At 44.5% G+C, this 136,797-nt stretch overlaps 3 protein-coding genes across 8 annotated transcripts; 2 read left to right on the top strand and 1 right to left on the bottom strand.

Moving 5' to 3' along the window:
• Positions 1-4,716: 4,716 nt before the first annotated feature.
• COL9A2 (collagen type IX alpha 2 chain) lies at positions 4,717-19,623 on the bottom strand. The gene is made up of 32 exons (XM_047868890.1): positions 19,332-19,623; positions 18,685-18,785; positions 17,410-17,445; positions 17,261-17,323; positions 16,183-16,236; positions 16,035-16,070; positions 15,908-15,931; positions 15,532-15,585; positions 15,129-15,182; positions 14,975-15,022; positions 14,733-14,789; positions 14,597-14,650; positions 14,240-14,293; positions 13,854-13,907; positions 13,703-13,756; positions 13,528-13,581; positions 11,883-11,936; positions 11,417-11,470; positions 11,130-11,183; positions 10,136-10,180; positions 9,723-9,776; positions 9,075-9,128; positions 8,708-8,761; positions 8,547-8,618; positions 8,253-8,288; positions 8,109-8,153; positions 7,969-8,001; positions 7,608-7,754; positions 7,323-7,377; positions 6,811-6,999; positions 5,930-6,007; positions 4,717-5,477 (listed from the first exon to the last, which is right to left on the bottom strand). Exons 1-32 carry the CDS (start codon positions 19,621-19,623, stop codon positions 5,278-5,280), a joined length of 2,313 nt encoding a protein of 770 aa, XP_047724846.1. The 3' UTR covers positions 4,717-5,277.
• Positions 19,624-45,339: 25,716 nt separating this feature from the next.
• SMAP2 (small ArfGAP2) lies at positions 45,340-100,146 on the top strand. 4 transcript variants are annotated; one of them, XM_047871469.1, is made up of 10 exons: positions 45,340-45,415; positions 83,818-83,951; positions 85,245-85,330; positions 86,303-86,381; positions 89,801-89,887; positions 90,920-91,001; positions 92,250-92,359; positions 93,159-93,324; positions 93,783-94,099; positions 98,766-100,146. In XM_047871469.1, the coding sequence occupies exons 3-10, from the start codon at positions 85,248-85,250 to the stop codon at positions 98,889-98,891; spliced, it is 1,050 nt and encodes a 349-aa protein (XP_047727425.1). In that variant the 5' UTR covers positions 45,340-45,415; positions 83,818-83,951; positions 85,245-85,247; the 3' UTR covers positions 98,892-100,146. The 4 variants fall into 4 exon arrangements, with proteins under 4 accessions (XP_047727425.1, XP_047727423.1, XP_047727424.1 ...); XM_047871467.1 differs by lacking the exon at positions 45,340-45,415 and adding an exon at positions 45,482-45,623; XM_047871466.1 differs by lacking the exon at positions 45,340-45,415 and adding an exon at positions 51,575-52,099.
• Positions 100,147-121,333: 21,187 nt separating this feature from the next.
• ZFP69B (ZFP69 zinc finger protein B) lies at positions 121,334-133,834 on the top strand. 3 transcript variants are annotated; one of them, XM_047871969.1, is made up of 6 exons: positions 121,334-121,424; positions 121,950-122,375; positions 125,321-125,406; positions 127,129-127,255; positions 127,510-127,605; positions 131,664-133,834. In XM_047871969.1, the coding sequence occupies exons 2-6, from the start codon at positions 122,249-122,251 to the stop codon at positions 132,827-132,829; spliced, it is 1,602 nt and encodes a 533-aa protein (XP_047727925.1). In that variant the 5' UTR covers positions 121,334-121,424; positions 121,950-122,248; the 3' UTR covers positions 132,830-133,834. The 3 variants fall into 3 exon arrangements, with proteins under 3 accessions (XP_047727925.1, XP_047727927.1, XP_047727926.1); XM_047871971.1 differs by having other exon boundaries at positions 121,336-121,392; XM_047871970.1 differs by lacking the exon at positions 121,334-121,424 and adding an exon at positions 121,439-121,569.
• Positions 133,835-136,797: the final 2,963 nt, after the last annotated feature.

Here is a 136,797-nt window from a genome sequence, read left to right as displayed (position 1 = left end):
CTGACCTGTCAGGGGCAAGAGTAGAGAGGCCAGCTAAGGAAGGAGGTGGCACTCTGTACCCTAATTCTCCCCCTAATATACAGGGGACAGGATAAAGCAGATTAAGGCCTCAGGTAAAATGGCAGGGCCTCGGCAGTGTTGATCTCTGAATAAGGTAGAGTCTGCTGAGGTAGAGTATATACTATCTTTTTAATTTTTTTATTTTTTAATGTTTATTTCTGAGAGAAAGAGTGTGTGAGCAGAAGAGGGGCAGAGAGAGTGAGGGATATACAGAATCTGAAGCAAGCTCCAGCCTCGAACTTCAGCGCAGAGCCCGATGTGGGGCTCAAACCCACGAACCGCGACACGAGATCATGACCTGAGCTGAAGTCAGATGCTTAACCAACTGAGCCACTCAGGCTCCCCAAGTATATATTGTCTTTGTATCAAACTTGGCCCTTTGCAGAAGTCTGAGAGCTACTAGTAAATTTTCCCTCTGTTGAGGATGGGAGCAGAATTCCTAGGATTAATTCAGTAATGTTAGTTCCAGTGACGGTGCCAGCTTGCCTGTGGCCTTTATGTTCTCCCCATCATCCTTAATCCTGTAGGTAGCATTCCCCTCCCTGAGGAAGCCTTCTTCCATTTGGTCTTCATCAACCCTTTGGATTCTTCTGCACATATGTTTTATGTAGCTTTGACTGTTTTGAGTGTTTTATCATTATTAGCAGAAAGCTTAATGAGTACTACTTGAGGGTTTTTAAGTTCTGTCCTAGGTGCTATACAAAGAAAATTACAAGGAACTTCTATCTCCAAATGTACATTTCAGGACCACAATGATGTAAGCAAGTAACTTGTGTAGCAGGCTATATATAGTTTGGTGGGAAGGCAGGTACGGCCCGTAGTGGAACGGTACCATCCTGTTCAGACAACACAGATAGGAAAGCCTCTGGGTCTTCTTATCCAGGATAGGTTCCAGGGAGGAGGATTTCCCGGTTTGACCAGAGACAGATAGGAAGATACATATTTTCTAAAAATCTGTGAAACCAGGACTGCCCACACCCAGTAAGCAGGATGAAGTTTGCAGTTGGCAGGTGGAGAGGAGAGGATTGCTAGAGGACCTGAGCAAGTTTTGAAACAGGAGTAGGAATCAGCTGAAGAAGGGTGGGGGTGGTATTCCAGGGAACAGCAGGTATAAAAACAAGAGAACTGGGGCATTTTAGGAACTGCAAGAAGTTAGGAGTGAGAAATGAGCCTGAAGAGGAAGATGGGCCAGGCCCAAGGGGCTTGTGTGCCATAATGAAGCTTACGGATATTATCCCAAATAATACTCATTTAGCTAATATAAAGTTCCTGTTAAATACTGTATATTGTTGGAGGCTGAGAATACAGCAGTGAAGAGAACAGCAACAACAAAAAAAAGCTGCCTTCATAGAGCTTACATTCTAACTGGGGAGACAACGGTATTTATGGAATGAATGAATATTTGCTGAATGAGTGAAAAGGAGAGATCGACAGGGTTGGAAATGAATTAGCGTTGGAGGTGAAGGCAGGAGTTAAAGATGATGTGGGTTTCAGGCCTGGGCACCTGGTAGATGGTAGAACTAGTCACTGAGGTAGGGTACGCTGAAGAAGCAGTTTGGGGGAGGGGAACGACTTCAGTTTTGAACAGGTTGAGTTTGAGGTGCTTATCACATAGGGTAGGCGAAGGGGCAGAGGACACATTTCTCCTCATCCACCTGGAGCTAGATCCACTAGCTTTGGTTCAAGGTGACCTCGTGAGCAGCATGACACAGGCTCAGTAACTAAGGCAACTGGCTGTGGGTCCTATCACCAACAGAAGCCTTGTTCTGTGGCTAAGAAACAAGCCCACCATTTATCCTGGGAATATTTCTGCTCCTACCCGATCTTTTAGAGCAGCCTCTGGGCTGCTGCTACACCGTTCCTGTGCATGCTTACCTGGCAGAGGGCCTCATCAGCTTCTAAGCCCGCCCAGTGCCCCGGTCTCAACACCCCCTTTGGAAAGTGCCAGAGTACCCAGCAGACAACTGGAGACCCTGTTTGTCGGTAGAACACCAGAGCTCTGGCTGAAAGCCCTTGTCACTGTTGATTTTAGCAGCGTGGGTTGGACACTGGCCATCTGGGTTGAAAGATTAGTGACTTACTAAATTACTTGAAACAAAAATCCCATCATCCGGACTCCTGGAGTTCTGCCAGGGGCAGGTTTGGGACCTGAGTCTTCGCAGGCCACATGGAGGAGAGACTGCTCGGCCTCTGAGAAGGAGCTGGGCTCTCTTGATGCAATACTGGCTTGATGCAGTTCGGGCTTCCTGAATCCCCCTTTTCCTGACTGCAAACGGGGAGGGGTGGGGGTTGAGTTCCTACTGCGTTTTTGTTGCACTAGACTTTTGTCTCTCAAGGTCCAGTAGTGGCTATTCATTCTTCTTTTTGTTTTTTAAAGTTTATTTGTTTTGAGAGAGACAGCATGAGTGGAGGAGGGGCAGAGAGAGAGGAGACAGGGAATCCCAAGCAGGCTCCCTGCCATCAGTGCGGAGCCCGATATGAGGCTCAAACTCAGAAAATGGTGAGATCAAGATCGTGACCCTGAGCTGAAAACAAGAGTCAGATGTTCAACGGACTGAGCCACCCAGGCGGACCTGGAGGTTCATTCTTGACGGGAAGGGAGGAACCTGGATGCTCTGGGCCATCTGGGGATGTGCCTCAATCACACACAAGCTGAGACCAAGTCCTTCCTGGCTTGATGATCGGTGGCGCCTTCCTTTCAGCATCCTGAACATACTAGTCATTTATTTAATAACTATTTATCAAGTACTTACCATGTGCCAGGAATGTTTCTTGTTTGGTTTTTGGTTTTGTTTTTCAAACTTTTTTCTTTTCAAATGGTGTGTGTGTGTGTGTGTGTGTGTGTGTGTGTGTGTGTGTGAGAGAGAGAGAGAGAGAGAGAGAGAGAGAGAGAGAGAGAACATTTAAGTTCTATTCTTAGTTTTAATTATATAGGGCAGTGTTATCAGCTGTAGTCACCATGTTACTAGATGCTCACACCCGGCACTGTTTTATGCGCTGGGGAATGGAGCAGCAAATGAGAGACCAGAGTTGCTGCCCTATGGAGCTTATATGATGTTGTTGAATAGCAATAAATGCAAAGGAGAGATAATAAAGGGGTATCTGGAATATTGGTGGGGGCAGTGAGAAGGTCATTTTGAGTAAAGACTAGAAACAAGGGCACTGGTTGTGATGATATTTTGGGAAAAAGCAATCTTTTGGGGAAGAGCAGGGGGCACAACACTTGTGTGACACAGCATGTTCAAGGAGCAGCGTGGGGGCTGGCATGACTGGAGTGGAATATACTGGGGTCCCAGCGACAACATGAGGTCAGAGAGGCTTAGGAGAGTCATATGGATCATAAGAACATGGGTTTTTCCTTAGTGAAATTCACCCTCCAGGCTGGTGCCTAGGAATCAGCCCCCCTTTCAGCCCCTTCAGATGCCTGAGTCCTAAGGAAGGAGGTGTAACACTTGCATAAGATTTGAAATCCTCCAGTGGACCCGGTCTCTGGAAAGTTGCAGAGAGGGACATGGAAGGAGCCCCAGCCGGCGCATGAGGAAACCTCCAGGAGGCACACACTGGCTAAGCCCAAGGCTTCAGGCACTAGGACAAGTACAGTGACTTGGCTTAGGGAAGGGGGCACCCCCCTCCTACTCCCACTCTCTTCCCCTCACCCCCTGAGCCTGTTCCAGCAGCCACAGCAGCAGTGGGGGCTCCTGGGGGAGGGACAGGGGAGCTGGGAGGCTGGGATACAGGATTTGCTAAAGTATTGAGGGCGAGGTCACCCCTGTGGTCCTTGGGGCTACCTCACCTTGTCTGTCCTGTTTGTCATTTGGGATAAGGGGGCGGAGATGTCACTGGTGTGTGTGTGTGTGTGTTGAGGCAGGGGAGGGAGGACCGGGGGTGGACTAGTGAGAGGAGTTCTCTGCCCTGCTCTTCGGAGGAAAAGGGTGCCCCAGCTTGTGTGGGGACCTAGTGCCAAGTTTAGGGTGAGGTGTAGGAGGGTCCAGGCTTCAGCAAATGCTTAGACCTCAGGCTGGAGTCCTGTACCTTCAGGAGGGGCTGAGGCCAGTAGAATGCTTCATTTGGGGGAACAAATACCCAAATCAATAATGGAGCACTGGGATCGGTCACTCCCTGAAAATCAAAGGCTCCCATCCTTGCACGGGTCCGAGGTACCCGCCATGCCCTTTCCTGCTTCTTGGGTGGCCTTGCTGGCCTACAAAGCTGTGAGGCTGGGAGTGCCCAGGGGTACTCAGATCAGATCAGATCTGAGCCAGTCTCCCCTAGACGTCCCGAGTGAAAGTGGCATGAGTGAATGTCACTTCTGCTCTAGTGATCCAGGTCCCACAGACCTGGGAACCCCTGAAGGCAAGAACCAAGTCTTTCAATCTTTCATTACCAGTTCCTGTCCCAGGCCAGCCCACCGTGGGTAGCAGGTCTCACAGAGGACCTTCTGTGCTCTGGGCCTTGGCAAGACGCTGGGTGTCCCCAGCTGGGACATGGCTGAAGGGATCTGCCCAAAGTTACACAGCAGGCCACCATCCGGTTCTTCCCACAGATGTTCCTCAAATGTGCCTCCCCTTCAGGAGCCCCTGCCCACCCTGCCCCGACAGTGGCAGCAGGGAAACTCCCATCCTAGTTTGTATCCAAGTCGGGGGCTTTTATTTACAGAAAGGCCTGGATGGATCTTGGGGAAGGGGTGAGGATGGGAGGGGATAATGCCAGGAAGAGAGGGGAGATGGGTGTTTAAATACTCAGATGGGAGGGAGGCAGGGAGGAAATAGTGGGGCTGGCTTAAGGATGGCCACCTCTGGGGAGTCACCCACCAGCCATCACCCAGCAAGTCTAGGGGAGGAAGATGGGATCAGGGACGGGCAGAGACCTCAGTCCACCTGCCCCAAAGAAGATGGCCCCTGGAAGATGGCACAGATTAAGGAGACATTTGTTTTGGTAACTTCCGAGTCATGCTCCAGGAAGGAAAGCCACCCATCTGCTTTGGAGCTGGGACTTTCGGGTGACACTCGCCCTGTTGGTCTCACCTTTTCATTCCAATGCCCTCCCTTTCCTTCCCCCATATTTTAGAATTTCCTTTTTCTCAGGACTCCTGGGTCCCAGATGGAAGATCCTGGGAAAACTGGCTTCCTGGGCTGAGGGATGGGGTATGTGTCCATCCAGAGGGAACCCAGTCCTTTCCCCCCAGGGTGCCCACCGGGCTCTGTCCCAGCCTCATGCTCATGGCCCTTTGATGGATCCAGGTTCTGTGAGGCGTGCAGAGGCATAGGCCGAGGCTCCAAGGCAGGCCGCAGGCTCACAGAAGCCTGGCAGCCCCATGGGGCCTGGCAGGCCTGGTCGGCCTGCTTCTCCCGGGGCCCCTGGGGATCCCCGAGCTCCATCTTTGCCGTTGATTGCTTGGCCGGGCCGGCCAGGAAGTCCTGTGAAAGGGAGAAGACCGGGACATCAGGGCCGCCTCCTGTCTCGGCTGGCTGTAGGATTCTCAGTCCCGTTTTTCAGGGAAGTGGTGCAGGTGGGATGAGGTCAAGGATGAGGCCAGGAAAAAGGGACTGCCCCAGACGGGTTCTGAGAGAGTCGCATTATCCATTACTCCCACCTCCCAATTAGTGAATCTTCGGAGCAAATGCCTTTTCATTTTCCTACATGAAGCAGATTTTGGTACAAGCCAGGATGTCCTCAGAATCTCAGCTGTCTGGTTCCCAGCCAGACCCCACCCAGCAGCTCCCGGGTGCTCCAAAGGGATGCAAAAGCTGGATGTACGAGAATGAGCTGGCTGAGCAAGAGGCCGCCAGGGCAGACACCCAAGTGTCTGCAGGTCCTGAATCCCAGAGCTGAGGGACAGAACTGCCGCTCGGCAGGGCCAAGGTCTTACCTGGGATCCCCGGGGGCCCAGGCATCCCGGGATGCCCACGTCCCATCTCTCCCCGGTCACCCTTCTCGCCGCGTTTTCCTGCGGAGAAAGAAAGAAGCCTTCACTTTTCACAATTGGAGGATGTTTTTTCTACTTTGGTTGCTATTTCATTTCTATTTCACACACAGCAATTATTCCTGTTTTATGCTAGTTTATAATAGGGGAAAGTTGGAAATGTCTGCAGAACTGGTTAAGTAAGGGAAGGTCCAGACAGGATGGAAGGCTACAGCCAATCAAGTTCATTACAGGAAAGCATCTAATAATAATAATAATAGCTAATATTTACTATGTGCCAACTCTACGTAAATTACCTCCACATGTAATCCTCAGGACAATGCTATGAGGTGGTTGTTATTAACATCCCCCATTTTACAGATGATAAATCTAAGGCCCAGGGAGATTATCAGGTAACTTGTCCAAGGTCTATAAGGAGAAAGTGGCAGAGTCTGGACAGACACCTGTCTTGTGACTCTCAACTTTGCATGCTTTACTACTTTGCTAACTTACCTCCCCGCTTCTAGAGACATGGAAGGATGTCTATGGAGTACCACTAAGCAAATTTATAACAACACCGCCTCCCCCCAAATACCCAAGTTATAAAATAGTACATTCATCTCCATCAATTTTCTACTGAGAAAGCAAGCCCAGGAGTCACATATGACTTCTGGAAAACTTTGCTGAGGGAGTGGGGGAAAGTGTGCCTCATCCGGAGAGGGGGAATGATGAAAGAGAAAACAGGAGGCTGAGCCATCAGACCACACAACCCATAACCCAAATGGGGTCTGGCCTTGGCCAAGTCCATACCTGCCCAGTCCCCACCCCCACCATAGAACAGCACTCACCCTTGGGCCCTGTATTGCCAATCTGACCCACGGCTCCCACGATGCCAGGAACACCCCGAGGGCCAGGGTGCCCGTGGGGTCCCTGCTTGCCTGGGTACCCGGGAGGCCCAGGGGGTCCTGGGGGACCCATCATCCCGACCGCACCCAGGGCCTCCCTCTTGGCACTCACAGCGACCTCTGCCAGTTGCTCTGGAAGGGAGGGAGGGAGAGGAGAGGTCTGTGAGATGGGGGTGGGCTCGGTGAAATGGGAAGGCAGAGCGTCCCCCACGAGCCGGGCCCCTAGGTGTGCAGAGGAGAAAGCCTGGTGTTTAATGTCCCATTCCCCCCGGTTTGCGGAAGTCAGAGATCCAGCGTGGACAGATGTACATAGGTCCCCGGCCTCTTGGAAGCAGAGCTGGAATGAGCACCCAGGCCTGCAGGCCCTCGGGCAGGGCCAAGTGGAGCAGCTCCTGAGGGGTGGCGCCGCGCCGGCTTGGACTGGGAGGAGGAGGGGGTGCCGCCCCCGCCCTCACCTTGCATCATCTTCATCATCACCGCCACGATGTGCTGGTCACTGGCATCTCGGCCCTGCGAGCAGAGAAGGCCTTCCAGGAAGAAGCCCCTGGCCGGCTCCCATTCTCCCACAGAAGTCCGTGCGGCATCGGACAGAAATCCCCCCCGCCGCACCCACCCCCAAGCCGTCCGAGGTGGGGCCTCAGGGAAGCCAGCTGGCTCCGGGGACTCCCAGCCTTTGAGGGGTCAGCCGCGCCCGCAAAGGGATTTCCTACCGGGAGACTCCCGGCTCCTGGGGGACTCACCGCCACGCCCTGTCTCCCCGGCAGTCCCGGCACGCCTCGGTCTCCAGCTAGTCCTCGAGGGCCGGGGGGCCCGGGGTAGCCCTGCACCCCCGGGGCGCCCGCATCCCCGCTGGGGCCCGGGTAGCCGGGTTCTCCGCGGACTCCTTGCTGCCGGGGCGGGGGTGGGGGTGGTGCGGAGCGGAGGTGAGAGTTCGCACGCGCCGGGGAGGGAGAGGGGGAGGGGAGGGGAGAGTGGGGGTGGGAGGAGGAGAGGGTGGACAGGGAGGAGAAGGGGAGGGGAAGGTGCGGGAGGAGAGGGAGGAGGCCGGGACAGCAGCCGTCGCCGGGCAGCGGGGCGCGGCATCGCGGGGGCTGGACTCACCTGTCCCTTGGGCCCCGGCTCGCCAGACTCGCCCTGCAGGCACAGGGAAGCCGGGTCACGGGCGCTGAAGCCCCAGAGCCCGTCCCCCTCCCCCCCCCCCCCCCCCCCCCGCCCCGGCCGCCCCCGCGCGGCCAGCTCACCTTCTCGCCTTTCTCTCCCGGGAGACCGGCCACCCCCCGGTCGCCCTGCAAATTGAGCACAGCGAGTCAGAGCGGCGACGGACCCCCACCCGCCGCCGCCGCCGCCGCCCGGAACGCGGGGGGAGGGGAGACGCTGGTACTCACCACGCCGCCGCGGGGTCCGGTCTTCCCTGGGGAGCCCTGCAGCAAGCGGGCAGTCAGGACTTGGTGAGTTCCCCTCTCCCGGGACGTCTGGGTCCCCCCCCATCCCCGCCCCCCGCAACCCCCGGTCCTGGCCACACCCCTCTGCGGCTCCTCCCTGTCCCCCAGGGCCGCCTGGGACCCGCCGGACATATTTTTCCGCGAAGATCTGGAGGGCTGAGGAAGGACCTAACTGAGCTCCAGCCCCCCCAGGTCCTGAAGCCTCTTGCCCAGGTATTTTCCAGCCCCATTTGGTACCTTGTCTCCCTTGATGCCTGGCAAGCCTTGGGGCCCTGGAATTCCGGGAGGCCCCTGCTCCCCCTTGGGTCCCTGAGGAGAAAAGAACCCAGAGTAGTGTATCAAATGAGGTGTCCAGACATGCTCCCCACTGCCCATCACAGCTGGCCGCCTCCACTAACCTGCCGTCCTTGAGGGCCTGGCTGCCCCACCGGCCCCCTCTCACCCTGGTCACCCTGAAATGGAAAGAGAGGATGACACACAGGCCAATGACACACGGGCCAGAGGATGACACACACCCCCTCCTCGGGCGCCCCCTCCAGACCCCAGACCCTGCTGGTCAGGATGCCCTCCATTCCTCCACACCAGCACTGAGGTCCTTTGCTCCACTTTACAGACCAGCAAACTGGGGCCCTTGCCGGGAAGGCCTCACAAGGCTGGGCAGGACTAGGCAGGTGCTGGAGCCGTGGATAGGACCCAGATCCTGGGTCCAGTGGTGCCAGCTGCTGCAAAGGCCCCCAGGGAGGGACCACTGTGCCAGGCACTTACCTTCTGCCCCATGATGCCTCGGGGTCCGATTTCTCCTTGAGGTCCTGGCTCTCCCTGGGGGACAGAAACTGGGAGTGAGGCAATGGGCCTGGTGCATCCCTCCCTTCCACGGCTGGCTAACCCCTACCCTCCCTGGGTCTCAGCTAATTCACTTCATCATTTATCCCCTGTTCTTTGGGTCCCTGTCCTTTTCCTTCAATAGGACCCCACATAGTTGTAGTCAGTCATCATGTGATCATTTATTTAATATCTGCCTTTTCCACTAAACTGTAAACTCCGAGTATGAGACTATCTCAGCATCTAACACAGTTGCAGGTATTTGGTGAATGTTTATGGAATGAATGAATGAATGACTCTGCTGGATTCTTAGCCCCAGTCAACTTGGCCATCTGAGGATGTCATACCCATATAGAACAGAACCAATCCCGCCATCACCACACTGTACATAGAGGAACAAGGACCCAGAGTGGAAAAGGGGTGTCTCCCTGGGTCAGTGGGTCAGTGGTATAGCCCAGACTGGCATTCAGGCTCCCCTAAACTAGGGCTTCACCCCACACTCTCACCCAGGCTGCATATGCTGAGTGCAGGGTCTTCAGGCCTGGGAGGGGGACTAATGCAAGAGCCCTGTGTCAGGGAAGGGACTCTTACCTCCTTCCCAGGAGGACCAGAGAATCCAGGGAGGCCCTGCTGGCCTGGCTCCCCCTGCAGGAAAACAGTTTTCAGGTCAGTCTGGGGGGTCTAGTCAAGCTCTTGATCTTGCAGAAGCCTGATGAACCCTAAACAGAATCTAGAACCAAATGAGTTGGGAAAAAGGTGTTCTTGGTCAGGTCTTTTGGAGTCCATTTATTTTCCTGTTTGTTTCTCCTCTGGTTGGGAGCCATGCCATCCTGTTTCCACAGAGGGCTAGGGGGGAGCGGCAGGAAGGAGGTGCTTGGGCACTGTTGTTGAGCCTGGGGTGAGGCCTGGGCCTTAGGGTCTTTTAGCCATGCCCCTGGACCCTGCCCCCCAGGCTCCCTTGCTCAGATGAAGCCAATCCTGTCCCCAGCTTGAGGTCACCTTACCTTGTCTCCAGGGCCTCCTTTTGTCCCAGGCTGGCCCGGCACACCCTGGAGAAAGATGACATCAGTTTCTATCCTGGCACTGGGGAGCCCCAGGCACCTCCCATCCCCATTCCAGATCCCCTCCCTTCCTCAGCCCTGGCTTGTGGGAGCTGAACAACAGAAGGCCCAGCCATGGCATCACAAAGTTGACTGTACCCTGAGCCCTGGTGGGAGAGGATGGGGGTACAGAGGGGCCTATAGTCTATGGGGAGAAGAGAAGCACCCTGTGTTCTCAGGCACATGTAAATGCCTACAGGAACACAATCGGCACACAGGCATGTTATCAGGCTTTGGCCTCAGCACCTCCAGCAGGGAGGCAGGGGGCGTCCCATGGACTGGGCTTCCAGAAGGTGTGCGATGGAGGTGGCCCTGAATGGTGAGAAGGCACAGAGAGGTAGGGAAGGGCATTCCAAGCAGAAGCACCTGCAAAGGCCTGAAGGTGTAGGGGTAGAAGAGGCAAGGCAGGGTTCCCTGAGAAAGGAGAGGACACGGAGGGGCCGTGGCTGGTGAGGATGGAAGGGTATGGTGGGGTCAGATTATGGTGGCCTTGAATGCTAAAGTGAGCTGTGAGGACAAGCCTTGCAGCTGTCCTGTTCACAATTTTCTCTGCCTCTCAGTGCACCCTGGGGACTCAGTAACCATGTCGTGAATGACTGGATGGAATGACTTTCCTGGAGGCAGTGAGGGCCATGAAAAGTGCCTTAGTGGGAAATAACCAACATGGAGAATTGGAATGATCAAAGAGAAGGCTAGAGCAACTGTCCAAATGATGAGGCCTAAGCCAGGCCAGGGGCCACAGAGGTGGTGATGAGGTCTGGGCTGGGTGGGAACAAGGACTGGGTGTGTGGATTTCCACATCATCAACCACTCATGCCACCATGGGGAAGTGGGCAACACTGAGCAGGAGAAGCAATTTGCCCCTGGGGCCGCCCCTGGGACTCCACCCCGTACTCACCGCTAGGCCCTGGTGGCCTTGGTTTCCTGGCCGCCCTGCCTGTCCTGCACTGCCCTGGGAGAGACAGAGAACCAGAGGCACAAGTGAAAGCTCCAGCTAGAGGGTCCATGGCTTCTGCCCCCGTGCAAGTAAGGAAACTGAGGCCCAGAGGCAAGCAGGGATGCATCAGTCGCACACTTGAGGATCCCAGGCTCCTACGCCTCCAGGATCAGTGTGATGAGACTCAGGGCCTGAGCTGGGAGGAACCCTGACCACTCCCCATCTCTACCGGCAATCCCCACTCATACCTTCATGCCAGGTGTGCCTGGGGTCCCATCCTTGCCGTCGATGCCTGGGGGGCCCTGCTCAGAAGGAAAGTGGGGAGATGCCTGGGGTCAGGCCACCCACCCATGTCCCTCTGTGACAGCTGCAGTCAGTGTGTAGGTAGGAAATGGGTCTGGTTATCTCAGGAACCCCCACCAGTCAACTGAGTTGGGGGGGGCAGAAATGGGAAGAGGATTTGGGGGGATGGGCCACCGTCCTTCCTCAGTGGATGACAAGTGTCCCAGATTGCTGCAAGCTTCCCCAAACCTCTGCTACATCACCACCCCATTTACAGGTGAAAGAACTAAGGCACAGAAAGAGGGCCTCTCCCAAGGTCACAGAGCCAACCCGCCAGCAACAGAGCTCAATACAGAATCTCAGGCTCCTCGTCCTCTGAAGCTTGGACAGAGTTGACCCCGCTCTCTGTCTGGGTAAGCCTGGGCCACTTACGGTTGCTCCCTTCGGGCCTGTTATTCCCTGGGGTCCTCGAACACCTTGGCTGCCCTGCAAAGTAGATAGAAATGAGGTCACCTTCGAGATGCTGAACCCCTGTCGGGCTGATCAGAGAGGGGAGCACTGAGAACAGGGACCTCCAGCTCTCAGGGTCCCTCTTGGCACAGGCCACATTGTGCAGGGGCTGGAGAAGAGGGGCCTGAGGCCCAGAGGGGAGGGAGTAGAGGTCAGCGCCAAGCTGATGGGACTGGGCTGGGCTGGGTTGGGCAAGTGCAGGGATAGGAACCAGCACTCACTGAGACCTCACCTGGGCTCTGAGCTCCACTTATATGAAGGAACACAACCAAATACAATGTGTGGACTTTGGGTCTTGATTTGAACAAGAACCCTGAAGAGACATTTTTGAGACAATTGGGAAACACTGAACATAGACTGATATTAAGGAATAACTGATATTTGCTGATATTAAGGAATAATTGATAATCTTGTTGGTATGAAAGTGAATGATATGTGAGAAAAAGCCCTTATTTTCAAGATATACAGACAGAAGTATTTAGGAGTGAAATGACATGATGTTGAGGCAAAGATTTGCTTGAAAATATCAACAACAGGGGCACCTGGGTGGCTCAGTCAGTTGGGTGCCCGGTTCTTGGTTTTGGCTCAGGTCATGATCTCACAGTTCGTGGGATCGAGCCCCATGTCAGGCTCTGCTCTGAGCATGAAGCCTGCTTGGGATTCTCTCTCTCTCCGCCTCTCTCTGCCCCTCCCCCACTAGAGCTATCTCTCTCTCCCTCTCTCTCTCTCTCAAAGTAAATAATATTTTTTTTTAAAAAAGGAAGAATATAAAATATCAGCAACAAAGTGGTGGATTGAATAGGGCAAAGTGTCAATTTGGGGAGACAGGTATATAGAAATTCAGCATATAATTCTCTCTACTTTTATATGTGTTTAAAAACTTAACATAAAAACCTTTTAAGAAAGTTTAGTTACTGCTCAGTTTTTCTATAAACTCAGAACTGCTCAAAAGCAATAGTCTATTAATTTTTTTAAAAAGTTAAGAGAACTGGGATGTAGACCAAATCCCATTAGCCCCATGGCTGATTTGCTGGAATTTCATTGTCTGGCCACAGCGAGCGTGGGACTGGATCCTATGCCTTCTCCCAAATTGAATGTGATCAGCACAGGCTGGGCTTGCAGGAGTGGGGGCTGGTGGGGTGCCTGGGCTCCCAGCACAGAGGCTCCCGCCCCGCACGGATCACTCACCTGCACAGACACACAGGGTAATGCACACACACATGCACACACTTGCAGACACACAAAGTACAGAAGCAGAGTAACTCACGCACACACCCCCATGCATTTGCACAGACACTCAGAGTAACACACACACGCGCACCTGCAAAGACACACACAAAGCAACACATTCGTGCACACCCATACAAACACAGAGTGATGCACGCACACACAACCATGCATCCGCATGGAAAGAGTAACACACACACACACACTCGTATAGACGCACAGAGTAATGCACACACACACACACACACACACACACACACACAGTTGCACACGAGCCGTGGGTGGCCCCCCCAGTACTCTCCAGGGACCCTGGCTGGACAAAGGGTGGCTGAGGACTCACCACATCGCCCTTCTCCCCGGCTCGGCCTGGCGGCCCCCGTGGACCTTCCTCACCCTGGCAAGAAGGACAAACAGGCATCCAGATCACATGGGCTCAGCGGGGGCCCCACTCCCTTTGCAGCCCCAGGAGCTCCAGCCTGGAGGAGGTATGTGTGCAGGAGCAAGAGGACACTTACTGGTGACCCAGCAGCACCAATGGAGCCCACCATGCCTTTGTACCCACGAGGACCCTGGGGAGAGAAAAGAGTTACAGTCAGTTCTGGCTGGACCCCAGAGGCCAGGGGGCTGTTCATGACAGCTCTTGCAGGACACCCCCGACTTACTTACCGTCTCTCCTTTGGGTCCCTCCATGCCTGGGTAGCCCCTGATGCCCTGGGGACCCTGTCAAGACACAAGAATGACAGCAATGGCTCCTCTGAGGCGGGCAGCATAGTCCCTTTCTCAGAGAGGGGACACTGAAGCTCAGAGATGGGGAGGGACTCACCAGGGTCACTCAAGGGGACAGAGGCAAAACCTGGGCCTCAGCTGAGTCTTCTGGCTGACAGCATTGGTGCCTGTCCCCCAATTTCTGACAGTCAGCCTCCCTCTCTCCACCCAGAGATGTGCCAACTGGACACAGGTGTTTCTTTTACAGGTTAAAGGCCAGAGCAAGGGAATGGCGCCACTAAGATCCCTTAGGATGAGAGGGGGGTCCCAGGAGGAGCATTTCTTACCGGTGGTCCAGGGATGCCTTGCTCTCCAGAGGCACCCACGTCTCCCTTGGGACCCTGTGGGGCAGGAATGAGTGATCAGACAGGCAGGCAGATCGAGAGAAAAACATACAGACATCCAAAGATACCGTCCCTTTCCCAGAAAAAGCAGACAGGAAGGACCCTAGAACCCGTGGGAAAAGGGAGACCCAGCAAAGAGAAGGTACTTGTCCAGAGACACGCTGACCTGGAATATAGGCCTCTTGCTTCTCAGCTCAGTGCCCAGAGACCCACAGGGGAAGGAGAAGGGATGAAGAAGGGGCGGTCCCTGTAAGACCCTCTTCACACACACCTCTGTAGCCCTCTGTTCCTCATACTCACGGGCCTCCCCTGGCGGCCAGAATCTCCCAGAACCCCGCGTTTGCCAGGATGCCCCTGAAGGGAAGGAGGGAACTCAGTGTGAGGTCGCCTCCCAACCACCTGCTCTGCCCTCCAAGGACTTGGGCCAGTAGCTCACCTTCACTCCCTGCAGCCCTGGGGGGCCTTTCACACCCGCCGGACAGTTGGTTGGACACTGGAAAGAAAATCCCGCCAGGTTCTGTGGTCACCGGCCTGCCCTGTCTTGCCAACTCCCAGACCCTCCTCTCACCCCACTTGGATGAACCTCCGTGGGGCAGCCCCTCGCCATCCCACTGACTCTACCTCCAAAGCCGACCCACCCCTTCCCCACATTAGACCTGCCCCAGGGCCTCCTCTCACCAAGAAATCCGCACTGCCTTCCAGACCCTGGATGGTTCCTGGGCGGCCCTGAGAGCAGATATATGGAGATGAAGCCTGACCTGAGCCTTTCCCACCTCAGGCTTGTGCCAAAGACCCTCATCCTTCCCCATGTGGGAAGTCTGGGGACACTTACCGGTTTGCCAGGTGGCCCCGGGGGCCCTGGTGGCCCCTCTGGTCCAGGATCCCCCTGGAAACAAGATGGGCCAAGATCATACTCCTGTCCGGCTCTTCCAGGGTCACTCTGCCCCCTCCTCCAGTCCCCGATACTGTCCTGTCCACCCTGTCCTCCAGGTCACCTTCTGAGATCTGAGATCTTGGGGAGATAAGAGGCCTAATTGCAGGGAGTGGCCCCAGCCCTTGGCTTTCCTGAACCACCTACAGCAAGGTGGGCTCAGCGGGAGAGGCTTCTGCCCCAGACCTGAAGGAGTTCCTGTTGGCCAGAAGCAGGCCCAGGAGCTGCTGGAGAGACTCCAGCTTGCCAGCTTGGAGGTTAGAGGGCAGGAGGCAGAGTGAGCAGTGGGGTGGCTGGGGCTCACCTTGGGGCCTGTGATTCCAATCTCACCAGGGAGGCCAACAGGTCCAGGTGGTCCCTAGGAGGAAAGCTGTCACTGGCTAGGATGCCTTGGAGGTTTAGCCCACCCTGATACCAAGGTAGGGATAGGCACCTAGAAGCCCCTTCTCCACTTTTACTTTGGAACCAAGCCCAGAGAGACTGACAACTTAGGGCTTTAAGGGCCATAGAATCCCAGAGGCAGCAGGTAGGCCCAGAGTGAGCTGGCCCAGAGTTCTCTGGGAAGTCTGCCTGTTCTGGACACCATCACAGGATGCTGGCCCCTCCCCTTGATGGCCTGTCTTTCTGTATCCTCCTTCCCCAAGAGTCCCAGGGACCCTATCCCATCCAGAAGGACTTACAGGAGGTCCAGCAAAGCCAGGGCCCTGGAACAGAAGGAAAGGAAATTGGGTTCATGGCTCCTTCTGCAAGTCCCCCCCCTCTACCCACAAAGGGTCCCTTGAAGCCCTTGCAGGTTATTATACTCACTGGCAGGCCAGGGGGACCTGGGAGGCCGGGCTGGCCCTGCAAGAGCAAGGGGAGAGGTTCAGAGGCTGGGGTCTCCTAGGTCTCTGCTCCTCTCTACCACAGCCCCGTCCTTGAATGGCCCAAGCTGAGTCCCCAGAAGGCCACTTACCTTGACTCCAGGGATCCCCATGGGGCCAGGCTCCCCCTTGGCTCCAGTTAGACCCTGGGGAAGAAACAGAAGGTCGATCAGTGAAGGGCAAACTTGTTCCCTGAACCACAGGAGAGGGCAGGGCCTGAAGTCTTTCCTGGGCAGGCCCCAGCTGCTTCCCACCCCACTCCATGAAGGTCAAGTGACTGCAACACTGCTTTCCCCTCCCCCAGTGCTCACAGCAACCCTGGGAGACAGGAAGGCAGAAGGATTACTCTTTTATGAAAGATGAGAAACCAAGGCCCCAAGATTTGTCTGCACAGGCCTCACACCTCCCAGCTGAGGAGCCTAGAAGACCTACATGTAGGTCTGGATTGGCCATTTTCTTGACGGCTGTCTGCCCTTGGCAACTTTTTCCAAGCCTTAGTGTTCACATCTCCAAAATGGGTTAATCATGTTTACCTCTCTGGATGGATGTGAGAACCAATATGCCAGTGGAAGGCAGTGTGCTTCTTAATCTTTGCAGGTTGTGGAAAATTTGGAGGGGTCCTGGTGGCTGTTCATAGCCATGATGACCCTCTTGAGCCAACAGGGCAAAGGCAACTCATGGGACCTCTTTCTCCTCCCATCTTTTAGTGACTGACCCAGGTGTATTCCTTAATCAGATGACTGTCTCAGTGGTTCTGGCTGTGTCCAGGAGCCTGTGACCTTGGGGCTCCTGGGAATTCTGTGGTATCAACGAATAATATTCCTCTCCTGCATTGCTCCTGGGGCCGCGAGGGGTAGTAGGGAAGGGAATAGGGAAGGAAAGGACAGCTCCATGCACGGTGTTCAATCTGCTACTTGGAGGCTGGAAATGTGAGACTAAATCCTGGCTGCTACAGATGAACAGAACCCCTGTTTGGACCCCCATGTGCCTGTGATTCATGCTCCTGGGGTGGCTGTGAGGTGACGAGTCATATGGAAGTGAAGGGAACTCAGCTATAGTCTCCACCTTGCTGCCCTGCTCTGAACAGAAGAGAGAGAAGATGCCAGAATTGGACTCTGGAAGTCAGTGAGTGGAGCCCTAACTGGCTTTACCAGACACTCAGGTACTCACATCAATCCCAGGTTTCCCGTCTGGCCCATCTGGCCCCGCTTTGCCAGGTTCTCCCTTAGGTCCCTTAACAACAGAGGTGGGGCAAATATTAGCCAGAGGAGGGCAAGAACTAGAAAGGTCAAAGGTCAAAGAGGAAAAAAAGCACTCACCGGAGGCCCAGCTTTCCCAGGGGGCCCCTTGTCACCCTGTAAGATAGGAGATGGTTAGACAGCACCCTGTGGCTCATGCTACCCCAAATGGGCAGCCCTGGCTGGCTGGCCCCACATCCCCTCTCCTCACTTTCTTCTCTTCTGTCCTGCATCCCCTCAGCCTTGCTTTTTTTTTTTTTTTTTTTTTGAAAATAGCTCCCTTTCCCTCAAAAAAAAAATCATAGATGGATTGAGACCAACCCCAGCCAGGTTGGAGAGGTGCTGTTAACGTGCAAGCGGGTTATAGACACACAGAGGTTGGTAAGGTGCCAGTTAGAAGACCCGCAGATAAGGTTGTGGGCTCCAAGTTACCTCAGAGAGTGGGTGTCTCTTGGATTTGGGCAAGTGTGGGAGAAACTGGGACTTTCAGAAAAACATGAAAGGGAGGTGAACTGGGTGGGGAGCAGCTCTTTTCTGGATTGGGGTCAGGGAAAGAAGAGACTGGGGCAAGAGCAAGGACCAAGACGGCCTATGAAGAGGGTCGATTCAATCTGTTCCTAAGGCAGAAAGGATCTCCTTCCCCGGTGACAAAGGACCCATGGTGGAGGACAGCCAGGGCCTGTGGAGTTATATGCAGGCCGAGAGGACTTCAGGCAGTTCAGGGCCTGCAGCCGCCAGAGAGTCTGGCAGGGACCCAGCGCCCAGTGTTTGGAGGGTGGGGGCGCCAGGTTGAATAGAAGTCTGTCCAGATGGGTAAACATGGAGCTGACCTCCTGGGGGAGCCTCCTGAATGAGGCATTTAACCCTCACCATGCTAGGGAGAGCAGGAAACAAACCCTGCTGATTCTAAATCGGGAGGAAAATGCAAAGGAAGAGACAGGAGTCTGGTTCAGCTGGTCAGCGGTCTGACCAAGGCTCCCAAGCCACCCTGAAGAAGAATGCAGACGTGCCAGGGGGCAGGGCAAGGCGTCTCCCACCCCCACCCACCCCCCCAAAAAAAGGGAGAGTAGGGGTGGGGGATAAGGAATCGCTTTGAGCTGCGGCCGGCAGACGGAACAGCAGCTCCTTGTCCGCCGGCGGCTATAACGGGCTTTGCATCTCAGCGCTAGTTTTGAGGTTTCCCAGAACAAACGAGCTCCTTGTGGCGCAGGCCGGCGCCGCTTACTGACAACAGGGGGCGCTGCATCTCCAGGCACCCACCCCACCGCCGCCGCCGCTCACAAAGTTCGCCTTTGTCCGCGGCCTCCCCCCCACTCCGCCCCCCCCCCCAACCCGCCGCCCAGGTTGGAGACTTACGTCGATGCCGTCAGATCCAGGCACTCCCGGCGGCCCTGGGGGGCCCGGGGGCCCAGGTTCTCCGGGCGGACCTCTCTGAAAACACACAGAGGCGTGCAGCCCTCAGATTGTGCAGGGAGCCGGGCGTCCCAGCGGCGAGCCTCCCCGGGAAACGCAAGCGCCCTTGCGTTTATTGAGAACCTAGTGTGCACCGCACTGTGTACCACCACATGTACCGTCTTTTGGAACGCTTAGAACTGTCAGGCGGATACTATTACGAGCCCCAGTTTGCAGTTGAGGAAGCAGGCTCAGAAGGATTATGAATGATCACAGAGAGTAAGCGGTGGAGCTGGGGCCGCCGGTCTCCTTCCACCGGACCGCGCTGCCCTTGGGCTGTCGCGGTGGGGAAGAGATGGAGATGCCGACGGCGCAAGTGAATCACAGATGGTAGGCGAGGCGGTGCCCAGCAGACTGCTGGCTCCAGTGAACGGTTGCTCGTATTATTCTTTTTAGATGAACAACAGGTATACATGGTGAGTAGGTACCCCTCCCTCTCGCTCGAAAGGAAAGTGGGGGAGGCGCAAGGAGAGGGGGCGTAGGGAAGGGAGGCCCGTTCTCCCTTCCTCTCAGAGCAACCCTCTCCCAGAGCCGTTCCTCCCTCGGGTTGCCCTCGTTTGGGGGCCAGCCCCGACCCAGGCAGGGGTCGCGCGCCTGCCTGGTGCCCGCGCCCTCCCCTGGCCGAGAAGTGCCAGGCTGGTGCCCGGGCCCGGCCCCATCGAGCCCCTGTCCCGTTAGGCCCCCAGCACCCCCACCCCCGGCGGCCCTCCGCAGCGCGACGGGGGCGCGGGAGTGGGAGCCGGGCCGAGGGGCAGCGGCCGGCCCGAGCGGCGTCTGGCTGGAGCCGGGGCCCCCGGGGAGGAGGCGGGGCGGAGGCTCCGGAGCCCTGTGAATGGGCACCATTGTCTCCCCCGCCACCTGGGCTCTCGGGGCTGCCAGGACCGGGCGCCAGCTCCTGGCCACGCTGCCGGTCCCAGGCTGGGCCGAGCGTCCCCCGACAGGGTCCCTCTGGCTCCCCGGCTCGTCCGCCTCCCTTCGCGGCGCCTGGACGCGCCCCCGTGCGCACCCACCGAGGGGACGCGGGCCACGGGGCCGTACGAACCCAAGGGGGGCGTCAGGGGGCGCCAGGGGGCGCCAGGGTAGCGGGCAGACAGGCCGAGCCCTTCACCAGCCTCCTGGGTCCCGCACCCCGGACCCCCCCACCCCGCACCCTGGCCCCGGCGTGGCGGCGGCCGCGGGACTTACGATCTGCGCCAGGGCGAGCACGAGCACCTGGAGGAGCACCAGGAGGCTGCGGGGGGCGGCCGCGGCGGCCATGGCGAGCGGCGGGGTCGCGGAGGACGGGTGCCCGGGTCCACGCTCGCACCGGCCCGCAGAGGCTCCGGGCGCGGCGGCGTTGGCTGCTCTCGGACGGGCCGGGCCGGGCCGCCTGGATATGCGGCGGGGCGGGGCGGGGACCCGCGGGGTCTGTCACCTGAGAGGGCCGGGGGAGGGAGGCCGGCGCCCTGCGCCCAGCTCCGCCCCGCTCCGTCCGGCAGCCAGTGCCCACCCTCTGCCCTCCGAGGAGCGGCCGGGGTGCAGGACTGAGACCGTCGTCCCATTTCTCCGGGAGGCCGTCCGAGGTCCCCCTCCAGCCTGACCTTCAAGGCCCAGCACCTTTCCCCGGACCCGCAGCCCGCGCCCCATCGCTGGCCGGGTGGTCAGCCACTTCTGCCTGCGAGCCCTGGCCTGGGTCCTTCGTCTCTCCTCCAGGGCCCGGGCCCAGAGTGAGTTTTAGGTTCTGCAGATCCTGTCTGTAACATAGGCACCACTTTGTTCAACTTCACACACAGTCAGGCCTCTTCTCTATGAGAACCTACCAAAGCCCTTCCTGGATCAGCCATCCCGTGAATACCCCCGTCCACCTTTTCCTTCTTGCTTCCCTCCCCCCTCCCCCAACTCTGTAATGGAGTTGACTGTGCGTCACCTCCAAACTCCTTCATTTCCCTCTCATCTCCCTGCTTCCGCCCCAGCAGGGAGATACGTCTCTTGGAGGTCACCAGTGGGGCCCAGCCCCTCTTTAGTAACCCTCTCTCCGCCCAGGAGGCTGTTGGCTCCTGGAGCTGCCTTTGGCCATTCTCTCCTTGAAGCTTCCACCGTCCAGCCCTCCTTCTTCTATTGCCTTTTCTTCACTGCAGCTTTATCTTTAAGCACCACAGTCTCTAGCTCTGGGCCTTCTTTCTCATTCGGGGTGATCTCCTCCACCTTCATGGAAACAGCCACCACCTTATTTACCAGTTTCCAAAGCCTACTTACCCAGCATCACCTCTCTCCCAGTCTTAGCTTCCTTTCCATTCACTTAAGTAATATTGGTAGGGTGATTTGGAATCAGACTGTCACTAGCCATGACCACAGGCACCTGACACTATATGATGTCTCAGTTGCCTCATCTGTAAAAGGGGATGATGATAGTCCCTGTCTTACAGGGTGTTTGTGAAGATTGGATGAGATGATGTATATGAGGTACTTAACCTAGCAGACATGCATACTAGGTGCTTGATACGTTTTGGCTTTTATTGTGATTTATGGAGGGCACTTTCTTTACCATCCTGTACCCACTATGAGGGAGAGGACCACAAGATCAGCTAAAATAGTCAACTCTCTGGAACTTAGGAAAGTCCAACCCCATGGGGCACGTGGGCAAAGGGCCCTGAGCTTTGAGACGTGTTCCTGGAGCTTAGTTTGGGAGAGAAGGCTTGAGAGAATTTAATTGATCTGCCTAACAGAGTGGGAAGGAATTTGGAGTTTAGAGGAGGTAAGAAGAGAGGAGGAGGAAGTGAGGGAAGGATGATGGCATTGCCCAGGGTAGGAGGGTAATATTTGTAACAGACATCTCAGAAATGGGATGGCCAAAGTTGTTGTTGTTTAATTAAAAAAAACATTTTTTTTTTTTGAAGAGAAGACGAGTGAGGGAGGAGTGGGGTGGGGACGGGGGGGGGGGGACACAGGATGCAAGCCCCATGCAAGGCTCTTTGGAACTCACAAACCTCAAGATCATGACCTGAGCTGAAGTAGGACCCTCAAGTGACTGAGCCACCCAGTTGCCCCTGTTGTGGATATATATTTTTTAAAATTTTTTTAATGTTTATTTATTTTTGAGACAGAGACAGAGTGTGAACAGGGGAGGGGCAGAGAGAGAGGGAGACACAGAATCTGAAACAGGCTCCAGGCTCTGAGCCGTCAGTACAGAGCCGGACGCGGGGCTCGAACCCACAGACTGCGAGATCATGACCTGAGCCGAAGTCGGACGCTTAACCGACTAAGCCACCCAGGTGCCCCTGTTGTTGATATTCTTAATATTTGTTTATTTATTTTTGAAAGAAAGCAAGAAGGGGAGGGGCAGAGAGAGAGAGAGAGGGAGAGAGAGAATCCCAGGAAGGCTCCACACTGTCATCGTAGATCGCACGAACTGTGAGATCATAACTTGAGATGAAATCAAGAGTCAGATGCTCAACCGATGAGCCACCATGGTTTTTTGCTATTTAAGTAATCTCTACACCCAACGTGAGGCTCGAACTCATGACTCTGAGATCGAGAGTCACATGTTCTTCTGACTGAGCCAGCCAGGCGCCCCCAAAGCTGTTGGTTTTTACATTGCTCATTTCTTCATCTCTTTGTGAGCTAACACATGGGCCTCGTGTAAGTTTTCTTTTGTGGGTGGAAATTACAGAAAGGGGATGCGCTTCACATCTGGATAGCACATACTAGTGTATTAGCTGTCTTTTGCTGTATAGCAAGTCACCTAAAAATGTGATGGTTTAAAGCAACAATTTCTTGGATCAGGAATTCAGGAGTGGCTCTGTTGGTTGGCTCTGACTTTGGGTCTGTCATGAGGTTACAGTCAGATGTGCCTGGGCTCGGCTCGTCTAGAACGCTTCTTTACTCAATGCATCTGGTGTCTGTACTAGGAAGCCTCCGAGAGCTGGGGCGGGAACAGCTGGAATTTCTCGGGAAGCTCTCTCCTTTATCTATTTGTGGGCTTTCCACAGGGTCTCTCCAGCACAGCAGCTTCAAGGTAGCTGAACTTCAAACATAGCAGCTCAAAGAGAGAGGGAAAACACCAGACCGAAGCAGAATTGCCTCTCAGGATCTAGCCTCAGAAGTCATACAGCATCAATGTCACTGCAGTTTCTTGGTCCAGGCAATATCAAAGGTTTTCCCAGTTTCAGGGGAGGGAACAGAGACTCCACCTCCTGATGAACGAATGTCAATGTAACATTTTAAGAAGAGCATGGAGCGTATGTGTGTGGGGGGTGTGGAACCTATATGGGTAAGCCATCTTTGGAAAATGCAACCTACCATACTTGGGCTTACAACCTGAACCAATTCAGTGGAAACTGAAGCTCAAAGCAGGCACTGAGCAAGAGAAATTGTCCCACAAGACATGGACTAGAGGTTCAGGCCAGTCACATACAAATCTTAAGGAGCAGGGAAACTCTGAATAAGTGGAGAGTTGTATATCCACATTCCTGGATAGGAAGACTCATTGTTGCAAAGATGTCAAATTAATTTAGGGGTACCTGGCTGGCTCAGTCAGTGGAGCACATGACTCTTGATCTTGGGGTTGTGAGTTCAAGCCCCATGTTGGGTGTAGAGATTTTTAAATTTTTATTTTAAAAATAAAATCTTAGGGGCACCTGGGTGGCTCAGTCAGTTAAGTGTCCGACTTTGGCTCAGGTCATGATCTCACAGTTTGTGAGTTTGAGCCCCACATTGGGCTTTCTGCTGTCAGCACAGAGCCTGCTTCAGATCCTCTGACTACCTCTCTCTCTGCCTCGCCCCTACTGGTTCTCTCTCTCTCTCTTTCTCAAGATAAATAAATAAATAAACGTTAAAAAAAATTTTTTTTAACGTTTATTTATTTTTGAGACAGAGAGAGACAGAGCATGAACAGGGGAGGGTCAGAGAGAGAGGGAGACACAGAATCTGAAACAGGCTCCAGGCTCTGAACTGTCAGCACAGAGCCCGACATGGGGCTCGAGCTCACGGACCGCGAGATCGTGACCTGAGCCAAAGTCGGCCGCTTAACCAACTGAGCCACCCAGGCGCCCCAATAAATAAATTTTTAAAAAAAGTACTAACTTCTAAAAATAAAATAAAATAAATCTTAAAAATTGATTTATGAATTCCATGCAATCTCAGGCAAAATTGGAATGTAGGTTTCATGAAAGTTGACAAACTGATTCTAAAGATATTCTACTAGAGAAATTACATGAAAATAGCCAAGAAAATTTGAAAAAGCAAATGAGAAAGGTCTTTCCCCACCACAGATGAAAACATACTGTAAGGGAGTTGTTCAAATAGTGTTCTATTAGCCCAAGAATAGATTTTTTTGAAAAGAGAAAGACAAAAGACACACACACACACACACATTTATCACATCTGTTTAATTTATGGGAAAGGTCTTTATATTTAGTTTATGGTAAAGGTTAAATTTAAAGTCATTGAGGAAAGAGTAGCCTAGTCAATACATATTGAGGCAACTGGATACATATTTAGAGAAAAATTCAAGTTAGATTTCTATATTAGTATACAAAAATATATTCCTGGACTAATTAATTGAGGACCTAAATATAACAATAACAACAAACTATTAAAACCTAAAGGAAAATGGAAAATGTTTCTTTAAAAAAATTAAAAAAAACCTTTTTAAACATTTATTTATTTTTGAGAGAGAGGGAAAGAGAGAGCGTGAGTGGGGTAGGGGCAGAAAGAGAGAGACAGAGGATCAGAAGCAGGGTCCATGCTGTGAGTGCAAAGCCTGATTCGGGGCTCGAACTCACGACCGTGAGACCATGTCTTGAGCCAAAATCAAGAGTCAGGTGCTTAACGGACTGAGCCACCCAGGCGTCCCTACAAAAATTTTTTTTAGTTTATTTATTTTGAGAGAGAGAGAGCAAGCAAGCAAGGAAGGGGCAGAGAGAGAGGGAAGGAGAGAGAGAGAGCGAGAGAGAGAGAATCCCAAGCAGGCTCCTCACTGTCAGCACGGAGCCCGATGCAGGGCTTGAACCCACAAACTATGAGATCATGACCTGAGCTGAAACCAAGAGCCAGATGCTTAACAGACTGAGCCACCAGGTGCCCCTGGAAAGTGTTTCTTTTAAAAATAATTTTGTGGTAAAAAAATTTTTTTAAATAAAAATAATTTTGTGGTGGGGAAAACTTTTCCTGAGCAATACACAAAACCATGGAAAGATGCCTAATTTGACTTCATAACACTTTAACGTGTCTTTACAATAAAAATGTATGGAGAAAGTTGAAAGACAGAAAAATATTTATAATATATATTAACAAAGAACAATATGGATAACACACAAAGACGTCTTACAGATCAATAAGGCAATCTCTATCAAACATTTAATGGAATATCTCATTTGAATCTCCTACAAGCTTTTAGAGGATAGAAAAACAAAGAACACTGAAACTCATTTTATGGGGTTAATAATAACTTTGAGTTTCAAACCAGTGATGGGCAGTACAAGAAAGGAATATTAGCAGCCGATCTGTCTTATGAACACAGACGGAAAAATCCTGTTTAAAGTATTAGTAGATTGAATATAGTGAACTGTTGAATGATACATCATGACCAAGTTGGTTTCATAGCAGGAAAATAAGGATTATTTAAAGTTAGAAAATCTTGAGGTGCCTGGGTGGCTCAGTCAGCTAAGCATCCAACTCTTGATTTCAGCTCGGGTCATGATCTCACAGTTTGTGAGTTTGAGTCCTGCATTGGGATGTGTGCTGACAGCTCGGAGCCTGGAGCCTTCTTTGGATTCTGTGTCTCCCTCTCTCTCTCTGCCTCTCCCCTGCTTGTGCTCTGTCTCTCTCTAAAAATAAATATATATTAAAAAAAGAAAATTAAAAAAAAAAAGTGGAAACAGGGTGACTAATGTAGTAGATGCTGTCCACGAAGTCAGCATGGAGCCCACTCGGGGTCTCTCTCTCCCTCTCTCTCTGCCCCTCCCCCCCTTGCTCACTCACACACACTCTCTCTCTCAAAATATATAAACTTTTTTTAAAAAAATAGAAAATTTATGGGGTGTCTGCGTGGCTCAGTCAGTTAAGTGTCCAACTTCGGCTCAGGTCATGATCTCACAGTTCGTGGGTTCGAGCCCTGTGTCGGGCTCTGTGCTGACAGCTCAGAACCTGGAGCCTGCTTCAGATTCTGTGTCTCCCTCTCTCTCTCTCTGCCCCTCCCGGTCGTGCTCTGTCTCACTCTGTCTCTCAAAAATAAGTAAGTGTAATTAAAAGAAAAGAAAAGAAAAGAAAATCTCAGGGCACCTGGGTGGCTCAGTCGTTTGGGTATCCGACTTCGGCTCAGGTCGTGATCTCCTGGTCTGTGGGTTCGAGCCTGGCATTGGGCTGTGTGCTGACAACTTGGAGCCACGAACCTGTTTCCGATTCTGTGTCTCCCTCTGTTTCTGCCCCTCCCCCCTCATGCTCTTTCTTGCTCAAAAATTTTTTTTAAATAGAAACTCTACTAATTTACCACATTATTAGATTAAAGAAGAAAAGTTTAAGATCATCTCAAAGATGAGGGGAAAAAAAAAAGAAACTCTGTTTTTGTCTTCCCACCTACCATAGTAATTTACTCTGCACGAACAAACCTGAAAATAGGAGCCCAAGAATCCCAGGTCCTGGACCAGAGGGAGCAATGACATCCCAGACCCCACATCAACCTCATCTCTCCCAAAGAGTGCCTTTTCATCTGAAGGAGCTCAAGATTTCTTTTCCTTTTTTCAATAAAATGTTGTTTTAATCATAGAGATAGTTTATATTTGATCAGAGACTGAGTCTGATTCATCCTCTGTTATCAAGCTGCAGGTGTCCACAGATTTTTGGAGAAAGTGACTGATCAGTGAATCACCCCCAAGTTGGATCCATGGACTGAAGTTTTCCTCAGGACCTTCCCTAACCATGCCCTTCTCTCTCAGGGGCAGGTTCTCAGGACTCAATTTGGAGTAAATGACTACATTCTCTTACACCTGACCAAACCCACTTTGTTTCTTCAGTCATTTTCCGAAATACTTACCTCCTTGGTTCTCCGTTTCCCCTCCCCCAACCCCACATCAAGTTCTCAGCCAATCTCCCATCCCAACCTTTCCACTGCGTCTTCTGGAACATTGGTTCAATGATTAGCAAATTATCTGACTGTTCTCAGTTTCTCAGGGCACATTGTCCACCTCCAAGCCTGGACCTCCACATGATGCTCCCTGACAACCTGCTGTCCTGCAGCTCTCACAGATGGAGGCGTCACATCCCTCAGGGTCAGAATGTGGGATCAGCATCCACATTATTTCTTTGAGTGCTTCTCCAGAAATGTGCTTGTAGAAGACTCTACTCCCTCAGGTGCCAACTGGTTCTATCACCCCTCCTCTTTTCTCTGGGTCCTTTCCCTCACTCACTAATGATTTGGGCACCTGGGTCACATCTTCCCCTCCTCTGGGGGTCCTGCCATCTGGGGTGCCTCACCATCTTCTTGGATGACCCTTTCAACATCCCAGATCCCATTGCCTTAACCACCTCATTTCTAGTGATCATCTCCTCAACTCCACTTCAGCCATACTCTCAAGGCCATACCTGGGGCGTTGGCTTCATTCAGAGTGCCTCAGCTCTGAAATATTAAAACCAATCAACCCTGGGATCCCTGAGCCACCGTGCAGGAAGTCTGACCATCCTGCTGGGGAGACCGCACGGAGAGAGATGCCCAGCTGAGCCCAGCCTTCCAGCTGTCCACACCAAAGCACCAGGCATTTTGAACCTTCCAGACCTGCCTGATCATCTGCTAAATGCCACTGAGGGCCTGAGGAAACTCCACACGGAACAGAAGAATTGCCCAGCTAAGCCTCAATTACAGTTGTGAGTTTTTTAAAAAAGATTTTAAAATCTTTTTTTAATTTTGAAATAATCATAAATTTACAAGGAGCTTCAAAAATAGTATAGAAAAGTCCCATGTTCCCTGTATCCAATTTATCTCAATCATAGTGTCTTACATAGCTATAGAACAATAACAAAACCAGGAAATTTGCAGTGTAATTCAAGCACATTATAATTTTCAGCAAGCATGTACTGGATGGGTTTTGGTAGTAGTTTTGTTAGTTATATGTTATAAATACATAATTTCTAAGTGATTGTGAATGGTATTTTATTTTATTTTTAAAGTTTATTATTTATTTTGAGTGAGAGAGAGAGAGAGAGAGAGAGAGCGCGCACACATGCAAGTGGGGGTGGAGCAGAGAGAGAGAGAGAGAGAATCCCAAGGAGGCTCCCCACCATCAGTGGGGAGCCTGATGCAGAGCTTGAACCCACAAACTGCGGGACCATGACCTGAGATGAAGTCTGATGCCTAACCAACTGAGCCACCCAGGCACCCTCTTATTGTATTTTAAATTTCTCCTCCACGTGTTCACTGCTAGCATATGTAAATACAATTGATCTTTGTATATTTATATCCCAATACCTTGTTGAACTCAATTCTAGCAGGTTTTGTTTGGGGGTAGATTTAGACATTTTTCCATGTGAACAGCCATCTGCAAATAGAGACAGTTTTATATTTTCTTTCCTATCCATATGTCTTTCATTCTCATTTCTCACCTTATTGCACTGGTCAGAACTTGCAATACTATGTTGAACAAGAGTGGTGGAGGTGATTGGGGCTCCTGGGTGGCTCAGTCGGTTAGGCATCCAACTTCGGCTCAGGTCATGATCTCACAGTCTGTGAGTTCGAGCCCCGCATAGCGCTCTGTGCTAACAGCTCAGAGCCTGGAGCCTGCTTTGGATTCTGTGTCTTCCTTTCTCTCTGTCCCTCCCCTGCTTGTGCTCTGTCTCTCATAAATAAATAAAAATTAAAAAAAAAAAAGAAAAAAGAGTGGTGGAGGTAGACATATTTGCCTTGTTCCTGGTCTTGAGAGGTGTGATAGACAGTTTTGTGTCAACTTGGCCAGGCTATAGTCCTCTGTTATTGAAACACTAATCTAGCTGTTGCTGTGAAAAAAAAATTTTTTTTTTAGATTTTATTTCTAAGTAATCTCTACATCTAATGTGGGGCTCGAACTTCCAGCCCTAAGATCAAGAGTCGCATGCTCTACCGACTGAGCCAGCCAGGTGCCCCTGTGAGAATAATTTGTAGATATGATTCAAGTCCATTATTAGTTGGTTTTAAGTAAAGGAGATTATCCTAGGTAATCTGGATGGGCCTGCTTCAATCATTTGAAAGGCAGAACTGAGGGCTCCCTGAAGAGGAAGAAATTTGGCCTCTGCTGCAGAGAGAGAGAGAGAGAGAGAGAGAGAGCAGGGGAGGGGCAGAGAGAAAGAAGGACAAAGGATCCGAAGCAGGCTCTGCTCTGACAGCAGAGAGGCCAATGTGGGGCTCAAATCCACAAACCATAAGATCATGGCCTGAGCTGAAGTTGGATGGCTAACCAACTGAGCCCCCCAAGCACCCCTACATTGACTGATTTTTGAATATTGAACCACCCTTGCATCCTTGGAATAAATCCCACTTGGTCATGACATAGAATTTGTAAATATATTGGTGTATTTTATTTGCGAACATTTTGTTAAAGATTTTGCATCTGTAGTCATGAGGGAATTGGTCTATAGTTTTTAAATTTTTGTGTCGTCTTTAGTTTTGATATCAGAATAATTCTAGCCTCATAAAATGAATTGAAACGTATTCTCTCCTCTTCTATTTTCTGGAACAGATCATATAAAATTGGTGTTAACTCCTATTTAAAGATTTGATAGAATTCTCCAATGAAACCATCTGAGCCTGGAGGGGTGCCTGGCTGGCTCAGTTGGTGAGAGCATGCAACTCTTCATCTCAAGGTTATAAGCGGGAGCCCCACATTGGGTGTAGAGATTACTTAGAAATAAAATCTTTAAAAAAAATTTTTTTTTAATGTTTGTTTATTTTAGAGAGAGAGAGAGACAGAGTGTGAACAGGCAAGGGGAAGAGAGAGAGAGGGAGACACAGAATCCGAAGCAGGCTCCAGGCTCCGAGCTGTCAGCACAGAGTCCGTCGCAGGCCTTGAACTCACAAACCTCGTTTGTCAATATTATTGGTCTTTTCGAAGAACGAGTTCTTTATTTTATTGATTTTCTCTATTGTTTTCTGTTTCAATTTTATTTCTCTTGTTATCTTTGTTAATTACTTCATTCTTCTTGCTTTGGATTTTACTCTCTTTCTACATTCTATGGTGGGAGCTCTCTGAGAGATTCTGAAACATATTTTTCACAGTTATTTTTAAGTCCCTGGCTGCGAATTCCAATATCTGGGTTGTCTATGGCTCTGTTTCTATTGACTTACTTTTCTATTTGAATATGGATCACATTTTCCTGTTTTTTTTGTTTGTTGTTTGTTATTGTTGTTGTTGTTGTTTTGCATGTCTATTCGTTTTTATTGTATACGGGGCATGAATGATGTGTTATAAAGACTCTGAATTGTGTTATATTCCTTTGGAGAGTGTCAACTGTTTTTTCAGCCATTTGGATCTTCTGGTGGATGATCTTGAACTTGTGTATGCTTAGTTTTATTCATTGTTAGGGTAATTCTACTTCTGGCTTTGCTCCTAATCCTAGGGTATACCTCTTAGTTACATGATATAAGAATTTCTCCTAAGGTGAGACCCTTCTGGGACTTTAATAGAATGTCCCGGGTGTTAACCAAGCACTTCTAACTTGGCATAATTTAAGCTGCAAACTGTCTTCTTGCAGTGGGCAGCAGCTGAAATCTTTGCTCAATTTCATCCTTCCAGCCACTAATTTTCACATGGGTTATTTGGAGTCTTGTTTGTGCACGTGTAGTTAGGAGGTTAGCCACGAATTTGAAGGGAGTTGACATATAGATTTTTGGCCATCCCTCCTTGTGGCTCTTTTGTTTTTGTGGTTTTCCCTCAAATTTTTAGCCAGCGGCAGCCCCGAACTCCGTCTTCTGATTCACCAAACCCAGAGGATTCTGGATTTTTAGTTGAATTTTAGCTTACCTTTGCTATGGAGACTAAGGGGTCCCCTTGGCAGAAAATCCATATAAATGTGGACCATATCTCGTGTGGTTCTCTTCATTTAAATGCTGAATCCTCCTCCAGTTTGTGCCTGCTTTTGGTTACTTTACCGTGCCATAATTCAATTTTGTGACTTATTTTGGCAATTTGCTGCACCATTCCCAGAACTGAAACTCAGCCCAATGTAGCAATGAAACAACTGTTTAGTGAACATCTGCTGTGTACCTTTGAATAATACAGACACAGTTCCTGTCTTTACAGAGCTCACACTGGGGGGATAGGGGCTCAAATAGGAAAGACATGTGCTGAGGGCTGTATTAGGGGAAATTTGGGGGACTGTGGGGACCCAGCATATATTGCTATCAACTCTCTACTGAGCGTTTTCCTGGGGATCCTGTTTGCAGTCCCTTCTCAGAGATCCTTAGCTCAGCTAAAACACCTCCTTCAACTTTTCTTTCCTTCCTTTCTCTCTTCCTCCCCCATTTCCTCCTTTCCTTCCTTCCTTCCTTCCTTCCTTCCTCATTCCCTCTCTTCTTTCTGAAGTATTTAGTGAGCATTTTCTGTCCCCAGGCACTGTAACCCAAGAGGGTGTGGTTATCCTTATTTGGTCCTTAAAGACTCCACCTCCAGAAGGTCTTTCCAGACTCTATAAGCTGGATCAACCCACAGAACATGGCTGAAATTCATTTTTTCAATGTTTTATCCCACTAATATTTCCCCAGGACCGGCTATGTATCAGGCCTGTAGTGTGAGGAAAGAATTAAATAATTGACATCATCAGAGAAAGGGTAGCTAGGAATTACTAATTATTGTAAAGATTTTATTTTATTTAGAAAAATATTTATTTCCTCATTTTGAGAGTGAGAGGGAGCGTGTAGGGGAGGGGCAGAGAGAGAGAATGAGAGAGAGAGAATCCCAAGCGGCCTCCGTGCTATTAGCGCACAGCCCGCGGGGCTCAATCCCATGGAACTGTGAGATCATGACCTGAGCGTGAGTTCGTGGCCTGAACGGAGATTAAGAGTCACACACTCCACTAACTGAGCCAGCCAGGTGCCCCTAGGGACTACGAAATGTTAATATTAAAATTTATCATTTACATATTTATATTATTATAATTATCATTTACTTATAATCATACTTCTTGAGCACCGGCTATATGACAGACACTGAACTGGTCTGTTCTGTGCATTTTGTGGTTAAGTCCTCACAACCTCTCAGTGAAGTAGGTCCTGTGATTATCCCCATTTTATGTAAGCCTCGGTAAAGACTGAGGCTTAGAGGAGTAAGTGGTTTTCCCAAGGGCACGCAGCTGTATTCCCACCGTTTCCGGCTCATGGTAAGTACCAATAACGTGCATTTCCTCCCTTTTCCACAAAGATCACAGCATATGGTTGTGCAGCTGGGATTCTGCACAAACAAGGATGATAGCGAGGAGATTGGGGCTGAAATCCAGCCTCTCAGCCACCAGCTTGCCACAAGCTTTTATTTTGCTGGTCTTTGCCCTTCTTAGAGACTTAGAATCTTCTGTTTGACTGGAGGTCTGGGGCACTGCAGTTTACAATCCTCAAACCTCTAATCTCTAACCTTCTAATCTCCTGCTCTTTTCTCCTCAGCTCTGATGGGGAGGAGGGGTGGGCGTGGAAGGTAGGAAGAAAAGTCCAGCCTCCCTTGTCCCCCCTACCCCCCTCCCCCGCCCTCACCCTTCTGTTCTGCTCTTCAGGGGGTCCAACTCCTGGTCAGCAGGAAATCAGGCTGTCTGGGGCTTTGGCGCCACCTAGTGGTTTTCTGCCGCAGCGCAGAATGCCTACAACTTGACAAGTTGAATAAAAGCCCTTTTCTCGGGGAGGAAAATCCTTCTGGAGATGAAATGCGGAGAGAAGAAGATAAAAGATGGTGGGAACCCAATGAGAGAGAGATCATGGCTTTGGGGGGAGTTTGAGCTTAGAGCCTGTATTCAGCTAGACTTGGGTCCAGATTCTACTGCATATTAGTTGTGTGATGACGGGCAAGTCACTTCACCTCTTAGAGCTTTGGTTCCTTCATTTGTAACATGGGGAAAACACCAGTGCCTCTTGGTGTCCAGGAAGTGCTTATCACAGTGCTAAGCAAGCTTTGGATATTTATTTTAGGCAGAAGGAACTTTGTCAGCAAAGGCAGGGCACAGGGCTAGTTTCTCGGAACACAGAAGAGGTGACATGATCCCCTTCTCTGCTAGAACCCCTTCCTGGAAGAGAACCAGCTGCCTGTTCCAGGCTGAGCTCCAGCCCCAAGCAGGTTTGCTTACCTGGACTCTGGCTGCCCTCAAATGCCTGGGCAGAAAATGCCACCCACTGCACTTCCTTCTCCTCTGAGCTGCCCAGTCCTGCTCCTGCCTTCGTCTGACCCCCTATTTGTTCCAGCTGATTCTTTCCCAGTGCTGGTGCAACACTGATAACATTGCAACTATGGTGCTGGCTTTCATTGAGCTGTTTTCTCCTGGTTTCCCTCCTACCTCTCTAGCAGTTCCTTCTGAGGCTTCTTGTGGGTTTCTTTTCTCTGCACGCCTTTACCTACCACTCCACAGGGTTCTGTCCTGTCCTTCTCTTCTTACTCCCCGTGTTCTTCCTGGACCATCTTACCCCCTCCTCTGACTTTAACTATCACCTGAATGTTTTCCACGGAGCCTCAGCCCTGCTTATCCAACTGCCTCTTGGATGTTCCACAGGCAGTTGGTAAGTCCAAAATGAAAGTATCTGCAGACCACCCCCCCCAAACCTGCTCTCTTCCTGTGTGGCTTATGCAGTCAGCCAAGAGTTTCACCCTCTGCCCTATTGCTTAAGCCAAAGATATGAGTGTCAGCCTTGACTCTCCCCTCACCCCTCCCCCAGTTTTATCACCACGTTCCAGCTGCTATACCTCATATATGTTTATCTAGTCCTTCCACCTCTCTCTATTCCTAGTGCAACTGCCTCACCCTGGACACCATCCTCTTTTGCTTGGATTATTACAACCGCCTCTGAATTGGACTCTTTGCCTCAGTTTTACCCATCTTTGCTCCTAGTGTTCCCTTCTGGAGGCTGTAGGGGAAAGTCCGTTTCCTAACATTTTCTACCTTCTAGAGGCTTCCCACATTCCTTGATTTTGGACACCCTCCCTCCGTCTTCAAAGGCAGAAACATCACACCTCTTGGACGTCTGGACTGTTCTTCCATAGTCAGATGGAAGGGTTCTTTCTTCTTTCTTCCGTTTTCCTCTTCCATTTTTAAGGACCCTTGTGGTTGCATCGAACCCACTCAGATAATCTAGGATAATCTCTATCGCAAGATCCTTTATTATATCTGCAAAGACCCTCTTGCCATATAGTATAACAGATTCACGGGTTCTGGGGATTAAGACACGGACATCTTTGGAGGGCTCTTATTCTGCCCGCCACAGTCCTCTCTCTGATCCCAAAATATTCATGTCTGTCCTACATGCAAAATACATTTACCTCGTTCCAAACGATTCCCCAAAGTGCCCCAAAGTCTCAGCCCATTGAAGTATCAATTCAAAGTCCAAAATCTAAATCTCATCGTCAATATCATCTCTATTAGGTATCAGATGAGACTCCGTGTCATCTCTCCTGGGGTGGAGCTCCTCCCCATCTGTGGTCCCGGAAATCTAGAAAACAAGTTCTCTGCTCCCAGAATAGAATGCCAGGACTGGCATATGCTAACAGTTAAAGGCATTCCTGTGCAAACAGAGAGAAGATGGAAAAAATAAAGGAGTCACAGGTCCCAGGTAATTTCAAAATTAAGTTGGACAAGCTTTATTAGGCTTCAAGGCCTAAGGATAATCTTCCGTAGCTCAAGGCTTAGCCCTCTGAGTTGTTTGTTCTTTTTCATGAGAGACAGCACCTGTTCCCAGCTGGGCCATTGTATCAGCCTGCTTCCTGCTTGTAGCCTTCTTTCATTTCTGACCCTCTCTGTCCCTTCCAGTCCAGGTTCCACTGTTTCTCCGGAGATATAAGACTCAAGAACCTTGTGGGCCTCTCATGTATGTCTCAGAGATTCACTCCATTACACCAGAGGCTCCTTCACAGATGTTCCCTGGATAATTCCATTTCTGGTTTTGGCTTCGTTGAGACAGCTGATGTGATCTATGAATCACACACTCTCTTCAAAAATCCCTTCACGTGACCAAATACTTGGACCTTTGGATCTTTCAGGGATGTTAACAAAAGGTTGTCCAGGCGCACCATCGGCTTTTTCTCAAGTGCACTTTTCCTGACAGTGAATCTCTCCATTTTAATATCATTTGCAATCTAGATAAGCTGAGAATTCCCCCAGGTCATCAAGCCCCGGTTTGTTTTTGTTTGATAGTTCTTTCCTCTGTGTGTCTGTGTCCCCTCCCGGTCGGTTACGGCAAGTGGCAAGAAGCCGCGAGGCCACACCTTTCAACGCTTTGCTTGGAAATCTCGGCGAAACATCCAAGTTCATCGTTTGTAAGTTCTGCTTTCCACACGACTGCAGGGCGTGTGATTCGAGGCCTCTTGCCACCGAGGAACGAGTTTCCAGTAAGGCGTTCCTCATTTCCTTCTTAGCTCTTATGGGCAGCACCTGTAACAGCCATATTTCTACCAAGTCTGTGCACGATGACGTGGGCCTGCTCAAAGTTGGTTTCTGTTTTCTCCTCCGCGCCCCTCCCTTCTGAGTCCTCAGCGGCAGAGTCGTCGTTAGCTCCCTTGTTGCCACCGAGTCTGTTCAAGGTCATCTAAGCTTTTTCTATGATGCTCCCTACTGTCCCTCCTCCCTACTGTCCTCTCCCTTCTGTCCAGTTCCACTGCCTCTTCCACGTGTTGAGATGCTTGGTCCAGCACCACCAAAATCTGTATTTGTTTTCTACGGCTGCTGTAACAAATAACCACGGACTGAGAGGCTTAACGCAATACAGATGTGGTGTCTAAGAGTTCCGCAGGTCAGTAGTTGGACACTGGGATGAAATCAAAATGTGGGCAGCTCTGCCTTCCTTTCTGGAGACTACGGGAGTCTATTTGCTTTCTTTTTCTACCTTTTTTTCTTTTTTTAAACTTTATTTATTTTTGAGAGACAGAGCACAAGTGGGGGAGGAACAGAGAGAGAGAGAGAGAGAGGGAGACACAGAATCCAAAGCAGGCTCCAGGCTCTTGGCTGTCAACACAGAGCCCAATGTGGGGCTCGAACCCACGAATGGTGTCATGACCTGAGCTGAAATCAGAAGCTTAACTGACAGAGCTACCCAGGAGCCCCTCTTCTTCTCCCTTCTAAAGGCTTCCCACATCCCTTGGCTTGTGGCCCCCTTCTTCCGTCTCCAAAGCCAGCAATGGTATATCTTTCTGGAGAATCTTCCATCACAAAATCTCCTCTGCTTCTCTCTTCTTCCTCCCTCTTCCACTTGCACAGATGCTCGTGGTTATAGGAGAGTCTCCTCTTCTAAAGAGCCTTAATTTAATCACACCTTCAGAACCCCTTTTGTCATGTAAGGTAACATAATCACAGGTTCCAGGGATCAGGATGTGGACATCTGGAGGGGGGATTGATTCTTCCGTCTCCACACCCTCCAGAAGTTAGCCAGGGTGGTCTCTCTGAACAAACTCAGTCATGTTCCTCTCCTGCTTAAAACTCTTAAATGGCTCCTGGCAGACTTCAGGATACAGACCAAATTCCTACCTCGGCTGGTGGAGAACAGCTTTGTGATGTGGTTGTTCTTGCTGTTAAACACCACCTCTCACCTTCCCCTCCCTCCTGCCTCAAGCACCCTGCATTACAGCCACACTGCCTGCTGGCAGCCTCACAGCTTCCACGATCACATCAAGGTCACTGTTCAGCTAGCTCACTCTTACCGTACCTTGGGTCTAGGTTAGGCATCATCCCCTTCCAGAAGCCTTCCCTGGGTTATGTGTCTCCCCCTCCTCCCCACAACATGCTCCAGTGCTTCCCCCATCAGGGTGTATCGTATGGCCCTGGCATGACCGTGGACTTCTCAGCCTCCTCTGGTAGACTCTAAATGCCCGAGGGCAGGGACTGTGTCTGCCTCTTTGTTGTGTCCTCATTGCCCAGCCAGGGTCCACTATGCAATAGGCCCGTCATGACTGTTTGCTCTGAGAAGTAATGGTCACAGTTCCTTCCAGCTCACGCCTTCTGTTCTGTGAGCTGTCATTGCAAGACTTGCTTGAGGATTTTGGCAGAGGTGTCCAAGGCCATCATCATGCTAGTGGGAGCCATCTGAGCTGTGAATGGGAGCAGCAGAAGCGAGAGGGCTGAGCGCGGGGCCAGACCACTAACGACTGCTGGTTTCAGCTGTTTCCCAGCTCAGAAGGCAACACAACCAGCTACTACTGTCACGCTCCGGACTAGTCAAGGAGCTTCCTTTCCGTTGATGGAAAAGAGACTCCGCAGCTTGAAAGGTTGACATTTATTCGCTTTAATTTTTATTGTCTCTGTGAAAAACAAAATAGTAAATAACATTCAGACTCCCACCTCTTAAAAATGCCCTCCCTCCTCTCAATGCTTTCTATAAACACACAAGCACACACACACACACACACACACACACGCATGCACACACACATAATTTACTTTTCTTCAACGTATCAACGTATCATGGATTTCTTTCCTAATCAGCACATAAAAATTTCCCTCCTTTAAAAATACCTGCATCTATTGTGTATAACAACATCATAGTAAAGCCACCTCCCACTAATGAAGGACACTGATACTGCTTCCTTTTTTTTTTTTTTTTTGCAGTTACTAACGCGCTGTCTCTGATCTAAACCTTAGCAACACTCCCTCCGCAACCAAATTCAAGTTCATTTTTGCTTAGCTTCTCCCCTCACCCTGCCACTATCTTGCCTCCTACTCAAAGTTCTGTCTTTTCTGGGCTTTGTGCTTCAGGATCAGGAACAGGTAGAGAGATGGGGCAGGAGAGGCAGGAAGAAAGGAGGAGGGGAACAGAAAGTTAGAGCTTTGTGTTTGGTGGTGTGGCCAGGGAGAGGACTGGTCTCCCTGGAAGTTAGGGAGAAGTGTGGCCGCAGCTTATGAAAAAGCTTATCGCTCTGAGAGACACAAGACTGCAATTTCTCTCTCTACTGGCGCTTACTTTTGATGACTGAACATCTTCAAATGTGACTCCATGTAGAGAGTGGGCTACCTGGAGTCCCAGGAAGTGTTAGGATTACACAAGCAATGCTACAGCAAATGCTGCTGGAGATGCATATTCTGGCGCCCCTGTTATTGTTTCTGGAGGATCAATCACCACAAGAGGAGTCACTTGTCCCGCAGTGTGTGCATTGAAATACCACTCCAAAAGTGTTTCAAACTACTTGCCAAAAAGCTTGGAACCAATTTCTACTCCTGCTACAGTTTATGAACCTGGCCATTTCTCTACACCCTCACTAACACTAGTCTTTATTTATCGTTGATGAGTTTGCTACTATGATAGGAAAAACATGCAAGAGCCAAGGAATTTCTTTTCCTTTCGTTATCAGGGAGGTTGTGCAAGGCATTTTGATGGCACCGTTTTGATCTAGCTGATATTTTCACCCTGTGTTTATGAATATAAATGTTTTCATCAGAATCACACTAAGGGCTTTATAGACCTCATGACTTCAACACATATAGTGTCCAGTGAGTTGCCTAGAGCTGCACCACAAGCAGCAGAGGGAGGTTTAGAAATCAGCTTTCTGGATAAATTTAATCAAAGAGGTGAAAGGCCTGGGCTCTGAAAATGATAAAACACGGATGAAAGAAATTGAACATGACACAAACAAATGGAGAGGTATCCCATGCTCATGGATCGGGAGAACGAGTATTGTTAAAATGTCCACACTATCCAAAGCAAACTACACATGTAGCACAATCCCTATCAGAATACCAACAACATTTTTCACACAGCTAGAACAAATAATTGTAACATTTGTATGGAATGACGGAAGAATCCAAGCAGCCAAAGCGATCTTGAAAAATAACAAAACTGGAGATATCACTGTCCTGGATTTCAAGACATACTACAAAGCTGTAGTAATCAAAACAGAATGGTGCTGGCACAAAAAATAGATGAATAGATCAATAGAACAGAATAAAAGGCCCAGAAATAAACCCACGATTATATGGTCGATTAATCTTTGACAAAGGAGGAAAGATTATAAAATGGGAAAAAGATGGTCTGATTACTGGTTTTCTGTCTCCCAGCCCAAATGAGGGTATTATAATTTTAAAACCTTTGCCAACATGACAGATGAAACCAATTTTATTATTCCATTAATTTGTAGTTTCTAGGGAGAGTGAAATCTTTTCATGTTTATTGATCATTTTGTTTGTCTTTAATCAAAGTTCCTGCTCCTATCACCTACTGTATTTTCCTACTGGGACTTTTAATTTATTAAGTTCTCTCACAATTGCATTACTGTGAATTTTTCTGAGATTGCTATTTTTGATTTTTGCTGTTGATGCTGTTGCTATGTTATTTAATGCACATACTTTAGTGATAAAGTAGAGGTCAAAAATAGATCTACTGTTCATAGTTAATAATAAGGATAAGCCCCACTTGTTAAACACCTACAATATCCCAGAATCTTCTCATACATTGTTTCTAACTTTCATAGCCCTTCTTTTTTTAATAAAATTTTAAAAATTTTTACATGAGAGAGAGAGTGAGCAGAAGAGAGGGGCAGAGGGGGAGAGAGAATCCTAAGGAGGCTTCATGCTTAGCACAGAACCCAATGTGATGCTTGATCCCACAACCCTGGGATCATACTCTAGGCTGAAATCAAGAGTTGGACGCTCAACCAACTGAGCCACTCGGGTGCCCCATAGCCATTCTTTTAATCCCATGTTAAAGATGAGGACACTGAGGCACATAGAGGTTAAGTATCTTGCCTGGGGTCACACAGAAAATAAATGGACGGTTCTTTTATTATTTCTAATCCTCATGTTATTTTCTCTGCAGTCCAAGTACCCTTTCCCCCTCCTTTCTAAGGTTACTTACAGGAGTACCTTTCCCAACATGGTAGCTTGTAGGCAGTTGTTGGAATGGCAGAGGGCTGTTGCGTCAGAAGAGAAGCATTGTCTCAAACCTTTCCACCGAGACAAGGTTGGTGGGGTGGACTCTCCAGCCCTATAAGAAGCTAAGGGGTGAATTTCCCTCTAGTGAGGATCAGTGGGTATATGGCCAGGGGATCCCTGTCTCAAAAAGTCATGGAATGGTAGCCTGGTTAGGTGCTCTGAATTCACTGAATGAGCCACATGATGAAGCCAATAGTATACATCATCAGTACCAGAGGCCAGAACAGGCAAGCCAGCAGAGAAATCACTGGTTTCCCCAGTCATGACCTTCAGCAGGGATCAGCAGTGTACCTGAGCAGAACCAGCTGTATCTTGGGGTGCATTAGCACCAAATACATAAGACTCAGATCAGACTCATCACACTGTGTTGGAGATCAGCAAAGGATACGAAGGGCAGTGTATAAACTTGAGGTCCCTACCCCATGACACTGTAAGAACTTGGCCAGAAGAGGTCCAGGAATCAATGAGGCCTTCAGGAATAGAGGAAAGTGGGCAAGGAAGAATGGGTGACATGTTTGTTTCCTGGTAAGAGACAAAACCAAAAGGAAGACTGTATTATTGGTGCAAAGCTGAATTTGTGTGGTGGTTTGCAAATCTGGGCCACTTCCTGTTCAGGCACTAGTTGTATCATCATATGTTTGCATAAGCAGGGCCCCAACTAGCTGGGTCAAGGGACATCCCCCCCTAATCAAGGGCACTAAGGAAGTTACTTGGAGGCCTGTTGAGTCTGCTTGGATGAATATTTCTGGCGTGTGGTACATAAAGGGCTAAGAACCTAAAAGGAAACTTCTACTCAGGAATTAATCAAAAAGAACCAAAATAACACCATTGGTGAGCAGGTTTAGTCATGTGAAGGACATTTCTGTGTCTTCTTCTAAAACAAATGTTTTTAAGGGGGCCTGGGTGGCTCAGTTGATTAAGCATCCAACTCCTGATTTGGGCTCAGGTCATGATCTCATGGTTCATGAGTTCGAGCCCTACGTTGGTCTCTGTGCTGACAGCTCGCAGCCTGGAACCTGCTTCGGATTCTGTCTCCCCCTCTCTCTCTGCCCCTCCCCTGCTTGCGCTCTGTCTGTCTGTCTCTGTCTCTCTCTCTCAAAAATAAACGTTACAAAATTTTTAAACAAATGTTTTTAAAGTTCTGTTGTTCTTGTGATATTTGTAAAGCAATTTCTTTTTGAGTTAAGAAAAATAGGTGATAATCTTCTGCCCACCGTGCTTGCCCACTTGTTACAATTAATGATTGCAAGCTTCCAGAGTTGAGGCTTCTGAAGACTCAAGGTTGGGAGCAGAGCCAAATGACCCTATTCTTTACCAGGAGTCACAGGGGCAAATCACAGACAAATGCCCATACACTCATCCCACTCCCTTGGAAAAATCCCCTCCTGTTCCACTTTCCGGTGTCTTCCTGGGGTGCCATTCTGGAGTGCCCCAGCTTTGATGGAAAGCTGGTGGATCTCTCTTTGCAGATGTCTCATCCCTTCCTTTCTCATTGTTTGAGAATAGTGTCAGAGACAAGACTGAGAGGTTTTGGAGCGAGGAGGAACTTTGTGACCTGACAAATACTGGAGGAGAACCTGTCCCTCTCTTGGCACTTGTTGGAGATTGTCTGCTGTGGAAATTGCCCAGGAAAGGGCGCTGGATGGAAAAATGGAATCCCGGTTCTAGTCTGGGCTCTGTCCCTTTCTAGTTAACCTGGATCTAGAATCTAGAGTCTGAATTAATTCTAGTGATAAAAAGATTTAATGGCTAATTCCTTGAATCCTCAAAGAAGTAATTCCTAAATTAATCTAGGTTATACACGTCTTTGCAAATCTAACACCCACTCCTCAGAAAAGTACACATACCCACACAGCCATGAAATTCGTCATATAATTGCAGGGCATTGACAAAGAACCAAAGTCCATTTGTATACCATGCTTTCCATGCTTTAGTGATATTAGGAAAGATGCTTTCCATGCTTTAATGATATTAGTAAAAGTGTGAAGTCCAACCTCGTCAGCACAACCCACAATACCCTTTGTGATCTGACCTCTGCTCCTTCTCTGGCTTCTCCCGATGCTGGTCACATGCATCCTGTCCAACAACTTGCAGTTGTCCTTTGTCACTAATGCATGCTTATCTTTCTGCCTGGAATGTTCTCCTTGATTACCTGGAAACTGTGTTTAATTCTATTAAGGCAGAGTTAAGCACTTCTTTTTTGTGTGTGATGTGAACCTAAATAGGGCGTTTTGATGGGCTGTTTGGTTGATGGTGTCAAAGTAGCCACAATGTCAAATCTCTATGTTAAAATGTAAAAAGTTTCCTTTAGGCCAGTGTGGCAGGACAGGGTTTCTAGTCTCTCTTCCCCCTTCTTCTTTCCCCTAGCCATTTCTGATGGAAAAAGATTATTTTAACATAATGAATTATGATCAGAACGACTGTTCCGTGAGAGGCAGATAACATCAATAAGAATAAGATTTCTATGTCCCAGGTTCGGAATTTGGAAGTAAGAAGCCTACTTTCGCAGATGAGTTTTTTTTTTTTTAATTTTTTTTTTTTAACGTTTATTTATTTTTGGGACAGAGAGAGACAGAGCATGAACGGGGGAGGGGCAGAGAGAGAGAGAGACACAGAACCGGAAACAGGCTCCAGGCTCTGAGCCATCAGCCCAGAGCCGGACGCGGGGCTCGAACTCACGGACCGCGAGATCGTGACCTGGCTGAAGTCGGACGCTTAACCGACTGCGCCACCCAGGCGCCCCCGCAGATGAGTTTTAAGATCTTCTGCTTCTTTTCCAGATCGGAATCAGGAATGACGTTATCTGTGGCCCTGACCACCATAGACCCTGTGGGAGACATTGTCTTCTAGCTGACCACAGCCATTCCCAGCCCTTTCTCTCTTGCTGCCTCCCCCTATAGGGCCTGGAGAGCCAGATACACGCTTTTTTGACTGCCTTTGTAGTTAGATGTTGAGCTATGAAGTCTAGTTCTGGCCCAGGAGTCGTGAGGGAAAGTCTATTGGGAGTTTCCAAGAAAATGTTTTCTTTCCTGATAAAAAAAAAAAAAAAAAAAGGAACAGTCAGATTGGAGACACTCCTTTTCTCCTCTTCCTGCCTTCAACGATGCTGTGATGTTTGGAGCTTTGACAACTATTCTGTGACCACGAGATGATTCGCAGGCACCATGGTTCTCAAATCTGAATGTGCATCAGAATCGCCCAGAAGGCTTCTTAATATATAGACTGCTGTTATTTACCCCCAGAGTTTCTGATTCCCAGGTCTGGAGTAGGCCTGGGAATTTGCATTTCTAACAAATTTCCAAGTGATGCTGATCCTGTTGGGCTGGGAACACACTCTGAGACCCACTGAACATGAGGATAAAAATTCCATAGGCTGCTGATAGCAAAACAGAATGGTAGAGTCTGGATGCTGATGGTCTTGTCAGGTAGCTGAATACATGTAAATAACTCCTGTGTCTGGAATTCTCGTTCTGTCGGAAAACCACTATTTGTTGAAGCTTTGGTTAGTTGGGTTTCTCATGATCTACATTCAAAAGCATTCTGAACTTACAGAGAGCTGGACACTGTGGAGCGGGCCAGAGAGAAAAATCCAGAGGGATGCTCATCCAAGGCTAACTTAGCATGAAGTAAAAAGGGCCACAACAGCAAATTTTTTTTTTTTTAAGTTTATTTCTTTATTTTGAGAGAGAGAGAGAGCACGAGCAGGGGAGAGGCAGGGAGAACCTCAAGCAGGCTCCACACTATGGGTGCCGAGCCTGCGATGCAGGGCTGAATCTCATGAACTGTGAGATCAGGACCTGAGCCGAAATCAAAAGTTGGCCACTTAACTGACTGAGCCACCCAGGCACCCAAACAGGAAATATTTTGAAACATCTCTTAGTGTCAATGACTGTTGATAATAGTAAGATTGTGGGAGTTTTAAAATATTAAGTTAATTAAAAATTTTAAAATCAAAGTAAAACTTAATGACACATGATAGTGCCCTGCCCCGCCCTTACCCACCCTGATGCCCACTCCTCCCAAGTAAGCATTCTCAACCCATTTATTTATTTATTTATTTAGAGACAGAGAGAGCACGAGCAGGAGAGAGACACACACACAGAGAGAGGGAGAGTGCCAAGCAGGCTTCGTGAATGGTCAGCGTAGAGTCTGACATGGGGCTTGAACCTAGGAAACTGTGAGACCATGACCTGAGCCAAAAACAAGAGTCAGACGCTCAACCGATTGAGTCACCCAGGTGCTCCACATTCTCAACTCTTGTAATGTTTCTTCCGGAATTTACAAATTTACCTAAATGACATGCTTATGCTAGTATTATATACCTTTTTGTCTTTGTTTATTCACTTCCTGCTATGGAAGATAAGAATTTAGATTTCTTTTCGTATTTCTGCCCCCCCTTTCCATGCCATAAACTTCCTCTCCCACCTTTTCCCCATATAGTTAAATAACAAAATTTTGTTAAATTAATGCTCGATGTGTGTGATAGCATGGCTAAATAGTACTGATAGATGAACCTTGCTTACACTTCTTTTCTGGTTAAACTTTTTTTCCCTTGGAGTCCGTAACTGCCCCATTTAAATTTTTTAAAAATTTCCTGTGAATCTATGATTAATTCGTCCGCTCATCCTCTGACAGAAGAGAACTTCCTCTTAGTTCCAACACATCAGCTCATCTGTAAATTTCATTTTTCTTGGCACTTCCTGTTCTAAAGTTTGTCTTACGCCTCTAATCAGGAGTAGGCATTCTGCATAACCATCACCCTGGAATTTCCCTTCATCAGCACACTGGGAATGACCTTTATCTTTTTCCTGTGCTAAATGCTTTGCTTTCAGGATTTGGTGTTTTCCATTTTCCCGGGTTTACTCTGTCGTTTTTGACAAAGTGTGCACAGGAGGAGAACTGGTTTGGGTTCCAAGAGGAAGCATATGGCTGATGCAAAAGAGGCAATTGAAGACAGTTGAAAGAAGCATGGGCAGGGTTAAAAACACCAATGAGGAGCGTGATGTACCTTGGGGCGAGCAACAGCAGAAAGCCTAAAAGGGCAAGAGGAGAGGGTATTCTCAGAAAGGCCACAGCTGTGGGAGAGGGTCACGCTCACAAGACTCTCGCTGTCATTTACGGTGTGTTGGCTCAGCCAGCAGGGAGGGAGTAGAGAAAATTATTCAACCTCCCTCCACCGCTGCCCTCTGATTTCCCTCAGAATGCCTCCCATTGGCTGAAGCCAGCCTGCCCTGGAGTTGCACTGATGCCTTACGCTGCACCTGGGGGGCACACAGCAGGGCTAAGAGTAAAGTGGACGTGGAAAGGCCAACAGAGCCAGCACTGGAGGTAAAAGTTTGAAATCTAGTGTATCTGAGAGTCTCTCTGTTCAAAACTGCCTCTAGAGTAACACTCTGGCTGGTATGGAATTGTGGGTTGGCAACTCTTCTGTCTCAGAATTTTGGAGGCAATGTTCCGTTGTCTCCTGGCTTCCAGAATTGCTGTCGAGAACTCTGTGCCATTTTGATTCCTGATGCTTTTTATGTGACTTGTTTTTTTCCTTCCTGGAAGCTTAAGATCCTGTCTTTCCCCCCAGTGTTCTGCTATGTGGTGAGGGGTGAGTTCCTATCATTATACAACAGGGCCCCAAAGTAGGCCCAGGCCAGGTATACTTGCTCTGTCCTTCCTCAGCCCTGAAAATGTAAGAAATATGGGTACAGGTGCCCACTCTCCTACATCATTACAGAGGTGCAGCGCAACGGCTCATGTGTGATGTTTGGCCATTATTATGCATCTGTGGACAATGAAGCAAGATTGCAATGGTGGTGAGTTAGGCTGGGATTCAGACACTGCTAATACAGACAGCTCTGTCTCCTCTCCTGGAATCTGTGCTGGTTGATAGTAATGGGCAGTTATATTGTGAAACTAGGGGCGAGGAGGGAAGAGGGAGACGTTCAGTAGAAGTAAGGGGCACAAATTGTTCTGAAGAAAGTGGTAGGTTAGTATGGCATGAACAATGGGCCCACCAGGGTCCTCGGGTCTCTGGTGATGGGCCTGAGCCCCCAGGTTAGAGGGAGAGGTTCAAATGCCAGCCAAGCTGTCTTTAACAAAGACTATGAGACTACACAAGAGATCTGGGGCCTAAATGACAATGTGTGACCCAGAGGTAGGGAGAAGCCACTCTCTCTGTCTTTGCAAGGGATTGCCTAGAATCCGGAGAAGTCTTGGTGCTGTGAGCATCAAGAAGTTGACAGGGACACCAGTATTCTCACAGTGGGCTCCATTAGCTGTGGAAAACTGATGCTCTTCCAAGAGTGTCAGGCTGTGGAAATTGACACATAGGAACTGGAAGAGGAGAGGAGGGTCATGTAGCTCAACCCCAGGGCTCAAAGAGTTGGCTTGTGCAGCAGACATATGTATTCAAGGCTGAACACTCAATCCACTGTAAGGCAGGGGAGGCTTTCAAATGTCACAAATTCTCTACACTAAGAAAAAAGTTTGAGGGTTCGTTGAAAAGAGTTGATTGGAAGGACTATGAGTTTATTTGAGACCCTTAGTTCATTTATTTACATGTGACAAATAGAACAGAGCTAGCAGTAAAGTGGGGGAACATAATTATCCAACTTTCTTAATGAAAGTCATTTTATGAGTAGTACCCTATTTAGGTAAAGTGACTGACCAGTGGATTAGAAGCTGGTTTAGTTCTGAGGCACCTGGGTGGCTCAGTCGGTTAAGCGGCCGACTTCGGCTCGGGTCATGATCCCACGGTCCGTGAGTTCGAGCCCCGCGTCGGGCTCTGTGCTGACAGCTCAGAGCCTGGAGCCTGTTTCGGATTCTGTGTCTCCCTCTCTCTCTGACCCTCCCCCGTTCATGCTCTGTCTCTCTCTGTCTCAAAAATAAATAAGCGTTAAAAAATAAATAAATAAAGAAGCTGGTTTAGTTCAACATATGACTCAAGATTTGACCTCTTAACAAGATGATGATACACTAATGAAAATTTCCAATAGCAGTAGTCCCAAAATATTCACCATACCACCTTTTTGGTAGTATTCTGGGCATTTTGTCACAGTGGTTACTATAATATAACAGTTTTAAAAAGTTTCTGTTTAGTCCTCTTATTTCTAAGAGTTGGGTTTTCAAAATACTCAGATATAAAGACGAAGGAGAGAAACCATCTGGAAGTCAAGCATGATATGTGGTGTTAGGTTTCTCCAATTCATCCCAGTTTTTTGAAATCCACAGATACAAGGTGACCAAACTTGGTTCAGCAGCCACTGAGACAGTTAGGAAGCTCTTCTCTCTGGTGGTAACTAATGTGAATCACTTTTATGATAAAATAACACAATCATATTATGGAATAAAGGGAACTGTTTTGTAAGAATTGTCAAGGTAAAATTCAAGACTTCAAAAACAAAATCTGTACTTGGGAAGAGAAGAAATTTGCTTTAGCCATATCCTCAGACCCTGGGATATGCATTCACTTTCCTCTAATAATAATAATAATAATAATAATAACAAATACTTGATGTATCTGTTAAGATAGATAGATTATGGGGTGCCTGGGTGGCTCAGTCGGTTAAGCGTCCGACTTCAGCTCAGGTCACGATCTCACAGTTTGTGGGTTTGAGCCCCACGTTGGGCTCTGTGCTGACAGCTCACAGCCTGGAGCCTGCCTCAGATTCTGTCTCCTTCTCTCTCTGTTCCTCCCCTGCTCATGCTCTGTCTCTCAAAAATAAATAAGGATTAAAAAAAAATAGGTAGGTTATGCCATGGTAAACAAACAAAATTCAGTGGTTTGACAGAAAGAAGACTCATTTCTTGTTCATGCTACCTAGCTTCCTTTGTGTGTTGACAGAGGGCTCTTGCTTATTAGCCCCTCTGGAATTCAGGACTGAATGTTTACCTCCTCAGATTCATACGTTGAGATCCCAATGTGATGGTATTAGGAAGTGAGGCTTTTGGGAGGTGATTAGGTCATGAGGATGGAGCCCTCATAAATGGGATCAGTGCCCTTACAAAAGAGATCCCAGAGGGGTGCCTGGGTGGCTCAGTTGATTAAGTGACCGACTCTGGCAGGTCATGATCTCGCAGTCCACGAGTTTGAGCCCTGTGTCAGGCTCTGTGCTGACAGCTCAGAGCCTGGAGCCTGCTTCGGATTCTGTGTCTCCCTCTCTCTCTGTCCATCCCCCACACTCGCTCTGGCTCTCTCTGTCTCTTGAAAATAAATAAAAATGTTTAAAAATTTTTGTTAAATAAATAAATAAAAGAGATCCCAGAGAGCACTCGCAGCTTTTGCCACATGAGGATACAACAAGAAGTCACTGTCTATGAACCAGGAAGTGGGCTTTCAGCAGACATGAAATCTGTTGGTATGTTGATCTTGGACTTCCCAGTCTCCAGAACTGTGAGAAATATATTTATGTTGTTTATAAGCCACCCGATCTATGATATTCCATTATGGCATTCTGAACTGAGACAACCACCATCATGAAGGCTGATGGTTGCCATGCCAGGGGGAAAGAGAATCAGAGGAGTCTCAAAGCAGCAAATAAATGATTTGGACATGAAGTGACACATATCCTCTTTGCTCAAACTCGTTGGCCACAACCAACCATAAGAGAGCCAAGAAAGAAAATCCTACCATGAGCCCGGAAGGCAGAAAGCCAGAAATATTTAGTGAAGAGAATTAATTGTCTATCACTCACTTTGTGGCAAGAGCCGTTCCAAATATATTGCAGGCACGGGGTGCCTGGGTGGCTCAGTCAGTTAGGCATTGGACTTTGGCTCAGGTCATGATCTCAGGATTTGATCCCCGCATCGGGCTCTGAGCTGACAGCTCAGGGCCTGGAGCCTGCTTCAGATTCTGTGTCCCTCTCTCTCTCTCTCTCTCTGTCCCTCCCCCGCTTGTGCTCTCTCTCTCAAAAATAAATAAATAAATAAAACATTAAAAAATATATATTGCAGGCATTAGTTAAGCCTCATAACAATTCTGCGAAATAGGTCCTATTAATATTATTATCATTCCCATTTAATAGATGAAATAACTGAGGTACAGACAGGCTAAGTAACCTGATCAAAGTCACACAGACAGTAAACGGTGAAGCTGAAGATTTAAACCTACCCATTCTGGTCCTGTGGCCTGTGAGCTTAACCACCAGACTATGTAGTCTCTCACTAGATGGCAAATTTTGAGAAGTGCTGTCATAGATGATGGAGAGCCACTAAAGGATTTTTAAGCAAGAGGGTATGACTCAATCAGATTTGCTATTGAGAAAGCTCTCATTGAAATTGAAACTTAGGGTTAGACTAAGGCAGGACGGCTATTTGCATAGTGAAGGGATGGAGATGAGGAGGGATTGAGCTAAGATACATTTACAACAATTAACGGGATAATCTTGAGCTTCTGTTTCATCAACTTGAGCCTCTGTTTCATCATTTCTTGAACATGATTACGGTAATACCTACCTTAATGGGTTTTTCTGAGGATTATAAAAAAATAACATAAGCAAAACCTGGCACTACTATCTGGAATTACAGAGATCTACATTAAAAATCCCAGCTCTGCTACTCACTGGATGAGAGAGTTCATTATTCTAAGCCTCAGTTTGCTCGTTTATAAAACACATGTTAGGGGCGCCTGGGTGGCTCAGTCGGTTAAGCATCTCACTCTTGATTTCGGTTGGAGTCCTGATCTCGTGGTTTGTGAGTCTGAGCCCTGTGTTGGGCTCTGTGCTGACACTGTGGAGCCTGCTTGGGATCCTCTCTCCACCCCTCCCCTGCTCATGCTCTCTCTCTCTGTCCTACTCATGATAAATAAATACGACTTAAAATTTTTTTTCTTTAAATGTTTGTTTACTTTGGAGAGACAGAGTGCGAGCGGGGTGGGAGATAGAGCAAGGGAGACACAGAATCCAAAGTAGGCTTCAGGCTCTGAGACGTCAGCACAGAGCCTGATGCAGGGCTCTAACCCATGAACCAGGAGATCATGATCTGAGCTGAAATCCAATGCTGAACCGACTGAGCCACCTAAGGGCCCCAATAAACACAGATAAAAAAAACAAACACGTGTTGGGGTGCCTGGGTGGCTCAGTCAGTTAAGCATCTGACTTTGCTCAGATGTGACCTCACCTCTGGTAAGTTCAAGCCCCGCATCAGGCTCTGTGCTGACGGCTCAGAGCCTGGAGCCCATTTTGGATTCTGTGTCTCCGCCTCTCTTTTGCCCCTCTCCTACTCGCCCTCTGTCTCCCTCTCCCTCTCAAAAATACATAACATTAAAAAACCACATGTTAATGTCAGAAAAGTTAAATAAGTTGAAAAATTATTACAAGCTCATTCAGGTTGAGAAAATTAGCTTAATTAGCTTAGGAGAAAGGCAGAATTCCTTCCAGAGAAAGAACTGAGATTTTGTTTAGGAAAAAGTTATGTGTTTATGAAAGTCAAGTCTCCTAAGCACAAATAGAAGAGAAGAGAAGAGAAGAGGATTAGACAGCGAAGTAAATGTTTTTGTGGGTTTTTTTAAAATGTTCATTTATTTTTGAGAAAAAGAGCACAAACAGGGGAGGGGCAGAGAGAGAGGGAGACCCAGAATCTGAAGCAGGCTCCAGGCCCTGAGCAGTCAGTGCAGAGTCCCATGTGGGGCTTGAACTCATGAACTGTGAGATCATGACCTGAGCTCAAGTTGGATGCTTAACCAACTGAGCCATCCAGGCACCTGACAAGTAAATAGTTTTGATCAATAAATATAAAGTGTTGGTTTTCTACTGATGAGATGAAAGTTTTGAGGGAAGCCTGGGCTTGGGAGAAAGTAAAGAGATGGAGGAGAGGGTTTCACTAGAGAGAACTATGAGAATCTGGTCTTACCAGCTTCCCCAGTCCATTCTTCCCACCGCAGCCAGAGTGATCTTTTAAAACTACTAATTGGATCATGTTGTTCCCTTTCCCTTAGTCCAGTGCCTGATACTTAGAAGTTTCTCAGTAACAATTTGCTGAGTGAATGAATGAATGAAAACACTTGGCAGGTAGCAGGTGGATCCCTAAAGAAAGAGACTTTTGTGGAGAAGTTCTGTGTAGTGAGGGCGGTTAATAGTCATTTTAAGTAGTTCCCCATTTGTTTTGCTGTAATCACCCTTCCTCTCCACCACATCCCCCCAAATAACCTTCAGTGAAAGTCTGCTGCACAAAACAGCACTGTTTGGGGAGGATTTAAGAAATGAAAAAAAGTATCTAGGCAAACAATGTCCAAAGATGGCAGGAAATCTAATGAACAGGGGAACCCAGAATTCAGTGGGACCAGTGAGAGGTGACCAGAATCCTCTGAAAACGTGGGGGAAGATGTGCTGTCCCCCTTATGGTGGATTAGGGGCTTGGGCCCTCCATTTGGCTGTTGAAGAAAAGAATAAGCTGGACGACTTTGGAGTAGCCACAACCCTCAGGTTACATAAGAATGATAAATATTTAACTCATAGAGACGTTTGTTTTGAGGATTATATTGGGATAATTCATATAAAGCACTTAGCACAGAGCCTGGCACATAGTAAGAACTCAGCAAATGTTAATTGTTTCCCTTCTCTTTCTTCCACTCCCTCCACTAGCTTTCTGCCAGGCTCCATTCATTCTTTTCCAAGGACACTTAGGGGGCGTGCCCTGTCCTCTCTCCGCCCACCACAAGCTCCGCCCCTCACTTCTGCCTGGCTTGGTTCTTGAGAGGCGGAGCCAAGGAAAGAGCCCAGGGCGACGCGGTAAGGGCGGGGCGCATGCGCGGGCTGGGCTGGGTGGAGGTGGAGAGGAAGAGCTGCCGGAAGTAGGCGGCGGAGGTGGTGGCAGAGCAGGCGGCAGCTGCCAGGGAAACCGAGGCGCGGGACGCACGGCCCGCAGACAGGCAGGCCAGGCGGCGTCTCTGCGCGCCCAGGAGTGCCCCGTTTGCCTGGGCTGAGGGTCTCTAGTCCGGCAGCCTCCTCTGGACTCGGGCCTTTCCCTGAGCCCGCCAGGGGGCGCCGCACTGAGGGGGCTGCAGAGTGGGGGGCGGGCGCGGCTGACAAGAGAAGGGGGCGCCCGGCCCGGCCCGAGGGGGAGGGCTTTTCCCCCCGCTCAGGAGGTGCCCCTGGGCGGGGGACCCGGAGTCCTCACCTCCGAACTGAGGCAGGGGTTCCTGGGGGCGAGGAGGGCGCTTCGCCCTCTGCCCCCGCCGGCACCCTGGCCATGACGGGCAAGTCGGTGAAGGACGTGGATCGGTACCAGGCGGTCCTGGCCAACCTGCTGCTGGAGGAGGATAACAAGTTCTGTGCCGACTGCCAGTCCAAAGGTAGCGCATCCCTCCTGGCGGGCACGGGGTGTAGCTAGCCTCCGGCCGCGCCTGGGAGGTCGGCCTGTGTGGGGAGGGGGTTTCTGGAGCTTAGGCCGCCGAATCACGTTAAATGGTAAGGCGTGCTACTCTTACTGATGAGGCTGCCGCGTGTTCTGCGGCGCCGGGATGATGTGGGGAGAGGCTGCGAGGGCGAGTGTGAGTGCCTGGGAGGGCCGGTGATGATGGGGGTGGAAGTGGCGTGGTGTGTGCAGGTGAGAATGTCTGTATGTCAGGGCTCCGAAGGAGTTCTGGGCCGACTGTCATTTAGAGGCAGCCCAGAGCTCACCGCCTTCCACTTGCAAAGCTGGGGGCGGGGGGGGGGGGGGGTTGGGGAGGAGGAACTGCAGTGTGTGTGTGTGTGTGTGTGTGTGTGGAGACGGTGGGGGGGGGCGGAGAGGCAGAGAGCGGGGGAGGAAGAGAGGGAGGGAGGGGGAGGAGGGAAGTGACATGACGGTAGAAAAACTGTTTAAATAATTTTTTAAGGTGGTGATTGTTGCTGCCCGCTACTTGCGTAGCAGCTCCTTCTGTCATTTTACAGCCTTGCTGAACTCTGTCAGAGTGCATGGGTAGCTTTCTTTCTGGATATGTGAAGTGGGTACCTGCCTTATGCAGTGACACAGTGCGGATTTCTAGACAGCCTGGCCCTGGCCGTGGAGTGCGTTGGAGGCCTAATGTGTGTGTGTGTGTGTGTGTGTGTGTGTGTGTGTGTGGTGGCAGAAACTGGCACATTGTGGCTGAAGTGCAGGATCCTGTTTAGTCAGTGGAGAGAAGGAAGCAGTGGATGCATCAAATATGTTGTTCCATGATGCTTACCCTTCCAAAGGTGAAATGCGATCATTGTAAATGGGCAAAGCCATTTAGTCTTTGTTTTCTGTGTCCTCAAAGATTCATGATTTGATCCCATTAAAAATCAGTATGATAGGAAAGCTTGGTTATAAGTGAAAGCTTGGTTGTATGCACCCAAAATGTACAGATACGAGATTCTGTAAATATTTTGTTTCCTTATTTTCCTTCTGAATTCTTTGGAATACATGGAGAAGTTGGGAAAATACTTTTCCCTTTGGGGAGAAGGGGATAGTTCTATTTGGGGAGCTATTGTTAATTTGCTTCTGTTCATAATGCAGTGGATTTACCACAGTCCTTTGCCATATAGCATATTGGGCACACAGTATACAACAAAGATTCAAATGTATTTGTATTTATCAATATTGAGAAAGGAAGGACATGCCTAATTAATACCTTTAGGTAATTAACTTTTATTTTAGAAACATGAGGTTATGAAAGGAGAACAGGGACACATAGATTTAAATACCTAGTAGTATATTTTAATGCCCTCTGCTAATAGATAAATGGCATGTGCTCTTAGGAAAAAGGTCCCCAGACCTCTTTCCTGAATTTTTGCTGTAGCAAGAATTTGCTTTAAAAAGTATTTTAGAATCGGGGAGCCTGGGTGGCTCAGTTGATTGAGTGGTGGACTTCGGCTCAGGTCATGATCTCCCAGTTCATGGGTTTAAGACCCACATTAGGCTCTCTGCTATCAATGCAGAGCCAGCTTTGCATCCTCTCTTCCCCCTCTCTCACTGCCTTCCTCTGCTGGTGCTTTCTCTCTCGAAACATAAATAAACTTTAAAAAAAAAAGTATTTTAGAGTCAATTTATATTGAGTAGGTTAATTTCTTATAGTTGACTCTTGTTAAATCTTGTCCTAGATCTACTGGAAGATTCAGTTTAAAATTTAGGAGTGTATCTCCTGGCTTTACTCACATTCCCTTATGTCCTTAGTTGACAGATCTGGAGTCACAGTGAAGCAACCCACGAGAGTGAGCATTGCTACATTTGGGGAGTCAGATGCCATTTTGATGATTAGTACTGCTTTCAACCCCCCATTTCTCCTACTACTCATACTTACTCATATTCCAATGAAATATAGCATATGGAAGAGAGAGCTTGATTCATCACTTCTTTCCCCCAAACTTTCCACTACTCTTTCTTAATAGCATTACTGGGGATCAGGTAATGAAATACTAGTTAATTCTTAATGAGAACTAGTAACTACTGGCTTGTGAACTTTCTTAACTGCTATTAATGGTAGAATTCTGCCTCCTGAACTGATTTCTTATCACAAATTAGGTTCACATTTTGGCTTAGTGGCTTCAGTGACTTGGCCATTGTAGTAGACATGTAATGACAAGGTGTCAGTCATCTTTCTAATTTTTTAAAATGTTTATTTATTTTTGAAAGTGAGAGACAGAGTGCAAGCAGGTGAGGGGCAGAGAGAGAGGGAGACACAGAATCTGAAGCAGGCTCCAGGCTCTGAGCTGTCAGCACAGAGCCTGATGCGGGGCTCGAACTCAGACTGTGAGATCGTGACCTGAGCCAAAGTCGGATATTTAACTGACTGAGCCACCCAGGCGCCCCAAGTCATCTCTCAATTCAGTTAAATTACACATTGATGAAGCCTCAGTTTATCCATTTTGTGAATAATCTAGCTCCTTCCACTCTTTCAATCTTTGTCACTCATTTTCCTCCTCTTTCCTCATTTTGGTTTCCATAATGATCATGTAGACAACTACCGGGTCATGGAAGTTGACACTTCCATGGAAGTGTCCATGGAAGAGACACTTATATCAGGAGATTAAGTTACCTGTTAGCTCTGGTAAAAAAATACATGTAGTGGGAGGAGGTATTTAAAAACTATTGGGTTTGGAAAATGAGATTCAGATCTGAGTTTATTTGTCCCTATGTCTCATGTTGTTTCTTACTTAGAAATTGAGAGCTAACTATACAGAACTTGGTGAGTGATTACTAATCCATTAATATTAAATCACATAATATAGCCCTGGGCTGCAGACCTATGAGCAGGTATTTTTGTGATGTTCTAAAACAACCCTTTGGTAATGGCTCTTCTGTTTAAAATCTTATACTTGCTTAAGGGTGTTACTATCTTTAGATATGTAATGTGAACACCAGAGTAGAAAACAAGCATGTGTGTTCTTTACATAGTATGAGCTTTGTTGGTCCTGAGATTTTTAACTCTCTTGAACACAAGACTCACCAGTTTCTGGGACTTCTAAGGCACTGAAGTGATTCCTGTGTGGCAAAGGAAGCTGCTTTGTTACTACCTTTTAAAAAGTGCTTTGACTTACTTTTAGGTCCAAAGATATGGTTTCCTCCTCACCCAAGGATATTGTGACCTTTTGGGTAAATTTTTGGACTGATTTAAGTAGTGATAGAACAAAGGACAAGCTTACTAAAAATTCCAGATATGCCAATGGTAGCTCTACTCAGTTGAGGCTGGGTCCCATTTTTGGATAGAACCTTGTGGGGTTGTACTAGTCCAAGGCTTAATCTTAACTCTGTAGTTCCATAGTCAGTGGCCCTGGAATGACTCCTACTAATCAACCTCTTCAGAGACTGGTTTAAACTAGACACTATCTTACTTACCATGTAAGGATCTTTGTCATGACCTGAATACCTGTTTCCACTAATGGGACGTTATTCTCTCAGTATCAAATTTTTTAAAAAAATTAAGAGCTTTTTAATGAGCAGAGAATTAAAATGGAAGAGATTTGATGGTCTTGTGGAATATTTACTACAGACTGTGAAATACCACATGGAATTCTGGAGTTTGACAGAAACTTTGTAATATTTGGTACTTTCCCCTTCTGCTGCATCCTGTCTCTGAAATGTTTTACCTTGAATTACCTAACCATTGCTTCTGTTCCAGTTTCCATTATATGTTCTTAAATTTATTTTATTTTTAAAATTTTGTGTTTTTGTGAGAGAAAGAGAGTGTAAGCGGGGAAGAGGGGCAGAGGGAGAAAGAGAATCTTAAGCAGGCTCCACGCTCAACGTGGAGCCCAACTCAGGGCTCCATCCCACAACCCTGGGATCATGACCTGAGCTGAAATTGAGAGTTGGAAGCTCAACCGACCGAGCCACCCAGAAGCCCCTATACTTTTAAATTTAAGAGATATCACTGTCCTGTGGTTCAAAATGTAAAAGCTTCAAAGGCAAATATGTACAAGAAAAAGTTGTATTCTTCGATCCAACTACTAACTAGGCCCAACCCTGGTTAGCTTCTGAGATCAGACTAGATCCAGGTGCATTCAGGGTGGTGTGGCCGTAGACAGAAAAAGTTGTATTCGAATTCCTGATCCCTTGGGGCACCTGGGGTGGGGGGGAGGTTCAGCCAGTTAAGCACTGACTTTGGCTCAGATCATGATCTGGTGGTTCATGAGTTCTAGCCCCACGTTGGGCTCTGTGCTGACAGCTCAGAACCTGGAGCCTGCTTCAGATTCTGTGTCTCCCTCTATCTGTGCCCCTCCCCTGCTCATGTTCTGTCTGTCTCCATCTCTCAAAAATAAATAAATGTTTAAAAAATGAAAAATAAATAATCCCTGATCCTTTAGCCACCATTTTCCCTTCCTCGAAGTAACCACTTTTGATAATACCTTATGTGATTTTTGAGAGATGATATATACACAAACAACTACTTTTTTGAAAGTTTACTTCTTTTAGTAATCTCTGTACCCAGTGTGGGGCTTGAACCTACGACCCCAAGATCAAGAGTCACAAGCTCCTCTGACGGAGCCAGCCAAGCACCCTACAAGCAACTACATTTAATTATATGCTTTTTCAGAGCTTTCACGCAGGGAGTAATATTACAGTTCATTTTCAATCAGTAGTATAATATGGACAGCATGCAGGTGCTCTGTCCGTGCACATTCAGGAGCTTCTTCATTCTCTCCAGGTGTTTTCTAAGGTGATACCTAGGATATTTTGATTAAGTTCAAAGATATGCCTAAGTGATTTGGAAACATCTGCTCTTGTTGAAGTCATTTTAGAAAATGTCCTAGGTCTGTCCATAGCACATATTTACCACATTTCAGGTGGTAAAGAAGTATAGGAATGGAAGGGGCCGCAGACTTGATGTTGAAACATCCAATTAAACTCCTTCACTCTTATTTTAGCTTTGTGGCCTTCAGCACTGCCCTGAATTTTCCTCATTTGAAAAATGAAAGTGCCTGGTAAAATAAATGTTCCACAAATGTAAGCATCACTTGCTATCACCATTGCTGGTCTGATTGATGCGGCCTTGGTTTTAGTTGTTTCACTTTCTGATTTTATGCCCTTAAATACTCTGGTGACTGGAAGCCATGGTTAGAATGACTCACTCAATAATTCCCTAGTCTTTAAGCCAAAACCATTTCCTATATATGGGGGTTCTGGCATTTTTGCAAATGTACTTTATGGTACCCTTGAGGATGGTCTCGGAATTTTTCCTCACTCTTCAAAATTGTATGAAAGATTAGACCAGGGAACTTTACGTAGAGATTTTCTAAAGTAGTCCTAAATTTTAACTCCAGTAAATTAATTTCTGGCTTTGCTTTATATTTGTTTTGTGTTGATAGTTAAGTCATTGCTTGTTAAGTAGCATTTTTTAGAACATGAACTTTCCTATCAGTTTTTAACTATTTTACCTATATTTGTGACACCTTTTGAGAGGTTAAAAAAATTCCATCAAATCTAGACAACAGAAGAAGTTTTGTGTCCATCTCTAGTTGTTAAACACTCTTCTCCGGCCAAGATCAAATAAGTTTCTGGGTTTTTACAGCAAATGCACCTTAACTCTAACAGTCATGGCTGGGTTGACACAGTTACACTGAAAGTAATTTATCAAAATCCTCATTAGACTGTCTTTTAATATCAACTTGTTAAGCCTGTTCCCTGGGAGATGCTTTCCTATTTGTTCTCCTTGTCCTTTAAATAACATTCGGAGGCAGTGGGATAGGGTACAAAATACCTTATCATTTAGGCGGAACTCTGCAAACCTCAAATCCACACCATATATATTCTTTCTGAAAATATTTCTAAGCACTTACTTTGCGTCAGACACTGTACCAGGATATGTGGTAGATTCAGAGCTAGGGCCTTTGGTCTGAAGGATTACACAGTTGAATGGGGAAGCAGATGTGTAAACTGATAATGATGCAATGTAGTATTATCATGATGGCACTGTGTGCAGGGAGAAAGGAAAGACTGGAGAAAGCAAACAAGTCCGCCTCAGGAAGTCATGACTTCAAAGGCTGTGTAGGCTGTGTCTTGAATGATAAGCATGACTTTGCTAGGTGAATTTAGGGGACTTTGCATTCTAAGCAGAGGAAAATGGAATGTGCAAAGCTTCCAAAGTAGGGTGTGTGTGTGTGTGTGTGTGTGTGTGTGTGTGTGTGTGTGAGAGAGAGAGAGAGAGAGAGAGAGAGAGAGAGAGAGAGAGTGATTCTCTAGTATATTTTGACTACATGTTGGGGAGTGGCAAGGGATAAAGGTTTTGACAGGTAGTCAGGGGCCAATAAGGTTAAAATCCTAGCCCTGTAGTTGATTTGGTGTATAGTATTGAGATTATGGATATGCTTTAGACCCTCTGCTGTGTAAGAAGCCCATACTATTGGAAGTCTACCTGCTACTCAAATGGAATAATAAGTATTGCAGACATGAAATGTTTTCTAATTGATGAGTAGTAAGAAAGGTCTCAATATTGTGCCCACAAGATCAATATGGAAGTGTGCCTTCACGAGTACATTAAATGATCTTAGAAAAGTCTAGTGAAATGCCAGCAGTAGATATGATGTCATTTCTGGAGTTGACGACGTTGATTTTGAGGCTGAGCATGCTTAGATACTCAAGCGGTTTAAGAGTGCTGAATATTTGATGTGTGCTCTTGGTTGCTGAGTGCTTAGGAGGTGTAAGCAGGTAGCTTGCAGCCTGATCTCTCAGTGCACTTTTCAGCAAACATATTGCTTTCCAATAAACCAGCAAATTACTTTCTTTCTGCATTTTTCATCTGATGTCATTATGATATGTAGGTGGCAGCTTTCTTGGGCACAGTTGTCTATATAACTGTTCACCACATGAGTCATTGTCTGTTCCTATTCTTCTGCCTGAAAATTCCCTCTTGGAAATGATGTCATGCAGTTGGTGACTGCAACACTTTACTCATTATGCACATTGCAGTTGGCTCTGTATGTTATGTTGATGGAACCTACCTATGCCATAGACACGGGATAAAGTGACTTGTTCAATGGACTCAGACTTGATTCCTTCAAATGATATTCCCCCGTAATAAAGACGCCAAGAAAGAATCTGCATAACGCACACACATGTGTTACATTCTGAGCATACAGTGCCTAACTTCTGTTATTGTGTCTGCTTAAATCCTTATCACAGTTGTACTTCTGTTTGAGCAAGTGGCCAGTTTATGTAGATACTAATTTTGAAGAAGTTCTGTATTGGCCCTGGAATGTGACAGTTCAGCTTACCACACTGAAAAGGTAGGAACCAATCTATGTAGAGTAGAACACTTTAAAGTTAATTCACTTTTACCAAATTCCTCTATTGTTAAAGAAATATTCCTATATTGATACATTTTAAAAAATTATAATGTGCCACAATTAACATGTCCACTAGAATGTAATTTCTACAGGGGCAGGCATAGATGTAGCTCTTAGTAAATATTTGTTTGAATGAATGAATTGATCTTGTCATTATAAATCCTTTGTTTCTTATTAGAAGAAATCTTTTACAGATTATCTGAATAGTTGTTTAATTCTTAAGAAAGTTAAGTTTTAAAATATATTTTAAAGTCCGGGACCTGTCAGGGAAACAGAAACCACTGTAGGTAGTACAAGCAGAGGGGATCTAACATACGTAATAGTAACATACATAATGGATGATATAAAAGGTTAGCAAGTAAATGGGCTGGTGAGGCAACCCAGATATTAGCAACACCTGGGAGCTACTGTGCCCCTAAGGAAATGAGAAGGTGCTCGTGTCACCAAAGGCCGGAAGTCTGAGCTATCTGGCGTAAGCTAGACGCACAGAAAGCAAAGCTGTGTGGTGCAGCTGGAACTGTGACCCCGTAAGAGAGCATTACCCTGGCTTCCCTCTTCCTCCTCCCTCTTACCCTCATCGGTGCCTCCCATTGATGGAACTTACCCAGAAATCGGTTGGCAAGGGAGCCTGGGAGATGTAGGTCCCACTGACAGAGTGGAGCAGGGGTAGGATCCAAGTGGAAACAGGCAAGGCACAGGGGCACTTAAAAAAAATCTCCAAGATGTTATTCTTTCTCTTTATAGGTAAATAGTTGAGTTACTTTGGACAAGAGATAAGTGTTTTCAGGCAGATACGACCTTGTGTGCTTCTAAAGAATCTTAACGGTTGCTGAAAAAATAATTAGTCCCAGGAAGTAACGTAACAACTCAGTTATTGAGCTGGCATCCTATATAATTAGGATGTGTGACCAGGAAAATTGGCTTCTGTTGAATCTGTATTTCGCTATTTTTCGCTCTAGGAGCAGTTTATCAGTTTGGGTACTCAGAAAATAAGTTCCCACCCTGTCGATCCTGGGAAGTGTTGGGCATGATTGTGTGTGTGTGTATGTGTGTGTGTGTGTGTGTGTGTGTGTGTGTGTGTGTGTATATACATACACTAAGCTTGTCTCATCTACAACTGAAAGACTTGAGTCAATAACACGTAAGATGTACAAAGAAAGTTTTAAGGATTTCAGCCTTCTAACATGGTGCAGATGAGACTTTCCTTGACAGTTAAAGTAATTGCAGTGGAGCTAATTTTCCTTGTGCTACACATCATTTTAACTAGTGTTATTGGTTCGTCTGGGGTTTTCCCCCCACAGCTTCAGATAGGTTAGCACTGGGGGAGGGAGGTGAGATCACCTGATCCACTTTCTTCTATGCTGGACCTGAAAAGTATTTTTTGTCTTCTAAGGAAGGTTGCCGCTGTTCCATTTAAAGGCAGAGCTTTCCAAGGTACTGCTAGTAGTTTTCTTCTTGATTATAAAATGTTTAATGAGTTACAAGATAGAAGTTTGGCACTTTCTAGAAGGGCTTTTTTTGTCAATCAGGTCACCTGCCTTTGGGCCCCTGCTACATTAATGGAATTGGTGGAACTAGGCCAGCAAAGGTTTTCAGTAGAGTGTGAGTATATTTCTCTTCAGGCTGTTATTTTCCGCAGAGGCGACGGGGTAAGGGACTCTGAGTAAAGTTACCATCTATAAAAATTGCAGATTTCATTGTTCTTCTCTTTCCTCCCAAAATTAATTTCCTCTTGGCAGGTACAATTCACAGATGTAATTAAAGTGTAATTTGGTATTCTAAAAAGCGTATCAGACTGCTTCCCAAAGTACCAGTTCTTTTCAGCCAGTCCATTTCGAGGTACATCTATGCATTTTTTGAAGCCTCATGTTTAATAGTTACAACATTTTGCTACTGTATTTGACTCTTCCATTTTCCAAACTTTCTCCTTCCCTACCCCACTCTTCTGGCTCCCGTATTTCCCCACAGGCTTTGTGGATGCTGGTCCATTGATGGCTGAACTGCAGGTCCCTTCCCAGTGGAAAACCCCAGAGATGAGCCAAATCTACCTTCAGCTGTGGCCATCCATCAGTGTAAGGTTGCCTGGCGGTTGTCTTCAGTTTGTCCAGCACTCCTCTCCCTTGCTCCCCCTCCCCCCATCCTCCCTCGTGTGTGGCTGAAACTTGCCCTGGAATCCCGCCTTTGTAACATGTCACTGGGTAGTAATAAGACTTTAATATCGCTGCTGCTTTTCGTTTTCCAGTAATGTTAAATAGTTCTCTGACTGTTTTTGTTGACCATAGCCCTCTTTTCCCCACCCAGTTTGTATATTTCTTATGGGTATTCTGGTTTGCTTTTGAATGCATATAGGATATGGTTTATTTAGAAAGTATTGGATTTCATAAGCCCAACTGGAGAATACTTTGTTGATTTTTTTTTCTTAATTTCAAGTCAGAACTTTCAAAAAGAAATTTCTTAATCTGAAAGACTTAGAACTGGATCCCTCAGGCACCATTTCATTTCTCCTCACCCAAAAAACAAATGTGTAATGTTCTCATTTTATGATGCGTTGAAAATAATAAAGCAAATACAGGAGTAAGGGAGGCCTACTCTCAGCTCCAGCTCATAAGCCTGGCCTACCGTAATGATTTGAGAAAATAGAGCACCTTCTCTTTTCCTTTTTTTTTTTTTTTTTTTTAAATTAGCATGCTGTCTTTCACAGCTAGTGATGGGAAGACCATAAAATCCCCAAGCCTTTACTGGGGCCGCCTAGCTTACTTCTTTAAGGCCTGCACATTAATCCTGCAACGTAACTTACTGAAGTACACTCAAAGTTAATTTTATTAAGCTTCTTCCTCTTTCCTTGCCTTACTGGAAGTCCCCCAATGTGTAGATTTAGAAATGAATTCTCTAGAACTTCAAGCCTTGAGTTAAACATTTTGTCTTAATATTGTTCAGATGGTTGCTTTTCTTCTTCTGCCTTCAAAAAATAATTTGTTACAGAATTTTCTGTGTGAACTGGTAACGTCTTATGCTGCAATCTAAAGATCCTGAAGGAGAGGGTGTCAGTGTCTTCTTGCTGATACTTTCCCACTTGCCTTATAATTGACACAAGCTCTTCGATGAATAATAGGAAGGACATTCCGTGCTCTTACCATGACGCTTTTGTTCAAAGTAGCGATAAGCAGCGGTTAGTGGAAACCAGTTTAAGTGTGGCAGCTGATTTGAGAAAGAAAGAGTGAAAAAGATTCAGGCTCTTCTGCTATGTTGAAAGCATTTGTATTGAAAGAACAGCTGTTTGAAACTGGGGGCCCTGTCTCTCTGAAGGTAGGCCTGAGGAGTTTGGTTAGAGGAACTGTCTTAGACTAGAGGAGAATTGTGAGAAAAACTTTCCTGTAGTGTGAGTGCTGTGTGAACGTCCCAGCTTGTATGTGAGAGAAGGAAAAATCATTCAATGCAGCATTGGAAGGAAGATTCCAGAGCAGTTCCTCTGAGCTTTCTGACTAGGTTCTGAAGCTGGTTTGTCTGATACGAGTGACTCAAATCAAAGGCCCATATTGTGGGCAGAGTAAAAATAGGGCTCAGTTTCATTAGACTTCTTTTTTTCTTTTTTAATTTTTTTAATGTTTATTCACTTTTTTGAGAGACAGAGAGCGTGAGTAGGGGAGGGGCAGAGAGAGAAGGAGACACAGAATCTGAATCAGGTTCCAGGCTCTGAGCCATCAGCACAGAGCCCAATGCACGGCTCAAACCCACAAACTGTGAGATCATGACCTGAGCTGAAGTCGGATGCTTAACCAACCGAACCATCCAGACGCCCCTCATTAGACTTCTTAATGCATGTAAGGAAAAGAAAAAATTCATCACCATACACCAATTATTTTTTGTATTGTGGGATACTGGGGAGTGGGGAAGCAGGAAGGTCCTTATGCCTATTAAACATCTTTAAATGTTATTTTCTTTAAAAAACAAACTTTATTTTTTTTCTGCTTTTGAAAATTACTCATATTTGTGAAAAAAATGATTGGGAAGTATGAAAAAGGGTAATGATGCAGAAGATATTTCACATAATCCCTATCACCCGTTGTTTTATTTGAAATTATTCCATAATAATTTTATATCATTGTTTTGCTCAACACTTATCATAAGCGTATTTCATGACATTAAAAACATTTAGGTACCTTTACTGTATTCCATCATTTGAATATGTCATTGTTTATTTAATTCTTGCCCAATTGTTGAACATTTGGGTTTTTAGTTATTCAGTATTATAAATAATGGTATAATGTAAATTTTTGTGTTGTTGTTAGACTCATGGGTTATTTGTGTGTTCAGAGTTGAGTGGTCACGTGGGCCCTCTAATTTTAAAATGTTGTCAGGGAGTCCTCTGGGCTGAGCCCATGCAGAGATGGCCTTGCTGTGGGGTTGTCATTGTGAACTGCTTCACTGCAGTAGACATCTGTTGAAGTGAGGAGTGGAGAGCTGCAGAGAATCCTGGCTTAACCATAAAGAACAAATTTATGGGACATGATCACAGCAAGATGGGCCAAGATACATTCTTTTTTTTTTTTTTAAGTTTTATTTATTTATTTTGAGAGAGAGAGCACACACGCAAGCAGGAGAGGGGCAGAGAGAGAGAGAGAGAGAGGAAAAGAGAGAATCCCAAGCAGGCTCCTCACTGTCAATGTGGAGCTTGACTCAGAGGTCGAACTCACAAACCATGAGATTATGACCTGAGCCAAAACCAAGAGTTGGATACTTAACTGAGCCACCCAGGTGCCCCCCAAGATACATTCTTATTTTATGCATAGTCTTCCACATTATATGCTTGATATATGGACATGTTGTTGTTCATTGATGAGCATCTTTTGTTGTTCATACAGTCCTCCTTCACTTAACCAGTCTACTGGGAAGGTAGATTAGAAGTCCTCCATTGGTAGAAAGGGGGTAATACTGCTGCATTTTTTGTTTGTTTTGCGGTAGATTTTTTTGGTTCTGTTTTAAGAGCTTTCCTTGGACTGTAAATTCCACAAGGACAGGGACTGTGTGTTCCATGTATGTCTGTATACCTAATGCACAGCATCTGGTGCACATTGTCCACGTCTCCATCATGAATGCTATTATTCTATTAATGTGTGTTCAGATCATATTCTTTTTTTGTTTTGTTTTCTGAAAGTCATCCTCATGCTGTTAACTCTGATGTTTGAAGACCTGTGACAGCCCAGGAAGCCGAGCAGGTGAATTTCGTGGTTGCTTTATTGTGGTTACTTCTTTGCGCCATCTCCTTTTTGTGCTCTGGCATCTGTGCCGCCCTGAAAGAGGGAGCCAGTCACGAAGCCAGTACTCTGCCCTCTCAGTGGGAGGTTTTCGTGTGACACATCATCTTGGGAGAAATGTAGCATGGGGTGTGAAACAGGAGGGTGAAAAAGCACTCCTTTAGCCTTTTTGTGGGAAGGGAGTAAATGTTTAGACACTGCTCTCAGGTGCTACAGAAATTAATAATAACCTTGCAGCAGTTTTAGAAGCTCTTCTTGTACCCACTGGAACAGGTTTACTTAATTTGGAGAACCCTGCTTTAGCTGTTTTGAAGCTGCGATTTTTACTCCTAGAGGCCTGCCCTGGGTTCCTCTACACACTGTTCCTTTTGCAGGATCTTTCTGTCCACACCGTTGACATTTGCCTCACCCCATTGCCCCACACTTTCTGACCCGTATCTCATTATGCCCAATTCTGAAACAGCGAGTTTTGAAACATGGTAGTGAGTGTTTTCTTTTTGAAAGGGCAAATCTCTACCTTTTGCTCTCCTCCCTTAAGCCAGGACTGTTTAGATGACTAACATTCACCTTGCCACTGGGCTGTCTGTACTTTGATCCCAGAATTCATTTCTAGTATGCTGTTTGTTTGAAAATGAAAGTTCTCTAGCTTGTTTGGATACAACTGTGATTCAGTTAAACTGGACCTGATTTTCTGTCTGTTTGCCATTGGTTGGGGATCCACTGATGTGTTAGGAAAGCTGCTGCACACCATTGCAGAGAGAAGGCCATATGTCATGGTCTTACACAAGGGTTTGTTTGTTGACTCAGATTTTGTGTAAAGCCTCCTTCTGGGTGAAAGGCACGAGCTTCCCTTCAAATAATGGAAAGGCATATTCTGCCTGGCCACTTGTTCTGGAGCCCTGGTATGTTCCACTCTTCTCCACTTTTGGGCTTCTTTTGAGGAAGAGGAATGTGGGTAGGAAGAGGTGTGAATAAGCCTTCACACACAATCTCAGTTGTTGGGCATCCCAGTAGCAGAGAGTGAATTGTATGTTGTAATAGAAAAGAACATCTAAAGAACAGGGTATCAGTTTAGCAACCATTATTGAGCATCTATGTGTAACACACTTTTGGGGGTATAGAAAGATGATTCTGGCTCCAGCCCAGCTGGTGATTTCTTCTATGAAGTTGGGTAAATGACTTGACCTCTCTGGGTCTTGGTTTCTCCATCTGTGCTTGGACTAGACAATCCTTATGGTTCTTTCTGTACTTAATGTTTATCTGTTTGTTACAGAACAAGAGAAAAGACTTTTTCACAGAATTGATATATTCTTAAATCTCACGTGCTTCAGACTAAATGGCCTAGAAATAATTCCTGTAGAGAAGAACTTCTCAATATCAGCCCTATTGATATTTTGGCTACTTCTTTGTTGAGAGATTGTCCTGTGCCTTGTAGGATGTTTACCAGCTTCCCTGGCCTTGCCCACTAGATGCCAGTCATGACAGTCCCCAACCCCTGCCAATCGTGACAACTAAAAATGTCTCCAGACATTGACATTGCCTCTTGGGGAAGTTGCTACAGTTGAGAAGCACTGCTCTAGAGGGCAAAGAGTGGTACTGTTTGAATGTGGGCTATTCTTTCTTTTTTTTTAATTTTATTTTTTATTTTTTAAAATTTACATCTAAATTAGTTAGCATACAGTGCAACAATGATTTCAGGAGTAGATTCCTTAGTGCCCCTTACCCATTTAGCCCATCCTCCCTCCCCCAACCCCTCCAGTCACCCTCAGTTCTCCATATTTATGAGTCTCTTCTGTTTTGTCCCCCTCCCTGTTTTTATATTATTTTTGTTTCCCTTCCCTTATGTTCATCTGTTTTGTCTTTTAAAGTCCTCATATGAGTGAAGGCATATGAGTTTTGTCTTTCTCTGACTGACTAATTTCACTTAGCATAATACCCTCCAGTTCCATCCACGTAGTTGCAAATGGCAAGATTTCATTCTTTTTGATTGCCGAGTAATACTCCATTGTATATATGTATAACACGTTTTCTTTATCCATTTATCCATCCATGGACATTTGGGCTCTTTCCATACTTTGGCTATTGTTGATAGTGCTGCTATAAACATGGGGGCGCATGTGTCCCTTTGAAACAGCACACCTATATCCCGTGGATAAATGCCTAGTAGTGCAATTGCTGGGTCATAGGGTAGTTCTATTTTTAGTTTTTTTTTTTTAATTTTTTTTTCAACGTTTTTATTTATTTTTGGGACAGAGAGAGACAGAGCATGAATGGGGGAGGGGCAGAGAGAGAGGGAGACACAGAAGTGGAAACAGGCTCCAGGCTCCGAGCCATCAGCCCAGAGCCTGACGCGGGGCTTGAACTCACGGACCGCGAGATCGTGACCTGGCTGAAGTTGGACGCTTAACCGACTGCGCCACCCAGGCGCCCCCTATTTTTAGTTTTTTGAGGAACCTCCATATTGTTTTCCAGAGTGGCTGCACCAGCTTGCATTCCCACCAACAATGCAAAAGAGATCCTCTTTCTTTGCATCCTCGCCAACATCTGTAGTTGCCTGAGTTGTTTATGTTAGCCATTCTGACAGGTGTGAGGTGGTGTCTCATTGTGGTTTTGATTTTATTTCCCTGTTGATGAGTGATGTGGAGTATTTTTTCATGTGTCGCTTGGCCATCTGGATGTCTTCTTTGGAGAAGTGTCTATTCATGTCTTTTGCCCATTTTTTCACTGGATTATTTGTTTTTTGGGTGTTGAGTTTAGGAAGTTCTTTATAGATTTTGGATACTAACCCTTTATCTGATATGTCATTTGCAAATATCTTCTCCCATTCTGTCGGTTGCCTTTTAGTTTTGCTGATTGTTTCCTTCACTGTGCAGAAGCTTTTTATTTTGAGGAGGTCCCAGTAGTTCATTGAATGTGGGCTATTCTTAATATCTATTTTCATTTTGTTCCTCTTCTGCTTATTACCTATCCTGGGGATGGTGAATGAAGAGCAACCTCATTGGTCAAGAGCTATATCACTCTTCTTTAGCTACTAAAGAAATTCTTCCAAAGAAGAAGAAATATGCATTTCCCAGCCAGTGGGCTCGGTTTGGATCTTCAGAATTATTTTTAGAATATGAGTAGATACTGTTTGTTGCAAAGAGGAAGTTAAGGCTTTAACCTGAAACAACCTAAAAAATGTAAAGAAGTAAGTGTCCCCAGGGAGTGAAGACTGTGACTTCTAGTGGATCAAGTTAGCTGTTGCTGCCTAAAGTGAGGTCATGAGTGATAGTTTAATCATAATATCAAGTGTTGAAATATCAGGTCCACCTGGGAGACTTTGGGGTTTGTTTGTTTGTTTGTTTGTTTAAGATTTTATTTTTTATTATTATTTTTTTTAATGTTTATTTATTTTTGAGAGAGAGAGAGAGAGACAGAGCACGGGTGGGGGAGGAGCAGAGAGAGGGGGAGACACAGAATCCGAAGCAGACTCCAGGCTCCGAACTGTGAGCACAGAGCCCGATGCGGGGCTCAAACCCACAAACCATGAGACCATGACCTGAGCTGAAGTTGGATGCTTAACCAACAGAGCCACCCAGGCGCCCCATTAAGATTTTATTTTTAAGTCATCTCTATACCCACCATGGGGCTTGAACTTACAACCCTGAGATTGAAAGTCCAGTGCTCTGCTGACTGAGCCAGCCAGGCACCCCCACCTTGCAGACTTTGAAATGATTGCCTAGCTGTTAGCTCAGCCATCCCTCCCCTACATACCTCCTCCCCACCTCCTCCCTCACACCAATGAGGTAGTGATTGAAATGTACTAGTTCCCTTATGAGACCTAATTTTAATACTTGTTATTTTTGCTATAATATGTTGGGTTTTGGTTGAATGATTTTGCATTTGCCCCCAGTGCCATCTTTTCCTCATTTCTTATAAATCTACAGTCTTGACTAGGTTGGGTACAGAATGATGCTGTTGGCTGACTGGGGTAGAGTGTGTTTTGTGACCATCCTCACTGGGATGCTGTGGGATCCCAAAGCCATGATTTAAATGCGTAAGCCTGTGTTGGTCCCTATCCCTCGGTCCTGGCAGGCTCTATGTTCCATCCCAGCTGAGCTTTTGCTGGAGTAATTGCCCACATAGAGCCTTCAAGCCAAACAATTGTTCGTACTGAGATAGTCTCACTGTTTAGCTCCTAATGAAACAATCTCCTTCCTGCCCCCAATGAAAGCAGCTATTTTTTATTTCCTCCCTCCCTTTTTGGAGACGCTGTATCTCAGCCCCCACTCTTCTATCGTATTCATAAATGCTTTAAGCAGGGTCTTTGTGCAGAGGAAATTGGCTAGAGCCAAAATATCATGGGCTAACTAGGAGACAAAGAGCAGTAAGGACACCCTTTCCCCAACTTTCTGTGTAGGATATTTAAATTACCTTTGTGTGATTTTTCTGAGTAATAAGTGATTTAAACCTCAAGTCCACATAAGAAAAATACTAGGTTTTTTAACAGTATACTAAATTGGGCCATTGTTACCTAAAGGAGCTCACAGAAATAACCAAAACTAAAAATAAAACTGAACCACAAAACAACCATAGATGAGTGCCACAGGACAACAATAAGATGCTGTGGGAATCAGGGCAGGAAGGAGAAGAGGCTCGATTGGGAAAATGGATGGAGCAAGATTTTCATAAAATGATGTTTTGTAAGTACAAGTAATAGCCCAGATACAGCTATTTGTGAGAGATCTTAAGTTGATCAGAAAGTATGAGTAATCCAGTTTTCCTTATGACCAAACTTTAGAATCTCCAGAATATGAATTCAGGGAGAGAATCCCAGGGAACTCCAGTGTGTCCTGCTTCTCTTTCCCACTTTGGGTAGCTTCTTCTGGATTATCGGTGCTTTCACGTGTTGCCACGTCTACTCTAAAGCTCTGGCTCACATAGAGACACAGTCACTTCCTCTCATTCTTTCCCCTTAGCCCTCTTAAGACTGTTTGGAACTTTGGGGTGCCTGGGTGGCTCAGTCAGTGAAGCATCTGACTCTTGATTTGGCTCAGCTCATTATCTCATTCATAGTGGTGAGATTGAGCCCTGCTCCAGCCTGCTTAAGATTTATTTTCTCCCTCTCTCTCTCTCTCTCTCTCTCTCCCTCTCTCCCTCCCTCCCTCTCCCTCCCTCTCTCCCTCCCTCTCTCCCTCCCTCCCTCTCCCTCCCTCTCCCTCCTTCTCCCTCCCTCTCCCTCTCCCTCTCCCTCTCCCTCTCCCTCTCCCTCTCCGTCTCCCTCTCCCTCTCCCTCTCCGTCTCCCTCTCCCTCTCCCTCTCCGTCTCCCTCTCCCTCTTCCTCTCCCTCTCCCTTTCAAAAAAGAAAAGAAAAAAAAGACTGTTTAGAACTTTGAGTACAAAGGGAGAATAAAAAAGGGACTTTCTTAGAAAATATATACGAAACTAAAAAATAGTCGCCCTTTCAAAGTTTAATTGCTGATCCTACCTTGGCTTGTTTCTAGTCCCTGTTCTGCTTCCCAATTCTGAGGTCTCTGTGCCTTAGCTTTATGGGACCAGCTTCTTGATTACCTTGCTTGATTTCTTTTTGCTCAGCACCAGGCTCTCCTCCATGTGAAAGGTGCTGTCTAAGGACCCACCACGCAGGAGTTTATGCTCTAGAGAACTTGACCTAGAGGTAAAAGCCAAAGTAGCCTTGTGCTGTTGCTCACTTAGGGCTCTTTTACTCATTTCTTAGTAGATAGGCATCCAGGCCTCTTCCTGAGGTTGTTGACATAGGAGACCTCATCCTCCGGGTTAAATTCAACATTCTCCAGAAAGAGTGGGGCTTTCCACTTGGAGGCCCAGCAGCATATGCCACAACTTGTACTGCTTTCTCAGGGAGCATTTATTTAACAAGAACTGTGTACACACTGGGTTTTTTTTTTTTTTAGAAGGGAAACTTTTATTTGGCTGCATGAAATTTAAAAACAGTTAAATACAAAAGCACATTCTTTTCTTCCTTTCTTTCTTCTTCATCTTTTTCTTCTTTTTAAAAAAAATTTTTATTTATTTTTGAAGGAGAGAGAGAGATCGAGTGCGAGCGGGAGAGGGACAGAGAGCACGAGAGGCATAGAATCCCAAGCAGGCTCCAGGCTCTGAGCTGTTAGCACAGAGCCTGACTCGGGGCTTGAAGCAATGAACCATGAGATCATGACCTGAGCTGAAGTCAAATGTTTATCCGACTGAGCCACCCAGGTGCCCCTCTTCTTCTTTTTACCAGCAAAACACATTCTTTTTTTTTTTTTTTTAATGTTTTTATTATTCATTTTTGAGACAGAGAGAGACAGAGCATGAGTCGGGGAGGGGCAGAGAGAGAGGGAGACACAGAATCTGAAGCAGGCTCCAGGCTCTGAGCCGTCAGCCCAGAGCCCGACGCGGGGCTTGAACTAACGGGCTGTGAGACCATGACCTGAGCTGAAGTCAGACGCCTGACCAACTGAGCCACCCAGGCGCCCCTACAACAAAGCACATTCTAAAGTTTATTTTTGAGAGAGAGAGAGTGCACATCTGCTCGAGCAGGAGAGGGACAGAGAGAGAGGGAGAGAGAGAATCCCAAGCAGGCTCCACACTGTCAGCATAGCTCCATCTCACAAAAACATGAGATCATGACCTAAGCTAAAATCAGGAGTCAGACACTTAATCGACTGAGCCACCCAGGTGCCCCACAAAGCACATTCTAAACAAAATAGCAAAGGTTATAAAGAAATTTAACAATTAAGAAACAAATAATTGTAAAATGTCAGTTCCCCTAATCTATGAAGTTAGAAGTAAATGGATATAAATATTACTAAATTTAGCTGGGGGTGTTGCTGTTTACTTTTTGTTTGTGTTGCATGGGGGTTTTTTTGTTTTGTTTTTGTTTTTTTTTTTTTTTCAACATTTATTTATTTTTGGGACAGAGAGAGACAGAGCATGAACGGGGTAGGGGCAGAGAGAGAGGGAGACACAGAATCGGAAACAGGCTCCAGGCTCTGAGCCATCAGCCCAGAGCCTGACACGGGGCTCGAACTCACGGAGCGTGAGATCGTGACCTGGCTGAAGTCGGACGCTTAACCAACTGCGCCACCCAGGCGCCCCTGGGTTGCATGGTTTTTAAAACCAATCAATCAAAATTTACGGGGCACCTGGCTGGCTCAGTCAGTGGAGCATGCGACACCTGGTCTCAGGGTCATGAGTTCGAGCCCCACGTCGGGTGTACAGATTACTAAAAAAAATAAGTAAAACTTAAAAAACAAATCAAAATTTGTTTGATAAATATTAAGTTACTTTTGTAGATTTTTAAATAACAGCTCGTTGCATTTTCTGTATTGTTTCAAGTGTCTCTACCTGGTTGTGTCAAACTTCAATTAATGGCTTAAGTAATAGTGGCTATTTTATTACTGTCAAAGCACACTAGTTATACTGCCCAATTCTAGAGAGTCCAATTAATTGGTAATAACGTGTTCCTAAGAATTATATTAAGCACTGGCTCAGGAATTATAATGAGAGCAAATGTAGTATCAATTAAATAACAGCCATTTCCTAAAAAAGAGGTAAATCGAAATTACTTTTAAAGAGAGAAATAGGCAAATGTCCTGCTGTGGTTGTGGATGTTCAGGAGGCAACTGCTGTTGAAGCTAAATCAAATTTGCATGTGACCCTCAGGCCTCACAGTTTAACCCTCTTCATTCCTGGGGAACCTGATGAAGGGAAAGCGTGCCCTGACCCTCTCAGGCTTCTGCTTGATGAATTAGCCACTTGGGAGAAGTTGGAATTTAAACTTTCTGTGAGCCAGTATTTGTCTGCTGGGACCATTTTCTTTTCTTAGCTCATTGAGCTTTCCTCCCAGTCGACAGGGATGCCAACCAACTTTGTTGAGCTTTTTTCTCATGGAACATAATCCATCTTTGGCAGAGGAAAAATATTTCTCTCCAGTTCTCTCTCAAGGTCTTTGGCCCTCTTTCTGTAGGAGTTGCACTTCTGTTATACACTGCTGATGTTTTGTACACTTTGGGAAGTTTCTTTATTTCTAAGCAGTAAGTTACCTTGTTAATGAACCTTCTGCATGTTTCATTATATGTTCTTGCTGTAGTCCCGTCAGCGTTTGAAGTTTCAGCTGAAGCTTTGGAGTTTCACTTTCAAGCTGTGAATAGTCAAACTGTCAAGATGCCTGCTCCGTTTGGAAATTTCACTGGACCTGCAGGCTCTTGTTTTCATTTGACTTTCTTCACATAATTGTTTAAATGTTCCTGCCTTTTCTCCTTCAAGCCTTTTTAAAGGGACATTTAAGGTAACGGCATGGACGAGTTTCTTCAAGTTGCCTTTGGACTCCTCGTCTAGGTGGTCTCCATTTTCTGATCCACTCTCTTTGTCTAATCCCAAATTGCTGTCATTCGCGTAATATTCTCTAGAGAGCAGGCAGGTTTATCATTTCCAGCACACTTCAGTCATAGATTTTTAGCCGGCTCTCTGTATCATTTGCAACTTATTTCATTTGCGTCTTTGAGTTTTCAAGCATTTTTTTTTTCCTCCTGTTCCCGTACTCTGCTTCCGTCCTGCGGCTTCTTGGGAAAGCAACTCTAGGCTTTCCTGAAGATGCGTGTTTTCAACCACACCATCCGTTCTTCCCCTCTGAAGTTGTTCTACATTCTTCTGAGATGCTCTTAGTGTTTTGGCACCAGTCTCTAGGAATTGGAGAGATTTCAATGTATCTTTGAGTGACCGTGTGTGTCCTCGAAGGCAAGCTGTCATCACTGCATGAAATGAAAGTTTAGGGGGCTCACTTTTCTATTCTTTTTTTGAGAAAGCCTATTGTGTGTTAAAGTGAAGAGGTGGATATATTGAGATTTGTATTTTTTGTCATACTCTGTGTTCATAATATCAGAAGACTAGCCTCCACTGGAGGCATCAGCTTGTGCAATCAGCCTAATCTTCTCCTTGACTTTATGAGATTCTTCAACCCCGGGCAGAAAATCTTTTGACTAACTCTTTTCCTCTCCTTAAAATATGTTTGTTCTTTACTATAAAAACAGTCATAGCAGCACATACCAGAACCTCCCAGGGAAACCCCAAGAGACTTGGGCCTTGTCTCAAGCTTTCAGACAGCACCACCAAGAACAGCTGGTCCAGGACTGGCTGGAAAGACACTTTGTGGCAGTCAGGAGGCCCTCTGTTTGGAATCAGGGACTTACCACGCCCAGGAGTCCCTCTGTCTGTGTCCTGTCCCTGAGTGTGAAAAAGGCCTCTGGGTGTCTATGGGTAGGATTGACCCTCCAACATTTCTCTGTGAGGCTGGAACATAGCAGCTGGCACCTGTATATGTGGTTTTAAGGGGGGAGTGATGTCTTCGTGTGAGGAGAGGAGTAATAAGAATTGATTCTAGAAAGGCCCCGATCAGGCAAGAATTTAAGCCACACTTAGGATTTTGGAGTTCACTTGACCACGAAGGTCCAGTTACATGTCTTTGAATGGGGTAATGACATCATCAGAACATACCTTGCCAGAATGTCCTTTTCGGGGGGTGGGGGGGGGGGCAGGAAAAAGGCCAAACTAGGACCCTGCCCTTTCCCTTCTGAAGTGTTCTGAAGAGTTGAATAATAATGGTACAGGTTGGTTGATTTGGTAGTTCTTTATTACCAGTAAGATCACCTAAGTATGCACTAGTTATCTATTGCCAGGACAGATAGGATGAGTTATATAGCCTAACCTACAGTGAATCCCTACCTACTATGGACCAGGAAACTAAGACTGGGGTGGACCTTGAACCTACATTTACTAAAAGTTAACTGCCCTTCCTATAGTCTTTTCAGAGTAGTTCAATGAATTTTAGAGATACTGTTACTACGTTTTAGAAGAGGTAGATTTCAGAGATAATCTAATCTAGGTAAGGAAATTGACTCTTGGAGAAGTGAATTGACTTGCCTGAAGTCAAACAGCTGATTTTGTGGTACAGCTTAGATAACCCATATTTTTAGCTCTGCGGATAGCAGGGGCTAAGTAAATAACATGAGATATGTACAAGCATGTTTTGGACTAGTTCAGAGCAATTACTGTTTTTGCTAGGATTTAAAGGAAATGAATAGCCACTGTATAGAGTTGCTGAGGAAAGTTGCTGCGCTCAGCTATAGACATGTGCCTTGTTTTGGGCCCTTTGGCTATGTAATTCCTATAGGCTCTTTTTCAGTTATATTTAATTTTTTGGTCCTCCCTTGCCCAGGGCTGAGCAAAGTCCAGGCAAATCCAGATCTGTAAGCACTGCTGACACGTACAGAAAGATGAAGAGTGTCTGCTTCCCTACTGATTTCTTAGCTTTAATGTCTTTAGAGAAAAGCCATTTTAAGTTGACTAATCATTTCATCAATGAGGACTTAGCAGTGTTGTACTTCACTAACCTTTTTCTGGCTACCTGGTAGGAGGATAATGTTGCTCTGCTTCGTCTCCACTGATGTCATAGCAAGCTGATTGCTATCTCTGTTTTATCACTGATGTCCTGAGTTGAGTTGGTTCACCTATCTCATATTTTGGTTGAGTGTATAACAGCTGCTATCTTCTACTAGAATCTCCAAACTTCCGTCTTTATCTTGCGTGTCTTTTTTTTCAATGTTTATTTATTTTGGATGGACAGAGACAGCGTGGGAGTGGGGGAGGGGCAGAAGAGAGGGAGACAGAATCCGAAGCAGGCTCCAGGCTCTGTCTGAGCTGTCGGCACAGAGCCTGATATGGGGCTCGAACTCACGAGTTGTGAGATCATGACCTGAGCGGAAGTCAGATGCTTAACTGACTGAGCCACCCGGGTGCCCCATATCTTACATGTCTTTATCTTGCACATCGTGTTATTTTATGTAAATATGAGAGGAGTGTAGATGTAGCACCAGGAGATAAAAATGCAGAATAACGGGACTCAGTATAAGGCATCTCTAATAATGAATGCCGTCTAACAGTAAAAGTGACTGTCTTTTGAAATGGTATATAACTGACTTAGCACTGGAGCTGTTCAAGGAGGACCCAGGTGGTCACCTGAAGAAGGATTGCCCACATTCAGTGAGGGCTTAGACTTAGTGACTTCTGAGGTTCTTTCTACCTCGGATTTCCCAAATTAACATTTCTTGGGGTAGTATTTACCTTTATTCTCTAATCAGTCTCAGAAATGTTTCAATTTGCTTTGTCTCAAACATTTAAAAAGCTTAACTTCCGTTTTTCTTTCAAATACATGAATGTGAATGGTGTCTCATTTTGAAAAAAGGAAACAACATTCTTGCAAGAGAGACCAGATGGAAAGGAACTTCTCTTGCAGAACATTCTGAGAGCAGAGGTTGATTGAGTAAGCCCTTGTTCTGATGTGCTGGTTCCTTAAAATGTTCGTGCTTACAGAAGTTCAAAGTTACTGTTTATTGTTATTTTGGAACAAGGAACTAAGTGAATTCTCTCTTGTATAGGTGAAAATAGGCTGGTAGACATACCTCTCAGCAGACTTACTTAATTTCTCCAAGAAGCACCGGCCTTTCTGTGCATTCTTCTTCGTAGTGAAACAGGGGGTGAAGGGATCTGGTGAGTGGAAATGAGGTAACCATCATTAGAATTGTTCTTAAAACAATCACTGCATCTTCATCACTTTGCCTCCCAAATTTCATGTTGGAGTTAATGACAGGCCAAGTCAAAGAGAAATAACCTGTTTTCAAACCAGAGTTTGTTGATTTGGCTTCTTCCTCACGTGTGTTATCACATTCAAACCAGTTTTCAGTGCCAGTCACAAGCTCCGTGAACTGCATTTGACTCAGTTCTTTAAGTTCATCGAGCCTTAACATCTTCATAAATTGATTATCTCATGTTGCATCTTCAGAACCATGGAATGCCAAGCAGGAAGGAACCCCACCGTTACCTACAAATCAGCTAATAGAACTGTGATAGTAGAAGAGATCATGCAGGGATCATGTCTCTGCCGTCCCTGAGGAATGATCATCCAGCCTCTGCTTGCACACCTGCACTTAACTGGATTCTGCCATTTCAGGATAGGCTGCATTTGTTTTCACACAGCCTTAATTGTTTCAGAACTCTTCCCCAGAGTGTGCTAAAATCCACTTCTACTCACTGGTGCTAGCTCTGCCTTTGGAGCCTCACCAAAGTAACTTAATCCCTTTTCTGTGTGGTAGCTTCACCTTTAAGGTGTTTGAAAACATCTCCCTTCATTTTGCAAAACAGGAAAAAAAATTATATTACTTTTATCTTATTGATGACTTCATGTAAAAAATATTAGTTTTGCGGGGCGCCTGGGTGGCTCAGTCGGTGAAGCGTCCGACTTCAGCTCAGGTCACGATCTCGCGGTCCGGGAGTTCGAGCCCCGCGTCGGGCTCTGGGCTGATGGCTCAGAGCCTGGAGCCTGTTTCCGATTCTGTGTCTCCCTCTCTCTCTGCCCCTCCCCCGTTCATGCTCTGTCTCCCTCTGTCCCAAAAATAAATAAACGTTGACAAAAAATGGTTTAAAAAATATTAGTTTTGGATACACTAGTTGCTTGCATTGTGCTAAGTATTTGGGGTAAATGATGAAGGCGTGTGGTCCTTGCCTTTTAGAGCTCACATTCTATTTAGGGCAAGAGAGACCGTAAGCAACTAGCTATAATAAGATATTGAGTATTAGAAGAGCAAAGTACATAGACACTATTAGCCATAAATAAGGTCAAGATTTATTCCATTAGAGAGCTTCACAGAGGAGGTGGCATTGGACTGGATTTGAAGTTTGTGAAGCAGGGAATGAGAAGAAAGCCATTCCAGGTAGGAAGAATGGTGTAGGCAAACAGGTGTGAGCGCATGGCAAATTTCAGAATGATGATTTCCTCAGCATGTATAAAGCACAGGCTTTTAGAGGGCTTTATCTGTCATGTTAAGGAGTTTCAACCTCTCTTGCAGCCAATAAGGAGGCATGGGTGGCTGTGCTGTTTTTAAAATACCTGTACTGTTCTTTCTCATTACAGAAGTAACACAGGTTCATTGCAAACCATTCAGTAAGTACACAAAAATATAGAGAAGGAAATAGATATTTCACAACGCTACTCCCCAGAAAAAAATATCTTTTGGTATTTTACATATTAAAATATTAAAATTAAAATATTATCTGCTGTTTGCTCTTGTGACACTTACAGTCTAGTGGAAAAGAGGTGGTACACAGCTGCACAAATAAAAACATGACAAAATGTTGTACAGCTTAAGAAACTAAAGGGTAAATGAAGGTTTATAATCTTTAAAAAGTCCTTATCTTTTACTGACTTACACCAAATCATGTACAGATCAAATGGTATAATATTTGAGATTTGCTTCAAAATGTTCCACGGTTGGGAGAAAGGGAAAGTGTGTGGGAATATAACTGAAAAGACATTGGCCAGAGGTTGATAATTGCAGAAGGTGGTGGTTAATTAGACTCTGCTTTTGTGTGTTTGACACTGTCTGTAATAAAATGCAAAAACCAGAAGAAAAGATGGAAGAGAGATTATTCTCTGGTTTTGATTGGGAGGCCGAGGGGTTCCTTTGAGGAAGAAACTTTTCAGCTGAGATCTTTGATAGATACAGGAGTTGACCAGGCTATAAGTGGCAGATGGTGGTTGGGGAGAGAGCTTTTTAGGCAGTGGGGTCAGTGTGTAAAGGCCAAAAGCCAAGTAAGGAATGTATTGGTGCTTTGAGGAAATGAAAGAAGACTGGTATTGGAGTTGACAGACTGGGGAAGTAGGCGCGGGCCAGATCACGTGGACTTTGGAGACCATGTTAAGGATTTTGTTGTTTAATCCCACAGTGAGAGAGGGAAGCCTTTCACAGAAGGGTTTTACATGGCTCTTTACAAAAGGTCCCTTTTGCTTCTCTAAGAGTTCAAGCTGGCTGTTTTGTGGAGAATGGTTTTGGTTTGGGGCTGGCGGAGATGAGAACATAAAAGTGGGGAGGTGTCAGGAGGTTATTGCACCAGTCCAGGCGGTCTGGAGACTTTGTATTAGAGAAATAGGGTTGCCGATGAAGAGAAGGGATACTGAACTGAGAGATATTTTGATCTTGGTGATGATGTAGATATGGGGTTGGAAGGAGAAAGGTGTACATTTCTGACTGATGCAATTGAATGGGTGGAGGTGTAACTGACTAAGACCCTAAGAAGGATGGAGAAAGAGCAGGTTTTGTGTCAAGACTGAGAGCTCAGTTTGGAATATGCCATTCAGAAAATTTGCACCAGTTTACATTTTCACACCTATATATGAGACACGTGTAAAGTTAATATTCAGGCTTCTGATCTGTACAGGTTTAAGTTTTAGAAAGATTCTGGGGTGCCTGGTGGCTCAGTCCGTTAAGCATCCAACTCTTGATTTTGGCTCAGGTCATGATCTCACAGTTCATGATTTAGAGCCCAGTCCGGCTCTGCGCTGACAGCACATTCCGTCTCCCTCTCTCTTCTGCCCCTCCCCTGCTCCTTTGCAAGGAGGTGGGGAGGAATGTTCAAAATAAGGACTCTCTCAAAATAAGTAAATAAACATTTTTTTTAAAAGAAAGTTTATTCTGGTAGGAGGCTGGAGACCAATTAGTCTGTGAGCTCTTTGAATCTGGGGATCTCATCTGTACTGTCTCTGCCTTTGTATCCCTAGTACTTAGGTAGGCAGAGTGTTTGGCACATAGTAGGTACTCAGCAAATAATGTTCCAAGAATGAATGCTTATAGGTTTAGGTAGAGATTGATAGATTCAGGGAGTTTCCAGGGTAGATTCAACAGGGCTTGGATGTAGTAAGATGAAAGAGATTTTCTTTTCCTTGACCCTTCCTGTTGAAGAGCTTTTCAACAGTTCCGTGATGCTGACAAGTCTCCTTATGGGTAGCCATCAATTTATTAGTGTGTTTTTCTTTTTTTGGGGGGGGGGGGAGGCAGAGAGAGAGAGAATCGCATGAGGGGCAGAGAGAGAGAAGTGTGGGTCACTCGAAGTGGGGCTTGTGCTCACCTGATGTGGGACTTGAACTCATGAACCGTGAGATCATGACCTAAGCCCAAGTCAGATGCTTAACAACTGAGCCACCCAAGCACTCAGTGTGTTTTTCTTTTGCTCAATATTTATTTGTTTGGAACTCTATAGGTTAGAGATCAACAAGCTGTAATTATTATAATAGTAGCTTCAAGCTATCTGTGATTCTAGTTTTCTTCTCTCTGCTGACTTCTCAAGCCCAGAACCCACTAAGGCTAGCAGCTTTGGTGGTGGGGGAAGTTGGAGCAGCAAAAGAAATTTACAGCAGGGCAGCAGTAGTTGGTATGTAGAAACTGTCCAGTAGTTGAACGTAAATAGTATTTAATTACATGCTTTCCATTTTACAAATGGAAACATAAGCCCTAGAGAGACTTGTCAAAACACATGCAACTAGTCAGTGTAAACCTAGATTTCCCTGATACTGGGCTAGTACTAACTACAGTCAAATTCTTGATAGATCAACCAAATTCATATACTTTTTAAATTTTCATGATTGCTTATTGCAGAGTGATTGCATTTAATTTTAACACTGTTTAATGCTTCCAGAGTCTGCTGTGAAGCACCTGTGGAATATGTTCACTTATCCATGACCTTGTTCTTGTGTTGTGCTAATTACTATCAATTTATATTGCTTTTCTATTTTGTTTGTTTTCAAAATAGTTCGGAACATTGCCTCTCAGAGTCTCTCTCCATTTTCAACTTCGGAGTGGTATCTTTTGTATTTTCTCCTTCATTGCCATGACCAATGTGTATCGAACAATGAAGTTTACCAGATTTAAGTAGGCAGGCCTTGGTAGCACCAGTACAAGGTACTGTGGAATCAAAGTGTGTCAGGTTGACAGTTTTGGGCCTTTGTATGTGTCATGAAGACATGTGTGGGCACAAAGGCAGAGTGGGGGAGTCAAGCAGAGAAGGGGAATAGGTGGGGGTTTAGATAGCGTATTTTCAAAGAATATTTTCAGGGAGATGAAGCTGGTTAAAATTTCATGTGTTTTAGAAGATTTGAAATGGGATCCAGGGTAGATTTCTTCTTTGGGGTATTTAGTCAGTCAATTTTGGTTCTGACATTTTAGGACTGGAACTCATATTCCTGTCTAAAAAGAAGCATTCTGTGATGGGGCATAGTGTTCGTATATGTATATGAATGAGTTAACCAGCCTTTACAGTGAAGATGAGTGGGAGATGGGTTCTGGAAATCTCATTCTGTACCATGTTATTACATGGGGCTCTCTCATATTGTCCGTCTGTATTCTGTGAGATACACATTTTACAGATGAAGAAACTGAGGCTTAGAAAATTTAAATATCTCTGAAGGCTGCACAGCTAATAATTGATGGAGCTGACATTCAAACCAAAGTTTTTTCTGGCTGTATAGATTGTACTTTTAATAACGACACCTTTCCCCTACATTTTCAGCCATATAAAGTAACTTTTGTCTTTTGTCTTTTCCTCTTCTGCAATTTCATAATCTTTTATGGAGCATGCAGTTATTGATTAGTAAATCTAGTGGCTGAAAACTAAAGGATGCTGAGTGGCCAAGTTAGAACTGTTACTATTTCACTGGGAAAAGGTTATGGAGAGATGTGGGAGGGGAGAAGAGGAGGCTGTCCTCTGACTTTCATGAAAATATTATTGCCTGCATTAATTATTATTGCCTCTGTAATGAGGCCTCGTCAGTGGCTCCAGAGTATCAGGTCTCGGTAATGTATTCCTCAGAGGCAAAAGGACTTTACGTACTCTGGAATGAGAGCTGGAGAAAGTCCACAGCAGTGGCAGTGATGATTGGGAATCACCCTCTGGACTTAGAGCCAGGAAGCAAATGGCAGAACATTGCACGGCTAACTTTTAATTAGTGTTGTGGCTTTTGATTGTGTTAGGAAACAAATATATTTTAACTATCTCGTCATTAGTTCTAGAATCTAGAGCAAAGAGAAAATGGTAAAGAAACATGAAATGTTAGCTTTTGGTCCCCCTTTTTCTTTTCGTTTTCTTTGTTTTTTTTTTTTTTTTTTTTGAAAGAGAAAGTGGGTGCATGTGCAAAGTCGACGCAGGGCTTGATCTCACCACCCTTAGATCATTACCTGAGCCAAAATCAAGAGCCAGATGCTCAACTGACTGAGCCACCCAAGCACCCTTGGTCTCATTTTTTAATCCTATATAACTTAAATTTTATCTGAATTCCTTTATGAAAACTATAGCCCAAAGTAGACACACCACACCCTTAAGAAACCACATTCACATCTGTTTAGGCTTTTCATTTTGTTTTTATATAGCTCCCTGCCACTGAAAGATGTGTGTTAATCATTTGTGTGTGTTAACTATATGGCAGACCTACTATGCAAATCAATCTAGGGGTTTCAAGGGGCTGAAGATAAATCTGAGCCTATCAAGATAATAGCAGTAAGACGTTATTGGGATAAAATCTCAGGCAGAGAACACCACCTGGTGGTTATAGGGAGGATTTGAGCTTTCTGCATTTGTAGTATTTGCCAGAATGTCTGAATGCTATAAAGAAATTACATTCTTATTTATAATAATGGTGAATTCAGATTTCTAAGAATAATTTTCTGCCATACGATTCTAGCATTGCTTCATTAAAACTGCTGTCAGGGGCGCCTGGGTGGCTCAGTCAGTTAAGCATCCTTCTTCGGCTCAGGTCATGATCTCATGATTTTTGAGTTCCAGCCATGATGGGCTCTGTGCTGACAGCTCAGAGCCTGGAGCCTGCTTCAGATTCTGTGTCTCCCTCTCTCTCTGCCCCTTCCCCGCTTGCACTCTGTCTCTCTCTCTCAAAAATAAATAAACATTAAAAAAAAATTTTTTTTTAACCCTGCTGTCAAAACCTGCAGACCAACCAAGTGATTGTGTCTGGCAGAATTGAAGTCTGGTGCCCTTGGTTCTTCCAAACACAGGCCCCATTTATCTCTGAAAAAATCAGTGGGTGTCTTTTCACTCTTCAATGCAACCTCTAACTGGGATAGCGTGCTTATTTTATGTGGCAAATTTTTTCTAGTGGAATGACAGAGAAGAAAATATTAGTGACTTTCAGTAATTTTTTTGGCGGGTATCATATAAAAGGAAGTTGTTTCTTTCTTGTATAAAAATTATAAAGAGGAGTTTGATGATTTTCCAGAGTGATTATTAGGATGAGCAAAGTTGGCAAGTTCTTTATATTAAAATTTATATCTGAGATTTCTTTTTTATTGCAATAAGCATCTATATTATTTGACAATCTTGAATTGAGATAATTGTGTAGTTGGGTAAAGTAGGGACATCAGCTCGAAGGGAAAGGATGCTATTAAGTTAATCAGGATGCATATTTTATAGGCCTGGTGGGGAAGGGAAGATAATAAAGTTTTAAATTTCAGGTTGAGACTTGGGCTGGCATGGCATGTCTGTATCTTTTTTCCTAGTAGGAAAATTGAATCCAGGCCCCACCACCATTGAAAAGTTTCTTGAGAGAAGGTTATTCATGTAAGCTACTAAATAGAATGTGACATGAATTTGCACTTTTCCCCTGGGATATTTTTTATATAAGTAACAGTATAGTAACTCTGCATTCTAACAGTCATGTTCTCAGACACTGTACAAAGCCACTCCATACACAAATGCCCACATATTGTATAATTCCACTTACATAATATATCCAGAATTGGCAGATCTATAGAGACAGAAAGAGATTTGTGGTTGCCAGGGGTCTGGCGGGGGGAGGGGGGGGGCAGGAGGAGTTGAGAGGAAATGGGGAGTGCCTGTTAAGGAGTTTATTTCTTTTTGGGTAATTGAAATGCTTTGGAATTAAATAGTGGTGATGGTTGCACAACTGTGTGAATGTACTAAAAAAACACTGTACTGTACCCTTAAATTTAAACTAAACTTAAAAAAAAAGTGCCGATCCATGGAGAAGTGAACGAAATCAATAAAAAAAAGGTGAATGTGGTAACAATTCTCTCATTTATGTTCTAGCAGAAATGTCTGATAACCTAAATATTCCAGCTTGGGCCTTGAATGTTGTTTTAATTTGTATTTTAATGCCCTGTTCTCGACCTTCACAGGGCCACGATGGGCCTCCTGGAACATTGGTGTATTCATCTGCATTCGATGTGCTGGAATCCACAGGAATCTGGGGGTGCACATATCCAGGGTAAAATCAGTTAACCTCGACCAGTGGACTCAAGAACAGATTCAGGTACTTAAATAGCCCAACAGTATGTCAGCTGCTCTCATATTTCCATGTAAGAGCAGTTCCAGATGAATTTCAGTCAGACTGGGCACAAAGGTGAAAATAAAGGAAAATTTAGTTGTCAAACACGTATGTCAAATTCTTATACCTTAATAGAGAAATTTGTAATCTTTATAGTTAAGATACAAGTTATTCCACTTATATTTTACTTTCTTCAAAACATAGTCTATGGTCTAGGATCCCATGGGTATACCCCCAAGGTATAAAGGGGGATCTTTGGATTATTTTATGAGACCCCTGGCATTTGCAGATCTAACATTTGTAGTTTTAGATAGTCACGCGCGCGCGCGCGCGCACACACACACACACACACACACACACACACACACACATCCTCCAACTTCTAGACTTACAATATTTTATTGCTAAAATGTCTATGCAAATCTTGCTTGCTGTTAGGTTGGTGAGCTGGGGATGAGATACTTAAGTTAGTGAGACTAGATGGCTTAAGATCTGCACCGTGATATGGCTTCATTGTTCTCTATTTTCTTCCCGCTTTGAAACTTTTAAACGTAATTAAATCGTTTTTTCTTTTTTGGGGAGTGGAGAGGGGGAGAAAGGATCTAAAGAAAACAGTTGCTAAAGTTGGCAATAGAAATAAGAGGTTATTCTTAACCAGAAAATGGCTTTAGAAATTAGACTGCTTTTATTGATTCAGTAAAAGTCTAAAAGATTAGTTATATTTTTCAGTTACACTTTATTTTATCTTATGGAGGAAATTACATGCCATAGAGGTATTTGGGAATTTGAAGATTTAAAAACTCTTGGGATTTGTCCCTCACAAGTGCTAAGGAATCTATTTCAAAGGCCTCATGGGAAACACATTTATTGGTAATAAAGCTGAATAGATTAATTAATAGTATAAACTCAGAATTGTATTTATTGCCCAATTATTGCCTGCCTGATTCGGTACTGATTATTGCCTATCAAGTAGACATTTTGATTGGTAGTTATGTGTCTTGGGCCCTCAAATGGGATCTTGAATTATTACTGAATTAAATGCATCTTGTCAGATGAATCTTTCAAGAAAAAGAACTCGGGGAGGGGGGTGGGAACGACAACCATGGGAGCAAATGGTTGGCAGTGGAGAGAATGGTGTTCTGGAAATCAGGTATGCACGTAGATCTTGGTTCTGCCATTGTTTGGTTGGTCCTTCAGTTGTAAAATGCTGCAGTTGGGTGAGTTTTCCAGTTCTTTTCTCATCTGACATTCCATGTGTCCCCATCTCTTTGATTGCAGTGCATGCAAGAGATGGGGAATGGAAAGGCAAACCGACTCTATGAAGCCTATCTTCCTGAGACTTTTCGGCGACCTCAAATAGACCCGTATCTTTTTTGGAGCAACTTAGAATGCTGAGTGGTATTTTGGTGTTTGGGGAAAGTCACACAAGACTCAAGCCCCGTGATCTGACTGGGCCGTCTCTATGTGGTTTAGACAAAGTCTTTCTTTCTTCTCTCCTGCCACCAACACATACAAAAAGCATATGTGTACTTTCTGATGTCGGAATGGTGCTGTCACATGGGGAAGATTCATTCAAGAATTAAGACTGCAGTAGTTCACTGAATTCTCCCACAAAGTGACATCTCTGATAGTCTTGGCATCTCTGAAACTATTGTGTGCTGTAAAGAGTAGATTACTGTGCTGTATTGAATCAGTAAAACTACCATTCATTTTTAAATGCCTTTTCTGTGTCCTGTGTGAAAGAATTAACTGTTACTGACCAGCTAATCAATAACCTTCTTCCCCTGTCAACAGGGGATAGCACCCTACTCACAACACCAAACCCCCCAAAGGCAGTGCTTCTCAAATGTGGTTTGTAAACTGTCTCGCTAGAGTTTGCCTTTTGTTGGGTGCAGGTGGAACCTGTTAAAATGTAGATTTGGGGCCCTGCAAAAGATATGCAGCAGAATCTGGTAGTGGGGCACAAGAGTTAATAGCTTTAAGGGCACTCAGTTGCCTTTGTTTAAGGCCTATTGACCTAAGGGTTTTAAAATAGATAATTGACTGCTGTACCAGTATTCTAGAAGAGCCACAGGTTCCTCTGATGTCCATATGAAGAATAAGCCCATTTGCTGCTATCATTACCCTGAAGGAAAGTCATAGGAAATGGCAGTAACGGTGAAGGAGGCATTGTAAGGTTTTGGTCAGGGAAACTGCGTGTGAAGAAACAGGAACCATATGGAGAAACCAGGCAGGAGGGAGAGGGGAGAACAACGTTACACTGAATACAGATTGACCTATTGTAGTCATACTGTGGGAAAGATTTGTTTGACTTATCCTTAATAAGCTTTCTGCAGAGCTGTCGAGGGATTTATTCGAGATAAATATGAGAAGAAGAAATACATGGACCGAAGTTTGGACATCAATGCCTTTAGGGTTGGTTATCAAGCTTTGTTCATAATGAGTAGTTTGCTTATAAATCAGGCCAGGGAAGAATTTGAGAAGAGCCACTGAAATACTCCAAAGCCATTTTTAAAAAGTAGAAAAAAGCCAATTATTGAGTCAAGACCATGAAATATGGAGCAGACTTCTGCATCAGGGACAGATAGGGCAAATCCTTAGTGAGTTCTTTGCCTTGATCTGTATTTAGGTGTTAGTGATTCCCACTTCCAAATTGTTTCTTCAAATGGACATATTAGGCATACTAGATCAAACAATAATATGTGTAAACATGTGTGTGTATATATGCATGTTTTCTGTAAATGACGTCAACAAAATTAATGAAATCACCAGAGTTTTTCTTCAGTTTGGCCAGCATGCATTTCCAGTGTGTTGATGGGCTAATTGCCAGTGGGACCCTGTTCCTGAGAAGGGTTTTAGGAGGAGACTACTAGTTGCCAAGCTCGCTTTCCATCCTAGGCATGTGGTTAGAATCAAATACGATGTCTGACAGCTAAGGCAAGTATAATATACAGGAGGAAATACAGCATGGTTTCTGGAAGAAGAAGATAGGTCTGACTAATGACAGCTAAAGGAGAACCAATATAATTATTTAGACCTAAAAAAACTTTTGACAAGATTCTACAGTTAATTTGCTTAGGAATAATTGACTATTTCTTTGTCTGCAGAAGTATAGAGAAGAGAGTATGGGATTCTCCAGCTCTCGCACACATGAGCCCTGTCTGTCTGTCTGTCTATCTGTCTGTCTATCTATCTATCTATCTGTCTATCTATCTATCATCTATCTAGTTTTGCATTTTAATGGGGTTTGTACTAGCCCGTGAAATCACTTAAATTTTCACAGGGCTCTAAGTCCTTCCAGGCAATTTAAAGTCAAACTAATTGGAACATACTCCAGATTGATGTTTTGGGTTTGTGTGAAAAGGGCCATCAACTTGTAGGTGAGTTTCAATGTAGGCAGGGAAGTGCAAGGTAATACATTTAGTTGGGTAAAGATGATTGCTTCTGAACTCAGTGTGAGGGACTCTTACTTGTGGTCATCCAGAAAAGGAACCTGGAATTTATCCTAACCGTTTCAAGAGAGAATTAACCCAGTGTATAGCCACAGCTTGGATGGCATCATCAAAAAGAGTTTGGAACCAAAGCACACACATCTCCTTTTATTTGTAGAAAACTATGGTCTGCTTAGCTCTGTTAATTGTACCAAAAGATAAGAAATCATACAAGGTCAGAAAAGAGTATCTGAGACAATCCAGAAGATGGGGGAGGAGGGAAGAGTGGCCGTATGAAGATAGTGTTCATTCATAATTATGTTGCTGCTGTACTGTACCCATGTAAACAGCCCGTTTTAATCACGGAATGTTTTCACTTAGGGAGGAAATACCTCCTGTTTACCGAAAATCTATTCCAAAAATTTTTTCTTTGATGTACTTAGTTTTAAAAATATCCTTGTGAAGATTTATATGCCAAGAATTAATATTTGCTAAGTGAAGACAGTATCAAGTTGAAAAGAAAGTGGTTCTGTTAATTAAAGAGTATTAGTTTTAAATGGACAGAGAAAGCGTTTTTAACTTTGAGAAATTAAGTGTTCTGTATTAAAACATTGCACCATGTGTGGAACAGACATAGCCACACGTGTTCTTTGTGATTAAAATATCATATTACAGATAATATGAAAATTGAAGTGGAAAATCCATGCCTACTCTTATCATCTTTACCAATGATTATCACCTTGGTGTGTTCCCTCCTTTTTCCTATGTAGTTACTTTCTGGAGGCCTAATTATAATAGTTATATAGATTGTCTACTATTTTCATTCAATTTAGCATATCATATGTTTTTATGTACTTATATAGTGTTCATAGCTTTTAATTGTTACATCCTTCAGTGAGTAACTAGCTCACAGTATATTTTACCATTTTCCTTCTGTGGAAGAGACAATATAGGAGACAAGAGAGATTGTTTAAATTTTCCTTCAGCATAGATAATTCTGGGGTGAACTTCTTGCTGCATAGAGTTATATTTCCATATTTTGGATTATTTTCTTAAGATACGTTACAAGATACAGTATTATCTAGGTTGAAGGGCTTCAGTATTTGTCTCTTCCTCCTTTTGCTAGTATACTTTCCAGAAGTTGTACTGTTTTATACTCTGTTCTCAGCGTCGTGTAAGAGGGCTAGTTCATCCATATCAACATTAGGTATTACTGAGATCTTTCTCCTCTCAAAAAAGTATTTTAAACTTCATTTTTTGATCATAGGCAAGGCTGAACATTTTTTTAAATGTACTTCCTTTTATATGCCTGTCTTAAGTTTACTCTGTGGTTTGGTTTTGGTTTTGTTTTTGTTTTTGTTTTTTTGCATTTAAATGCTAAAAATGTGACAACATTTATTTGCTGTTAAAAATGTGACTAATAACATTATAGTCTATGAGAGCATTATGAAACTGCCTCTGGAAGTAACAGAAACTGAGACATTCTGATCTTTTATTTTTGAAGTGCTTTTGGTTTTATTCAGGACACCCTAAAAGGGATACTTTAATCCTTTTGCTCTTTTTTTTTTTTTTGCCTTATTTCCTTGATTTTTGTTTCCCTAATCCTTAAGCTTGAAATTACAGTTTATTTCCTGACTTTTAAAAAAGGAGATAAAGACTGAGAAAACTTATGATTGAATTTAAAAATCCTTAAGCTTGAAATTACAGTTTATTTCCTGACTTTTAAAAAAGGAGATAAAGACTGGGAAGACTTATGATTGAATTTAAAAACACAAGGGAGAGAGTTCTGGGTAGCTCAATTGTTTAAGCATCCGACTTTGGCTCAGGTCATGATCTCACAGTTCGTGGGTTTGAGCCCTGCGTCAGGCTCTATGCTGACAGCTTGGAGCTTGGAGCCTGCTTCGGATTCTGTGTCCCCCTCTCTCTCTGTCCCTTCTCCACTTGTGTTCTGTTTCTCTCTAAAAAATAAATGAACATTAAAAAAAAAATAAAATCACAAAGGATATCTGTCAAGTAAGATGAACATGAACTTATTCACTGTTGTACCAAGGTGAGGCGGCTCCCCTCCAAGCATGAGCAAGTTAAACTTGAGTCACAAAGGGGCAGCAAACTGGTAAAACGTTTTTAACTTCTATAGATAGCCTAGACTCACAGTTCAGGAGTCACAAATGAGTTAGACAGAATGAGGAGGTACTTAATGGTATGTGAGAGATGTCTCTTACAGCACTAAGGCTAATGTGGAAGAGGCCAGCTCTCATGCCCCATATGAAGAAACCCCCAAGTTTGTCAGACCCTGCATCCGTTCAACAGGAATATTTTGTGTCCTTTTTGCACATTTGGAATTATAATTTTCAAACTATTAGTCACGTGTGTTCTTTGTCTTGTTTTGTTCAATCATTATAGAAAGAAAAAGATGACAAGTGGAAAAGAGGGAGTGAACCAGCTCCAGAGAAAAAAATGGAACCTGTTGTTTTTGAGAAAGTTAAAATGGTAAGTGGGAAAGTCTTTGCACTGGGTGGATGACCTCAGGTGTGTTTATATGTGGAGGGGAGGGGTAGGAGGCCTTCTGGTGGGTGAGGTGCGGTTGATAGCATACTGCACCACTTTTCCTGGGGCCCAAGGGTTCCACATTTACATTAGATTGCCTGCTGCCATTTCTGCTGCTTTCCCATTGCCTTCTTGCTGCCTCAGCTGCTCCGTGACACTTCTCCTTGGGGCTGGTTGGGAGTTTGGGAACTGCATCTGCCCTTCTGAGCAGGAGGCACGTTCCATGCCGGAATGCCTAAGCTATGTGATACCTTCTGAGCAGATGCTACATTAATCCTTCTCTCTTTAGACCCTCTCTGCCTCATTTTCCTGTTGCAGTTAAGAACAGTCCAGAAGCCTGGCCGTACTAATCCATTGCACTCCTTCTTGTATTCTTGCTCTGTCATATTGAAGTAGACACCTTTCTTTTTTCACAGGACATTGTGGCTGTAGTAGTAGATACCCTAATGTAAGAGCTTGGAATCTTGGGAGAGAGGACTTTTTACTATTTGCTTAAGGAAGAGTCTTTTATCATCACTCTGAGTCGCACTGCCTGCAGAACACAGTCCTTAATGATATTGGCAGAGTGAATTAGGTAATCTTTAAACTGATCTCCCTTTTGGTATCAAAGGTTTTCTAATCACTGGGAGATTTGTTGGCTCTTGGCTCTTACACCATCAGACACCCACCTTTGTTCTTGGCTTTTCCTGGGACCCAAACCTGCTGTTTTGGTTGGACCTCCTGGTGTGGTTGTCTTGGTTTCAGAAAGCCAAACAAGCACAGACGATATTTTTTTCACGTTAGGCTTGGTTTATGCACTCGTACTTCCTGACTTGATTCTTTCACCTGACACTTCCTGAGTTTTGTTTCTTTGGTAACCCTTTGAATAACAGCAGCCATACCACAAGAATACCTGTGGCTTTGCAGTGAAGAGGGGGAAAAAAAGCATTTCAAAAACACCTGCTTATTTCTTTCTTTAACATATTTTCACCTTAGCCACAGAAAAAAGAAGATCCACAGCTACCTCGGAAAAGCTCCCCGAAATCCTCAGCACCTGTCATGGATTTGTTGGGCCTTGGTAAGAGTCAGACTTTTCGGGGCGCCTGAGTGGCTCAGTCCGTTTAAGCGTCTGACTTCGGCTCAGGCCATGATCTCGTGGTTTGTGGGTTCAAGCCCCGCATGGGGCTCTGTGCTGACAGTACAGAGCTCTCCCTCTCTCCACCCCTCCACCCCCCCCTCCAGCCCAAGATTACTATACTACTCACACTTTCTTTCTCTCTCAAAATAAATAAATAAACTTAAAAAAAAAAGTCAGACTTTTCCACTCCCATAATCTTACAAATTATGATGAGTTCTCAGTCACCCTGGGAAGATAGGTGGAGATGGGATTCTTCGGTTTGTGTCTTCATCATTTAGATTGTTCTCTCATGTTTTTCCTGTTGTTTTACGTCTGAGCAGTTGTTCTAAGAAGTGTTTGCACTTTTCAGAATGACAGTATAGTATCGTGGTTTAAGAGCGTGGCCTTTGGAGTCAGAGGTCCATCTCTCCACTTGCTATCTATGTGACCCTGGGTAGTTTGCTTAACCTCTGAACAGTACTTTCCTAATCTGTGTCTGCAAAGATGATAACAGTCTCTACTTCAAAAGTGCTGGAAGGATTAAATGAGATAGTGCCTCTCAAGCTCTTAGCCTCTTACCTGGCACATACTAATCATTCAGTAAAGGTCAGCAAGCTTCACTAAAGCAGCACCTGTGAGCCATGCCCCAGCTCTCTCATTTTTCAGGTGCAGCCTGTTTCTAAGATGGCCTATTATTACCTGTGTTTATTTTTCTCCAAACCTTTGAAACCCTGAACTAGCGGTTCTGCCCCTTTCAGAAATAGAGTACTCTTTACCTTTCACAGATCTGATGGCTATACTTTAGTACATTTCTGCTGATTTAGGTTATTGGCTATTTAGGTTTATAATTTCTGTACCTTTCATTTTCACTTATCTCTGAAAAAGAGATAAAAGCTACACAGCTTTACCCCGCACATAGCTGGAAGGGAGCCAGCCAGCCCGTTTGCTGTGGTGCTGATATAGCCTTCAGGCCTGGGTTTCTGCTGCCCTGTGCCTGATAGCTGGGCTGCAGGCTTCTCCAGCATGCTCCTGGGAACATAGGGTGAGGTCTTTTTTGAGAGGTTCCCATCCAAGCTGGGTGGTTTCAGAAGCCTAGATTTCCAGGGCCCTGATGGAGCATAGGCCTACTCTGTCTGCTTCTCGTCTAGAATAGAAGAAAGACATGGACTTAATGAGCAGTGCTACATTAGCTTTCATCTCTCTTTCCAGATGCTCCTGTGTCCTGCTCCATTGCAAATAGTAAGACCAGCAATACTCTAGAGAAGGATTTAGATCTTTTGGCTTCTGTTCCATCCCCCTCTTCTTCAGTTTCCAGAAAGGTGAGTCACGTGGGCTCCTCCGAATTAAAGAGCATTTTGAAAAGGGTAATTTTGATAACTTAGTAATGGAGCCAAGTCATACTTCCTTGGTGGAATTGGACTTCGGTTTTCTTGATTCTTCCCTTAATATTGTCATCTCTGTTACAGCCCAAGATTACTATTCATCCCATTTTGTCTCCTGCCCCAAAAGAGTGAGTCCTTTGAGTGGGCTTCTGTTGAAGGTGTGTCACCTTATAAAGGCTGCTACTTTAGGTCAGCTCCTCAGTGTGAGTTACTGCCAGAGAATTTGTAGGTTTGAAAGACTTGAAACTGTTAATGACCACCATCTGTGGAATGCCTGCTTAGGACCAGGCACGGTGCTAGGTGATTTTGTATGTCAGCTTGCATATTTCTTTTATAATTTAAAATATTTACCACAAGCCTACAAAACAGGTAGTTTATTGATGAGGAAACATGAATTCAGAAAGGTTATGTGACTAGCCTCTCATTATGCAACTAGTAAATGGCTGTGCTGGGACCTAAACTCCGTTCTCTGTGGCTGCATCATTTGTAGGTTGTTTTTATTTGTTTGTTTGTTTTTCACCAAATCTGTAGATTTGTTCTGTAGATCAAAGAATTGTACCAGAACTTAACTATCCAGTGTTTTCACATATTTGTATGGTAGGAATGTTAGGAAGCTATTAACTTGAGCTGTGAATTCTTATTGCAGATGTTAGAAGCGGCAGAGAGATGAGGGAGGTCCTTACCGAGACCCCTGTGAGGACCATTCCAATTCTCCCCCTCCCCTCTTTGCCCTAAGGTTGTAGGTTCCATGCCAACTTCAGGGAGTGCTGGCTCTGTTCCTGAAAACCTGAACCTGTTTCCAGAGCCAGGGAGCAAATCAGAAGAAACAGGCAAGAAACAGCTCTCAAAAGACTCCATCCTTTCACTGTATGGATCCCAGACACCTCAAATGCCTGCCCAAGGTAGATTTCATTTGGGTGGTGGCAAAATGCCAAATAGAGACAAGAGGACTTATATGCAAGAATTATTTGTTGTAATAGGGAGCAATTGCTTTGGGGGCCAGGACGTTATACTGTAAACAAACCTGAACCTGACATTTTTTTTGTGAAGCTACGAAGTATCAGCAGATGGGTAGTAATGTAACTCAGAGCCATACTCCTGTGGGGTCTGGTGTCACACTTGTGTGAAGTCTGACTCAAGGTCTGGACCTGGACCCTAAAAGGAAAGTGGCTAAGTCGGCAGCCCACTGGTAAGCTGTCGCAAGCCTTGTAGGGAATCTATTTTGCTATGTAAACGAGCATTCTGAGTTGAGTAGAAATGCTACTGAGAAATTCTAGCTGGAAAGGAGTAGCCAGTGAGAATTAAATTGACTTTGTGCACTTTCCTCTTAAACCGATCTGTGTGTGTGTTTTCTTGGCAGCAATGTTCATGGCTCCAGCTCAGATGGCGTATCCCACAGCCTACCCCAGCTTCCCTGGGGTCACACCTCCTAACAGCATAATGGGGAGCATGATGCCCCCTCCAGTAGGCATGGTAGCTCAGCCAGGAGCTTCTGGGATGGTTGCCCCCATGGCCATGCCTGCAGGCTATATGGGTGGCATGCAGGCTTCAATGATGGGTGTGCCAAATGGAATGATGACCACCCAGCAAGCTGGCTACATGGCAGGCATGGCAGCTGTGCCCCAGACAATGTATGGGGTTCAGCCAGCTCAGCAGCTGCAGTGGAACCTTACTCAGGTAAGCTACCCCATTTACTTGGGACGAGGGTTTTTGAGCCTTCCTCAAGGCCATCTCATTTTGTCTCTTCCTTATTCTTTGAACCCTTACAGTGTAGATGAGATAGATAACGCAGAGACCTTCTTAGGTTTGCCACGCCCTTTTCTTTTCCAGATCTACCCAATGGCAGATTTTCTGAGGAGTTCTGGGTTACTGTAAAATGAGGGCAACTGCCTAAATCTAAATTTCTCCACACTTATATTAAAACAATAGCAGAAACAACCTATACAGGTAAACAAGGAGTGCAAATAAAACCACTCATAACCCATGACTACCACATCCAGTAGACAGAATACTCCAAACTTCAAGTTACATGGTGGTGATCAACCAAATCCAGCAGAGCCATCATCAGAGAGACTTGTGTGGAAAGACGAGAAGGTGCAGGGGGCTAGAGGTGACAGGACATAGATAAAATCATCCCCTAGAAAGAGAAAGACGTATCTCAATCAGGGGCACATTGAGAAGAGGTCTGAGACTTAGCAACTAGAACTCTGGTTACGTGGAGAATCGAAAATGAGGGGCTTGAAATATACAGGGTAATAGGTGGTAGCTCTGGAAAAGTATTGCTTCAAGGGTAATGGAGGTGACTTAGAAGGAAGAGGTGCCCTTTGGGGACCTGGTAGTGAAGGGAAAGTAACAAATGAGAAGTGGAAAGAAGGAATTACAAGATGAGAAGATAAACCATCCTCTTCCCCCCATCCAAATAATCATTTCACTATAGTGACAGAAGAGGGCACTCTTGAACTAAGAAATCTAGCAAGCTTCCCCAAACCCCTCACACCTGGCTGTAGTATTGCTGATTCAGAAGAACAAGGCACTACAAAATAAACAGAAGGTGGCAGGTGACATTTATACAGAACTACTATGGGAAGAAACTAGAAAATGAAAATCAAAACATTTCAATAAATGAAAATTCTCCCCCCCAAAACGGCCATGAACAGAAGAAAACTGTTACACAAAACACCAACCTGAAGGAAATGCCCTTTAATACTGGAAGACGAAACAGCTTGAATCAGAAATTTAAAAGCTTACAACCAAAATGGACAAAAAACTGGAAGTTGTGAAATGAAACTACTAAATTCAGGAAGTAAATTGAGAAAAGACAATTATCATAGAAATAAAGACTGAATTACAAGTTACCCAGAGGAGAATAGATTCAACTGAAAATATATTTGGCATCGAAGAAAGTCACGAAACAGGTAAGAGAATGGAAACTAAATATAGAAAGCAGGAAAATAAATCCAAGAGAAAGTGATACAGAAATTAAGCAAAGAAGGCCTAACATAAATATATTTGGAGACTGCCAAAGAAGAAAAACAATATAGTGGAGCAGAATTAATATATTTAAATCTGTAATACAAGAAAACTTCCTATAAATAAAAGACTTGAATACAATATTGAAAGAGCCTACTGTGTATGGAAGTTGATCCAGAATGGTCAACTCTAACATACATTTCAGTAAACTTTGAGACTTTATGGAACAAGAAAAATTCTCAGGGCTCCAACCCTCTCCTTACCACCACCCAACCCCCAAGATCTGCCATCTATAAAGCAAAAGGAACAGACTTCTAACAGCAACAGACAAAACAACAACAAGGTACTCACGTACACATGAGACAGGTATTTTATAGCTAGACAAGCTATCATCCTTCAAGGATTGAAGCTATTAAAAAAAAGAGATGACTGAGGACATTTTGGCAGAAGGACCGATGGTGATTAAATATTTAATTGAGAATCTAAAATTAAGGTAATGATAAGGGTAGAAGAATATATATTGTATTCTGAACAACCAATGCAGCTGAACATAATGGGAGGAGAAAGTGAGAAGGGGGAAGTAGAGTAAACTGATTGTTAGGAAATAGGTGGAAGTCCAAGGATGAAATAAGCTGACAAACCAAATGGTAGAAGCTTGAGTACAGACTAAAGCAAGCAAAAGAAAGTATTAGCATAAAGGTAACCACTAGAACAAAAATGAAACTTTATAAATGCCAAGCAAATATTTTAGAAGAAAATGGAATGCATAGACTATGAAGCACAGCAAATATAATAAACACAGCAAAAATGTAATGTGATAAAATTAAGACCAAATACATCAGTCATATCAATAGGTAGCTCTTCTGTGAAAAGAAAAAGATGTTTAAATTGGCTCACAGAGCAATGGCTGATTTTACACTAGATGCAAAGAAACCCAACTGAAACAAGAGCGATTCCAAGTCTGAAAGCAAAGAGATGGGCGAAGGAGTATCGGTGGAGCAGCGTGCGTGCGTGTCCACACGTACGCATGCCCTTGCTATCTTTCTCAAGTTTAGGAGGCGATGTTTAACTGCTTTATAAAAACTGTCTTCATGCTTTCCTTTTTCTGGAGTCTGGAATCATTTATATAGTATTGGCCTTTGGAGATGGGGTGGAATTCGGAATTCCCGTGTGCCACTGTACGGGCCTTTTGCTTTTTTTGTGCGTACTGATTCTTTGATAGCTTTCTCTGTTCTATGAAAGTCAGCTGTGGAAAACTCTAGGTGCCTAGATTAGCCAGTGAACCTAGGGTTTCAAATTCATTTATCAAAGATTATACCAAGCAGTCTGTCTCATGACTTTTTAGTTTCCTGTTCCAGTAGTTATTTCTCCCTTGTCATTTCCTATTTTGTATGTTTGTGTTCTCCTTTCCCTTTGCCCTTGCTTTCAATTAGGTTAACTGGTGGTCTGTTTTGTTAATTATATATATATTTTTAAAACCCACAGGATTTTGTTTTATTTATTCCACAATTTTTTGTTTGTTTGTTTTTGACTTCAATTTCTGGTTTATCTCTATTGTTTCCTTCTTATGCTGTCTTTTGATTTACTTTTGCTTTTCTTTTTCTAGCTTTCAAGGTGGGATTTTAATTTGCCTATTTTCAGTCCTTCATGTTTATTTGTATAAGTAATGAAGTGCTGTGAAACTGATTAGGACATGTCAAGAGGACATATGAGCCAACTTCCAGAGGCTCCCGCTGTCCAAACGTGGGATAGTGTGAACATCCAAAAGAGTGATGCTGATGGATTATAACACTGAAGGGAAAACAAAAATCCATGAGTCCATAGTGATATATATTTTTAAATGGGTGTGGAAGAGAGAGGGAGGGAAAGCCTTATTTACAGTGCCTTAGATTTACAGTGCCTAGATGCCTTATGGCATCTAGTAATTGTAGAAAGAATAGGGTATTCACATATTCTCCAAGAAATACCCTTTAGATTACATACACATTACAGTGGGAAAAAAAAAAACACAGTGGATACTACCCTAGCCAAGTGCTCAAACATCAGATTAGCAACAATGGGACAAATTAACATCATGTGCCTCCTGGTATCTTGTACTAAGAAGGACACAATATCACTTCTATAGAAATCTTGCCAAAAGTATTTAACTTGGATCCAATCATGAGAAAATGTAAGGTGAATCCAAATCAGAGGATTTACTGCAAAATAACGGCCTGGATTCCTAAAACGGTGTCAAGAAAGAAAAAGTGGTGGGGGAATTATTCTATATTAAAGGAGACAAGAGACGTGAAAATGAAATGTAACATATATTATTGTATTCATATCAAATTTCTTGTATTGTGGTTCTAGGAAAGTGTTCTTTCTTATGAGATGCCTCCTAACTTACTAAGAGATGAAACGTTATGTTCTGCAATTTTCAATGCTCATCAAAAATTCGTGTATATATATATATATATATATATATATATATATATATATATTTATATGAAGATCCCACACAAGATATATCTATCTCAGAGAGAAAATACGGCAAGGTGTTAACAATTGTGAATTTAAGGAAGGATATATGGGTTTCGTTATATTCTTTCAGCTTTTCTATAAGCTTGAGGTTTTCTTTAAAAAATATTGGTGGGAAAAAAATAGAACTTCTCAAGAAAAACACTTGTACAGAAATTACCAGGCTTGGGAAATTTAAGGCATTTTTCTTGATAAGTAGTTTCTTCTGTTCACTCCCAGAGGCCAGTCTTTCAGTCTCATTCATAAAGAGGCCTCAGCCCCACCCAGACCTTATTCCACTGGTTCTTTTCACCCAGCAACTTCCCTTCTCACACACTGAAGACACGTTGGTCTTTTTTTCTTTTTTTCTTTTTTTTTTTTTTTTTTTGCCTTCCTTTGTTCATTCTGAACAGTCCAGTTTCTCTTTCTTTTTCTCTGTGCTTGAGCGTGCACAAGCACTTCACTGACACTGACAGTAATAACTCTGCTGGAGATAGAACAGGAGCGCTGGTCCGGGGCTCGTCTGTAACTCTCGGGGCCAGCAAGTTAACAATAGGCCCCTTCTTTTTAGGAGGAAAGACTAGAAAGGAAAAAAGAGAAGAGCTTCTCACGATGCTTTTATGTTGACTAGCCCTAGGACTCCTTTCCTTCCCTGAGCACTCGTCTCTGTCAACATCTCCTTTCTGGAAAGTCCTTCATTTACGTGATCTGGAGCCCTCAAAATGATCTGTTAAGGTTCAGGGCAGATCTGTCCCATAACAGTTCCCCTTGTCTCATTGCCCCCTCCCCGCAGACAGAAGGACTCCTACCCTGTCTTGTTGCAGTAATTGGCTGCATGCCCACAGCCTGGTCTGAAAGTCTCCTCTCTCCCTTTCAGATGACCCAGCAGATGGCTGGGATGAACTTCTGTGGAGCCCATGGCATGCTGAGCTATGGACAGTCGATGAGCGGCGGAAATGGACAGGCAGCAAATCAGACTCTCAGCCCTCAGATGTGGAAATAAAAAACAAAACACCTGTATGGCTACCACTCTCCTCAGCCCTCTCTCCCCCACTTTTCCTCTTTCCCCAACTCCTCCCACCCCATCCCCCTTTCCTACCTCTCTGTTTGGTTTAGAAATTACTCAATCTGTCGTTTGGGGGTTGGCATTCTGCCCAGCCCAGCCACTTCCCGGACACGCAGGCCTCTCTGTTGCTTTATGACGAACATGTCCCCTCGCCATCCCGCCTTCCTCTGCAGCCTCAGCCCCAGTCCTCTCCTGGCACCAGCACCTTAGGAATTGTTGGCAGAAGGCACTTAAACTGTGGGAGAAAAGTGCACACCTTTGAGTACCTTTCCCGTGAGGTTAAACCTCCTATCAGACTCTCAGGAAGGTCTGTAGGTGTTGTCTTTTAGGCAAAGAGGGGGAGGTGTAGAGGTACTTCCGTATGTGTTGCTAAGTTATTTCTGCATGTTTAAATTTTTGGTTGAAGAGGGAGGCATCATGCTCCCATAATTTATGGGAAAGAAGAAAGTACTGAAATCAAATTAAATACCCCTTGCGTCTTAGGTCAGGTTGGCCCTAGCCCTGAGCTGAGGCAAACACCCTGCTGTAGGGATGAGCAAAAATACTACTCTACTTTGCCCTGAATCGAGGCTTCAGGACTCGCCGCTTCAGTCAGCATTTATTAGCACCAAAGACTTTACGAAGGTCCCACACGAGAACACACATCCTGCCCCGCCTCCATGCTACCTGCAGTGGGATCTGGCTATGTGGCTGGAGGACCAGCCCCTCCAGCGGGAATGCAGAGCTTAATGTGTGTACTGCGTGTGTGTGTGTGTGTGTGTGTGTGTGTGTGTGTGTGTGCGCGCGCGCGTGCGCACGTGGATCCTTTCCCCATCTGCTCTGGGTGTTTTGTTTTGTTTTAGGTTTACACAGAGAGGAGTTAATTTATCGACAGCCTAAAACTGTTGCCACTTTTTCTTATGGTTTAAAAAAATTGCAATCTCACAGATCGCTCTCTTCCTCCTCCCCCTTCTCTCCCAATCCGCCAGTCACTCTCTCATGCCTATGGTATCCCAGGCTGCTGTTTCCCCACCTTCTCCAGGTGTGTGAGGCAGAGAGCCTGGAGCTTTCCTCTCGGTCATTATTCACCCTACGTGAAAATTAAAACGAGAAAACTTTGCTTAAAAGATTTCACCTGTGGGAACCACAATTCCTGGTTGCCTTTCTCCTGTGTATGTGTAAATTCCTTAATAAATATTGCAGGGAAGGACCATTTGCTTGGCTCTTGCTGTGTATCACTCACGGAGGAAGGGGAGCTGCACCTAGGTTTTCTGCTTTCCAGGCGCAGTTCCCCCACTTCCTGGATTCTAAAGAAATTCTATGCTGGGCATGCCCCAAGGACAGGGCCCAGGCTCCGGTGGTCAGAGAGGGGACCTTTGTCCTTTGTCCAGTCGTGTCTGGAGGCGTGCGCCGAGGGAACCGTGCTTATCCGCTCCCGCTAGAGCCACAGAACACGGAACCCAGAAGTCCTTTACTCCCCAACAGATAGAGAAGCCGAGAGCCACCTCCCTTCCTCCCGCCCTCCCTTCTTTCCTTCGAGGACACCTTCTAAATACCTTCAGAGGTAATGAGAGGATAGCACAGTGGCGAAGAAAGTAAGCTCTGGACCAGGCTGCCAATATTCATATCCCCTCCTGGGCAAGCTACCGAACCCCTGGGTCTCAGTGTAAAGTGGAGCCAATGGTCAAATGAGGCAATTCCTGTGGTACATTCTGTGCGGCGTTGGACCCTGAGCATTCAAATGTTAGCAAGTATCGTGGGCCAGGCCTATGCTGGGCAGTAACTCATTCAGCAAATATTTCATAAGTGTTTTTGCAATATGCCAAACACTAAGCAATGAATCAATACTCCTCAATTTCATGGGATAAGTGTGGTAGGAGAGACAGAAAACAAGTAAATAGACTGTTTCATTTCAGAGAGTAACAGTACAAGGTAGGACAAGTCAAGAGGAGAGAGTGGGTGCGTGACCACCAAGATGGAGTGTTACATTTGAACTGAGACCTGAATAAGCAGCCACTTCTGTGGAGATTTGGAAAGACAATAGAGCAAGCGTAAATGTCTGCCTTGGAAATTGTTTGGCTGGAGGTATTGGTTTGGGAGTCATCAGGGTATGGATGGTGTGTGAAGCCGTGAGACCAGATGAAGTACCTAAGGAGAAAACGTGGAGAGAAGAGGACTGAGCCTTGGGACCCATCAGCGTGTAGAATTTGGGAAGAACAGATGAGCAAAAATGAATCTGACATAGTTTCTGCTCTTAAGTTCACAGTCTCATGGCACAACAGATTTAGAATTGCTTATACGGTATATTACGGGAGCTCAGGGGCTCCTAGCCCAGTCAGGGATAACTCTCTAAGGATCAGGGTGTCAGAACTAGTCTTACAGGGGAGGTAGGAGTTAACCAGCAGGTTGGATGTGAGCTGGGAGAAGAGTATAAAAGACAGCACCCTGTGAACAAAGATAAAGAGCAAGAACATTTGGGGAAGCGCAAGCAGTTCATTGTATGGTCTGATGTGAGTCGATATGGGGAGAAGTGAGACTGAGGTATGGCCAAGCCAGATCATGGGGGCTTCCTATGCCCTAGGAAGGAGTTAGCCTTAGTGTTGTAAATGGTGGAGTGACACAGAGTTGCGTTTGAGGCTGCTCACTCTTGCACTGCTGAGAACAATGTGTTCGAGGGAACAAGACCAGATCTAGTGGACCAGAGAGATGGCGAAAGCTGAACCCAGGCCATGGTAGGTGGGGGTAGGGGAGAATGGAGTGAGAGCAGCATTTCATGAACTGCGTATGAGGCATGTGAGGTGCTAAAAGGTGTCCCACAACACCGAAATAAGTTTGGGAAAGACCTCATGTTATATCGCCTCTTGTGCATCTAGAATATAATATCCACATAGTAATGGCTCTGACAAGTCCTGTGGTAAAGACTTAAAAAAAATCAGTAGGCCAGGGCGTCTGGGTGGCTCAGTTGGTCAAGCCTCTGACTTCGGCTCAGGTGATGATCTCACCGTTTGTGAGTTCAACCCCCACATTGGGCTCTGTGCTGACAGCTCAGAGCCTGGATCCTGTTTCGGATTCTGTTTCCCTCGCTCTCTGCCCCTCCCCCACTCACGCCCTGTCTCTCTCTCTTTCTTAAAAATAAATAAACATTTTTTTTAATTTTTAATGTTTATTTATTTTTGAGAGAGACAGAGATAGAATGTGAGTGGGTTAGGGACAGAGAGAGAGGAAGACACAGAATCTGAAGCAGGCTCCAGGTTCCAAGCTGTCAGCACAGAGCCCGACGTGGGGTTCGAACTCACAAGCTGTGAGATCACGACCTGAACTGAAGTCAGACGCTCAAACAACTGAGCCACCCATGCACCCAAAAATAAATAAACATTTTTTTAAAAAGATTCTTCCATGCCTCTCATGGCTTGAGAGCTCATTTCTTTTTAGCACTAAATAATATTTCATTGTCTGGATGTACCACAGTTTACTTATCAATTCACTTGCCGAAGGACATCTTGGTTGCTTCCAAGTTTTGACAAGGATAAATAAAATTGCTGTAAACACCCATGTGCAGGTTTTTGTGTGGACATAAGTTTCTAATTCATTTGAGTAAATAGCGTGGAGTATAATTGCTGGGTCATATGATAAGAGTATGATTACTTTTGTAAGAAACTGCCAAAACTCTTCCAAAGTGGCTGAACCATGCTGCATTCCCATCAACAATGAATGAGTGTCCCTGTTGTGCCACATGCTCATCAGCCTTTGGTGTTGTCGGTGTTTTCTATCATGGCCATTCTACTAGGGGTATGGTGGTATCTCATTGTTTTAATTTGTAATCCCCTACTGACGTGGTGTCAAAAACATTTTCAGATGCTTACTTGGTATCCATATGCCTTCCTTGGTGAGGTGTCTGTTCAGGTCTTTGCCTATTTTGAAAACCAGGTTGTTTTCTCAGTGTTGTGTTTTAAGAGTTCTTTGTGTATTTTGGATAACAGTCCTTTTTCAGAGGTGTTTTTTTGCAAGTAGTTTTTCCCAGTCTGTGGCTTGTCTTTTCATTTTCTTGAGTAAGACCTTTTTTTGTGTGTTTTTCTAGCATTTACCAAGACATTTTTTGGTGACATCCATTTTTTATCTGGAATATCTAATAACTATAGAATATTACTTGGGGAAAACAACCAGAAAAAAAATATCTTAGGAATGAGAATTGGGAGTTCTCAGTAATGGATGAGATGTGGGATGGAGGGAGAGAAGGAATCAAATCTCCCACGTTTCTAGCTTGTGCGAGAGAATTAATAGGAGGAAAGGCTGGCTTTTCCCTCTCAGAGGGCAGCTACAGAAAATTAGAAGTTTGGTTTTAGGCGTGGTGAATTTGCAATGCCTGTGGTATATTCAGGTCTGGTTGACCAGCTGGAAATGGATTTGAGTCTGAGGTTTGTTCAAGGAAGAAGCCAAGATGGAGAAATGAACTTGAGAGTCAGCCCCATGGAGGTGGTAATCGATGACATGGGATTGGAGGGGATCATACAGGGTGGATTTTTTTTAAATAAGAGCAGGAGCATCTGGGTGGCTTAGTCGGTTAAGCATCCCACTCTTGGTTTTGGCTCAGGTCATGATCTCGCAATTGGCGGGTTCCACACTGACAGTGTGAAACCTGCTTGGGATTCTCTCTCTCTCTCTCTCTCTCTCTCTCTGCCCCTCCCCCTGCTCATGCTGTCTCTCTCTCTCTCTCATCTCTCTCTCTCTCTCTCTCTGTCTCTCTCAAAATAAATAAATAAACTTAAAAAAAATAAGAGCAGTGGGCTGGGCACAGAATCTTGGGGGGATTATTCATTACTTTTTCTTTCTTCCTCCCTCCCTCCCTCTCTCTCTCTCCATTTCTTTCATTCTTTCTTTCTTTCTTTCTTTCTTTCTTTCTTTCTTTCTTTCTTTTTCTTTCTTTCTTTCAGAGAGAAGGGGCACAAGTGAGCAAGGGGCAGAAAGAGAATCCCATGAGGGGCAGGGAGGGAGAGAGAAGCAGAGCTCACCGGATGCAGGACTTGAGCTCATGAGGACCTGAGCTGCAGTCCACAGTCCACTGCCTAATTGAGTGAGCCATTCAGGCGCCCCTGGCAAAACAAAACAAGTCCAAGAAAGTGCAATGTCAAGAAGCCTTAGGGACAAGAATATCAAGAAGGAGGGATGATCACAAATATCAAATTAGCAGGAAAATTCAGTGAGATAATGGATTGATAAAAGGACTTTTTAATTCAGTATTTGGAAACTTATGCAGAAGCAGTTTTAGTGGAATGGTGGGGCCAGAAGCCAGAGTATGGTGGGCTGGGGAATGAATCGAAGGAGCTGAAAAAGTAGAGAAACAAGCTCTATTCAGTACGTGGTAAGCTTTAAGGGTTTCTCTTTTTTGTTTTTAGGTTTTTTTAATGTTTATTTTTGAGGGAGACACAGAGCACAAGCGGAGGAGGGGCAGAGAGTGAGGGAGACACAGAATCCGAAGCAGGCTCCAGGCTCTGAGCTGTCAGCACTGAGCCCCATACGGGGCTTGAACCCACGAACAGCGAGATCATGACCTGAGCCAAATTCGGACGCTTAACCGACTGAGCCACCCAGGTGTCCCTAATGATTACTCTTAAGAATATAAATAGGGGGGCACCTGGGTGGCTCAGTCGGTTGAGCGTCCGACTTCGGTTCAGGTCATGAACTCACGGTTTGTGGGTTCGAGCCCCACGTCGAGCTCTGTGCTGACAGAGCCTGGAGCCTGCTTCGCATTCTCTCTCTGTCTCTCTCTGTCTCTCTGTCTCTCTCTCTCTCTCTCTATTCTAAAATAGAAAATAGAAAATAGAAAATTCTATTTCTAAAATAGAAAAGTAGAATAGAATTAATAATACAATAAATGGAATATTCAAAATATTGAGATTGTCAGATTGGATAATTAAAATCCATTCTCTTGCTTTTTAGACCTTTTTTCTTCTAAGACCACTTGCCTTAAACTGAAGTGTATCCTTTGGATGTTCCTTCAGTGAAGGTCTTTTTGAGTCTTGCCAGAAGCATAAGGACAGGAAAATGTTTAAAATGAAAGAATGGAAAAAGAAAGATCAAGCAAATAATCAAAAGTGAGCAGAGGTCAATATATTGACAAAATAGACTTTAAGGCAGAAAGCAGTATTAGAAACGGAGGATTTCTGTAATAACTAACAGTTCAATTCACAAGGAAAATATAATTCTAAACCAGTATGCATTTTTAACAGCCTCAAAATAAAGCAGACATTTATAGAACTTCAAGGGGAAAGAGATGATCTACCCTCAGTGCATAAAACAATCTCCATCAGGCTTTTTTGTAGAAACTGACAGTCTGATTCTAAAATTTATCTGGAATTGCAAAGGACCTAGAATAGCATGATAATTTTGGAAAAAGAACAAACATTTGGAGAGATTACACTACCAGATTTTAAGATTTATTCTGAAACTAGAGTAAGTGTGGAATTGGTGCAGAATAGATAGATCAACACAGTTGAATATAGAGCCCAGTCACAGCCCCAGGCACGTTGATTTATGAAAGTGGCAATGCAGAGTAGTGAAAGGAAAGTTGTCCAAATAAAGGATGCTGGGACATTAGATATACATTTAGAAAAAAGTGAAAGTTGACCCTCTACCTCACACCATAACAAAAATGAACTCTAGGTGGATTGCACATCTAAATGTGAAGTGCAAAATGATAAGGCTCCGAAAAGGTCATATGAGAGAATATTTGTGGTAGAAGGAAAAAACTGAATAGCACTAATCATAATGAGGTTTATACAGTTGACTAGATTAAAACTAAGAACTGTTTGTCAAAAGATTCCATTAAGCCAGTGGATAGGCTTGCCACAGAATAAGAATATATTTGAAACGCATGATTAAGGACTTGTATCCAGAGTATATGAAGAACTCCTACAAAATTAGAAAGAGACAGACAACCTAGCAAAAACTAGGCAATGGAGACCTGATTGGCCACTTCAAGGGGATATCCAAATAACTAACAAATATATGAAGAGATGCCCAATCTCACGAGTAATTAGGAAAATACAAATAAGACCACAATGAGACATTACTGAACACCTACCAGAATGGCTAAAATGGAAAAAGGTAATCCAAGTGTTGACAAGAACGTGGGCAAGGGGAACTCTCCTGCACAGTTGGTGGGAGTATAAATGGATACAACTACCCAAACGTCCATTGGCAGAAAAATGAATACACTGGGATATACTCATACAATAGAATACTAAACAGCAGTGGATATTATCAAACTACAGTTCTATATAACCACATAGAGGAATCTCACAAACTTAACACTGAACACATTTTTCACTTTTATTTGAAAGTATGGTGCCGACGTAGTGATGCTTCCCCCCTAAATATCTGAGCATGCACTTCCTAAGAATGATATAGTCTCCTATCTATCTAACCACAATGCCATTTTCATGCCATTGTAAATTAATAATTCCGTATCACCCAAAATTCAGTCCATTTTCAACTTTTGCCACTTATCCCAAGAATGTCCTTTGTTGCTTTTTTTTTTTAACCATTGCATTTGATTACTATGTCTACTTGATTTCTTTTAGTTTGAAGCCGTGTCAACTTCTCCCCTCCCCCGCCATGCCATTGACTTTTTGAAGGACTCAATCCAATTGTTGGAAAGTTCTACATTTTTTTTTAAAGAAAGCTTGTTTATTTATTTTGAGGGAGAGAGCACAGGGGAGGGGCAGATAGAGAAGGGGAGAGAGAATCCGAAGCAGGCTCTGGGCTGTCAGCACAGAGCCTGACACTGGGCTCCATCTCACAAACCATGAAATCATAACCTGAACTGAAATCATGAGTTGGATGTTTAACCAAATGAGCCACCCAGGCACCCAAAAATTTCTACATTATTTATCTACCTGGAAACTGGAAATTAGGTCTAGAGGACCAATTAGATTCAGGTTAAATATGTTGGCAGGAATATCTCATAGTTTATTTGGGGTACATCTTATCACTCCAGGGAGCAAAAGATACCCAGAAGAAGGGACTTATACAGTAATGGGCAAAAATAAGATGCATTAGTATGAAAATATTAAGGTGTTCAATCAAGAAGATATAATTTATAGTATAGTGGTATGTATTGACATGGATGCACCACAGATTTTAGATTTAATGCCCTTCTTGGATAAAGAAATTTGGTTTATATACACAATGGAGTACTATGTGGCAATGAGAAAGAATGAAATATGGCCCTTTATGGCAACGTGGATGGAACTGGAGAGTGTTATGCTAAGTGAGATAAGCCATACAGAGAAAGACAGATACCATATGTGTTCACTCTTATGTGGATCCTGAGAAACTTAACAAGAACCCACGGGGGAGGGGAAGGGGAAAAAAAAAAAGAGGTTAGAGTGGGAGAGAGCCAAAGCATAAGAGACTCTTAAAAACTGAGAACAAACTAAGGGCTGATGGGGAGTGGGAGGGAGGGGAGGGTGGGTGATGGGTATTGAGGAGGGCACCTGTTGGGATGAGCACTGGGTGTTGTATGGAAACCAATTTGACAATAAATTTCATATATTAAAAACAAAAAAAATAATGCCCTTCGTCTAGCATCTGGGCATGTTTTTAGTAGACAAAACTAAACATAATATTGACCAATCCCAAGAAGCTGAGATGATGGAATTTCTTTGTATAATATGGAGAAAAGAATCCAAGACTCAAGGATTCTGAAATGAATTACCAAATATGTCACCCCTTTCCCCCAAACTGTCCCTGGAAGAACCCCGAAGACCTTCCTTTACCAAAGGCATGAGGCATATTTTGTTACAGAAGTACTAGAATCATTAAAACATGACTTAGTAGATGTTCCCTGTAGGTCAAGAATGCTAGCAATGTGTAGTTCCTATTTTTGGTGGAGTTGGGATATTCCAAAATAGAAGTCTTCAACAGTGACTGGCCTGAAATTTATGGTAGTCAGAATGGATACCAAGATCTTTGGAGGTGATTAATTGAGGATAGAGTCCCAGATAAATGGCAGTACACTATAGTCCTATATGACGATATGGCTGAAATGTCTCCACGTTTGGTGACAGAGGTCATCACGGTAGAAATGGAGCCCTGCATTCTATTGTTAGACCTGCCGTAGAGCCTACTGAATAATGTGGAGGCCAGGTTTCCTTGAGGAGGAAGCTTAGTAAGAGCTCTGTAAGTCCATAATGTGTATCTTACTCCTGGCTTTCCCCAAAGGGACCCATTACCATTTGATCTGAGTAACTACACTGGGGAAACTATACAAAAACTTGGACGATATCTGGGTACTGGCTGTTAGCTATCACTAATTCCTAACTGCCCAGAATGTCACTGTCCGCATGTTAGGGTGGGAGCCCGTGGGGATCAGGTAATGGAGTTTGGACCCAAGTCAACCTCATCATAGGCCTAGTGGAACCTTAACCGCCTCCTATAGTAGTTCCCCTAAGTTCCTGAGTCTCTAGTGGGAAAAGCTGTCTTTAGCAACTGATGGAATTCACACACTGTTCTGCTGGCCTGTGAAGTAAGAACTGTTAAGAAATGAATGGAGAAGAGGACACTTTTCCCAGAGCTTCTCCCTACCAAAATAATGAGTCAGTAACAGTACTACATGCCCGGGGGAACTGTGGAGATGAGTGTGACCAGAGAGGCATAACAGATGCAGCAGTGATGATTCCTATTACATGTTCATTTTTAACTTGTCAGTCTAGCTGGTCCAGCAGATGGAGAATATGGTGGATCTCTGCCATAATCTAGTCTATAGAGGCTTGGACTCCATCACTATGGTAGATTGTATTTTCCAGAGATGGCCGCACCAATGCATATCCCATTCCACATGTTTATCTTATAAGGTGACATTGGAATTCTTCTATTGAAAGGTGGGGTTATTTCTTCTCCCCTTGAATGAGTAGACCTTTATAACTGCCTTGACCAATAGAAGGCAGCAGATATGACCCAGTATGACTTCTGAGGCTAGGTTATAAAAGGGCACCATGGCATCACCCCACTCAGGACTCTTTTCCTTCAAACCCAGACACCATATTTGGTAATGAATACACCTTTAGATGATTCCAGCTCTTTGCCTTCGAGTTTCTCTGTTAGGATCCCAATGTCACAGAGCAAAGACAAACTGTCTTCACTGTGCACCCTGTCTAAATTCCTGATTCATGGGAACTATGAGAGATAGTACATGATTATGATTCTTGTTGTTTTAAGCAGGAAGTAATAGGCAATCTGTAATAGAATCTAATATATAGGGAATCCAGCTACATCAATAAATCATTTGAGGCATGTTGGGATAACCCTTTTATTATTTTTTTTATTTATTTTTGAGAGAGAAAGAGACAGAGCATGAGTGGGGGAGGGGCACAGAGAGAGGGAGACACAGAATCCAAAGCAGGCTCCAGGCTCTGAGCTGTCAGCACAGAGTCTGACACAGGGCTGGAACTCATGAATTACGAGATCATGACCTGAGCAGAAGTCGGATGCTTAACTGACTGAGCCACCCAGGCGCCTCAGGGATAACCCTTTTATTTATTTATTTTTAAATGTGAAATGTATTGTCAAATTGGTTTCCAAGGGATAACCCTTTTAAAGTCCTGAACTCTCTAGCCTCTGTATCAAAAGAGAAGTACAGTACTTGGTGAGTCTCTTTGGATTTGTTAAGCACATATATTGTGGTTGGGTGTATTGGCCCAGCCAATTATTGGACTGACCTGAAAAGTGGCCTCCTGAAGAGCCCAGAATAAAAGAGGTTTCTCCTAGTTCAGGCTCTAGGCAGCTCTGCCCTTGGCCCTTAAGATTCTGTACATCAGTAGCAGATCAGGATTCTGCGTGGGGACTCTTACAGTTCCAATGAAAGAACCACCAAGGAGGCAACTATGGTTTTCAAAGCTATGCCCTCTTGGGTAAGTAATTATTTTCCTACCTGGCTCTGGTTGGTATTGAATCCCAGATCATGAGACCCTAGGTGCCATGGGACCACAGCTACCCATCATGAACTGAGTGGTGGTCTGCCTGGGCCATATCCCTGGGAAACCGTCAGTGTCAATCGACTTAGATCTTATTCTCATAAGCCAATTGGAGTCACTGGAGAAGTGTTTTTTCACATGTGTTGCCCAGGGAGTATGGACCTGGTTGGAAGCATTCTGGAAAGAAGGTTGGGAGTCTTAAGTTCAATGTGTACATTTTCATGTGTCCTTACCCTTTCCTCTTCCACTGCTTCCACTGTGCCTGGTGTCCTTCAGTTCAGAGTCTTCTCTGTTTTACCCTCTCCTGAGACTAGTCTTCCACTCTCCCACAGAAAGCTAAAAGAAGGACAGTCATGGGGCGCCTGGGTGGCGCAGTCGGTTAAGCGTCCGACTTCAGCCAGGTCACGATCTCACGGTTCGTGAGTTCGAGCCCCACGTCGGGCTCTGGGCTGATGGCTCAGAGCCTGGAGCCTGTTTCCGATTCTGTGTCTCCCTCTCTCTCTGCCCCTCGCCCGTTCATGCTCTGTATCTCTCTGTCCCAAAAATAAATAAACGTTGAAAAAAAAAATTAAAAAAAAAAAAGAAGGACAGTCACTTGACTAGATACTGTGGGGGGGGGGGGGGGTTGCTGGAAATCTAACTGCTCCTGCAGCAGATTTGCAATCAATATTTTTTTTTTAGCCTCACTTTCACTCCCCATTTTCAGAGGTTCCCCAGGCAACCAATTTTTTTTTTTCTTTTTGGGATTCTGTGATATATATTGGGTTGCTTCTTGGCTTTCTCCACTGCTCGTGCAGGATCCAGCCTTTGCAAAACTCACAAGTCTGTCATCATTCATCCATTTTCTAGTTCCCAAAATTTTATTGTTTTTTTTTCCCCTCTATTCAGTTTGTCCCTGTGAGTTTATGGCTTTGGTTCCAAATCCCTTTCTCTGTGTTATGATGGGGTCTTGTGAGGAGGGAGTGGGGCATTTCATCTGTTCCCTTTAACTAGCCTATAAGACCAGAAGACAAAGGCTGGGAAAGCAGAAAGGCCAGGGGTGAGACCCTTTTTTGTGAAGGTGTGTCGTTTTTTCAGGGGAGGGAATTGCAAACTTAGAGGCACCTGTAGGATGTGGGTTGTGACCACAGTCTTTGAGAAGTCCCATGTTGTCAAGTACGTTCTCTTTAAGAGAGTTCAAGTTAATTACAAACTGAGTCCTGAAGCTTTCTGACTCTCCCATAAAAAGTGTCACAAAACTATAGTGTCTGACTTACTCATTTTGTGGAGGCTTAAGAAAAGCAAAATGAAGATGGCTTTGCTCTATCCTATGGTTTCCCAGAATGGAGAAGGGGCATTAAATAGTTTTGAGAACCCACCCCTAGTGAAACCAGTAGTTGCAAAGAAACACAAAACTCTGGAGCTTCTTCCAGAGAAGAGAGAATAACTGCTCTGCACTCTCATGTGTTAGTGAAGGTTGTTCCCCGAGCAGAAAGAAGGACTCCAGCAAAATTCTGGATTATTTAAGTGGAGTGGTGAGATAATTTATAAACTGAAGGAATTCACTGGAAGTAGAAGCTCAGAGCCAGGGGTGACTGCGGCTTGGAAAGGCAATTCTAGTAGTTATGTATTCATCTTTTTAACTGTTTGATTGAAGTGTATCCTACCTTCACAAATTATACACAAATGATAAATGTAGATAGCTTGATGAAGTGGCTAGGTATCTACTTTTACTTTGTATTTGAAGAACCATAACTGGGACATCAAATATGGAATTTTAAGATTAATATTGCTTGGGATGAGGCTAACATAGTCTGGTAGGGCACGATAATTCACCTTACAAGGACTGTATAACTTCCAGGATCGTTGTTCATGCTTCCAGTGACTCATCCGGGGCCGCTCCAAAGCAGACTCTGAAACAAGGATTGATGTGCAAGCAGTTTATTTAGGGGATACAGGAAATACCTGTAGGCAAGTAGAAGAAACAATACAGGCAAAGGAAGAGAGCCAGTAAAGTGCATAGTATTAAGCCGGTTACCACTGTGGGAGACTGGAGCTCAGTCTCACTGAAACTCTGGGACTGCAAAATACAAAGCTCAGAATGATGCCACCTAGTGGTGAGCAGGCTGGGCATTCTCTTACCAACTACCAAGAGTCCTGGTTTGAGGGGGGTGGGGGGTGGGGGGTGGGAGGGTAGTCAGTGTCAGTCCCGGACATTTGAGGCAGCCCAGCTTCAGGCGCAGAGGTGCAGACATTGGCAGCTGACGTCCACTGGAACACACTGGAAGGTCTGAAGGACATGCGCAAGACACCAACAGCATTAACTACCGTAACTACGTTTTCCATCCTAAATGCTTGGAAGCGTGGAGGGCACAGATGATGCTGAGTGCCAACATGGATTTTTTCTGCATTCTCTTCAACGTTCTCCTGCTGGAAGTTGACAATCATTTGCTACCAATAATGCGTAGAAGACTCTATAATTGTCAATTGGAATTGAGCCTCGTGACCCTATCATAAATCTGGGGTAAAAAAAAAAAAAAAGCTATTTCTAAAAGACTGAAAATTGGAATGAAAATATGAACAGTTATGGTGGCTTGAAGAAAATATACTGACTATGCATGAGGAGAACCTGAGGACGAACATTTGTGACAAATACCTGATGAAGCTGTTCAGGTGGTCAGTTTATATGAGAGTGGGTCACTGAATTCTCCCTTTTTCTCAGTTCCGTTAAGAGATGGGCAATGATTTCAAACAGTTTCTGTTTCATGCAGAAGCTCATTGGCTTTTCTGCTGAAGAATCCCCCGCTTGTCTCATCAGGATGATGAAATGGCTTCATCTTTCTGGAACACATGCACTTTTGTGAGAGCACGTGCATAACAGCATTGGCTCAAGAGCCACGTATCACTTTGTGAAAATGCGTTAAGGAAACCTAACTCAAAAAGTGGAGTTGAGAGGCCAGGAGGGGAGGGCTCTTACTTGAGCACCACTAGTCACAGCTTGCATCGTCCAGCAGGAAGAAGGAAGATTTCCTTGTGGCCTGGCAACAGCAAGCAGTCGGTGAGAGGGCGTAACCACTTCCGCCTCCTGCAAGTCAGTGAGAAGGTACCATGGCTAGAACTTTCATTTTCCTCCAGTGAACTTTTGTTCAAAACAACCGTCCCGGCTTACTTCTTTCCTCCGTAAAAGGACGCTCTCTCCGCCTTTGTACTTTGGACTCGCCTGTGGTTCACCACAGTTTGCTTGTCCTGAATTACAGTTATTCTGCTATTCCCAAGTCAACTCGATTTCTCTGGCTGAACTGCTTATTTTTTCCTTTCACAACGTTGCCCGTGCAAACAATCGAAATCCAGTCCTGCAAGGGAAGATCTAAACCTGTTTTCCACTTGAGAGATCAAGTGTATTAAGGTTGTGTAACCGGAGTTGTGGGCATACCTCTTTAAAAGGGTGAGCTGAGGCCTTTTCTTTGTATGATACGGTTACCAACTCCTCTGAACTACTCCTTGAGTCTGTATTTTGAAGATTGCGAAGAGACTTTGGAAAGACTTCATAAAGTGTCTTCATAAGGGTTTTCTGAATCTAATGGCAGAGATGAATAGATGAGTTCTTTCCCCAGCATCTTTGTATACATAAGCAAATAGCCTGGCATAGTTTGAAGAACCATTTCTAGATATTGTATTAGATGTCTTATGGAAATAATCGTTTATTAAACAAAAATTTCTAATAATTTTGGTGACTGTCTAGCTCCATCAGAGAATACAGTTAAGTATCTTGCCCTTATACGCTATGCATGGATTTCCAGTGCTGGCTCACATCCATACTGAAAAATGGAAACCTCTTATTAATACAAAAGCCCAAACTTTTTTTTTTTAATTTTTTTTTCAACGTTTCTTATTTATTTTTGGGACAGAGAGAGACAGAGCATGAACGGGGGAGGGGCAGGGAGAGAGGGAGACACAGAATCGGAAACAGGCTCCAGGCTCCGAGCCATCAACCCAGAGCCTGATGCGGGGCTCGAACTCACGGACCTCGAGATCGTGACCTGGCTGAAGTCGGACGCTTACCGACTGCGCCACCCAGGCGCCCCCAAACTTTTTTTTTTTAAGTAAGTGGCAGCAACCTAAATATATCTCCCCTTTTAAGTTGAAAAACGATTCTATTCTTTGCATTGAGACTTATTTTCAGGTATGTACTTTAGAAATTGGATTTATCATCACTTATTTTCATTGTTTTATTTAAAAATTTAATGTATTGGATTTAATATTTTTATCATATTTTGTGACACTGCTGCTTTCCTATTTACAGTAGACAAATTTGTTCTCTCTCTCTTTTTTTAATACATTTGTTGAAATAAAAAAGGGATTTGAGGGGCACCTGGCAGGCTCTGTGGGTAGAGAGCATCTGATTCTTGATCCTGGATCATGAGTTCAAGCCCCATGTTGGGCATGGAGCCTACTTAAAAAAAATTTTTTTTAAAAAAAGGGATTTGAGACCTTCAATATGATACAGCCAACATCGTTTGGCATAAGTCCCCAGTTCAAGCTCAGTGTTATGAGATACTAGCTTGCTTTTAGATCATGTTATATGCCTTTTGTTTCATTTGTACATGTTAACAACAGTATGTATTTTTCTCTATATTCAGATAATCCTCACTAACATGTATGCGCATATACACACACACGTGAATATACATATTTATGGGATAATTATTAGGCTAAAACATATGAAATTGCCTTTCTGTATGTTAAAAATGATTAAATATCAGGAAGCTCATATGGTTTAATCTAATACTCTCTCACTTAAAACTACTTCATGGAAATCCTGCCAAGTGATGTATAGCTCTAATTAATTCTTGTCGAAGGCCTTGGTGTGTGGGTGTATTATCATTCAGCCGTTTCTATAGTCGTCGGCATTTACTTTCCTATTTTCTGCATATGGAAACAGTTCTCCAGTTGTCCTTTGTAACAGCGCTTTTGCTTTCAAGGGGTAGATCCTCGGGAGTGGGAATGCTTTGTCAAAAGAAGTCTAGAGGCACCTGGGTGGCTTGACTTCCGCTCAGGTCATGATCTCACGGTTCACGAGTTCAATCCCTGCATGGAGCTCTCTGCTGTTAGCACAGAACCTGCTTCATATCCTCTGTTCTCCTCTCTTTCTGCCCCTCCCCCTTCTCATGCTCTCTCTCTCTCTCTCTCTCTCTCTCTCAAAAATAAATAAACGTTAAAAAAAAAAGGAGTCTATATTTTTTTATTTTAAGAGATATTGCCAGCTTGGGGCACCTGGGTGGCTCAGTCGGTTAAGCGTCTGACTTTGGCTCAGGTCGTGATCTCACGGTTCGTGAGTTCGAGCCCCGCATCGGGCTCTGTGCTGACAGCTCAGAGCCTGGAGCCTGTTTCGGATTCCGTGTCTCCCCCTCTCTCTGCCCCTCCCCTGCTCATGCTCTGTCTCTCTCTGTCTCAAAAATAAATAATAAAAACATTTTTAAAAAAGAGAGAGAAATATTGCCAGCTTGCTTTCCAAAAGGCTGGTGCACGCTTCTGTTAGCAGTGTATGGGAATATTCTCTCCCTGAATTCCTACTTGCAGTCGCTGTTATAGTTCTTATTTTTGACCAACTTGGGTATAAAGTGGTATCTCGTTATTACTTTTAACTTGCATGTTTGGCTATTTTCCATATGCGTGCTATTTGGATTTCTCTTCTGTGGATTATCTAATTATATCCTTTGCCCATTGTCCTATCAGGTTATTTTTTCTCCTCCTGCTTCCACCTCTTTTAGTGGCCTGAAGCTAACCTGAAATCAGTAGTTAAGATATTGTCATCGACTGTGATTGCCCAGGCATCAGTTATGTGCATTAGTGGTATTAGATGTGTTGAATTTGAGTACTATTCTAAATGTCTTAAGTTACAAAGTGATTTGGCATTACAATGAAAAAAGCTATCATGTTTGGGGCGCCCGGATGGCTCAGTTGGTTGAGCGTCCGACTTCGGCCCAGGTCATGATCTCACAGTTTGTGAGTTCGAGCCCCTCGTCCGGCTCTGTGCTGACAGCTCAGAGCCTGGAGCCTGCTTCGGATTCTGTGTCTCCCTCTCTCTCTGCCCCATCCCTACTCATGCTCTGTCTCTCTCTGTCTTAAAAGTAAATTAAAAAAAAAAAAAACTATCATGTTCATAAAGGCACAGAAACACAGCAGCATCAGATGTGATAAAAATCAGTGTCTAAAAATAGTCTAAAGAGCTCTTTCATTAAGTATAACATAAAATTCTGAGCTATAAGAAAGCATTGTGCATTACTTTAATTGCAGAATTTTTCTGTATTAGTGGTACATACATAATGGTGTATTTTAACATAAATGGTATTTTGGAGTCAATCAAATACAAATCATTACAAATATATTCTGTGTCGGGTGCCTGGGTGGCTCAGTCGGTTAAGCAGCCGACTTCAGCTCAGGTCGTGATCTCGCAGTCCGTGAGTTTGAGCCCCACGTCAGGCTCTGCTGACAGCTCAGAGCCTGGAGCCTGTTTCCGATTCTGTGTCTCCCTCTCTCTGACCCTCCCCTGTTCATGCTCTGTCTCTCCCTGTCTCAAAAATAAATAAAACGTTAAAAAAAATTTAAAACAAATATATTCTGTGTCAAATTGACTTTGTTTCAGGCATTTTTACTTACAAAGGCTTTAATTTTTATACAGTCAAGCATGTTGATTAGGTTCCCAGACTTGGTTAAAAGCATTTCCCTCACTATCTTGGATTTTCTTGCAAGATTCTTGTTCTGTTTTTACATGTAAGGACTTAATGCAGCTGGAATTATTTCTTAATATGGTTTAAGACAGAGATCCGTTTTTATTTTCTTTCAGGTTGCTAAATATTTAAATTCAATAGGTTTCATTCATTAAACTACCATATTTGTCATTTAAGAAAATCTCACAGAATCCAGAATCTATTTTGGGATTCCCTAGTCTGTTACATTGTTTTCTTTGTCATTTCTCACCAGTATCATAATTACATAGCTATAACGACTTCTCAGTGCCTTGTAGTATCTGGAAGGCAAGCCCTTCATCACCGTTCTTTTCCTCACTTTTTTAAAAATTTTTTTGTTCGTGTCTTCTTGGACCTTATTGTTGCATATGAATCTTAAGATCTTTTTATCTAGTGCAGAAATCAAAGTGAAACCCTGTTGGAATTCTAATAGGAACTGCAATGAAGTTTTATATTATTTGACAGGTATGATATTAAACCTTCCTCAAGTAGAATAGGCTTTTACGGTCATTCAAATCTTGTTTTATGGCTTTTAACAATTTTTGTTTTCACTTTTTTCATATATATTCCATTCTAGATGCTCGTTTCTAGAGCAAGAAAGATACTTACTTTATATGTATTTCTGATGAGGTAAGTTCCTCACATGAATGTCCCCTATTAATTTTAGAAGTTTTTATTTGAGATTTAGGTTTTTCTAGGTGTTCCATCATGTTATCAGCATAAGGATATATATAGCTCTAACTGTTCTTTTCCAAAATTGTTGCTAGTTTCCTTATATTATTGTATTTGATAAATCCTTCAAGACAATGTTAAGAAGTAACGTGCTGGCAAGTTTCTGATTTTAATCAAAATGGTTTAAAATTTTTTTTTCAACGTTTATTTATTTTTGGGACACAGAGAGACAGAGCATGAACGGGCGAGGGGCAGAGAGAGAGGGAGACACAGAATCGGAAACAGGCTCCAGGCTCCGGGCCATCAGCCCAGAGCCCGACGCGGGGCTCGAACTCACGGACCGCGAGATCGTGACCTGGCTGAAGCCGGACGCTTAACTGACTGCGCCACCCAGGTGCCCCTCAAAATGGTTTTAGTATTGCAACCATTTAGAATACTATTTGCTATGGTCTTTTATAAATAGTCTTTGTTAGATTCAAGTAGTGTCCTTCTATTCCCATTTGACTTTGAGTTTTCAGTATATTAATTAGAACAATACTTGACAGAGAGCAAGTGCTCGATGACTACTTGTTAAACAAATAAAGGTATATTAATGCTGAAGGTTTTTAATGCCCTTTTCAGTGACTATTGACATGATCATACAGTTCTCCTCTTGACCTTATGGATCGTGTGAATATATTTCCTGGTATTGAAACACCATGGGAAAACTTTGCTTGGTCATATATATTATGTCTTTGGTGCATTTCTGGTTCTACCTGTTAACATTTTATTTAGAAAACTTGCAATGAAGTCGTAAATTTATCTATTTGTTCTTTTGTACTTAAAAAAACCATGTTTTAGCATTGAAGTTTTTTGTGTCATTAAATGAATCAAGGAACATACATCTTTTTTCTTAGTCTAGAACACTCCTTTGTTGAGAACCGCCCCTTACTCACGTGAGAGCCCAGAAACTAGGTCTACTAGGACACTGCCTGCCCACCTGGTCACAGCTCCCTGACCAAATGATCTTGCCAAGATCTAGAATTTTGAATTGGGCAACAGACACTGGGAGTTGCTACACCTGAACCATATTAAGCGGGGTGGCTCAGAGGCATCCCTCTGGGCACTTTACTTTGCGATGGTCAGAGACACACTGGTTCCTAAACTTCCACAGACTGGGCTAATCACTCCTTCCTTGGACTCCCAAAGACACTCCAGAATCCTTCCAATAGTCATCGCCATCACCACCGCCACCATCTCTTTAACTTAGAAAGCAATTCTGGTGAACTTGTTGCTTGCAAATAAAAGAGACTTAATCACAAAACTGTGTATAGAGTCGCCTTTCTTTGAATATTTCAATAGTTTTGCTTCTGCTTTAAGCCAAAGCGTAACTTTTCCAAAATTACACACTGTGTAACACGTGCAATAGAAACCTCATTTGATTTGTTCCTGTTATGGAAGGGTGTTTGGCGTCCCAGCCAAATTCAAATTTATGTTGAAGCCCCAAAGTGACTATAATTAGAGATAGGGCCTTTATGGAAGTATTTACGGTTGAGTGAGGTCATAAGGATAAGGTCAGTGCCTTTATTAGAAAAAAATGCCAACGAGCTCCTTTTCTCTTCCCATACACACAAGAGAAGAGGTCACGTGAGCACACACTGAGATGGCACCCATCTTCAAACCAAGAGAAGAGGCCTCAGATTGCAACCTACCTTGCCAGTACCTTGACCTTGGACTTCCCAGCCTCCCAAACTGCAAAAGAACAAATTTCTGCTGTTTAAACCATCCAGTCTATAGTATTTTGTTAAAGCAGCTCAAGCAGACTAATACAGTTCCCGCAGATAGCAAACTAGGGACCTAATGCCACTTTTTGAATAATCCATCATTACCCCACTATTCTGAAATGTCACTTTTATAATATATTAAATTTAAATAAATTGTCAGGTCTGTTTCTGGGCTTCCAAATTCAGTTCACTACTCTATGAGTATATTTTTGGCACTGGTTCTATCTTACTTTGATAATTGTCCCTTTCTTGTATCATATTGGTAGGGCAATTTATACCAATTATATTGGTAGGGCAAGTCTGACTTTATTATTGCTGCACAATTTTACTGGCCATTCGAGAATACCTACCATTCCAAGTAAGCTTTAGAATCATTTAATTTAGTAAAAAGAAAAGTTGAGCTTTAGTGTGGGAACATTCAAGTGGAGGGAAGGTGACATATCTAAAATGCTCTGTTTCAAACCCTGAATATGGTGCTTGTTACTATTCTATTTGAGTCAGTAACTTTTGTAGTTTGTTGTTGTTGTTGTTGTTTTATTTTAAAGAGAGTGGAAGTGGGGGAGAGGGACAGTGGGAGAGAGGGAGGAAAGGAGAGAGGCAGAGAGAATCTTAAGCAGAGCATGGAGCCTGATGTGAGGCTTGATCCCACAACCGTGTGATCATGACCTGAACAGAAATAAAGAGTCAGACACTCAACAGACTAAGCCACCCAGGCACCCCTGTAGTTTTATTTATAATGTCCCACGTAATTTTTGTTTAGCTATATTTTCCCATTTTATTATGAAAATATTCAAACATACAGAAAAGTCGAACAATTTTACAGTGTACATCCATGCATCACCACGTAGACTCTACCGTTAACATTTTACTCTATTTTACTGTGGGGTTTTTTTTGTGTGGGGGGGTAGCAAATGAGAGCATAGACTGCCTGGGTTCACACAAGGCAAATTGATTAACTTCTCCAAATATGCTTTTTTATCTGCAAACTGGGAACTGCCACAAGGGGTTGGTATGCGGCCTAAATCAGTTAAAATATGCAATGCACTGAGAACAAAGACTCATACTCTGTAAATACTGTATGTCAAGTACACTAATCTACGGGGGCTACTATAACTAAACATCATAGACTGCGTGGCTAAACCAACAGAAATTTATTTTCTCACTTATTTCTCATTTATTTTCTTCTAGCCTATGTGAGGCTACATGTTCCAGATCAAGGTCTGGCAGGGTCAGTTTACGGTGATAACTCTTTCTGGCAGGTAGATGACACCTTCTTGCTAAATCCGCACATGACCTTTCTTCAGGGCCTGAACTTGAGAGAGTGAGTGAGCCCTCCGGTGTCTCTTCTTATAAGGACACTAATCCTATGGGACTGGGGCCCCACCCTTATGGCTTCATTTAATCATAATTACTTCCTTACTCCACATAAAGCTCTACAGGAGGGGGTTAGGGCTTCATAGGAAATTGCCGAGAGTTGTGGGGAGACACAACTATTCAGTCCACAACAGCAAGTACATAGTTTCATTTTATTTTCTAAATTGTTGTTTTTGTAAGCTATTGATATAGAAGTGTACTCCTATGTTTTTGAGGAGAGCAAACCCACGAATAAAAGAGCATGACAGTTAATCATTTTTTGCAGAAAATGCATAAAAATGCATAAAAAAAAAAACCAGATGGGATGTGTCTGGGGGGGTGTGTAGGTAAGTCTGCACCAAATGTTAACAATGGTTCTCTCTGCTTGATGGGATTCTAAGAAGTAATTATTTTGCTTTTGTGTAGTTATTTTCTGGCATTTCAGAAATGCAAGGAAAGCAACCACCGTAAAAATGGATTTATGGATCGTGGTATTCTTTTAATAAAACAAGATTCCATTCCACTTTCAGCCTTTTCCATGTACATGTGAAGGGAAAGCGGTATGGATTCGTTTATACCAAGGTTGTTGGGACAAAAAAGTGACACAGATGCTTCCCTTTTGCCAAGGGTTTCCAAACCTCCCAATGGAAACATTCACGTGCCTCTTCCCGGCAGAGGGGAGACTGCTGATGCGGTAGTTTGGGGTGGGGATTGGGGACAAGAGCACCAGCTCCGGCTCCCGCCGCAGAAGCGGGGCTGCTGTCCCCGCGGTTGGGACCCCGGGCTGCAGGGAACCCACAGTGACGGGGCCGCCGGGCGAGCATCTCGGGAGGCGCCGCGAGCGGGAGGCTGCCCCGGAGGACGCTGGGAACCACGCGCGGAGGCCGCTGCCGCGCAGGCGCACCGGCCAGGGCTGCGCTACGCGGAGGCATCTCGGCGCTACGCGGGGAGCCGCCGGCCGGGCGAGAGGGTAGGGGCGAGCCGGGCGAGCCAGCGAGCGGGGTGAGCGGGCGCGGTGCGGGGTCTGGGGCGGGGACCTCGGGAGGCGCCGGCGAGACACCGCCCGAGGTTCCCCGTGGCGCGTGATGTGCCCAGGAGCCCGGGGTCGCGCTCGGACAAAGGCAGCGAGGTCCGGGCCTGGAGAAAGGTTAGCCTCTCGGTTCTGGGAGGAAGGGACGGGGTTGGAGGGCATCCGTGATTTGCCACAGCCAAGAGAAGGAGCCGATGGGATTCAAACCCAGCTCCTTTGTGATTCCAAATCTCAAGGCTAATTTAACCATGGTAAATTGGGTTTTATTCGTCTGTTTGTGCTTCGTGACACCAGCACAGTGGTTTGGACCGCGTGGGCTGTGTATATCCACCGTCTCCATGTACCTTTTGTAAAAATTTTTTGATGATTGGTGTCAAGTTCTAGAATTCTGACCGTGCGACTGAGCACTGTAGATCCTTTTGCTGACTCTAATGTTTTCTTTTTTTCTTTTCTTTCTTTCTTTTTTTTTTTTTTTGACTCTAATGTTTTCTATCCAGCATCATCAGGGGACCGCAGCGGTGGTTGCATAGAAAACACCTGGAGCCAAACAGCTGCCTTTTGAGGAGACAGTTGGAGCTCAAGATGGGATGTTCCTTGGGAACTTGGACATGAAAAGGTCCAGATTCTGGATTTTGGTACTGTATGTTCCCCCTGGTTCCTGAGAGTAGAGGACTCCAGCACAACTGTGAAGCCCGAGTTTCCAGCAGTGTCTTTATCAAAAGTGGACAGGTCCAGATAGGACCTTCTGCCTCGTGGGCTGAGGCAGAGAGCCCTAGAAAGGAGTGCTGAAGTCATCATGCTACAGCAGCTCCTGATCACCCTGCCCATGGAGGCCAGCACCTGGGTGAAGTTGCGCCATCCAAAGAAGGCCACCGAGGGGGCATCCCTGTGGGAGGACGTGACTAAGATGTTTGAAGGAGAAGGTGAGAATAGACTGGCGGGAAGGAGGAAAAGCAGCAGCACCTAGTTTGAGAAGGAAGGTAGACACCTGAGCTAAAGCATCCCTTGGGTAGGCAATTGGGGAAAAGATTTCTGGGGTTCTTGATTATGGCTCCCGGCCTGCGTTTTCAGTAATGGTCAATTCAACCTGAAACCAGGATCTAAGTGTCATGACTGTGTATGTTACCTCTTTTCATTTCCCCCATGGGCGTGTGGGGCAGGGAAGACTTGCCTGATTTTCGGTATTTTACAGTGAGGAAATTTGAATCAACTGAGAGACCAGTCTAGGCACTTGGTGGCTAGGCCAGAAGTAAAAGGCAGCAGGGAAAGTACCAGGTGAGCCTGGAGTGTCTCGCTCTAGAAAGCAAGGACAAGTGCAAAGATGCGTGTCAGCAGGATGGCAAGTTTGGACAAACTTAGGACTGTTTAAATATCCAGATTGATTGTAACACTTTGAATAAATAAAATTCCGTAAGTTCATGATGGCACTTAAAATAGAGAAAGGGGAAAAACTTATTTGCCAACACTGGTGGTGATTCCTACACTGATTCCTTACCTTGAAAATAAATGATTGTGGGAGTGAAGAATACATTCATCTTGCTTTTTAAAAAGATCATTTCCGTTTGTTGAGGGAAAGCTTTTTACAGAAAATACCTGCCGATAAAGAAGTGGAAGGAACGATAGACTATATTACTATAAATGAAGTAATTGAAAAGTTGATGGGGAACAGGGTATTCACAGGGAGCCAAAGTATTGCCCCCACAAATTGCTAAAAGCCAAGGAAAGAGCACATTTTTCCGATGGCGATACGTGGTGGTCACTGTCTTAATCAAGTGTGACAATGATGGGATAACCTCACATTTTGTACCTTCTGGGTAATGTATTATAAAGCACATGGTATCACCCATGAGGAATTCCTGCCAAAATGTTTCATCTGATCCTAAATTGAGCTTAAAGGCTGAACTTCTGGTTTAAAGAAAATACAGGAGCGCCTGGGTGGCTCAGTCGGTTGAGCGTCCGACTTCAGCTCAGGTCACGATCTCGCGGTCCGCGAGTTCGAGCCCCGCGTCGGGCTCTGGGCTGATGGCCCGGAGCCTGGAGCCTGCTTCCGATTCTGTGTCTCCCTCTCTCTCTGCCCCTCCCCCATTCATGCTGTGTCTCTCTCTGTCTGAAAAATAAATAAACGTTAAAAAAAAATTTAAAAAAAAAAAGAAAATAAAGGGAATAGAGAAATAAGGTAAACCCTAGCACAGTCAGACTGTGTTGGTCTCATAAGAAGCCAGTGCCATGAAAAAAGGGGAAGTGTGGCGCCTGGGTGGTTCAGTTGGTCGATCATCTGACTTCGGCTCAGGTAATGATCTCACGGTTCACGGGTTTGAGCCCCACGTCAGGCTTGTGCTGACAACTCGAAGCCTGGAGCCTGCTTCAGATTCTGTGTCTCCTTCTCTCTGCTCCTCTCCTGCTCATGTTCTTTCTCTCTCTCAAAAATAAATAAAAATTTAAAAAGGCAGGGGAGTACTATTCTAGAGAGACTAAAGATAACCGCTTTGAATGTGTGAACCTTGGTTGGCTCCTGGGTTGAGAAGAAATCCAGAATAAAAGACAGTTTGAGAAGATCTGAGGAAATCTGGATATGGAATTACTGTTTTCAAGTGTTTATTTATTTTTGAGAGATTGCGTGCATGTGCAGGGGAGGGGCAGACAGAGAAAGAGAGAGAGAGAATCTCAAGCAGGCTGTGCACTGTCAGCACAGAGCGTGATGTAGGGCTCAGACTCACGAACTGGGATATCATGACCCAAGCCAAAATCAAGAGTCTGACATTTAACCAACTGTGAGCCACCCAGGTTCCCATGAATACAGAATTATTGTTAACTTGCTTAGGTGTGATAAATGGTATTGTGGTTATGCAGGAGAAGATCCTTATTTGAGGTATTTAGGGACAAAGTACCATGATGTCTGCAACTTTGAAGTGGTTCAGAAAAAAATATAGATGAACCAAATATGGCAAATGTTAACAATCACTGAATACAGGTGGTGGATATATGCATGTTCAATATTCATGATGAAAAGTTGGGGAAAAATACAAGGACGACAATTCATGTACCTCAGTTCCTAGTTCATATTTTTAATACCTCAAATTCAGCCAGGTTTTAATACTTCAAATTCAGGTTGGAATTCTAGGAACCTGGCAGGGTGTTACGCTTAACACTTTAGGAGATGGGAAAAAAATGAGCCAGAAGGAAATAAAAAAACTTTCTACCCATATACTCATACTAATATTCAATTGAGGGAGATAATTATGCAAATAAGTATGATAGGCAGTCTGAGATAGATAACAGAATAGAGATACAAACAAGCTTTGGAAGAATACAGAGAAGAGGAAGCTTTCTTCTCATTAAGAGTGTTTGAGAAAACTTCACTTGAACTGATCCAGAAGGATATCTCAGGTTTTCACTGAGTAGGACTTGGGAAAATACTGAGGTGGGTACTATGCAGGTATGTTCAAAGAATGGTGACTGGGATTATGTGGGTGGGTGTGTCCAGTGGTTGAAGGAGGATGTTTAGAAGGAGATCATGGATAAAGAAGGACAGAAGCAGTGACGGACTGGTTGTGGAGGATCTTGAAATCCACGCTAAAGTGTTCGGATTTTTCTTTCTTGTCAGTGGGGAAGCTTTGAGGATTTTTGAACAGAGGAGTGGCCGGTAGATCTGTGCTAACGGACCAGCATTGCCCATTGGGAAGTATTAATGCCCAAAGCAGTGCACCTTAGATCCTTTTCATTAAGGAGTCTCCGGTCTGCTCTGAATTGCTCTAATGTCCCTCTCTGTGAATGTTTTGAGAGAGGAGCCATGTTCACGAGGTCTGGTCTGCAAGCCATTTTTCTAGGTCTGGGAGATGCAAACCTCATGCCTCTTTTCCTTCCTCAGTTTTGCTCTCTAAGGATGCTGATGAGACCCAGGGAGAAAGTTTCGAAGATGAAGTGACCTCTAGGCCACTGACATTAGAATCCCAGGTGGGTTGGAGTTTCCTGTCACTTTCTTAAAATTGTTTGAGCCCTGGACTTTGATTTTCTTTGACTCAGCTTGCTGGATTGGGTTTTCTTAGCCTGTTCTAAATCAGGCCACATTGATTGATTTCACAGGTGATTGTCCCACCGGTAGCAACCTTCCTCGGGAACCTTCTTATTTCAAGCAAACCTCTGGCCATTTATCCAACACATTTAAAACTTGTGCTGGTGTGTGTTTGTGTGTGTGTGAAAGTATGTAATATAGTTCTTGCCCTGAAACCTCACAGATGTCATCTGGGGGAAAGACAAACATTGTAAAACATTTTAAGCAACATTTAAAAATTAATAGAATGCAGTTCTGGTATTCTTGGAGATGTATACACTTCACTAATGAGCTTTAAAAGATGATTTCTGGTCATGTTTTAGAGCAGAATTGTAGATGAAAAGGGAAAAGAGAAGTTGCTGGCAGGTCACAAAGGGCACAAACTAAATAAGCTGACTGGAAAAGGAACGAAAACTTCCAAGAGCAGTTTAATAGTGTCTGTGTATCGTAAACGAGCTAATCAGAAAACCAGCGGCACTGGCAATGGGCAAAGCTGTGTGCTACCAAACCCCAGAAGCATAGGGAAACTCAAGAAAAGTCTACAGTAATCAGAGAAAATCAATATAGAAGGAGATCTTCCTAGAAACCAGAAGAGTTTTGTAGTGGCATGCTCTTAGCTTCCAAGATAGCATGGCACAGGGTTTAATCCCCTATCCTTAACATTCCTCAAATTCAGTTTTCTCATGTGGATGCTGTTGTCAGCCCAATAGGCCTCACGTGCCTTCCAGAATTATTTACAATATATAAAAAGCATTAGAGGGACGCCTGGGTGGCTCAGTCGGTTAAGCATCCGACTTCGGCTCAGGTCATGATCTCCCCGTTCACGGGTTCGAGCCCCGCGTCTGGCTCTGTGCTGACAACTCGGAGCCTGGAGCCTGCTTCGGATTCTGTGTCTCCCTCTCTGCCCCTCCCCCGCTCATGCTCTGTCTCTGTCTCTCAAAAATGAATAAACGTTAAAAAATTAAAAAAAAAAAAAGGCATTAGAATTGTCTCCATACATAAGGAATGAGTTTTTAATCTCAGCCTTCTAGCTTCTGGGTGCTCTTTGCATTTGGTAATATTTTTTAAAATAATTACAAAATGGCTTATTTAATTTTGTAGATCATACATGATAGGCTCTTGTACTTCACCACACAGTGTCTGCTTTGGTCAAGGGATCTTCCTTTAGTAGGCAGAATTCATGCCCTCTACAGAAACCTGTTCTCACATACTTTTCTTACTAACCGAAGTACTCAGTTAAGGGTATATTACCCATGCTGAAATGTTCTCGTTTTAACAAATTCTTTCAGCCCAACAAAGGTCCCTGGCTTCTCTTGTGGCCTTGGCCTCTTTTGAACTCTCACCTTCCTCAAATATTCCTGATCTTTATTGTCCTTAATCTAAATTATTATATACTGTTCTGAGACCTTCTTTAATATTTCATGAGTATTTCTCCTTTAGCCAAATTGTAAGTTATAAAAGACAGCTTACACGCTTTGTGCATTGTGTTGTAACGTGTAGCAGAGAATCAGCCAACCAGTTTTCAAGAGTATCCAGGAAAATTCGGATAGAATCTCTTAGCATGTAGACGGTGTTAGAACAACCTCCCAAACTCTGGCTGAAAAGGAACATACTTGATGTTCTAGGAACTGTTGACCTTCAAGGACATATCTGTGGACTTCACCCAGGAGGAGTGGGGACAACTGGCCCCTGCTCACCGGAGTCTATACCGGGAGGTGATGCTGGAGAACTATGGGAACCTGGTCTCAGTGGGTAAGGATGAGTTCCCCTTATAACTAGAACCTGCCTGTTGGAACAAAATCTTTTATTTCTAACCAAAGTGTTAGCTTGGGCTCTGGGTTGTGTTGGAGTTTTCTAGTTCCTTCTCAATAGCAAGTCAGGATTGCTGTGGTCTTTTCTGCCCTGGTCTTTCTACTCTACCCCTCAGCAGGCCTGAATACCAAAAAACTATCTTTAAATTCTCGGGATGACCTCAGCACATGCAGTGTTTTCTTCTTCATGAGCAGGATATCAGCTCTCCAAACCTGGTGTGATTTCCCAGTTGGAGAAAGGAGAAGAGCCATGGCTGATCGAGACAGAGGTTTCAGGAGGTCCACGTTCAGGTAAGAGCAAGGCAGTTGGGGTCTTTTGTCATGTTTGCTAGAAAGCTCCACTTGAAGCCTTCTCCAGATTGTGGGGAAGGCTATGCCATCTGGATGGGACCTGACCTGAAACCTGATTACCACCCTGTTACCCCTTTCCTGAACTTGCCTTTTCTTGTTAGTTTCTCTGGAGTCAGAGGAAAAGAGATGCCTTTCTTATCAGAGTTAGTTGCCTTAACTAATTCTCCTGACCCAGTTGCATGATTTTCTTGTTTTCTCCAGCATTTCAAACCTTGCCCTGATGATAGCTTCTTTCTCCTGTACATTCAGGTATTCGTGGATCTCCCCTCATTAAGTACAGCACTCTTCACCGGATTCCTATGTAATTTTATTATGGATTTTACTCTTTCATGATTCTGGTTAAAATTTTTTCCTAAATCTTATTCTGTGATCATAGCTTCAATTCTGATTCTCTTTTTAACTTGTGTAATTTAGATTTTTATTTCAGAGAACTTATGCCTCTGTGAAAAATCACCACAGAATTCCTTCTGACCAAATCAGATAGCTTTTAACAACCTTCTTCATCTAAGAACAATAATAATGACAGCTTTTCATCAGGCTGGCCTCTGTGAGTCCTGTGCATACGTTAACCCCATCTTACAGAGGAGGAAAGGAAGGCTCATAGGTTAAGAAATTTGTCCAGCATCACTTAGCTACTGGTTGGTGGAGTCAGTATTTGAATTCCAATTCTTCTGACTCCACATTTTGTGTTCTTATGGCATGATTCTACATGTCAGCATTAGGTTTCTAGACCTTGCTGCCTTTCCTCCACAGTTTTTATCTCCTACTGCTTTTTCAATGCTTCTCATCAATATCCTTTTTTTTTATGTTTATTTTTGAGAGAGAGAAAGAGAGACAGAGTACAAGCAGGGGAGGGGCAGAGAGAGAGGGAGACACAGAATCCGAAGCAGGATCTAGGCTCCGAGCTGTCAGCACAGAGCCTGATGTGGAGCTTGAACCCACGAACCATGAGATCATGACCTGAGCCGAAGTCGGATGCTTAACCGACTGAGCCACCCAGCTGTCCTCATCAGTATCCTTTCTAATGCAGATACATCGTTTCCACTTCTGTTAGGACAGGCTACACTACTATAGCAAATAGACTCTAAAATGTGGCTCAAACAGAATAGCCAGAAATCTTGCTTGTACGCTGGTCTCGGGGAACTGTTTAGTTCAATGGACAGTTCTTTTCCACCTCATGCATCTGGGATTGAGATTTCTTCTACGTGGTGGCTCTGTCATTCGCTAGGGCCTCCTCATCATCTAAGTATAGCCAGCAGCAGAACAAGGGCACACAAGGAGCTCATCTGGGATGGTTTTCTTTAAAAAAAATTTAATGTTTATTTATTTTTGAAGGAGAGAGAGACAGAGCGTGAATGGGGCACGAGCAGAGCGAGAGGGAGACAGAATCCCAAGCAGGTTCCAGGCTCTAAGCTGTCAGCACAGAGCCTGACCTGGGGCTCGAACACACGAGCTGTGAGATCATGACCTGAGCGGAAGTCAGAGGCTTAACCAACTGAAACACTCAGGCATCCCACATCTAGGAGGTTTTTACGGGGCAGCCCGGAGTGGTTCACATGACTTTCACTCCAATTCACTTACGGGAGAAAGCTTTGTCACTTCGCTCAAATCCAAATCAAGGAAGATGTAGGTGTGTGTCCAAAAATGGGAAGAACAGATTTGGTGCATATCCGGCAATTCCTGCTGCAATCCCTGAGGGGTCTCTGTCTCGTACGCTGCTATTCTGTAGCTGCACAAATGTCCACAAATGCGTTGTGATGGTTTCAGTTGTCCCTTGAGACCTGTATTCTCCATATTTTCATCTATTCCCACATATCCCTGGTATTTAGGACATCTCTATCTAGATGCACTGTCGTCACTTCAAGCCCAATACATCCAAAAACAGAAACCATTTTCTCTCCCAAATTTCTCATCCTGACTCCTCCTATTCTTTCATTCTCAAAGACCAGAAATCATGATATCAGCAAGAATGCATTATGTTTTTCTACTTCAGTTCTTCCCTCATTCCTCATGGCTTCTTCTCTGATAGTACCTGCTAGATCCACTTCTCCTCTTCATATGTGCTGATGCAGTGCTAAGCCAAGTTCCCATCATCTCATGCCTGTTACTCTGATTTTTAGTTGTATTTGTTGATATTTTATTATTTTTCTGAATCATTTTGAATGTTACTATCAGAGTTGACCTCTTGCAATAGGACATTTATTTTGTCCTTACCCTGAAAAGAAAAGTTAAGTAACTCCTTATCCCCTGTAATAAGTGATGTCAACATCTCTGCTGACTTTCTAAGTCCACTCCAAAATTTACCCAGCTATTCCTGAGCACTTTGTATGTGCTGTTATTAAGGTGAGATTAGAAATCCTGGGGAATAAGAGTTTGTTGTAGACAGGAAATATTGGTGCTTTAGGATGGCAGGGTCCAAATGGATGGAAGGGAATAGAAAGAGAATTTCCTTCACGCAAAACTGTCCCATGTATACCATGTATAGTCCATATAGTCTCCGTCTTTTAAGATTTTACAGTATAGCTAATAATGTGTTACAAATAAGAAGCCCATTTTTCACCTCTTATGTACAGATACAGGCAAAAATTATGAAGATTGATAAAAATCCAGTGAACTTGTAGGGAAGGGCACCCATGTTTACCGAGAGCACACATACCCAGACCCCAATAATTCCTCTTTAGTAAAGCCTATGAAATATTGACAGGAGTGTACGCAAATGTATGCATGATGATAACATGAGAAACTGGAGAAAACCTAAATATTTTTCAGTAGAGAAGAGTCAAGTTATGATATGTCCATCAATGGAATATCAATATCAATGCAGTGGTATGTATTGCACTTGTTAAAAAGAATAAGATAGGGGTTCGTGGGTGGCTCAGTTGGTTAAGTGTCTGACTCTTGATTTCGGCTCAGGTCATGATCTCATGGTTCATGACATTGAGCCCCATGTCAGGCTGTGCGCTGACAGCACGGAGCCTGCTTGGGATTCTCTCTCTCCCTCTCTCTCTACCCCTCCCCCTGCTCACACTCACTCTTTCTCTCAACATAAATAAACTTTTTTTTAAAAAAAATAATGAGATGAATCTAAATGTACAGACATGGGAGGGAGCCCACAAGATAAAGTTGAGTTAAAATACAAAACAGATGCACCTAGGTGGCTCAGTTGGTTAAGCGTCTGACTCTTGGTTTTGGCTCAGGTCATTATCTGATGGTTCATGGTTTTGGGACACATGTTGGGCTCTGCACTGACAGCACAGAGCCTGCTTGCGATTCTCTTCTCTCTTTTTCTCTGCCCCTCCTCAGCTCTCTCTCTCTTAAAATAAATAAACTTTAAAAATATTTAAAAAAAACAGATGCAGAAAAAAAAACAGATGCAGAGCTATATGTATACTATGATCCCTTTTTTGTGCAAATGTATATTTATGACCATGTATACATAAATATACACATTCACATATACATATTGTTGGGAATGTCTGAATGGATGCTTTCCAAAATCCTAAGAGAGTAGAGGGAATGGGGATGAAATTAAGAGAGCCTATCCCTCTTTAGTGAATGAGTTCCTATATTATTTAACGTTTTAATATGTAGAAAGTATGGATTAATACTTGAAAAACCTTTTTTTAATAGGGACAATTTTGTCATAGAAATACAGGCTTGAGATGATATGGTGCTAGAATACTGTGTTCCTTAATCTTATCTCTTGATATTTGCCCTTACAACAATGCTCTCTTCTTAGTGCACTTCCTCCTGGAATTCACATGGATGAACTCCTCCCAGTTCCTTAAAGTCCCCTCACATACCCTAACAGCTTCTTTCCTTTGATTTCTTCATTTCCTTTTATATTACCTCTCTAGGAGGCAGAATTACATTTGAAGATAGTCCAAGGTTTCTATGCCTAGTACATGTTCATTTTTCCCCTTCCTATTCTCACTATGGCCATTTATTTTTTAAAGTACACTGAATATGTGTCATTTGTATTTTGGGATTTCTTTCAGACTTGGAGAGTAAAGCAGAAACCAAGGAGTCAGCCGTAAAGAATGATACTTCTTGGGAAGAATTACACCATGGCCTAATGAAGGAACAGTCCACAAGAGGAAGCACCTTATATTCCACATTGGGAAGAGTCTCCAAATGTGATCAGTTAGAAAGCCACCAGGAAAACCAAGGAATGGGTGAGGGGCAAACCCCCTTGATGCACAAAGTACTCACTCAGGAAAGAGGCCGAGAATCTAATAGATTTGAGAAAAGTATTAATGTGAGCTCAAAAGTTATTCCAGGACCAGAAATTTCTCCGAGAAAAAAAGACCATAAATATGATGTATCTAGAAAGCGAAGTAGATACAATTTAGATTTGATTAATCATTCAAGGAGTTATACCAAATTGAAAACCTTTGAATGTAGTATTTGCGAAAAAATCTTCAAACAGCTCATTCACCTTACAGAACACATGAGAATTCATACTGGAGAGAAACCTTTCCGATGCAAAGAATGTGGAAAAGCTTTTAGCCAAAGTTCATCCCTTATTCCACATCAGAGAATCCATACTGGTGAGAAACCCTATGAATGTAAGGAATGTGGAAAAACCTTCAGACATCCATCATCTCTTACTCAACATGTTAGAATTCATACTGGGGAGAAGCCCTACGAATGTGGGGTATGTGAGAAAGCATTCAGCCAGAGCATTGGGCTGATCCAGCATCTGAGAACTCATGTTAGAGAGAAACCTTTTACATGCAAAGACTGTGGAAAAGCATTTTTCCAGATTAGACACCTTAGGCAACATGAGATTATTCATACTGGTGTGAAACCCTACATTTGTAATGTATGCAATAAAACCTTCAGCCATAGCACATACCTAACTCAACACCAGAGAACTCATACTGGGGAAAGACCATATAAATGTAAGGAATGTGGGAAAGCCTTTAGCCAGAGAATTCATCTTTCTATTCATCAGAGAGTCCACACGGGAGTGAAGCCTTATGAATGCAGTCATTGTGGGAAAGCCTTTAGGCATGATTCATCCTTTGCTAAACATCAGAGAATTCATACTGGAGAAAAACCTTATGATTGTAATGAATGTGGAAAAGCCTTCAGCTGTAGTTCATCACTTATTAGACATTGCAAAACACATTTAAGAAATACCTTCAGCAGTGATATGTGACATATGTGCAACATCAAAGACTCCTCCTAATGGAGCAAAAGCCTCTAAATCAGAGGCTTTTTGACTTTTTGGTTTCAAGAAGCAATGATTTTTTTTAATGACTTGATGCAGTGTTACCACTATCAGTTTTGCCATATTAAAGAAACTACCTGTCATCAACATCGTTTCAGAAAAGAAAGGGCATTTTAATATTTTTAAATGTAGGAGGGATAATCAGTAGGAATAGCCCTTAACATTGAATTAAGTTAGCCTTATGAAAATCCCCCAAATTTGTCCTTATTTTTCTCATTTCCTTATGGGCCAATGGAAGGTTCATCGTGGCAAGTTACTGATACTTGGATTGGCTTTTGAGAATCGCTGTTTTAAATATCTCTTAAATAATCAGACTAAAATACAGTATAACTTTTTACTATAGCCCTTTATATGGCTAGAAGAGGCATAGATAAAAATAACTGCCTGGCTCATTTCTACAAGAAATAATATTAAAGGAAGCTTTCCAGAATTGATAGATAACCTACTATTACAAGGGATACTTAAGTATATTTTATGGTTTCTTGTAGAGAATTGGCAAGCTTTCATAAAGAGCCAGATATTAAATATGTTAGACATTGTGGGCCATATGAGCTCTGCCAGAGCCACTCAACTCTACCATTTTAGTGTAAAAACATCTAAAGAAATACATAAATCAGAATATCTCAACCTTGGCTCTTTTGATATTTGGGGCCAGATACTTTGTTTTGGGAAGCTGTCCTATGCACTGTAGTGGGTTTAGCAGTATCTCTGGCCACAAAATGCCGGTAACTAGATGCCAATAGTCCCCCCACCCATTGTAACAACCAAAAACATCTCCCAATATTGCTAGAGGTGCCCTGGGGGTCAAGATTGCACTTGTGAAGTACTTGAGAACCATGGACATAAATGAATAGGTGTAGCTCTGTTCCAATAAACTTCATTTAAAAAACTGGTGTTGGGTTGCATTTAGCCTGAGAGCTGTAGTTTACTGTTCCCGCTATAGAGTACATAAATGGCTATCCCCCCTCTTGCCCCTGAATAAGCACAGCAAGAATAGGGGTTGAGTAGTGTTATTTTTTTTTAATCTGATTCTGGAACTTTTGATATGTCCTTCTATAATGTCGTATCAAAAGGTTAGAAATTTTATATAATCTCTCAAACAGTTCCAGCACTCAAACATATAATAGGACCTAAGGAAGTTTATCATCACTTATTTGACAATGCTTCCCCTATGATGTGACCTATCAAATAAGCCTAACTTGTCAAAAAGACTTCATTTAGAAGTTGAATTTTGGGAAGTTTGAAATATCAGAAGGTTTTAAAGCATGTGTCTAAATAAGATTATAGATCATTTTAAAACGTAATAATTATAATAATTATCTATTTAGCCAAGGTGGCAATAAGATTGGAAATCTTATTATGCCATAAGGTGGCAATAAGAAAGGAAAATGCAGAGGATTACATAGTTGTTAAAATTTAGCTTAATGTTGAAAAAATTCAACTTTAAAAACAAAACAATTTTTTTTCCAGGCCGGTTAAAGATATAGAATAATCTTTGTTTACAAAGATCTTTGTTTACAACATAGACCTAAGAAAACTGACATTTTAACAAAGAAAAACCAAATTCCAATCTTATACTGGTGTACTTCCATATTAAGACTCCTTTATTTCAACAAGGTGAATTTTTAAGAATAAGTAAATCAGTCCTTCCTTTTTCCTCCCTAGCATCTCCCACGTTGATACATACATTTTGAGACAAGGACATCCAGGGTGCTGCATGGATCTGAGTTTTTGTGGTGGGTGCTGTGATGTGCTGACCAGAATCCCCATCAGGAATAAAGGACTCTCCGCTGTAGAGATCGTGGCCAACAGTCCTCAACTCTCACATGCCATGAGGGGTCACCTTAACTGAAGACAGCTGCCTTGCCAAGGCATACCCTCTTCCCAGGTTGTCGCAAACAATGACTTCTAAAAGTCCAGCCCTTTTGCCCTAATTTAGAGTGATTCTGAAGGGTAATCCAACTTTTGGAACTCCTCAGAGAATCAATGGAGTCTTGAGTTGATATTGTATGATCATTCAACTTCTGCCTAATCTTGCTCTCTTACTCTCCCTTCTCCAGGCGTTGGTCACTCCCTAATAAACTTTTTTACACATTAATCTCCACAACCGTAGTCCTAACCGCACACAACATTTCTTAACAAAGATTCCCTTCTCACAAACATACAGGCTTTCCTTTTTACATTCAGATTGGAATCTCTCTCTCTCTCTCTCTCTCTCTCTCTCTCCCTCCCTCTTTCTCTCCTTCACCCTCTGCTCCTCTCCCCCACCAGTGTGTGCTCTCCTTGCTTAATGCCCAATTCTTACAAGCACTTATCTTTAAACCAACTAAATAGAGCTCTTTTACAAATTAATTTTAGCAATACCATTGGGAGGTACAGAAAACATCTCACATAACATTCATGGACACAGAAACAAGTACATGAACAAGATGCAAACAAAAGCTGAAAGGCCCAATTTCCAATTGTCTCCTTTTTACAAAACAAATTTAATGGCAAGATGGTATTATAATTTATGGATCCATTAATTGGTCATTTTTCTCTGTATTTGTGGCCAAGCAGCATTGCAAAAACTGATGGCTTGATTTTAGAGAACACAGCTGCCTGTGGGGATCAAATCGTCATTTCCCAGTTTCCACTTCGCACACAGCCAACTTTATCCAAAGATACCAAAAGATGCAACAATAAACAAATTGTGAGCATTGGTTCCTCCCCAAAAGTCAGAGCTTCACCGACTCAATCAAACAGCTTCCTCATCAGCCTTTTCTTAATCAACCAGGAAAGGGAGGCCAAGAGAACCCAAATCCCCTATTTGGAGGCATCCAAATGGAGGAATAAATCTAAGAGCCAAGCCAAACGGGAAAACGAAAGCTCACAAGCCCTCCGTATGAAATATTCACCAAGAGACATCTGTCCAAACCAAACCCAGACCTGTTTCCTTGCCACAAGAGTTAAATTGAGCACTGAAAGCTGGCAGCTCAAGCCTAACCAGGGTGGACTGGAGCCTGGGGACAGTCCCCGGGACAAAGAGCCTAGGTACTGCTTGGACTCATCGCTGGATTCCTGTTAGAGGCTGAGGGCCGATGAACTATGGGCAAAGAGCTCCTGGATGGCTCCCCAAGTTTGTAACCGAACCCAAGTTTATCCATGGGATGGGCGACAAAGACGATCAGATAATGGAGTACGCAGCAAGGAAAGGGTTTATTCGAGAGGCAGCAAAATAAGGAAATGGGAGGGCAAATCTTAAATCATCCTCTCCAAGGAGAGACAGGGAGGTTTAAAGGCAAACAAAAAGGGTAAAAAGTTGCAGCTGAGTTTATTACTCTGCAGCTGCAATTAGTCCCCTTAACTCTTTGGTCACTGTTTTCACCAATTTTCTCAGAATATTGAAGATGTAATACTTACTCATGGGTGGTGTTTGGAGGTGGGAGGAGAGCACCAGCCTGGGCAATTCAGTACCTAATACTACAGAGCTAAAATAACGTTTCCCTGTCCTTCATTACAGGGATAACATAGAGGATTATTTTTGTTATTTTGAGTCCTCTTTGTGTGTGCTTTTACCTACTTAGAATCATGGTTTAGCTGTCTTTTGAACTGCAATTGTTTTTCACTGAACATTAGGTTGTGCTCAGATCCTAAGCCTTCATAGCAGAGTGGTGAAGAGTTTGCATTCAGAAATCCTAAAAATATGTATTCAAATTCCAACTCTACCACCCCCTAACTTTGTGATCTTAGTCAAACTTATTTTTTCATCTGTCAAGAGGCATTTTTAAAAAAATTTTTTTTGATGTTTATTTACTTTTGAGAGAGACAGAGACAGAATGCGAGTGGGTTGGGGCAGAGAGAGAGGGAGGCACAGAATCCGAAGCAGGCTCCAAGCTGTCAGCACAGAGCCCAAC

The sequence above is a fragment of the Prionailurus viverrinus genome, chromosome C1 (assembly GCF_022837055.1).
Source record: "Prionailurus viverrinus isolate Anna chromosome C1, UM_Priviv_1.0, whole genome shotgun sequence".
NCBI classification, from domain to species: Eukaryota; Metazoa; Chordata; class Mammalia; order Carnivora; family Felidae; genus Prionailurus; species Prionailurus viverrinus.
The sequence above is the reverse complement of the archived record's forward strand: the minus strand, read 5'-3'. Positions and strand labels throughout refer to the sequence as shown.

Excerpts from the sequence above, each read along its gene's own strand:
- SMAP2 (XM_047871466.1), top strand. The coding sequence starts at position 51,997 with ATGACGGGCAAGTCGGTGAAGGACGTGGATCGGTACCAGGCGGTCCTG. Across the intron at positions 85,331-86,302 it reads CGGCGACCTCAAATAGACCC|AGCTGTCGAGGGATTTATTC; the intron begins GTATCTTTTTTG and ends AGCTTTCTGCAG. Across the intron at positions 89,888-90,919 it reads TTTTTGAGAAAGTTAAAATG|CCACAGAAAAAAGAAGATCC; the intron begins GTAAGTGGGAAA and ends TTTTCACCTTAG.
- ZFP69B (XM_047871969.1), top strand. The coding sequence starts at position 122,249 with ATGCTACAGCAGCTCCTGATCACCCTGCCCATGGAGGCCAGCACCTGG. Across the intron at positions 125,407-127,128 it reads CACTGACATTAGAATCCCAG|GAACTGTTGACCTTCAAGGA; the intron begins GTGGGTTGGAGT and ends TTGATGTTCTAG. Across the intron at positions 127,256-127,509 it reads TGGGAACCTGGTCTCAGTGG|GATATCAGCTCTCCAAACCT; the intron begins GTAAGGATGAGT and ends CTTCATGAGCAG.
- COL9A2 (XM_047868890.1), bottom strand. The coding sequence starts at position 19,623 with ATGGTGCCCATTCACAGGGCTCCGGAGCCTCCGCCCCGCCTCCTCCCC. Across the intron at positions 16,071-16,182 it reads TGGGGATCCCTGGAGTCAAG|GGCCAGCCCGGCCTCCCAGG; the intron begins GTAAGTGGCCTT and ends TTGCTCTTGCAG. Across the intron at positions 13,908-14,239 it reads AAGGCATCCCTGGACCACCG|GGTCCCCAGGGCATCAGGGG; the intron begins GTAAGAAATGCT and ends GTGTCTTGACAG.